The sequence below is a fragment of the Homalodisca vitripennis genome, chromosome 7, assembly GCF_021130785.1.
Source record: "Homalodisca vitripennis isolate AUS2020 chromosome 7, UT_GWSS_2.1, whole genome shotgun sequence".
NCBI lineage: Eukaryota > Metazoa > Arthropoda > Insecta > Hemiptera > Cicadellidae > Homalodisca > Homalodisca vitripennis.
Window position 1 is genome coordinate 1,371,438 of NC_060213.1, and position 144,179 is coordinate 1,515,616.

Consider the following 144,179-nt stretch of genomic DNA (forward strand, 5'->3'; position numbering starts at 1 on the left):
CCAACCGTTGCGTAGATTACATCGTTTCACCAAAAAGTGAGCCATGATCAACGTGTAATGATACATTTAACAGTCATTCTTTTAATTTTAGCAGTATTTTTTAAGCATCTCTCAATCCTAAAAATGATTATTGATATTTAACTATTATTGATACAAGAACCTTCACACATGAAATTCCTGGCGACAGTCTTAATATAGGGAAATTGTGTTGATTTACGAGGTGTGAAAGTGTTTCCCGCAATATCCTTAAAGCAGCGTTGAGAGCAATATTACTGTTTTTGCACAACTTTCCTCCCGCCGAGTAGCAACTGTGAAGTCTTGTTTATTACATTGCTAACCCGGGCTTCCGACCCTCTCTGTTAGATTATATGGACGTAATCCTCTTATAGCGTATAGCAGGCTATAAATTACCTCCATAAGAGTATTTAACCCGCCAAGTAAACACCTGGTATTCTATATGTGGGAAAGTCTAAATATTTTTGTGGAATGTTTAGAAATAAAACCTTTTTTTTTTAAATATCATCCTAAATAAGTAAAATTCTCTTTATAAGACCTAGAAATATACAGTTTTTTGAAAGTGACAAAGCTAAAGCTTTCATTAAAAGGATTCTTTGTTACATGTGATTTTTTGCATGATTATGCAAAAAGAGTGACTCAATGAGCATAACAATTGTAATTATATATAAAACCCTCATAAATGTAATAATGATCATGGGAAGATACTTCTAATTTTGGACCACTTTAGGTTATTAATACCTCTTAAAATCTGTTTTTCATGCTTTTTTCAAAATCTAAGTCCTTGTACTTCTGTATTTGATATAATTACTTACGAAGTAATGTGGTGAGATCTTATGTAGTTGTTCAAGCGTTTGTATGCATTCATCAGGTACATATCAAGGCAGTCTTAATGCTTAAGAGTAGATGAGTTTAACCTGACTTTACTTAATGTTTTAAGGTTCAGGTACAAGAACTACCATTTTGAATTTATTATATTTTCAAATCCACAGCTGTTCTAAATTGTAAGCAAATGTTTCTACTTCTTTTATGAACTGAGTACAGCTGAGTAGTATCAACTGCTGTTACATTTTTATCATTAAAATTTGGATGCAAAATAAAAATTTTACAATTTATTTTGAATGTTAAAATATTACAATTATAATACATTTAATAATATAAATATATATTTAATAATAAATAATACATTTTAGAACTTCCTCTTCGTATTAACCTTCCTCGTATTTCAACAAATATTAAAACGTAAGAATTGCTAACTAAGGTCCAGCCTTTCTCCAGATTACTGTTTGAAAAACATTTTGCGATTCTTTTTAGTTATAGAAATTTTGTGAAATATGCACTTTGGAACCCTAAATCTTATATCTAAATGTTTTTATAAATGTCAATAAAATAACATCATTGTTTGGAAAATTTATATATTTCATCATAATGAACTGAGGATTTAAAAAAAATAAAATGAAACACATTTTTTCTTTTTGGAACGCCCTAAAGGTAAGTTTTACTACAATTAATAATGAGGTTTCGGAGAAATTTAAAATTCATTAAAAGGTTTTGCAATAACAACGGTTTCATTACACACTTATATCTCTCTAAAAGTGTAATATTGACATGTATCAAAGTTTGAAATTATTCCCCTAAATTTATATAAGGTCAAAATTGTAAAGTTACATTTGAAGGACAGGTTCTCTTTCAATTCACAGATCTAAAACAACTCACTATTCGTGACCATTTCCGATAGATTATTTACTTTTCCAATCCCCTGAATTTCGCTGACTGAATGGAGTCTCTTAAACCATAATATATTTATTTTGTAATGATTTTATTCGACTAGTCATATCTTACTCAATCGAAACATGATATAACAATAAACAATTAGCAATCCTTGGGTAATATTTAACAGGTAACTAAACAGCTCAGGGCTTAGTAAGGGACACATTTCTTGCCTTCTGTGCTAACTAACCTAAAGGGCTAAGCCGGAATCTATTACAATCTCGTTAAGGGGATTACATACCATCATAGACACCGCACATAAAATGCTGCCAACAAAACTTTATTTCATGCTCTGCTGCGTTAACAGCAGGATAAGTTTCTTAAAATATGTATTATGAATAAAAAGTTTGATAGGTTAAATCAGAAAAAACTCCACATCATGCCAACAATTAAAGCACTAACAAAAATCAATAAGATATTCATAAGTTTAATTTACCAGTATAGTGTTTATTACTAAGGGTTCTCAGCGAAAACGGTTTAATTAAGGTCAAGCAATGCAGCCGAACTAACTTTCTCAGAAACCTGGTTGCACGTGCATTTGTGGTAGTTCTAAAGTTACATCAAAGTCACTTGTCCTTAAGTGAAGTGTAAAAGAGAGTATTTTAGATGAACTTTAACGTTAAGGTGAATTGATATTTTGCCATCTCTCTTTTTCAACTTATAAAATAGGTAATAGTATTGTAATATACCTTTATTATAACCATTGCACACGTTTTTGTGAATGATGCTAAATCCAATATTCCAACGTAATATTCAATGTTTACTATATGAGAAAACTAATATTAGTAAGTAAATTTTGTATTTAAATAAGTTTAAAAAATAAAAACTGTACAATGGAAATAGCATTCGAATTTAAAAATTACTTTAGAGACTCAATTACAACAAATGTATTACTCTGGAGATTGCTTCATAAAATGTAGAAAAAATCGTTTTAAACTTTTATCTGTTTAAGCATAATAATGCTATTATAATAAACATATCGTTTCTAAGGAAAGTTCTCATGCGTAATTTAGAAAATGTTTAAGATCATAATAACAATACAGGAAAATGAGTTAAAAGTTAAAGAAACAAGATTTTTAAAATTCAAAACGTAAAGCGAAAGATTAGAATCCTTGCTATAAAATTGGTTTTAGACAACAATTTACCTGTCCAGCCTGAAAAGGAGCATAAGGTTCCTTCCATGTACGCGTAGCGTAAAGTATGTTTAATAATAATTTCTACGGATTCCATATATGATAAATATAATCTATTGTGTTAAATTAGGATGTTATTGGTATATCCCTAGATCCGAGTGTATAAGGTGTCCCTTAAAAGTTTAAGATTATATAAAATATTTTATCTTTTGGCTGTACTATGCAAAAAATGATCAAAGACTCAGATCATGCAGTAGCCTCATACAGCGTGTGTTTTCATCGTGTAACGATACTCCATGTGGATTTAATGATTAATTTTCACCATTATTGTAAAATAATTTTCTCGGTAAACGTAAAAGGACGAGAGCAGGACTCCACTGTTTACAATTTCAGCAAAGTTGTTTGTCCAGCTCTTGAACAAGCTAAACGGTTATTTCATCAGCATTTCTCCACTGTTTTTCAGTGTTGTTTTAGTCCGAAGTGCTGCATTGTTTATTTGTTAATGATTTATTACAAGACACTCCACTCGACACGTAAATATTATATATTTACATTACACGTGTAATGAAATATTACAAGATATATATATATATATATATATATATATATATATATACAATATCATACGTACTTGTAGGAAATATAAAATGGTCGTTGGCTGAGTTGTAACACCGATTACAGGAAATTTCATGTCGACTGACTCATAATGGTTTTACACTGATATCACTCCCGTCGTTAGACATTGAGATTGTTAGATTATGAGATTATTGGTTTTAAATTTCCTCTAGATAATTATTTTTATCATGGCAACACTAAAGCGTTTAGTCAAGGAATTTATCGTTATGAAACTAAGGGCAGGGATAGTTATTGGAAGCATTGAAACAGAACGTATGCAACTGAATACATTGTCAAGTTGTTGTCAAGTAATTAATTAACCATTAGTTTACATTTGGTAACCGATCCAAAAATAGTCAAATTTTAATCTTTTGGATATATGATGGAAGGGTGCTGTAAGGACTAAAATGGATGCGCGAACTGCCCTACAACAAATGTAGGAGCGTATGTATGTAGGTTTATTAAAAATAATATGTAACATTGATTAAGTCTGATTTAGAGTGTAGTACGAAATTTGAAATCTGTAATTGGATTATAATGCAGTTTGAACAACATTTATAAAACATAAAAATATACAATTCTATTAATCGTAATAAATTAATTCATGGATGTAATAAATATATATTAATATCATTATTAATATTTGTATGTGTGTTAATATTCCTCGGTACTGTTAATAACTTATTAGATTATTATACAACTTAAAAATGGTTCCAAGGAAATTTGCTTAAATGCTTAATTTATATAATTAAGATTTCAAGATGATCAAGTTTCTGAATTATAAACCGTAAAAAATATATTTCAACGAAAAACGTTAAAAATACGTCATGCGATTTACGTTGAACAAATGAACGTTTCCATTAACAATGTATTATTAGACAATTTTAGATGAATAATAAGATGTACCTCTCTTCTGTTTGAACCACAAGGGAAATTTAAATTTTATTTATTTTTCTGTGAAACTTTGTTCCTGTGTATATTTATTAAACTGAAGATATAATTAAGAAGAAAGTGCTGTCCAGAAATAGCATTTGCATTAAAAATTGTGTACGATAGTCAAACTATTAAAACAAAAAGCATTATTTAATTGTATCACATTACAAGCTTAAAATAAGAAATGGAACAGTACAGGGCGTTTCAAAAAGGACTTTTTCTATGTGAAGCCACATAGAACATCTTTAGTTTAAGGTAAACAAACTTGAAGTTTTTTCCTTTAAAACAACACCAAAACCAGCTCTGTACCTTGTTTAATAAACTTTATATGATTTTTCAAAGTTGTAAAGTCCTTTTTGAAACGCCCTGTATATGTTAGCAAATGCAACGTATTTTTGAATACACGTCCTACTTTAGTACTCTATAGAAAATATTAGTTAACCATTCCTTGTATGCTATGCATAAGTAAAATATTAACACACAATATTTTGGAATATGATGTTACTAAATGGAAGATTTTAAAAATATTTGTTGTATGTAACTGATTTGGAATAACGAATTTATATGACCTACATATGGAGCAATATAACGTTTACAAACTGTTTTAATTGTGATGGTCTATTATATGTTATAAATATTTGAGAGCTGAATATCTGTGAAGTTAAAGCACAATTGCCGTGATAGCCTGTGTATTTATCAGACCTAGTAGTGTATGAAAGTTACTTTTTCGTATCTTCGTGGTATGCTAGTTAGAGAAGAATTGGTTTAAAATATCAACTGATTTGGCTGCACCTTCTATAAATTTCACTATAATGTTCGTATCCTATAAGGTTATTTTTGACAATAGTACATATAATTTCTTATCTGATCGATTAATATTTTCAAACCCTCAAATAGGTGTCACTTATTTAATAACCCCTATAAATCGGTGAAGAGTTCCTTCAATAAATCAGCCTATAACAGTCACTCATATAATAATTGATTGATTCATCTCCTGTATCATACTATTGAAAATATAAGTGATATAAACAATTCACAAAACATTCTTTACAAGGTTGCCGCAGCACTGTGCTCTGGAATACTGTAGCGGAGTCACGAGATGACCCCTGGTCCAATACAAGGTTTAACTGTGTATTGTAGTGGTATCACCATATATTGCAGGCACTTCAGTCAGTAATTACGTCTACATTATTAGTGAACGCAAATATATTTAGGGGCTCAGGAGAGATGATTAGCACCTTGAATTTGCCAGTATACAAAGAGACCAGTGGTCATCTCTTGACACACCTACAGTAGTGTCTACATCGGCTAACTTCGCACATTCCATAGCAAGATCTCCTCATCTCTCTAGTCTACCACGTTGTTCTATCATTATGGTAGTTATATATTAATTGGAAACACTATTACGGTCAGTTAAAATGTAACTACAGCTACATCTTCAAGGAAATAGCTCAAACATATTATCTGAATACATCAACAACTCTTAAAAACATTTATCTATCTGGAGTTATATATACATGTTCAAAAGTTCTCTAGTAGACGAAAATAATTAAAAAATAAATTTGCTCTTTAAATAAAATAATATTAACTGTATAATAATTAATTAATGAAAACTTAATGTTAAAAGTGAAGAAAAATTAAATTTTAATGCTTATTTTTATAACCAGAGACTTTGTATATTTTCAAGGAACCAAAGCCTAGTTAACTAATATTGCCTGTCTTTTTTACTATGGCTTGTAGGACGCTAAAATCTTACCTGAGAATAACATAATATAAACCTTTTTCTAATCTAAATGACTTCAAAATGTATCATCATTACATGTAATTGTAAAGTTTTATATTTGACATGAAAACGTCTCGGAATATAGTCTAGGAATGCCATGTTCACCAGCTAAAAAACACATATCACAAGATATATAATCCCCCAGAGGAGAATGATGTATGCCAGGACAAACTGTGCGTGGTGTTGATATACAGTTGTAACTCTGAGAGGACCTACATGTCCCTCGCGAGTTTGTGAATAAATCTCAAACAGTTTTATCATTCTGTGCGTGTTATCCCCAACATATTTATTTATTGTTTATGACAAACTAAGGTATTTAAGGAACACGACAAGATAAACTGGCTTGTTAATGATTTACTTATATTTGCATCAGAGTCTACTTTAATGCTTTCCTTGTTTATTTAGAGCTGGAGCAGATTAATTTTTTACAATTTGTAATAGCTTACAACAATTAAATTCAAATAATTTAAATTTAATAAACTTGTGAAATAGGAAAACGAAAGTTAAATTCAACATAATTATTAATTTAATGAAAAAAGATCGTATTGAACTGCCTTTAACACTGGTAACAATGACGAAAACACCAAATACAAAATTTGAAGTTTTTAAACTTTAAATGAACCACATTCGTAACGTAATTACACATTCATGATTACCCAATATCAAAATTTCACTGCTGTTCATGACGTTTAACTCAGCTCCGATGAAGTAGTGTGTTAGAACCTTATAGCAGTCCTCCTCCGTAGACTAATGGTATTAGTCTCGGCTCTCTAACTGAGAGATCACGGGTTCGAATCCCGGGGAGGTCCAATCAGGCAAAGACACGAATGATAGAGTACTTTGCAAATAAAAATATCAGTGTAATAATAAATTAGAGTACTTTGCATAATAAAAAAAAAATACCATTGTAATAAATCAGTGTACATCGAAGCCAGCATAGCTTGAAAGCTGAGGCTTAAAAAAGAGATTAAAAAAAACCTTATAGCATTAATAAATATAACATGAATTAAAGAAGAATGCTATTTTTGGAGGACGCTTATTACAAATAGGTCAGAGGGATAAAACTCTCAAGCGTAATAACAGCTCTACATTATTTATTACGTTGCACCATTTGTAAGATATTGTTTAATTTAGTATTAAAAAAGATTTTTTATAATATATCATATATTTCAAATTCATATATACTGACACTAAAATACATTAATTATTACTGTAAGTAATACATTGATTTTACCTGCATACCATAACGTAGTCTACATAGCGCCTTAACATGTTCATATATAGTAACACACAAAGAGTTCCTAGAATAATATTCTTGAATACTTTATTTTGGAATTTTTAAAACATAAACACAGTAATATATCAAATATTGTCTCTTTTGCAGAATTTATAATCGAATTTGAAGCTAAATACCAACTATATAAAAGTTGTATACAACTTGTAAATCCTGTAACTACATCAAGTAAGTGTTCTGGAAGGACCTTTCCTTTGATCATAGCTATTTTTTTATAAAAAGTTTTCTAATATATGGGAGCTCAAATAACTATATCTCACATGTACCTCCAAATGAAGGAACATCTTGCCCTGGGCCGGGTGCTCCTTTACGTACTGCAGTAAAATAGATAAAAAAATATTATGCTAAAATATAAACGAGGCTGAGTATGTTGACAGGTCCCGGCTATTAAATTTCCCATACTCCGTGAGGTCTGAAAATCTGTGACATAACAATTCGGGAGGTTTTTAAAAATATAGAGTTTCTTTAGGGCTTTACTCACTGATTTAAGGCATGCGAAAATTCTATATACAGAACATAAAAGAAACGTGTCAAACCCCAGAGAGGTATGAGTAGCTTTAGTGATTATCACAAACATAAGGTGTTTAGGTAAATATATTTTAGCAATTAAAAAGTATCGAACAATTAACAAATAAAGACGATCTAATTAACATAAATTTGATCATGTTTAATCGCTAGATATAATATACAAAATTAAATCCAAAGGTACTTCATTGTAATAGTTCCTTTATGAATGTTATCCATTCTATAATGGATGACTATATATTCTTTTGCAATTTTTAAACGAGATTACTTAGTTTATGTAAGCAATTAGGTGTATATCTTTGGGCCGAGCGTGATAATATATTAAAAAAATAAATATATAAAATTAAAAAATTATTTAAGAATTGCGCAAAGTATTTATATAGGTATACATTATTATTTTCTACTCTTCAAAATAATTAATTTTTTAGGTTTTCATGTATACTTCTTATTAAGTACAAGGTAACGGACTTATAATGTTTCTATTACAAATCAGATTAGGAAAATAGTTAGTATTAGTGTTAAACTGTATTCGATTTAGTGGAGTTAAAGCCTTAAAAACATTTTATCCTTTAAAAAAGAAAGGAGTTTATAATAAAAACTTTAACCAAAAACATATAACGATTGTAGGTAGTAAATTACAAACAATATGTCAAGGAGCGACGGCATGATGTAGTTTCTGGTTTGTAGTTGTGTTTTATAGCACACAACCAGGTCACAGTATATGGTACAGACATGCTAGCTACTCTTATTGGTTTTAATCTACATGCAGTTAATCCGTTTGGATCTGCAAATTTAGTTGTATTTGTGTAGTAATAAACTAACTAAATTGTGGAACAGTTATAATCTCAAATATGATGTTAACTAAACTTTATTACCCGTACTTTGATGTTTTTATATATTTTGGACAAAGTGTCAGTCTACCAAATTATATTGAAATTTGTCTCCAGATAGAATAATTTAACTCAATAAGCAAACTCCACTTAAAATAAAACTTAATTGATTTTTACGACTGCAACTCAGTTTCTCTCACGGTGCGTACACGTTCTTCCACGCACGATCCTTACAATGCATCCCCTAACTTATTAAACAGCTAGGAGCTGCAGATTGTGGATTCAGCACACAATTACTAACCTTGTTAAGGTGTGTTCTCGGGAATCAGTAATGGAAGACACATAACTGATTGGCAAAGCGTGAGATATCCTAAAATTTCTATATGTTCCACCACACTTATTCACCCTCTCACTTTCTTTTTTAAACAGTAATTTCCTCTTTTTACCTGTTGAATTGGTGAAGTTGAACAGAATAATACAATTTACTTTCCGTCAAATTTAAATTACTAATTTTTTACGAAAACTAAATCTTTAACACAACTCTCAACAACAAAACAAAACTCTGTCTTAAGAAATTTAATTACAAAGTAAATATTTATAATTTAAAACATTAATAATACTTAATATCTAGAGTAATGTTTCATAAAACATAATGTATTGATTTTAATACAGATATCTAGTATCCACTGACTACGATCAATTACTATAGGACCTGTGTGAACAAGACAAAGCGCAGGTTCAATTCAAACACCAAAATTCACCGCCATAATATATCAGATGTTCACAAGGCTGACTACATCACTCTTCTTATGATTAAATTATTGTTTACGCTTTTTTACTTTTGTTTTTTTGTGGCCTCAATATGTAGTTAGGCTTAACTATTAGTAATTTAAATTGTGGCACTATTTTTTATATTTTTTATTTTATGTTACCTCCTTTCAGTGACTAGTAGAAACCTACTGTAATAAGATCTGACGAAACGGGCAGTTTACCAGACATATTGGAATGTTTTAGATGAATACACTATAATTCACTAAGTGCAGATACATTAAATTACATTAGAAAATTTTACTATGGAGTAAATATAAAAATATCGTACTAACAAATATTAAAACAATTAGCTAATTTATTTTTTGGACGCTTCATTAGAACAATTTTTTTATAATGGAGCGACCTGTTATTTATATTTACAAATAAACAGTAAATGCAAATTATAGTAATAACATGATATTAATAATAAATATTCTTTTATTTCTTACATATCCTATACGGTTATTGAATTAGAAATTAAATAATAATATGAACAACCTAGTAGTGACAAGTTTAGATAAAATGCCAAGAGTTATTTACATATTAGTAATAGAATTTCTGCTGTTAATTTCTCAGCAGTATCGATTGATTGATTGATTGATTGATTGATTTATTTATTTCCAAAATTTATGTACAGAGTCAAATATAATACATAACAAAAATATTATAGGAAATTATCCCCACATGGGCATCAGCCTGTGTGTGGGGAAACGAGTTCCTCAGTCTGCACTACCAATAACACAAAAAAACCTAAATTAAAATAAGGAAATGAACTGTCATCAATAAAAACATTTTCATTAACAAATGAAAAATGAAGATTTAACCTCTAAAATAAACCATACAAGGCCAGACCATGGAATACATGAGTAAATCCAGTTAATAAATAATCTAAAATTTGAAAGGAATATACTTATTTAGAAAATACAATTTGAAGACTTAAAAATGTAATTTATAAAAACTTGTGACTTACATAAAAAAGAGCAATCAGAAAGACTTAATTAAAAATTAGCCGATATAAGTAGAGAGAGATTTGGACCACACCTGCACACCCACGCACACACACACTAAACACACACACACACACACACACACACACACACACACACACACCACACACACACACACACACACACACACACACACACACACACACCAATCACGCACCCGCACACTTGCTCGCACCACATGTCCTCGTTGGCCTGCAGTCAAAACGATTGTACAGACTCACCAAACACTCAGACTAACATTGATTGTAATACAAAAATATAACAGAAATTTAATACATAAAAAAGCATATCTAGGTGTAGATTGAGGAAAAATACTGACGAAATCCATCTCGCCCAGCATTTACTAACCATTTATTGACTAATTAATCCCAACAATTACAATTGATTATCGCAAGTAAATTGACTAATTGAAAGGTACTAGTAATTCTTGAGAAACATTACTCATTTAATGACACATGGTATTTTTGTGCTACATATTGTACTAAAACCACCCTTAAACCACCACCTCATAATATATAGGTGTTTTATGTGGGAAAATAGTTGTATTAATCAATAGAGTCGAGAAAATTTATAGTTTAGGAGGCGTTATGAAACGTTATAGTAGAGGAGGCTGAACAAGAGACAAATGTAAACAACCACCGACTACAAAACTGATGAAAACTATATATCTAGATGTATTAAAAACTTCATAATGCAGAAACATTTAGGTAAAATAAATATATTGAAATAAATACTTATTGGTTTTAGTCACTTATTTTACATGGAAAGTTGATCTCGGAAAGGGTGCATTAAGGTGTAAAAACGTGGTACAATAATTGTAGTGGGAGGAGGCACGGGTGACCGAGTAGCTGATCTTGGGTGGTGTGGGTGGTCACGCGAAGCCGCATCTTCTACAGTGTAGGAAGCGATTGTTAGGGCGCAGGTTGCCTTTATTGGTGATGACGTCAACAACTCTCTTAACTACTTCAGAAACTATGATAGAGGGATTAATTTAAATATAAAGTAGGATACAATTGGGAATCATTTCTTTCAAACAGGTTTAGCAATAAAGAACCATAATACCCGACTGTTAGTACTCGTCCTATAATATATACTACCAAATAAAGTCAGTAATCACTTACTAGCTTTAGAAACCTGCTATTATTTCAATTCTGTTGTTAAACGCAACATTACGTCAAAAATTTAAAAAATATTATTTTACATCATTGCGTCTTTTTTCTTCAAGTTGTTAAGGTTAAATAAATATATTTTTAGTTGTTGATTCTATTTCATTGCATGGAACGTAGACCATTTAAAATAAGCAACTTACAAACTTTTATGAACCCAATCTTCTCAATCCTACCAGCTTAAACCAAAATCGATTTCAATAAAGATATTATTAAATGGTGTGATGAAAAATATGAGAAGCTATCACTTAGAAATTTAAAAATTAATAGCAATGTTGTAAAAAATCAATGAATAATACAAAAATGGGAGTTACTACGTTACACAACAGAAACTACTCATTACGATGAAAATTTTTATTCTTTGTTTTAAGGTTATTTTTGACGATGGAAGGATTGTGAAGGAAACAGGATTTTCCCGGACATTTGCCATCGTTCAGTGAAACAATAAATCAGTAACACTACGTTTCGAGATCTGCAATCTGATCTCTTCTTCAGGTAAAGAACTAACCTAACAAATAATATTACAAACTAGGTTAAAATAAACAAATCTTACCAAAGCGTTGTGGCACGCCTAAGTCTACTAGACGAATAAAAAACGTATTGTGACCTGTATTCCGTAGTTCAGTTTTAATGATTAGTGTTTGGTATAGTTTTTACTAAGTGCATGTTTATAGAGTTAGTGAAGTTGACAAACAACATGTAGGTTGTGATTCCTGACTTAGGCGTGCCACATCGCTTTGGTAATATTTGTTTATTTTAACCTAGTTTGAAATATTATGTATTAGGTTAGTTATTTACCTGAAGAAGAGATCAGATTGCAGATCTCGAAACGTAGTGTTACTGATTTATTGTTTCACTGAACGATGGCAAATGTCCGGAAAAATCCTGTTTCCTTCACAATTTTGTTATAATTACAAAATAAATACCTAACAATCCCAACTAAAGCGACACTCATTGAAATACATCCCTATCTCACTGCCCATTTTATATTTAAGTTTAAAGATGGAGCCCTGAAGGTGGAGAGCTAAACTATGTATCATAAGTAATATAAAATGTATCAAAATTCTTCTTAATATTTCACGATAAGTTTTGTTTATTTTACAAAAAATATTTCAATAACACTTGAACTATTTCATACCAGTGTGGAATACCGTATTTATAAAATAACAGCAAAGTTGAAGACCATTTCAGTCAACACAAGTTTCATTATTAAATGATGGGGTTTATTAAAGAATTTTTATGATAAAATGAATTTTAAAATCTTATTAAAAAAAGCTTCTGCAAGTAAAATAAAATTTATAAACTGAATTTTACAGATGAATAACAACAAAATTATTAAATCAATTATTTTAAAGTGTATACATTATTATATGTATTATTGTTGAACTTAAAAGGTGATTAAAACATAGTTACGATCTGATAATTAAGCTATACAGTGATATTCGGAGATTATTGGAGAGTGGTTTGGAGGTATTTTTAATATGAATATGCATATGTTATGCAGTTACCCAAGGTATATCCATAAAAAATGTCAATAGAATTTGTCTAGCAGTTTTTGATTAATTGTGTAACACACAAAGAGACAACATCAGATTTTTATTCGTGCCTCACATAATTGTATAGATTAATAATCGTGGTACTTATTTCATCATGCATTATCGTAAAATAATTCGTACAAAACGCATTGGAAAAATTTCTTATTCCAGTACTCGTCCAACATCTAGTCCAATAGGCATCACTCATATAGTAAGCCTCCTGTTGTTTTTTTTTTTTTTTTTTTTTTTTTATTTATTTTTTTTTTTAATAATAGTTACAGAATACAATTAAATAAATTAAATCTACCTACTTAAATGTAGTTAAACTTAAAAGTAATATAACTGATTATATACATGGTTATTTTGAAATATAATATACATTTGCACGACTGTACGTTAGGAGACAATGAGAAAACCTTTCCTCCTAGGTTATACTATATATTTTTATTTTAGGGGTCTTTGACGTTGAAATGTTTTAAAGCGTTCATTTTGAGTTTCTTCGACGCCGAATCATTATATTATCTCATGATCTGTTATCTCTTGATGATTAGAGATGAAAATTACTTCAGATGGCTAGAGTCGAGTCTGTAACATCGTCGGATTTCAGACGCTGCATTGTAAGGAAAGTGAACTGGGTGAAACTCAAAAAATCAAATAATACAAGAAATTATATTTTTTTTATACTAGTGTAAGATCGATTTTGCTGTAGTATATATCCATAAAGTGTGTTTAAATTTTATGCACACTAAATAGTTCTAGGAAACTATAAGATGTGAAAGGGATAAGACATGATTAAAATAATAAGAACAAATGATCAATTTTTTAAAGATATTTATTTGTTACTATGTCATTCGCTGCGCTAAAATAATTGTTTCTAGGCAGATATTTTAAACTATCACAGCTCTCTTATTTGTAATACATTGGTAGATAAAAACTTTTTTATTTAAAATCTGCAATAAATTTCTTCAAGTTTTAAATTGTATTGTAAAAACCTTCCAGAGCCAGCAAGCAGAACGGGTTTGAGTAAAATTCTATGCAACGAACCATGCTTTACGTCATCAATAGAAAGTGGATACTCTTTAGATTTCACAAATATCATATTTATATATTATATTTCCCTTGTAAGTGTCATCTAATAATTCACATAACACTTTTGTTTAATAGGAATGTTTTTAATACTATTTGAGTAGTTAGTAAAATTGACTGATATTTCAGTTCAAATAGTTTTGAAATAATTTCATTAGTGAAAGATAAATTATATGAAAATACATGTCTAAAAATTACAGTTACTGACATTTTTGTCAATGATTAGCACAATACCATGTTATTTTTAAATTGTATTATATTTTAATATCTTATAGACAATAAAAAACTAAAATGTCAATAGAAATGTAGTAACACAAACTAATGAAATGTTAAACTACTTAGTTTATTCTAATTAATAAATATTAAAATAAATTATTGGTTGACCTGTTATGAGTAAAAACGTAAAAACTCAGTTTGTAAGTAAATTTAAAACATGTTTTTAATACTGTTCATTACATTTGTCCATAACATTTTTCCTTTAACTTTTATAGTTTTCAATATGTATTTAATGTGTATATATTATTATTTAAAGCGAAAGTAAACTTTTATTAGTAGATATTACATGATACATATAAGTGTAACACATATTTACGCACTTATCTCTGTCATACCAATAACAGGATTCTGTAGAAATGTACGTAGAATATAACACAATATAAAGCCAGTTATTAAAACATCTATTGAGTGTAAGGAGTATTTCCAATTGGGTGTCAAACAAATACAATTATATCCATCATGATAAATTTAACTATCACAAGATTTAACTATTTAACTATTAAAAACACTCATTAGGCTGTATACAGCCTAATGAGTGTATTTTAAAAATACATATTAAGTCAGTATGAGAACATACCAATTACTAATGTCACTTTAATAATATAAAGAAACATCTTTAAGAGCGATAGAATGCACTCTCAGGAGTATTTGTTACCTGTTGGCAGCCCTGAATGTTTATCAGCTGATTGTGATTCCCGGCAGCCTCAGCAACCCATAGAATCAAGTTTCCGCTTGTACAATATTTCCGCTCGCAACTTCTGCTCCGTTACGTTGGTTGAAAAAACATGTCACTACCTGAGTAGACTTTGATTTGAAAGGCTTTTACAAGGTTATGGATTGTAATAATGTTACAAATGCTCCGAACGTGTTATAATTTGTCGATTATAACATAGAAGCTGTATAATTCAGGTCTTCCACGTGTTATTGTTGATTAAATACACACTTTATAACAATTTCATTGTAATAATGTATATATATATAGTATATTATACAGTTAAATGTAGCGGCTATTATGATAGAATGAGTGTTACTCTTTTAAAATCCATTTGAGGTTTTATCAAACTATATATTGTATTTAAAATTGTTATATAATTTTATCATTAATATTTGTAATACAGCTCATTTTACATCGTTAAGTTTAAAATGTTATAGCACCAAAATAACAAGAAAGATAAGGGTCAAGTTACATGCAGGTTCAATCACGTTTCTATCCCAGACTAAGATAGCATGTTAATAATATCACGTATTCTAGAGTGAGTAGATAAATAACATTTCTGAAATTTAGTATTTTCAATTTGAAATTTCTGTGGTTTGGAAATGTTGTGATCTAAAACACTTCCAAACCAGACAAAATCCAATATTTTCCAATAGTTGAGTTCATTTTATAAAAGCAGCGTGCATTTTTTAAACAAATTTATGCTATTTATACTATTTTGGAATGTCAACGCGAATGGTTTTGTCTAAGATACTTCATATACAATTAAAGATAATTATTTGCTGATTCTTTATAATCATACATACAGATAATCTGACCTAACAGGGACTTACTGTAGAGGAAATAATAGTAGACGTAATTTTAGAGAACCACCTTGTAATGCAATGTGATTAGCATGTGAATGAGGTTATTACATATTTCATTTCATTCCTAATACAAATCCATCTTCCAGATAAACCGAAGTATGGTTATTATCATTTATTTGAACTAATTGATACTACATATGCTGATTAATATAGTCATATATAATTTGGAATATTAGTTTTGTTAAAACAATATTTTGCATTTGGATAATGAGAACAATAAAATTTATCTCTTTATATGGTTCTTTGTTAGTACAAATATTTTAAAGTCACATAGATAGGCAATTTAGTGCTTTAAATACCCCAGTATAAAACAATTACGCGTTGTAAATAAACAAAAAAAAAAATGTCCCGTTAGATTAGTAAAGAAATAAAACGTTGATATTCGTAAAAATTATTCATTGCGGTATGAGTGTGTTAACTAAAAAGGTAAGTGCTTCGACTAAAGTATTCCTCTTTGCTGACCTACAATAGATTTAATGTTCCGCTAATCGTTTATCAGGATACATTGAAGATAAATTCCAGTTATTTCACGGAACTTACAAACACTTTTTCACACTTCGACTTGAGGGCTACAAAACAGGGTAGTGTACGACATTAAAAGTGGGAACAATAATAGATTTGGATTTTCGATTTATCCTCCAAGCAGTATTGTTAATTAAGAATTATGAACTTTGTATATTACTATAAAAACTATACATTTAAAGAGAAAATAATTAAGTCTCTAGCTATACTACATTGATTGGTTTTTTTCAACTACAAACATAATGTGTTACCAATAAACGATGGACTCATGTACAGTTTTTACGTAAATGTTTCAGAACCGCTTTATTTTCTAATTAAAATCGTAATCAAATATGAAAGTGTATGAAATAAAATATAAAAGGTCACTCTAAGTTTAGATTCTAAATTTATAGTAACAGTATTATTTTATTATATACTCAAATTCAGTATCGGTAGGTTTATGAGCTTCAGGTGATTTATAAATGTATTTCTGTTTTATTACCACGAGAGAATGGATTTCTTCTTTATTACCATGATAGAAATGTCACATAATTTACCATGGAATGTAATACATAGGGTTACCTCAGTAAAAGGGAAGTAAATATTAACCTTGTTAAAATGTTAATATTTAATTTTCTCGTTGCGTAATTTTAAGTAGGGACCTTATTGATAGTAAAATAGAATAAACCAACATCTCATAATACAAACAGTTTTTTATTAATGAATTGATTTATTAAATATATATCATATGCTTTCTGTGTGTGTCTGTGCGTGTGTATTGTTTTGTTCTGTGTCTTTCTGTAGGACAACGGCATACCTAATACAAGAACAAAAATCACATTTGAAGATGTAATCGTAGCTTGGCTGTTCGTAGTACGGTAGTTCATTCATATTTGTGGTCCGGTGTAGAAATGTCTGCAGTATAAGCCTATTTAGAAGCTGTGCCGGATAAGAAGGAATATTAAACAGGTATGTTGTGCTTAACTTATAAAAAATTAATAGTTATGAAATTTTGTTTCTGTGAGGCCTTCTTGTTCAAGTTGTTACCTGACTATTTGCAAACAAACTTCCTCAAACAATGTAACACAATACGGTTTTCAATTATACACCGTATGATCTTAATATAGAGTTAGTAGATTGTAGCGAAAAATAGTAAATATAAGAGATTATTAAATCGTTTGTTCTAGGTTCACATGTTTCTTTTATGAACAGACAATCAAAATTACTTCTCTCTATGATGTAGAAGAAAAATTGACTTATTATTCAATAAACAAATTCAAAATATTATGTTTATAATGTTAAATAAAACAATAATATAAAAATACTAAATAGCCAACATTAAAACACATGAAGATAATTATTGTATTGTAACAAAGAACACAGAAATAATTGATTAAGAAAAATCAGTTATCGATTTGACTTAACTATATTATACGCTGATATAGATTGTAGTTGGCTTCTTAACTACAATATTGTATTACTTCTATTTAAAATATATCTATAATTCCAAATTTTTAAAAGCACCTGTACTTGTTCTTATTTGGTGTACATTCTGAACGATCAAAGTAACATAGCATTTTATTACTTACTGTACTTTATAATACTTTTTTCATTCGATAGATTTTTAAACAATATACATTAATCACACATAAAATTAAATACAACAATTTTAGCCACCAAGGTAGTGGGAAAACACATGACAAATTGGTTTTAATTATTTATTTTCATAACTTAACCTTAGTTAGTACCTGAAGATGAAATCACAGATTTCGAAATGTACATTGTAACAAATATAAAAGTTTAAAAAAAAGTGTTAAAAGGTTTATTTATATTGTGTTATGCATAAATATAAATATACTTATTTATTTATCCTTCAACGGAATTACACCAGTATTAAAATGCAATAAGTTAAAAAAATGTCATTAAAAAGTACAGTATAAACACTTCTAGTATTGAATTATACAAGTAAATAACAAAGAGTGTTAAAAACTAAAAAAATCAACAAGACAATGAATAAGACAATGAATAAGTAAGAAATACAACTTAGTTAACAACAATCAGTACAATAGTAACAAACCTTAATACAATATAAATCATCCAGGACAATCACTTATAAAAGCTGGCCAGCTGGATATTCTATTCCCTTAATCTCGGGCAATTTAACAGCAGTAATCAGCTTAATGCAGTCCATGGGGCTTTGTAATAAATCCTGGCGAATATCTAACGTTAACTGCTTGTAAAGCACTGTCCAGCCGCTGCTTTGTGCTTGCCTCTTTCATTACTTAAGTACTTTATGTGAAACGCTGCGTAATTCGTACACTTATTCATATCTAATAAGGTTATGGTATCAAACCAGAATTAATGTTTTGACGTGACAACGTCTTAAATTAGGTTGCGGATCGGAGTCACTCATGAAAAAGTGTAACGCCCGGTAACGTTACGATGCCCGACCAATGGGTCCGCCGCACGGGATCCGCACGGGATAAAGCAGATAACTGTGGGTCCGCCGCACGGGATAAAGCAGATAACTATGTTTATTCGTGAAAATGTGGAGTGCTTAGATTCGTCATTTACAACAACTACAACAATAAAGGTAAATAATTGTACACTGATATTTTATTATCGTAAACTATGATTGATTGATTAATTGTTAGATTGAGACAAAAGTTGAGAAACTGAGTTTATAGGTTATGTCATACTATTGACAAATGTTGATAGTGTTAAGTAAATTATTAGTTTAAATCACTCTGCAATCAATCGTAATTCAGTCGATTGAGAAGAAACAGCGCGTATTGCTAGTCAAACATTTAAAATAACAAATTATAACCTCTAACCTGTCATAACAGTGCGACCAAACAAACGAACTAAACCGACCAATCACCACGCGCGGAGTTAGAATTTAACTGTGTTTAGCAAGAATTTCAAATTCCAATTTTAGTAAATGTTTTATTCAACTTTACCATTTACAATAACAAATTTTAATTAATTTCAAATTATGTACAATGTTTTAGTAAACAAAATATATTTCTATAGTTAAAATTTGTGCCATTCTTATTTTCATTCAAATCCTTGTTCCTACTGTGCAATTTAATAATATTCATATCAATAAATATTCTACCGAGAAAAAGACGTTGTCACGTAAAATCTTCGCCCGTAAAACCGACTTTACAGGCAACCATAATTTTTAAATCCTACCTTCATTACTTTCATATGGCAATAGTAATTTTCTCTACAGTTTTGTTTTTAATATAAGGATCTTGAAAGAATAATTTTGTCGGATTCCATTACTTCAACCATTTAGCGATACATGAAATAAGTACATTTGAGATATAGAATTTGTAAGCAGGCCGCTTCCTAAGGTGAATAACCCAGCAAAGATCACTTCTGGCTGGGATATACCTTACAGCTTAACCTACCATGGGACACAGCAAAAACCGATGTGTCAATTAAATCTGGAGAACCTCATGGATGTCCAGGAGCGAGACATCACTAAAAGCAAATGTCGAGATTCTTGCTAGACTCAACAAGGGTGTGCCACCCCCTGTCTGCTTTGACTGGAGAGGTTGGTCCAGAGCTGGCCTCTCCTTCTTGCGGAGGGACATGATATTAGTGCCCTAGTTCTGCCTCATGGATCTCGATAGGAGGCGGCCCGTACCCACAAACCTTACCCATCCTGAAAACATGTCATTCCGGAAGCAGCGCAAAAGTTCTTATAACACAATTGCCGACTTCAGAGTTCGGTAACTATCAGATCCCCTGAGCTTCTGAGTCACAGGCATCATTCCTTTGTTCAGACCTTTGACTCCAATAATCCCTTGGCAACATTTTTTTGACTGGAAAATCTTGTAGCGTCCGAGTGTGCTCTCTTTCGCCACAGTGTCTCTAAGACGTAATCTTGAAATTCTAGTGGCTTAAGTTCGTTCGTAAGGTCTTGTTACCTTATGAAAATTCCCTATTTTATTTATTGTCGCATTATATATAGAGGCATATATTTATATCTGTTATACAATTTTAATATAGGTTTATCTCTTTCTTAACTGGTACATTTGAAATATTATTTATTAAAACATTTGCCTCTTAATATTGTTGTTACTTTTATTTATATAAACGATTGTATTTTGTATCAGGTCCTAACTTATAAAATGTTACGTCAATGTATGTAGTTTTTGCTTCTTTAATTTTTACATTTATTAAAAAGGTCAGTCTTTGTTACTTTGCACACTTTTATAACTCTGTAAAATACTATTTAAATTGTTGCTGACATTATATTTATTTAGTTCTTGGTACTAATTACGATAAGCTTTAATTACTGTAATATTCATTATCTTGATTTGTATGTCTCTGTGAATAATTTAGCTGCTACCGTTGGATTTAAACTCAAAAAATAAAAGGTGACTGTAATTTAGGTAAATCATACCCGAAGATTTGACACGCACAAATAAATTATCCATGTACGAGTAGACCCCATGCAAAATATATCTAAGGAATTCAATTAGTAACACGAAAAAACCAAATATTCAACTAAAATGAAGAATGCAGGTAACAAAATCCCTGCACACACGACCTAATACTGAACGATTTTGTTAATGTTTCAATTGTTAATTTCGTTGATTCTTTCATAGACTTTGAGTAAAATCTATAAACATTATTGGTATCAATAAAGCAGTGCATTTAAACAGGCAATCTTTAATTTACAATATAACTTGAGTAAGATTTATCATTAAAATTATAACAAATAATTTAAACGGAGCTTTAAGCACCGTATTTGCTTTTCTAATAGTAGTAGTATGACGTTTGGCTAAATTAAATATAATATAAATAAAATCTAATTTTTATGAGTTTCCAACCTTATTCTGTTCAGTATTTTGAATACCTAAAGAAGGGGATGGATTTCATTCATTAATAATTTTCTTTGTTCAAAATAAATTGGTAAGTTATAACAAGGGAAAACATATGAAATGCTAGTACCGTTACAAACCGCCTTGTGTTTCGATCTAAATAATTAACAAATTTGCATTGTTGACGCTAATTAGTACTATAGACGCCGCTGTTGACAGCATAACAGGTTTGTTCAATTGCCTTAATATATGATATTATATCTCAGGTTAAATAAAGAGTTTATCTGCATTGGAATAATACTATTATTTTTCTAAACTAATTATTTGTTTACGGATTGTTTTGGCGATCAAAGTATTGTGAAGGAAACAGGATTTGAATCTTATCTCTTCCTCAGATAAATAACTAACCTTACAAATAACTGAAATCTAGGTTAAAATAAACTAATTAATTAGTTTAAAAACGTCATGACACGCATAACTTATGAATAACAGCAGTCGTGTTGTGTGTCAGTTCATGCTCACTAAATCTGAAACATGCACTTAGTACAAAAACACAACGCTGATAAATATAATTGAACTATAGAATACAGATCACAATAGTTGTTAAATCGGTGTCGTTCCACACAGAACTAAATAGATCATAATAGTAAAAGGCGACCATGACGGCAGGAGCAAGATAGAGGGTAAAAATCAAAGGAAATTGCAGTGGAATATTTTTATTATTTGTCTATTCTAGACAAACTTCTTAAAACCATACTATAACTCGGCATTACTTTATTACATATTTCTAATCAATTCGGTACTTCAGGTTCCGCTTGTTAGTAAATTTTTCAGATTTCCGAAGCTGCGTAATTCCGGCTGATGGTGACTGATCAGTTGGTCTGCCAATTGAATGTATGATGAATGGAATAAATTTATTTGATTTAAATGAGGTTCTAAGTTTATTTCAAGCTTGTTGTAGCTATGTGTTTGGTTAGTTGAGGAAGAGATGAGATTGCAGACCTCGAAACGTAGTGTTACTGATATTTTGTTTTACTGAACAAATATCCGGAAGTCGCCTGTTTCTTTATTGTAATATGTTACTTGTCGCTTTGTACGTTCTAAATACTTCTTAAAAGCACTTAAAATGTAATGTGATAGAGTCTTGTAGAATTTTTACACTAAGTAGGCATAAATGAGGAAAATATGAGGTGTTATATAAATAGATTAATTATAGTATTTTCTGACAAATATATCACTTTTTGAATTGGTATTTTAATCTATTTTGATTATTAATTATAATACCGATGCTACAGCAACAGATATACATCTCACAAATCTGCATTGTTCAAAAGCTGGTAATTTCGGCTAGTTTTGTGCAAAGATACATGCATGTAAATTAAATAGTTTGCAAGTAAAATATCATAAGAAACAAAACCCGACTATTTTCTAAATTGATATGGCCTGTTTGGATCGAATTTGCACGTTTTAACAATAAACAATAATTCCTTGACATTTGATGAAGCAAATCTTAATTCAAACAATAAATATTTTAGTTATTATTGTAATTGTTTTCATGTTTGATGACATATACGATAAATTTTCAGAAGAAAATCTTTTCCTAAAGACAGATAAAACCTTAGGTGTCTGAGACCAAGAGCTCCTCGAAACCGAAAGCTCTCAGTGGTCGAATATTACCATAAAAACAGATTCCACAGGCCGGGAACTTCTCTAGAGCTAGAATTTCTATTGGCTAGAATTCCTAGCATGTCCTAGTTACCTGAAACAAGCAAAAGCCTTAAATTTTAAAATACCAAATTATATAGTTCTTACAAATTGTGCGAGTTCCATAAACTGTAATTGATAGCGAAAACTGCTGCAAGCCTTTGGGGGGAACTAAGTTCATGTGTTTTGGTAATATTCTTAAAGTCTGAACTCAGGTACAAAATGTACAATCAATACATTACCAGCCCTAAATGGTGAATTTTTCTAGTGTATTTGATTAGCAAAAGTGCAGTATTTATAATGAATAGAGTAGTATAATAACTAAAATATTTCCAGAGGTGCTATAACATACTAGTTACGTGTCAGGTAATTCACGGACCGGGAGTTTAAACATTACAGATATTACAACTGCAAACGTAATTTACCCAAATTATGTATCGATAAGCTAAGATATCACATCTATATCACCATATCTGGGGCTGAAAGCAAGTGAAAATTACAAAATTAGCGGGTTTTATTAATTAATTTATTTGGGAATTTGTATCAAAATATGTATATACAGTGTGTCCCGCGCAGAGGTTTAAACGTTAATTTAATATTATTTGCTCATGTATGCACCGAACATTTTCAACCTCTACACAAGTAATAAAGCAGTTTTTAAAAATATTCTCAGAAAACTGGAGTTCCATAAAGATTTTTTACCATTTTGCTTTTTATACAAAACCATTAATTGAATAACATGATTTGATTACTGCGTAGCAGTTTTAAAACCACTATTTAATAACGCTCATTGTTGAAAACATATATTTGATTGAAGAGTAGAGATTTTGCTTTAAAATCATAATCTAACCTCTGTTACAGTTTTACTGATATTTAAGTTCGAGAAATGGCTTTTAATGTAGTTCCAAAAGTAAAGTGTTGTGCGTGTACTATAGTTTTTGGGAACATTACAGAAGCAATTAGAAAATTTCAGGTTGCCCATACAGGAGTTTAACCACATAGCAAACCGATAATACTAAGTGGGAAAATCTTTCGTTAGAAACTGAATTAAAATTGTAGAGGATCTTCTACGGCAACCGCATAATTTCTTTGTTAAAGCTTACGATTCATTTGGTAAGCGCTGTTACCTGTGTGTCTCTGTGGATGGATTGCAGTTCGAATAGTTTTGGACTGTAATTGTATGTTTTTAATAGGCTATGTTATAATTTTATGATTCAAATGCTTTATTTCTATACAACATGACAATAAATAATAACTATACCAACATTTTTTTTAATTATACTTTTAAAACGTTACCATTTTGCTTCAATAATTGCTATAGAGGTGAAATTTTTACAGAATCTTTTTAAAACCTATTTAAGGGAGTTTTCAGAGATTGAAAATTTTCTGTGTATAAATGGGTAAGTAATATAAAATCAAACGTGGGCAAATCTATATATGTTACTTACTAGTCGTATCTATGATTTCTAGTGCATTTTTATATGACTATTCTACAATTGTTCATTTATTGCAATGTGTAGTTTTAAAACAGAGTCTCGTATACGATGCAATGGGCGAAATACTCATGAAGGAAGTTTAAAACGGATCTCCTCACTATTTTAAAACTAGTCATAGTGGTTTCAAACTTTCATGTAGTTTATTGTAAACGTAGCAATAGTAATATAGTATTAGTTACTGGGTCGGGTGTCTAGGTTTTTATTATGAAGAAACAGAAACTTCTTAAACATGAATTTTTTTGATTGACATGACTTTTAGTTTATTGATATTTTTAAATAAGGGATGGCCTTCATATTGCGCATCAAGCTTTGCCTTTATAAAATGTATAATAATAAACTTTTATATTTTCAAAGTTTAAAAACCTCCATGGTATAATGCTGTATATATATTTACGCTACTAATTTAAAAAGCTATTTATATACACAATTAAGTTTTAATTAGTTCTAGTTAATAGACTTTTATTTAATTTCGCAAGTGCTCTATACAAGTTACAAAGTCAAAATTTAAATATTCCCAAATATTGTAGATATGAATAGTAAAATAGAAATGCAAAATTCCCCCACACATTTCATATAACATACACTTGGAAAATCCATAAATATTAATATAAATAATTGAAAAAGTTACTATAAGAGACAAAAATTTATTTATCTACAAAATATGTTCTCGTAATGTGAAAAAACATACAGCTGTTCTAAAATCATGGCTTTTATTTCTGCAATAATGTGACTTTAGTCATCTCTAGGACTATTTATATCTTAAACAAAACATCTGATTAAAGAATTGTTTAGTTATTTTTTTATAATTTTTGAAAAATTAGCATCAACATCCAAATTATGAGATAGTAATAACACATTATATCAAGCAAAATTATGATTTCCTTTATTATTTACATTCATATACTATTGTATGTCACATAAAAAGAGCTTAAGAGTGGGATGTGAAAACTTTGGGATATTTTTTAGTCAGCTTTATTTTCACAAGCATGTAGTAACAGTTGGAAACCACACTTTACAAAGAAGTTTATTTGTGTTTCACTGCTGCTTAGCAAAAGTATAAAGTGCAAAAGTTAACAGAAATCAAAGTTGGGTTGGTACTTTTAAACTACAACTTTGTTCTTCTACTTCCTTTTTTACCTAGAGCTAGAAACTTCGTAACGATTCTAATATCGGCAGAACCATAATACAAATTGCAATTGTACGTTATACTTAAAAAACAATTAAGTCATAGTTATAGAGTTTTACATTGTTAATATTAGCTTTTATAAAAGCAAAGCAATGCAAAGCATTATTATTAATAATTTTTAAATAGTGTGAAAAACAAATAACTATTCTTGTAGATTCAATGTGGTAGAATGATATTAAAAATAAATATCATACTTGTACGATACTCTATATAAAACTGTATCCAACTACTCAATCCGAAAAGTATTTTTAATTTAATGAAGGCATATTTTATTATAGGATCTAATAGCAATCTTCCAAAGCACTACCAAGCATATTTATGCATTAGGGAAAAGGTTTCTTATTTTTAAAGTGCACCGTCTTAATAACGTAAATACGTAATATATTCACTTTTCCTTAAGAGCTTCCATATGTTGGTTAAACACGTTTGTTTGATTCTCTTCGGTTATTTTTCAATATATGTTTAAGAATTTTATGTTTAGAAATTCGATTACGAGATATTAGCTACAGTAAATTTACCAATGTGCACCTCATATAAATTATAAATAATGTATTAATATCATTCCCGCTTAGCTGTACAAGGTATATAAAAGGCTTACTATAAAAGATATTTTTCTGTGTAGTTCTCTTTTAAAATATATTAGATTTTATTAGTAATATTTAGGTTTATAAAATAAAAGGAATAATAAAACAACGTATTTTATTGATGGGAAAATTTTGTTATTAAAAACTGAATTTTCAGTTTTAATTTTCATTACAGCTCCACAAAATGTACTAAAAATATTCTATATTCGCTAAATGGAACATGTTTCCGATGGGTGGTATTATTGCTCAAAGCTCGGTCTTTGTCGAATATGAAACGAGTTATAATATAAGTACAATATAGAGTGCCGATGGCCGAGCGGTCTAAGTCGTTAGACTTTGGGTCTGAGTTACAGATAACGCAGGTTCAAATGCTGTCTATGACCATTGCACTTTTGATCAGTACCATTGATCTGGGATCGGCTTCTCCTTTAAAAAAACAAAAAAAAACTAAGCAACATAGTCACCTATCTAATTATTCTAAAACACTATAGTACCTATTCATTATAACTATAATAGATGGTATGGGAAGCTGAAAGAGTTTTCACATTATTACTAAAAGTGATATAGAGATCCTTCAAAGATTCATTGAGGTAATCCAAGATCAATTTATTTCGTTCAAGGAGTATAGGCATAAACCACTATTCATATGACAGTAATACTTGTGAGTAAGCTTTCTGAAACACTTTTTTAACGATTTCGTAGCATCAGTAGATTTTTAACAAGGGATATATCTTATCAAAATATAAGTTGGATCTAATTGTTCATGAAACTGAAAAAATTGTTCATAATTTTCTATGTAGGTATCATCGAGTTTGATGACGGTGCATGTCACTCGATATAATTGGGATGATCGTTTGTGAAAAATTAATATTAGTCTTAGTTTTACACGGTGACTATGATGACAACAAAATATCGCCATGTAAATAAATGCAAAATGAGTATAATTACAAAAACATTTGAAATGTGGCATGTCAATCATGTAGTGTGCATATAAACCCCGGTTGCTACGCAGAATAGAAATATTCTATGAGTAGTCTACACTACATAGAAACATTGCTAACAGAAAATCATGAAAAATTGCTTTTTATTATCACCTGTATATATTTAGTTTTATTTTTTTGTTCTGCAAATTTATCGTTGTTTTCTGATTTTGAATAATTAATTCAGATGACAATTAATATGTAAAACATTTTAAAAGTGTTTTAAATAAAATATTTGTATACTTTGATTTATTAATAAAATATTTCTTGCAACTGAGTTGGAATAAAGGTAGATTTACTTTAAAGGCGTCATTCTAAATTAATCAACAGGAACAAGATTATTAGTTTGGATGAATAATTTGCACTAAGTTAATGGAACCATAACCCTCAAATCGGGTATGGTAATATAATCGTAACCCTTTCAAAAATTTACTAATTCCATAAGTGAAATCATGCTGGAAGAAAATATTGTAACGTTGTAAGTTTCTGTGTAATAAAATGACTTGATTTAGTTACAATTAATCAGAAATTGTGATTGTAAATATTTAAGCTATAGCTTTTATTATTAGGGATAGTTGAACATTTTTAAAATATTTTTCTTTGATGTTTGCCATTATTTTGTAAAATGCTGAATTATTTATATATTTTTATTTATGGTTTAATTTAAAATAAAATAAATAACTAATACCTTGTAGTGTATTTATTAAGTTGTGAAAAGTATATTTCGTTAATTAATTTGAATAATATGGTTAAATAATGGTTTTACTGAACAGAATTCGATCTGTATCAGAACTATTTGAAATTATCATTAACTTAATTCTGTTTGGCTCGAGAATAAGATTATTCTCTTATTTTCATCATATTAAAACAACCTTTCCCCTGGTTCTTGAATGGTTATAAAAACTTGATGTAGTGTACTGAATACTTAAAAAATTAAATTGATGTGTTATACAGTTTAATTTTATATACTTGTAAACTTTAATGCAGAATTTATAATTTTACACATAATAAAATACCTTGATAATTACTTCGTAAGGTTCATATACTTTATGAGCCAATAGTAATTTTTCAAAGTTCTCTTTAACCTGTTGACGAAATATTTTTGAAGGACAGGAACACATCACACATTGTATTATATTGTGTATTAGATGTCAATAATGTTCAGTTGGTAACTTACATTATTATATATATATATATACTTGTATGTGTGTGTGTGTGTGTATTCTTTAATTAAAGTTTCTATTAGTATTGTTCTGCATATCACTTATAATATAACCAAGATAATTTATACACTATTACACTGGCACAGATGCTATATTATCATTTTGCGGAGTAGCCTAATACTTATAACCAGATTAATGAAGGTTAAGTGTTCCGTAATAAATTACCAGATACATCTAAAATAAATGCTTGTAATATACTGTTCTGTACCTTGATTCAATTTATCATTTATCACATTTACTGAATATGAAACATTAACTTCGCTCATGTCATGTCAATGCAATATGTAAGTGGAAGTAATTATTTATATATGTGTGTATGTGTGTGTATTCTTAAATCAAGTTTCTGCCAGTATTGTTTTGCATACCACATAATATAACCCAGATAATTTATACACTATTACACTGGCACAGATGCTGTATTGTCATTTTGTAGAATAGTCTAATACCTGTAACCAAGTTAATATAGGTTAAGTGTTCCGTAATAAATTACTGGATACATCTAAAATAAATGCTTGTAATATACCGTTCTGCTCCTTTAGTCCATTCATTATTTATCACATTTACTGAATAAGCAACATTAACGTGGCTCATTTATAATATAACCAATGCAATATTTAAGTGTAAGTAATTATTTATATGTTACGGTTTCCCCCGCTTGCTATAGCCTGTTCATTATGAGACTTGAGTTGATTTAGAGTCTTTTACGTTGCACAATTCTACCTCTACATCAATATAAGACATGGCGCATCACTAACTCATTCTGTATCTATTATTACTTGCTAAACTTAGTGAGGCATCTCGTTTGAGTTAGTGTTCTATAGATAGATATATACTAAACTATTATTAGAGAATATATTTGCAGAATCAACACTGCCTTCTTCTCTCTTCTATTATCATTGATACATATTGAAAAAAATAGGTTTTTAAATACAATATTCTGAAGAACATAATGTGATGACATATTAAAAACATGGCAATGTACAGCAAATAAGCAACTACGAGTACAAAACTTCATATGCAAATACAACACGTGTTCATAAACTATTATAGGTTCCAACTTTGTTCTACAGTACATATTGGATTTTATTATAATACTAAAGTGTATTTTATTATTATGAGATAGAAGTTGTTAATAATTATTTTAACTAGGTCAAGAGTGTATTTTGGCTGCAGAAATGTAACATCCTCAGTATTTTTAGTATGTACTGTATAAATATTTATTTTAATGCAGAGGATTGCTGTTGTACAAAATGTAAGATAGCTATCTAGGGAATTGATTATAAGGTTAAGAAGGGTACGAGAATCATCGAGAGTCCTTTAAGTAATACATACAGATATTTGAGGAAATATTTATTGTTAAATACAAAGCTGAAGGTTTGGATCGATTATTGGAATCTTAATCTTGGTTAATCGATTCTATGTATCTTTAAATTAGTAAAGTGAGGAAAAAATATCCCATTAAAGGTTGTATTTATTAGATTGATTGCAAAAAATACTTATTTTATAAAAAAACATGTAACCTCTGCCCTTAACGTTACATTATAACTCCAATAATAATAAGAAGGACCAACTAGCTATCGGTTTGATAACATTGATCAAAATTCTGAAAATCCATTATAAGCACACACGGTTCAACACATTAAAAATAAACTAGAAAATTGTGTCAACCTGAAATAAACTATCATTAAGAGTCAAATTCTAATGTTCAGGAAAAATAATTTGATTTAAAAAATATACTATTAAATTAATTAATGTAATACCAAGGCGACTAGATCAGTTAAAGGTAAGATTAATTGTCTATCTTTCGTTGAAATTTAATTTATATGTCAAAATTTACGTTGCAAAAATTGTTCTCTATATGATTTTTATTTAATTGGAAAATTTATTATTTTATATTTTTGTCATACTGTTTGGGTTCTGTTTTTATAATTTGTTCTCTCATTACCATTAGCATGTAATGTAGCATTGTAGCATGTGTAAGAGTAACATTCCTTACAGTATATTATATACGTGTGTTATTTATTATTTTATTGCTATTATTACGTCGATAATTTATGACTTAGCTGTTGTACTATCAAACATTTGTCCAACGATGAAATCGTTGGTTTAACGCATCCATAAAGTCTATTTATTGCCTGAAGTACGGTATGAAAGGATTATGTTCATTTAATGTGAGTGAAGAGGGTCGGTAGCCCGGGTTAGCAATGTAATAAACAAGTCTTCTCACATTACAGCTCGGAGAGCAAGAAGTTGAGCAAAACAGTAATATTGCACTAGACGCTTACTTTACGGATATTACGAGAATCGCTTTGGGCAGAGGTGCTCTTAAACCAACACAACTCGCAATTATCTCCATATATATAGATGTATCAATGATCTATCCATCATCACTAATCATAAATTTACATAAGAATGTGAATTAGTAACATAAAAAATTAAATAGTGTTTGAATATTATAAAAACAGATTTAAATGTATTTACTGGTATCTTTTATTACAAGTCTATCAAAATTGAACATATCGTGGAATAGGCTTTAAATCTCGAATAAAGCTTCAATTCTATATGGGCAACAACAAGTTCAATAATCCTGCAAATTACTTCGTGGGATATAACTGATTATTAGCTAACGCAATTATCCAGCGATAAAATAACAGAATATATACATATGTAAACGTACTGAGTATACTAACAGCTATGAAATCCCAATATGTGATATATTTCAGGTTCATACCCTAACTATGAAGATAGAACGATGCCATGTATTTTCTTGCTGGAATTTAAAAATCATATGTGATTAGAGAAGCGGTTTTGATTTTATTACAAGGGGACTTAAAGGTTTGTCATAAATAAGAAAATCTATAAATTCTGGAGCCTTAAACAACTAGGAAAGTCTCACTCATGTTGACAAAAACAATTCATGAAGTATTAAAAATAGCTGGTTTGTCTCAGTGCTGTATTTTTTATCGTCAATCTAGCTGTTGTGGGGCCTTGTTTTTCTGTTCGATTCTGATCAAACATGGCTATGGCGATTAATACTTAAATAAATTAAATAATTTGCTTATTTCAATACCCAGATAGATGTAGGTTTCTAGACGTTATTTAAATCTATATGAACTATATTTTATACTGTATTACATAATGTAACATGGTTCTTTGAGTAAATTTATTGTTTTCTCAAATAAAACACTCTTGTTGTGTTCAGAACGTCAAATAACATATTTAAGTCTTGCAGGAACACACGACTTTTGCAAAAACGCAAACGGCTATCTTATACAGACTAAGTCCAAAAAACCACAAATGGCTGCCGTGACACTCCGACCACACACTGGGTGGTGTAACTGTCAACCGCTGACCGACAGGGGTCAACCCCCGCTCTAGGTTTTTTATTGCATATAATTTTGACATCGGCTGACAATAGTATCGTTAGAACTAATTTAACTTGAACGTGTTAACCGTCGCAATTTGTGATGTTGGTTCATATGAAACTGTGAAACTGATACACATTACTAAGAGTTAAAGTATGTTACGAATAAGCTGCACATTGGAAAAGTAGTCCTTGTACATAAAACCAACATATGTGCCCTTTTCTGTTTCAATATTGATGATATCCTTGAATCCTTTACAAACAGTACCATTCAATACTCACCAGTACGTAGTACCGACTATTTCATAATATAAAACCAAACATACTTTTTATTGTGAAACTAATCAACAGTATTGTAGTCATTCCTCGACGTAAGATTATGAATAATGTATTAGTATAAATTAGCAAAAATTTTTTTTATTCAGATTGGTGAGCTAACTATCTAAGAAATGAAAATGGTTGTAAATAAATATCATGAATTTTATACAATAGGAACTTTTTATTGAAATTTTGAAGAGTAAACTGTATATATGAGCAATAAATAACTTTTTACATTTCATAAAACATGGCAATTCTGTAATACCGAGTCAATAGAAAACTCGGCAATGAGCAACCAAAGGTTAGTATAGCGGCACGACGGTACTTCACAAGCAGTTAACGTTAGATATCTCCCAGGATTTATTACGGACCCTCTTGTGCTGCATTAACCTGATTACGGCTATTAGATCTCCGAGATAATGCTGATAGAATATCCCGTATAGTCAGGCATTTGTAGTAATGATATTGGATATTTTACATTTAATGAACAAACCCCGTTATTGAATATAGTGGTTAATTTGTATATATTACAAGAATATTGTACCTCCATTTCATTAACTTATGCAACATACTCACACAAAATATATATTTATGACCATTGCGTCTTTACTGATATGACAGGTTAGTGGAAATTCAAATATTCTGTCTTACTTAAATTACAGCCACCTAGATGATGATCAACAGTTTCAATAGCAACGTAAGCCTGCAACCCTAAAGTCTAACAACATTAGCCTCCACAAAATGTACCTCACAAACCTCATGATGTGTTATGTATGTATATATTCCGCAAAACATTTGTACTTACTACTTTATCTTCATAAAAATTAAATATTAACATATTGTATTGTACTTTGATTAATCCTTTTTAATAGTTTATAGATTATAATTTGTAGATCAAGACATAAAACATAAAATTTCACTTAGGATATTTTCAAGATTTACTTGTAGTTAAGTTATCTCGTTTCATATACAAATGTTTTAAATAAATCTAGATATGTAACAGCTGTAATATAACTGATAATTTATTTTACCGTTGCCTCATAGTGTCGTTACATTTACGTTAAGAAATTTTGAATCACAATTATGTCTAATTATTTATAGATAGATGATAATACTGTTTATTTAGAAGCTGGCTGGAAGCAATATTTTCACACCTTGACTTGGATTTTAGAACATACATAGAACAATATTTATTAAATAAATACGAGGAGATAAATACAGTTATGATAATCTATGCCTGATATGAAAACATACTTTCACTTGTATATTCAATGATATTCTGTATTTAAGCTGCACTATCCTTGCAAATTCAAAATGTTCACATCTGACTAAAAACACTCGCAGTGTGTTCCATGAAACAATAAAGATAAGAGCGGCCTTAAGGCTGTTTACCGGGATCATTGGGTTTATGTTTTCTGGCTTAACTCTAAATTGAAGTAGCCGCACCTTTTCAACCTTTACAGTTGCATGTAGCACATGGTAAATACAACATACAATGTGAACATATAATATAAGTTGTACTAAGTTAATTCTAAAATGAAATTTTAATTATGATTGACTTGAAAATATGTTATAAATTTGTACAATTCCAAAAGCAAATGTTATGAAAGTTTACTGAATGTTTCTTTGTTCTCTTAATATACAGATTGTTATACACTCATGTCTATATAAATACTACCGGTGTGCTAATAAATATCGTTTACATATATTGCTTAATTTTAAGTTTTGTGTTTACGTAAATAGTGATTTCACGTTTAATCATAAGTTACGTTTTTAAGTTAAGGATATCCATGTGTTAAGTTAATAATGTGGAGGTATATATTTAGTAAGATATAGATGATGTGTAAAACCCTTTATACAGGTAAATCATGAGTGAGAAGTCTTCTTAGGTTCTTATGAAGACTATTCAAAGCTTTTCCAGGCCGGTTTTGCGGAAGTAGCAAAAGGGTGCGTTTTAAAGAAACAATTCATTGCTAAACTGCTTTTATTCTAAGCACCATTTGTTCGACTGATTATAAAACTCTTTCAAACGCAAAAATCAATCAAAACTGCCAGATAACACTTTGGTCTTCGTCTAAAATACTCGCTATTCTTCAATATAGTGCGAGTCGTCGAACTAACATTCTCTGTATGAGCACCTAAGTTCTTGAATTTGGATATCATAAAAAAATTAAGATTTAAATAAGCTTGCTTATAAATAAGAGGACTACGAAATAAATTCACCTCGTAATGTTTATACTGCACCTCCTTACTTCACCAACTTCTCTGAAACCATAAAATATTCCCTGTGATTGGAAATGGACAAACTTATTATTGTTTGTTCCTATAGTCATGGCAGTCATATTGGCACCCTATTTCTTACGCAGTTCATAGGTAAATATTTCTAAAAGGAACAGTTTATTATACACCCAAAGAAAAATTCACCATTAGTTTGGCAGGAAGTTAAGACCCCTTTTCAAGTTGCGCTTTGACATGTTCGGTGTACCCAATACGACTTTGTGTACCCTTAGGCTATACGTAGCCTTCTCAAAACCTTTACTTCACGCACCGATTCACCAACTCTGCTTTCCCTGCATAAATCCCATTCATGGTGTGGAATCTCACCACCAACATTGAAAGCTCCTACTTCACATAAAAGATCAGTTGGAGTATACTCACAGTCATATTCTTTTACCGTAAAAAGGTTATATATATATATATTTATATATATATTAAACCTCTCTAATATATTAGGCTCTCTGTAAGTAGTAATCTTCTAATGCCTAAATCATTGCAAATAATGAAACTATTGTTCTACAACAACAAATTGTAAACAGTTTTGGGTAGTAAAGTTAAAATCAAAAAGCTAATCTGTGTATCATTTTACATTAACCTAATTTGCAAACTAAAGCTATCTTTGAACGGCTGTCATTTTTGACTCGGTTATCCGTTTGAGGCCAGGTTTGCAGCTCTGTCATCTACTAATAAAGACCTTTTATTTGATATGCATATCAACCTATGCTTACATTGAAGATTTTCTTCTGACTCCTAGCGGGCCGCCCCCCTGAGGAAGTAGCGGATCACTGAATATTTGATAAAATAGATTATTATGCCCAGTAACTTTGTGTAAGGTTTTGTAGCTCTATTTTAAATATTTTGAAAAATATTTAACCGATTCGGACTTGTTGGACACCTTGTGTGTGTGTGTGTGTGTGTGTGTGTGTGTGTGTGTGTGTGTGTGTGTGTGTGTGTGTGTGTGTGTGATTTTCAATAAGAAATAGGAAGATATTAAACATTTTTTTATATTTTGGCTTAAACCGTCTTCAGGAAATTAAAGAATACGGTTATAAGAATACAATAAACATAAAAAGCAACACAGAAAATGAAAATTTAGACTGAACTATGTAGGATGGTAAATATATGATTTGACTTTATAAATTCACTTTGTTATAAGTCACCTTAAATATAATACATTTGGAAATTTTGATTTGGTGACGAGCTGATAGGCTTATTCCATCGTTGTATAACCGTTTTTACTAAATTTTCTGATATCTTTCTAATTGGTTTTACCGTATATGTTTCTTCAAAATTTCAATTTAGTTTTAAACCATGTTGCACTACAGGATGTTAGTTCTTTTTATGTTGTAAGACATATGTAATTATTAGTAAAATAAAATTCATAGAATCGATGTACAGATAGTTGCTGGAAAGGAAGTCTTGTATTAAAATTCGAGACAAACAACCTCCGGATGTAAGTGGATACGTATGTAAGTGGATACGCCCAGACACCGATGGTGAACAAACAGGAAATGCTTGCTTAAGCAGCGGAAATGCTTATATATATATATATATATATATATATAATTGTATAAATGGCAATAGCCTTATTTTATTTCAATAAACATTGAATCGCAAAAAGTACTAAATATTAATATTTATTTATTAATATTAATATTTAAATATTAATATTAAAATTTAATATTAAATATGTCTTCAAAGTACTAAGGTATTAAAATTTGTGCCTAATATGTCGGTTGACGCAATCAATTGTTAATTAAAAATTTTAATCCATTTAATGAGATGTTGTCACAAATAAAATATGTGTTGGTTCATTTGAGGGTATTGTACTGCCAATGTAACCTATTATTAAATCCTCTCACAGCAGCCCTTGCTCATAATATGTCACAACCTTAATCTTAAACTAAACCAAACTTAAAAACCTTACAATGTTTATAGTCATACCTATGTCCAGCATCCTCGTTCTAAGTGAATTAATTGTTGATCCAATGTAATCTTGAGGGCATAACGTGCACTAAATTTGATAAACAATACTGCTTGGTTTACATCATAAGTCTTCAAATATACTGAACGATTTTTGTGTAGAACTAATTGTAAATGTATTTGAAGTAGATCACATGTTGTTCACCTGGGTCCATTGCAATTTTGGGCGTACTAAAATATCTTTCTAGTAGAAACTGGTGGTTTTCTAAATCTTGTATTTGGAATGTATATTAATTTATATTGTTAGGTGAAACAGAGCTGTCCAATAAAATGTATGCTACTCGAAGAATAATGTTAATTCTATAAAATCTTGGGTGGTATTTTGTTACAAACTTTATATATATATATATATTTAGGCCACATAACAAGCTACCTCCATTGGTTACTGGTAACTCCTATAAGAAATCCTGTCCAAACATCTTTTCGTGAAACTTTTTAATACCGTATATTCTGATATATGACAGATGTTTGGGATAAAGTCATCACGTATGCTATCTGTAGAGACAGCATTCATTTTCATAGCGGCTAACTGAATTCTTAGAATAAAAAAGGCCATTTTCTTTCATTATTATAAGTTTTTTATTAAATTCCTCTTATTTCATGTCATAGAGCGTAGAGATAGCCACTGTGTAGGCATACAGCCAGGTTTTACTATAGCTAAAAGAAAAACGTATTATACGTAAGAAATGGATGGTTGGTCACCCTGGTTTTGATGGAGGTTGAAAGGGATAGGTTTAATAGGTGTAAAATTAAAAAACTAACGAGTTAATAAAAGCCAAAGATATGTAACATATTTTACATCATATTTCCCTAAGCGTCATACTGTTAAAATTGCACAACAGTCACAAATAATAGCTATATCTCCGCCAAACCCATGTAAGAACAATAAAAGATGACAATTGAAAGTAATATGGTTAACTGACTCTTAAGTAACGTTTGTTAACTTGTATGGTTGGGTTTAGTATCTCGAGCTAAAAGAAATTTATTTCAGACATAATTTTCTTTCTCAACAATTTATACCAATTAATTTTGCCCTCCAGGTGGACGTTTAGTTAAACGTGTGAATCTGACATCCAACATCTTTAAAATGAAAAATACCGTAGACTTCAAGAAACTAGTTTTGGACGCTTGTACAATGCAAATTGGTTTTCGGCATCTAGACTCTAATCAATTCATAGTACACTACTCACATAATATTGATCATACTACTTTTAAACATATCTGTTATTATATCTACTTTTTGTACAGTACTTAATGATTACAGTTGTATAGTATTTTGCTATTTAGTGTTGGATGTGGTATAGTATAAATTATCCAAGACAATCACTTATAAAAGCTGGCCAGCTGGATATTCTATTCCCTTAATCTCGGGCAATTTAACAGCAGTAATCAGCTTAATGCAGTCCACGGGGCTTTGTAATAAATCCTAGCGAATATCTAACGTTAACTGCCTGTAAAGCACTGTCCAGCCGCTCCTTTGTGCTTGCCTCTTTCATTACTTAAGTACTTTATGTAATACCCTGCGTAATTCGTATAGTTATACGTCATACTTAATGTAAGTTATTATAAAAAACAAAAAAGCCTTTTTATTTCTTGCATTTATTAATTTTAGATAACGTTAGTATTCCTTGTGTACAATATATTATCTTCAGTGAAAGGATAAGAAGTATATATGATATCTTACACAGGTGAATAAACTAAAACGAAGAGTAACTACGGATTTTAGGGTAAAATAAACAAATAATATCAGAGCGTTGTGACTCGCATAAGTAAGTATTCGTCAAAGACATACCAAATATTTAAATATGCATAAAATAAAACAAAACAAAAAATACTCAACTGAACTTCATAATAAAGGCTTCATAAGGCATGCCTATACGAAAAAACTATAGGGAATATGTGCTATCGTTTTATAAGTAGACTGATTTCTTCGCTGTGTTTTCGTGAAATATTTTAACACGATTTCTATGTAATACTAAAATAAACCAATTGAACATGTTTATCAGAAAATATTTCTAAATATAATATCGCTGAATGTAAACATTATTTTAGGAGGTTTTAGACATTACGTACATCACTCTTGACAGCGTATTTAGCGTATTTAATTGTATTGATATTGTAAGATATGAAATTAAGTTTAGGGTGTAATAAGCAGTATATCTGCAATTAAATAATACAATTAATATTAAAAACTAGCTGTTACCAACTGCTTTGCATGGAAATTTAAAACTCGTATACTATTTATTAACAGCACTAATGATGTAATATGATGAAGGCCTGTGAATGTCTTCAAAATATACCAAAAAATCAATAATATTCTACTTCTTGCTGTTTTAACGTACTTCCGTCTAAGATATTTGCATATCAATACAAGATTTTGCCTTATTGTTACGATCAATGAAATATAGATAATGCGCTAGAACTAAAAAGTCTTTTAGCGACTATGAAGAATCCTGCATATTTTTCTATCGACTTCCGGTGTAAGGGAAATATTCCTATAAATTATTGCAACATCTAAAAATAATCGTTTATATAGTTTAAAGTTATAAAAGCCTTATTATTAAGTGGGAAACAATGGAATTTCTAGTCATTTTAGTTTTAATTAGTTTTTCAAGTGAAATGAGAACCCTTTTTCGGTTATAACGTTATAAGAATAAATAGTACAAAATTCTATGACGTTTCTGGGGAAAGGTACAACTATGTTCTAGAAAATAGTGCAAATAACCATAGCATTAGTTAAAAAACGGCTTTAGATTTTTTGAATTGTGTGGTGGGTTTTAACTCCACACACAGGCGAGAACCTGAAAAATTACTTTGAGTATTTTTTAATCACCCCACTATTAGCTACAGTATTTTAATCACTCCAATATTAGCTACTGTGATCTTCCGAGACTTCTGCTTTTTTGCAGTCCGTACCGGTTGCTGATATGTCAGCTTACCCATCGTCTCTACTACTTCTTACATGCATGTACTTAATCGCTGATAAAGTAATAGTGACTAGTTCAGAGTCTCGCTGCGTAGAGAGTGAAACATTCGTGAAAGGTCCTGTCACGTTGAAATTTTCTCCTCCGCTTCCTTGAAGTGCAGCTTTAAGTATAGACATATCTTGTAGGCCCAACGGAGTCAGCGCTCCATCTCCATCAGTGATGAAGGAGAGAACGGGTCGCATTCGGCCAGCGGTCTTCTTCCAGCTTTGGGCCATCAGTCACCGGACCTTTAGGCCGTAGGCGATAACAGTGGAATAAGTTCAATTGAAGAGTATGTTGATATTATATAGTGAAAATCATCTCTCACCACCCACACTATTACTGTAAACCAATTATCATTACGAAGACTCTCAATATATTGACTCTATCTTGAACCAACGTATCCTTACGTAATATTGTGTGTACAAATGTGTAATCTCAAACCGAACGTTAAAGAAACATTTTCTTTACGATAACTGCAAGAATATTCTATCAACAGTTAAGTACAGATGTATCACATTATCATCAAACGTGCCTTTGTATACCGTAGTTGATTTAAAGAGGCCTTAGAGAAGAGAGGGCTCTCTAACATATGTATTGTACTATATGTGGTATATTTTAATTGCGAAATGGCATTTCACACGAATGTCATAGAAAGCTGAATGCAATTATACTGTATATAACCTTTGATTTTATTCATTAAAAAGAATTTATTAGTGACATGGAAATTGGATGCTGAGGTTCAGACCATTATATCCGTTGGTTCTGACGTCGACACTCATGTTGCACCACGTAACTCTGATTGTTACCGTTGCAATATTTGGTACCTGACACACCTCAGTCTGTATATGGCAGTCCGAGCGTAAAATGTTTCCGTGATTTAGGTCATTTAATTTTGTGATGTATGTCTTGTTTAGCTAATAAAATCAAAAATATTATAAGATTTATCTTTTGGTAACTGAGAAAGGAAACATTGAAACAAGAAAACCTCACATGTGACACCTATTTAACATGATGGTTCAGGATGTATTTTTATCCATTCAAAATAATGTTTAATTACATATGATCTGTAAAGCTATTTAAAAATATGGTTGTTATACGATGAATTTTTATTTAGACATTTGTTTGTTCATGCTTTATATGGATTTTGTGGTATTAACATAAACATTTATTTGAAGGTTACATATTTGGTGATTTTTTGGAAACCACATTAAATATAGATTTTGAACCTCCAAATGTTTTGCCACTGGTGGTGAGAGAGATGAGTTGAAGTTGTTAGTTGACTTCCTGCGCCTGTGCCGTCTCGCTGTGCTATTTTCCGCCGATCGACAGGAAGTGTGTGAACCTATTTATTTCCTGATTATTGTTACTTGTGTGTTTTGTTATATCTTGTCTTCGTTGTTTTTTTTTCTGGTTTTGTTCTGGTACGGCGTAGTGTTTTGTTGCGGTATTTTGGTTTCGCTGCCGTGTTTCGTGGACGGCAGGAATTCTGGGGACCCTGCTGAGAGTGTTGTCTCACTAAGTTATTCACTTGTCGCCTTAGTTATTGCTTTGTTAGTCGTTGACTTCGAGTCAGTGTGTTGCTTGTTAGTCTGTGTCATTTATTTATTTTTCATGCCTGTCTCTCTGGTGCCTGAATACTTGTTGAAGGAGGATCTCCATTTTGAGTTGTTGGCTCGTGGGCTTACTCCGGGTTCCGACTGCGAGTCCATGCGGAAGCAACTGCGTGATAATATGGAACTGGACACGACCTGGCCTAGAGATTTGACGTTCCAGAAGCAGAGGCCTATTTTGGAGGCTAAGTTGGAGACGTTTGAGAATAGTCAGGAGGACTGGTTGGAGTCGCCGCCTACTGGCCGAGAGAGGGCTAGGTATTTGTCCCGGCTTACCCATCTACATATGAGGCTGTCGCTACTTAGAGCCAAGCTTACCAGTTCTGGTGATAGGGAGTGGTTGGAGGAACGCGTCACCTTGGTTGACGGCCTGCTGACTGTACTCGAGAGGGACGAGGGGGCAAAGGCTCCTGAAAAAACTTTGTCTGCGATTGACTCTGCTGCGGCTGTTAAGGGTGAATGCCGGATCCCTGGGTCAGTTGTTGCTGATTTTGATGTGGGAGTGGCGTCGGGGGTGTCTGGTGTGGACGGGGCCGGGGGGCCTGTGACCCAAATGCCTGCTGGATCTGGGGGACTGGGGACTGTGGTGACGGGATCCTTTGTTCAGTATCACAAGCTTCCGAACCCACTTACCCCGTTGCTGCAGCGACTACCAACGGTGGATGGTCTAGATACTGAAGCCTTGCTGCGGTTTCTTTCTGAGATCCTGCGACTGCATGACTTGCCTGGTCTTCAGGGAGCGAGCTTCCTGCATGTCATCTCTCCGTTTTGTAGGCCACCTTTGGGTGACTGTCTGGTTCGAGTTCTCCAGAGGGGTGGTACCCTGGATGATTTTCATAGGGAGGCATTGGATTTCTTTGTTCCTGGTCAGTTGAGGGAACGTCTCCGTGTGGAGAAATTCTTTAGGCCTCAGGGCAACGGAGAGAGTTTGGCTAAGTTTGTGGCCGAGGTGAGGGACACTGATAGGGTGTTAAGGCTTAATATCCCCGAAGGTACTGTGGTCACCACCATTCTTGAGGGTCTCAATCCTGAAGAGAGGTCCCGTCTAGTTTTTGCTGGTCGCCCTTCCACCTTTTCTGAACTGGACCGTCTGTGCATTGCTTCGCGCAGCGTGCAGTTTGCTGACCGGCAGAGGGCGGAGAGGAACAATCATCGTTCCATCCAGCCCTCCAGGGCTGTCACGGCCGTACAGAATCCCGTGGATGGGCCACATCACTCTGGTGGGCTTCATCCACCCATCTGCTATACCTGTGGTGAACGAGGTCATACTCGTCGGGAGTGTCCTAGGAGATATCGCACTGGTCCAAAAAACTAGATCAAAGGGGGGTTTTCTCTGAAGTTCCCCCGATGTCTAAGAAAAAATTTCAAAAAAATAGTACCTGTGCGAAAAAATTTGATTAATAGTTTGGACACTATGAGCCTAGCAGAAAAGGGAAACCTACGGCTTAGGACAGCATCTTCGGTGTGCCCTTATATCAATATCTTAGTGGGAGACTCAGTGCATAAGGCCCTAGTTGATTCCGGGTCAGCCTGTAGCCTCATCTCTTCCCGTCTTTTTGAAGCCATTTCAAGGTTAGGTTTGGTGAAGCACACCGAGGAGTCTTCTTTAACTTGCTGGACTGCTTCTAATTCCCCTCTTCCAATTTCGAAGAAGGCTTCAATCAAGTTTAAGGTTGAATATTTTTCATGGGTGTGGAGCTTCCTTGTGGCCCAGGACCTGAGTATGGATTGTATTTTGGGGGCGGATTTTATTCAAAAGACTGGTTTGGTGCTGGATCTTCAGGCGGGCCAGTCTTATTTCAAATTCAATCGGCGAGTGTCAGTCCCCTTTTCTGATAAATGCAAATCGACGCCGCAGGTTGTGGAGGTGGAGTGTGAGGAAGGTTCTGCCCCTGGGGACCCGTTCGGTCACTTGGATGAGGAGCAAGCTGGGGTTCTCCGTGAGCTTTGCTCAAGATTTCCGGAGGTCCTCACACCCAAGCTCGGTTCTACCCATCTCATTGAATATGAAATTCGTCTGACTGACACTCAGCCAGTACGCTCCCACCCATACAAGTTGGCTCCTCCAAAGATGGAGGTTATGCGTGGTATCATCAAGGATCTCTTGGATCAAGGAGTTATTGAGCCCTCAAACTCATCGTATGCCAGTCCAGCGTTCTTGGTTCCAAAGCCTAATGGAAAACATCGTATGGTGGTTGACCTAAGAAAACTTAATGCCAAAATTGAAATAGACTCAGTGCCTCTCCCCGATCTCCATTCTGCTTTTGATTGGTTCGGTAAGGCCAAATTTTTCACTATATTTGATTTGAACCAAGCATATCATCAGATTCCGTTGAAGAAGGAATCACGTCCTCTCACGGCCTTCTGTGTTCCGTGGAATTTGTATCAGTACCGATCTGTGCCTATGGGGCTAGCTGTGGGGGCCCAAACGTTAACTAGGTTGCTCGACTCCATCTTCCACGATGTGAAGTTCAGGTATGTCTTTAATTATCTTGATGACCTTCTGGTCTACAGTGAGTCTTTCACGGAACACGTTAAACATCTTGAGGAGGTCTTGGTTAGGTTGGGTAGGGCTGGCCTTACCGTCAATCCGGAGAAGGTGTCTTACGCCAAGTCTGAAATATCGTTTCTCGGTCACCTCGTGTCGTCTAGGGGTGTATCTATAGACCCTGCCAGGACCCAAGGCATTCGGGATTTCCCTCCTCCGAAGGATGCCAAGGGTGTTGCCAGATTCATCGGCATGGTTAATTTCTACCGTAGGTTTATTCCTGACTTTGCCGAGGTGGCCGCCCCTCTGAACGCCTTAAGAAGGAAAGACGCAAAGTTCGTTTGGGGTGAAGATCAAGAACGTGCTTTTCAACTGCTTAGGGAGGCCATTATCCAACCTCCTGTGCTGCGAATACCGGACTTTAGTAGGCCCTTCATCTTGCAGACTGACTCCTCATCCTGTGCTGTAGGAGCTGTGCTTTCTCAAGAATTCGACGGCGCTCGGCAACCTATAGCTTTTGCATCTAGGACTTTGACCCTTCAGGAAAAGAAATCTTCTATTTATGAGCTGGAGTGTCTGGCGGTCGTTTTCGGCATGGATAAGTTTCGGAGGTTCCTAGAGCATTCCGAATTTCTGCTGGAAACTGACAATCAGGCTCTTTCCTGGTTATTGGCCCATCCTCGACAACTCGGGAAGATTGGTCGCTGGGTTGTCAAAATTGCGGCCTTTAAATTCAGGGTGCAGCACATTCGCGGTACCCAAAACGTCGTCGCCGATGCTCTTTCTAGAATGTATCATCTACTCAGCGATCCTGTTGATTCTCAAGCACCGTTGTGTGGGACTGTGATGTTGGATTTCCCTGCGGCCTTTGAGAGTTTTGGCTCTCACCAACTTCAAGACCCCGAGTTGTCAAACATCATTGGTGAGCCCCGGGAGGGAGAAGCCCACTCTCCTTACTTCTTGTCCAAGGGTGTCCTCTGCTGTCGTGCCCGACGCGGAGGTGGTCCCAAGATTGTTCTGCCGAGTGCCCTCATACCGATGGTCTTTTCCTACTTTCATGTTTCTCCCGTGGGCGGTCATTTAGGTATTCACAAGACCATCGCTAAAATCAGAGATAAGTTTATCTGGAAGAGTATGGACAGAGACATTGCTGGTAGAGTACGAGCTTGTCATCTTTGCTCGGTCAGTAAACCAGCACAAAATACCAAATTAGGACTTCTTTCCTCCGAGGTGGCGGAGCGGCCTCTTGAGAAAGTGTTCATTGACTATGTGGGACCCTTTCCCCGTAGCAAGTCAGGGAACACCTCCCTGCTTGTCGCTGTGGATGCTTTCTCTAAGTTTTGCTGGTTGATTCCTCTTAGGAGTGCCACGGCGTCGCTCACCGTCAAGGCACTCAAGTCCCGCCTTCTACAGAATTTTGGAGTGCCCGCCACCTTCGTCTCAGACAACGGCACACAATTCGTGTCGAGGGAGTTTCATCGCTTCTGTTTTGGGCATGGAATCAAACATGTTACGACATCTCCTTACTACCCCCAGCCTTCTCATGCTGAGCGGTTCAACCGCAATCTCAGAGCCGCCCTCATCGCTTATCACGCTGAGAAACAAACTACCTGGGACGAAAACCTGAGCTGGCTTCAGTTAGCCTTCAATTCTGCTCTTCACGAGAGTCATGATTCCACGCCTTTTCAGGTCATGTTTAGTCGTCCTCCTTCTGATCCCTTGTCTAATCTATGGAGTCTGGATAGTCTTCTACCAGTGCCTGGTACTCCCAATGTGAGTGACACTTGGGAGGCAGTCAGGGTTAAGCTCCTACAGTCTAGGGAAAGGGTGAGGAGAAAATTCAATAAGGGACGTATTGCTAACCCCTTCCAGGTGGGGGATCTTGTCTTTTGTAAGGCCCATGCGGTCAGTTCGGCCGTTGATAAACGGGCAGCCAAACTTTGCTATCGGTGGACAGGTCCTCACCGGATTCTTCGTTTTCTCTCCCCAGTTACTGCTGAGTTGGTTGATTCCGTATCGGGGAGGTTGTGGCGGAAGGCCCACGTTTCTCATCTGAAGGCCTTCCGTGGTGACACCTCTGGTCATGCTCTGGATACTGGTGCGGCTGCGGGGGTGTCCGGGGACTGATCACCCCTGGTTTTCTCTGTAGTGTCGTTTTACTCTCTTTCTCTTTTCTTCTTTCTCCAAGAGAGGCGCCTCTCAAAATTTCAGGAGGATCGTGTTTTGTCTGCCTCCTGCTCAGGACTTCGTTTCCTGTTAGGGTTCTCGACTTCCCGTTTCCTGTGCCAGAGCTTGTTGGTTCTTCTTTCAGTGGGGGAGAGGTTTTGTTTGGGGTTGCACCCTTTTTAGTGGGGGAGGTTGAGCCGGGGCTCAGTTTGGACAATTTATTTTTTGTCTTTTATTTTGCCCACCTCGGCCACTCTTGTCAGTCGGTGGGGGAGTCACTCCGTCAGAGTATTGATTTTCTGCCTGGTTGAGGTCAGCTGGTTGACCTTGACTAGTTTACCGACCAGCTGTTCACCGGCACCGGCTCTGGCTCTGGCTACTGTTCGGAGCGGTCAGACACGTTCGGAGAAGCTTACTGTGTTCTGGCTGTTCTCTGTTCTTCCCGTTTCTCCATGGCTGGCTAATTCACCGACTTTCGGCAGGTAATTGTCTTTTTCACTCTCTTGACTTATTTAGTTGGCGGTTTTTCTCTCCCACCCAGACATATATTATCGTAGATTAGTTATAAGTAATTTATATATATATTTATTTTGTAACTTGTGTTCCTCGTGTTCGTGTTCGTGTCGCAAATTGTTCGTTCCTGTCTTTCGTACGTTCTAAAATTTGTTAATTTATTTACTATGCAAGTTAAGTTTTTATTTTTGCTCTAGTGCTTTCTAACTGATCCGTTTGGCGAACGGAAATTATTTATTCCGTGTACACACCTTGTTTTTATTTAGTGTAAGCGAGACGGTACAGACTTTGCAAATTTTTGTTACCTCGTGTTTTGTGTTGCGTGCATATTTGGGTGGCAACATCCATGATTTCAATTTTATTATTTAATTATTGCCTTTATAGTAGCGTGAACTGATTAGAATTTAATTATTGTTATTTGGGAAATAATGTATTGTTATTATTTGTAAATTATATAATTATTATTATGCTTACCTTACAATTAATATTTAATAGCAAAATGTAAATTATTATAATATTATAATAGAATGATTAAAATCCAGCGAATTATAGTAACAAGTAATTGTTATCACGCTTAATCATTTAGTATGGCTGTTCTAGCCTATAAGTAAATGTTTATATATTTGAAAATTTGTTTTGTTTGTAATATTTAATATTGTCACCAAGTAGTGTATCTTTTAATACTTGGTGTCTTGAGGTATTTTTGGGAAATAGTCTTCTGATACTTAAAAGGTACTGTTAGTTACAGATTGTTATTTTTTTTAATTGTTAAATTTAAATATTTTATTATACTTTGTGGCAAACATAATTAAGTTTTTATTATTTCTCGGGTTGTAGTAAAGTTGTTCTGAATATCTACTGGTTATGTTGGGATTCTATAGGGTCCCCGTGAGTGCCGTCAGCGGGACTGGTGCGGCGAGTCTGCCCGAACAACTAAAAAATTGAATGCCCGCGCCCTGCCAGCGCTATTGGACCGGCATCCAACCGGAGTGTAGTGCTCCCATTCATTTCTTCTGGAACAAGGTTGGATTAAAAATGTGTTTTTTTACTTCTTATACTGAACTTGCGAGGACTGGGGTGCAGGGAGCGCTGCCAGATGTTAGATCTGGAGGAGGGCCAGTACCTAGCCAGTATTTATTTAGTTAGTTACATGACCTGAAGGGGAGGATTTCATCTTTAATTCGGATTCGTGGAGGCAACTAAGCCCCCGCCTCCTTCGAAAATTGGCTTTAAATATATTTTTTTTAAATTTCGGCTACAAACTTGAAACAAAATTACTTTTCAAAAATAGTGGGCCTAGAAATTCTACAACCTTTTTCCTCCCCTCAGTTCATAAAAATTACCAGTTAAAATTTTGCTACTGCCGTACCTGATATATGTTATTTATAGACCAAATTTCTATTTATTGTGTTATTATTATATTATTTATTTATTATGTTATTGTCATTATTGGAATTATATTTATTGTTGTTATTTAGTTTTTAAGTTACGCGGTGCACCGTGGTGCTGCATAATTGTATTTTGCATGGAAATGTTTGCCACCTACTAATTATATTTCTTGTACTCGAAATCTTGTCTCGTTTTTGTCTCTTCCCACTAGTGGCATGTGATTGTTTTTTTTTTTTTTATGATTTGCTCCGAGTTTGGGAGGGGCACGCTTCCGAGGCCTCCTGTATTTTTCACTAACTCGGAACAATTTTAGCAATAATTATTTAGTAATTTATAACTATGAACTCAAGTTATTTTTATCTAAAGTAGATAAAGAACAAATCAATTTAATTCTTTCTCAGAACGTACAATTTGAAAAATTAATAATATTTAAGTAATTTAAATCAAAACTTTCTATAGCACGGTTGGATATTATTTATTTCAATTTTGAGGAATCGTCTTGAGTAGAAGGGTGTTAAATGTCATTTGAAATATTTTATAATTCGGTTAGAATGCTAAAAATTATTAAATACAATCTATATTTAACTGACAATGAACATCTGTTGGAATTTTCACCGGAAGCGAGGAGGCTGAAATATTTTTTTAAATCTATTTATTGTAGAATACTTTACTTAGAGAATACTACTTCAAATCCTTATACTCAAGATAAAAAATACTTAAAAGTTTTAGTTTAACTGAAAATTTGTTTGTAAGTTTGTAAAATTTCATTATCCTTCAAGATAACAACCGTAATATTGTTTAAAAATTTTAAAAACGTGAAATTAATATTTGATGGCTGTGAATCATTTGCTTTTCCTTAAAGACATTATTAAAACACTCATTCATAACAAAATTTAAATGTTTGAAATTCAGCGGTTTTATAAACCACTATAGTACTTCTTTAATCCATTGTTCAATGATATGTTAATTTATTAGTTTAATTTTATTTTTAATAAAATGATTCTATTATTTTGAAAGCCAAAGGGATAACAGTTGTTGCTTTACAGATTTGTTCGTGTATAATTCCGTATTATTTATTATTGCTGGATTGTTTGCAAAATTAAGGTAACGTTTTATATATCTTCACTCGAACATTTAGAGTTCTAAACGTCAACTCTTTGGGTAAAGAAATAATAACTATCTTATGAATTAAATTTTAAACATATCATGTGTCTCTTAAATACATGTTTCTTCCATTATTTTTATAATAGTCTGAACTCTTTTTATATTGTTTTCTTAGTATAAATAAACCTAGAAAATTAATTAATTCCTTAAAATGATTCAATACTTAAGAAATGCTTCATATTTCAGACTTAAGCATAATGTATATGACACGTTATCAAAGTTTAAAATTAGAAATTAGTTTTCAAGCTTTCAATCTAAGAGAAAAACAATATTCCAATGTATCGAGTAACTTATCAAATACTAAGCAGTTTTGTTCTTTCCTGAACAAAGTTACTATAAGTATGAAATCAGGAAACGAACAAAGTATGTTATGAAATTGAGGACAATTCCTCTCACAAACACGTTAGGTAAATTGTTTTCCAATGATTGTTTACCTCTTTGAAGGACATTTCTTTTTAAATTCATCCTAAAATATACTTTTTTTAATAATATCTACTTTATAGTAAATTGCTGTGAAACTTGGTGTACTCTTTCTGAAGTACTTTGTATTTTAGAGACATCGAATGGTGAATGTTAGTTTGGTTAACATAAACACTACTCGTAAAGTTACGATTAGGTAATGATTTATTTTTGAGATTTGTACAATTTTAAATAAAAAGAAACTATAAAATTAATTTAGATAGTGTGGAACACATGCGCCGAAATAAGTTGATTTGGATATCCTATAGCATTGTGGTAGATTATTAAGAAAGAACCCGTATGTTTTCCAATTTAAATGGGCATTTAAGCTCATTATAATATTGAACTTAAGTAAAAGTAGATGATAAAAGTAAAAATCCTTAATTCTAAAAAAAATGTTGGTTGTGTTTTTGGGTGTGGTAATTGATCTATAAATAACATATATTTAAATTTTTTTAATCCCCTCCTTTATTTTCTACTAATATATGACCTCAAAAATAAAAAATCCTATATATAAATAGTACGTAAACAAGTGTTAATCAGAAAAGTTTAGCAAATAGCAGATTTGGAAATTCGTCATGTTTTTTATTATCTAAAAAATAATTTATGCAGGTCTTTCGTACTAGTAATAGCGATAATGTAGTTTAAGAAATTAGTTTTTTTAGACCAACAAATATTTTTTGAATCCACTTAAATAGGTCTTTCAGCATCATCTAATGGGCACTAACTCTTCGTACACTATATATTTCCAAATTATGTGTACAGGTCGTATAATGAGGAAAACATAACAACACTCTTTTATGGTCGTCATTTTATTGTCACTTCTATAATGAGGTGTGACAATTAAATTACTATTACCTACTACTAAGAATCATTACTTTACACCTAAACTTCTACACCACAACTATCTCGTGGCTGCAACCAGTGTTGGGTTACAAATAAGACTGTTTTGCAGCAAGGGAAAATAAAGATTATCTTGCAGTTTCTCGATAAAAAGTCGCTGACTACATATTTGAGCATGCCATGACTATATGTATCACAAATGAGCCAATCCTGTGTAGGCTAAAAAGCGTTTCACACGATTATGAAAAACCACCTCTTCCACACGCCAATACACAAGTAAGGAAATTTAAACTGCGTGTCTAAAATATGTGAAGCCCATACTAAATTAGTGATAGTATAATCAACCCAAACGGGTAACCACCTACCACTGATACAGCTCTATCAGGAACCTCAGTTCGGTTTATTTATATTTTATTACATAAGTAAAGCGATTTTAATATGTTGCTTCACAAGCTCTTTTTAAAAATTATAGACTAGCCTAACATTATTTTATCTATATCCAACCGTTGCGTAGATTACATCGTTTCACCAAAAAGTGAGCCACGATCAACGTGCAACGATTCATTTAACAGTCGTTCTTTTAATTTTAGCAATATTTCGTAAGCATGCCTCAAGCCTAAAAAAGAGTATTTATATTTAACTATTATTGATACAAGAACCTTCATGAAACCTTGATGAAATTCCTGGCGACAGTCTTAATATAGGGGAATTGTGTTGATTTACAAGGTGTGAAAGTGTTCCCGCAATATCCTTAAAACAGCGTTGAGAGCAATATTACTGTTTTTGCACAACTTCCCTTCCTCCGAGTAGCAACTGTGAAGTCTTGTTTATTACATTGCTAACCCGGGCTACCGACCCTCTCTGTTAGATTATATGGACGTAATCCTCTTATAGTGTATAGCAGGCTATGAATTACCTCCATAAGAGTATTTAACCCGCCAAGTAAACACCTGGTATTTGTAACGGGTATAGGCCTAGCCTGTAACCTAAATCAACTTTTACAATTAATAATAAATTCTAGAATAATATAATACAATAAATAAATATTTTTCTATTAATAATAAATCTAAATGAATAGGAATCCAAACCGACAATTTAATTGCTTAGTTAATGTTATCATTCTCATATTTGAGAATAATCAAATTTCAATTTATTATGAAGGTTAGTTGTGCATGGTGACATAGCCCGTCACTGATAGTTTTGTAACCTCAAACATAAATCTCAAATGGTTAAAGCGGTCATATTTAATAAAACTCGATATTTTCTCATCAACATCAAAGAACAAAACTAAACACGGCAAAACGCGTGCCACGATTGGCTAACGTAAGGATTATTCTCATTGGAGGGTAGCGACCCCGCGGGAACGCAAACTCGTTTTCTGCGCACCGAATTCGAGTGGGTTGCTAGCCAGAAGTAAAAAGCGGATCATTTTTCGACCAGAAAAACGGAAAATTTCCGTTTTGATGGGTATCACTTTTCCCTCTCTGCGCTACTGACGCGGAGTTTGGGAAAGAGAGAGTCTTCTTCCTCGACCTCTTGATGATATAGTACGTTGTGAAAGTTTTCAAAATTTTTCAATTATTAATCAGTCTTTTTTTCAATGTGATCCAAATTTAAATTTTTCAATTATCTGTGAGGACCGCCGTGTCGCCATCATGGGATTTGGTGAATATGTTTAAGAGTATTTAAACCTTTTTGATCAACACTTTTAACTAATCAGACTCTAAATTTTAACTGCTAGGGAGTAGGGGTATTTTCTAATTAATTATTTCAAGCTAATTGGATTTTGTGTTGTAGGATGTTATTTTAAGCATAGCCATAATTTCATTTCATCAAAATCATGTTTCATTAGTATTAGTTTTTATTCAATAAATCTAAAATTTGTTTCTATCAAAATTTTATTTTCATTTTACCACACATAGCTGCCCTACGCCGCACCCATTGTAAAACGACCCTGTAAAGACAAAGAGTCTAAAGCTAATATATTTTTCACAAAACCTATCTTCTTACTATTTATTTTAATGTAACGTATCCGTTACAAATGGCACCCAGCAACGTGGGGCAGCTAAAAGTGGTTTAGCTTAATAATTGTGTAGGGGTTTTCTAATTTGAAATAGACTAAATCAAAATTTAAAAATGATGGATCAGAACTTAGAGAATATTGACAATTCGGACAGTAGTAGTGAGATGACGCTCGCGGAACTAGCTAATAGGCCTAGATCAGACAACTCTTTGGCTAATGCGAATAATGTTGAAACGATGGTAGACCTAGATAGAACTGATGCATATCAGCAATTGTTGTTTTTGATGACACAACTCAATGATAAATTTGATGGGTTAAAATAACAAGATGGATGAGGTAAAAACCGATATTTATAACAAGATGGATGACCTAAAAACCGATATTTATAGCAAAATGGATGACGTTCAAACGGGCATGACACAAATTGAACAAAAATTAAACACAAAAATTGAGAACGTTCAAAGTGAATTGAAGGGAGAGATTAAAGTTGTGGGGGATGAAGTTGAAACTAAAATTGCTAAAGTCAATCAAAAATTCGATCAAAAGGTTTCACAGATTAGTTCTCGGGTTGATGAGATAGTAAATAAAATCGATACACATGCAACGGAGATACTGAGCATAAAAGATTATGTAGGGATGAGTGAAAATACTAAGGTAGGCCTAAACGGGGAAGAATCTAAATCAAATTTAAAAAGAGGAATCAGACCTACTAGTTGAGTCGAACAAAGTTCAGACCACTGTGAAAAGCGTAAAAATGGAGGGTAGCGGTCTTAATCAACAACCGGCTTGTAATATTATGGCGGAACTCTATTTGACCGAGTTTGATGAGGGTAATGATAGGACTCACCCTATGAATTTTTTGAAATTGGCTGAAAAATTTACTAATAGTAATCAAGAACACTGGGAAACAAAACTTTTGTATATTGTAAAATACTTGAAGGGGGAAGCATCTGAGTGGGCTCGGAGAAACATTGACAAATGGGAGAGTTTTGAACAATTTAAAAATGATTTCAAAAAGAGATTCTGGGGCATTACTAAACAAAAAGATTTTGAAAACAAATTGATGGGTAATGGGAATTTTTGTGAAGGTAAAACCGATTTGACAAACTATGTGCTTGGGCATTTTGACATAGCAAAGAAATTGGACAACCAGATGGATAACCTTACGTTTGTTGGCTTTATTTGTCGACATTTGCCGCCACACATAAGTGCCAGTCTGGCAATTCTACAATCCCTTGCTGGTAGGGAAGAACTAGAAGTAGTATTAAATCAGCTCAGTTATGTAAAGCCTTTCAAAAAAGAAAGTTTCAGGGATACATACAACACTAATCATGAAAATGGAAATAGACAAAAAAACATACACAGGAAGGCCAACACAAAACTTTCATGACAGTACCCAAGGACAGCAGTATAGGCCCAAATCATGAGAACAGGGCAGTAAATACCACACAATTTTCTCATACCAACAATGGTAGGGCCAATCACACTAATGGGAATCATTTTGAAAGGAATCGGGAAAATAATAGGGGATACAACAGACCCGAGGGTTTCAGAACATTTCGAGGTAGGGGAAATTACAGGGGTGGACCAAATTACCGGGGGGGACACAACTATAGGAACAATTCAGAAAACTTTGATGGGCCTAGGGAAATTGAAAATGGTCAAGATTGACAACCAACAATTCCAGGGGGGGAAATAACTCGGAACTTAAATTTTGACGAAAGACCAAAAATAAACAACTTTGAATTGATAGGCGATAGTCAGTTTTGTAGACTATCAAACAAAATGTTGCAAATGGATACAGTTAAAAACCCCTGGTGGTAGAACATCAATAGGACTTTGTGTGGGGGGTCAAACGATTAAACAATTATATGAGCAGGTAAAAATACATTCATCAAGTTTATCTGAAAACCTAATGATTTTTATTGGTACAAATGACATTCTAAAAAATAATTCACTTGAGCAAATGAAAACTGACATGAAAGATTTAGTTGAATACCTAATAAATTGTAATAAGAAATTAATCATTTTGACTCTACCTCCAATTCCCAAAGTTGCCAAAGACATTGGTATCAGAGGAAAGGTTAAAGAATTTTAAACAGGTTCATACGGGCATTAGACAATGGGGATACAATCAAGATTAATCATGTCACACCACACTTTGTTGATCACAATGAGTTTAGGGTGTAATTTAAAAATATTTTGAACAAAACATCAACTTTGGGGGGAAAAACATTTGCTGATTTGGTTCATCTGAATATTGATGGGTTGAAACTTTTAAAAGAAAGCATTGATGAGTTTTTCAATCAAAACTAATGAAGAGTTGAAAGGGGTTGTGCAAAGTAACCAGAATCAAATCATTATGGATCAAAAATATGGCGGATGATTTTTTAGATGAAAGCAACTACAATGATGGAGTAATGCGTGATAGGGTTCAGTCTTTACCAGAAATTGATATTGGTATTAGAGGGGTAAAATACAAGTGTTTAGTAGATTCAGGTAGTCAAGCATGTATAATGTCAGATGAATTCTATAAGAAAATAAAAAATCAAGTGGGGTACAACATTCCAGAAACTACCTGTTAGTAATCTGTCAATTGTAGGTGTTACAGGAGTCAGGTCCAAAAGAATAAATGTTCAAATAAGACTGGAGGTAAAATATTGGTGAACAAGTTGTCCCAATAACCTTTTTAATTGTTTCAAGGACTAAAAATTGAGTTGATACTTGGTTGTGACTTTTTCAGCAATCATAAGGCTGTACTAAACTTTGATACCAATACTTTATGCTATAGACATGACGGGAAATATCTAGAGACTAAATTAGTGTATAGAAATGGTGAAGAATTTGTGGGGGGGTTAAGGAATAATACATGTTAACAGAATTAACTTGTATAAAGATGAAAATGAAATAGACAATACTTTAGCGAATTTAAATCCATTTTTTGAACACAGATCAAATCAAGTAGGCCTAGAACAAAAAATTACTAAGATCAAACATGAATCTGAATCAGAAGCAATTGAACAAAGGTTAGTAGACAGAATAAGTGAATTAGAGGCAGATAATTTGAGTATTAAGGATGAGGAAACTAGAATTATTAAGAGTAGTACTTTTTGAAAATAAAGAAGTTTTTTCGGATTCAACCAGGGTGTGTCAAAGGATACACAGCAAAGCTGAATGTTAAAAGTGAAGTCCCATATATTGGCAAGTCTTATCCGGTTCCGTTCAGTAAAAGAAAATCTGTAGAGGAAGAATTAGAAAGACTGAAACAACAAGATATTATAGAAGAGTCAAATAGTCCTTTTTCTAATACCTTAGTCTGTGTAGTAAAGAAAGATTTGAGTATAAGATTGTGCTTAGACAGTAGGAAATTAAATTCGTATCTTGTTCCGGATAGACAAAGTACAGAAACAACAACTGATGAATATATTTCAAAAATTTATGGGAGTTAAATATTTTTACAACATTAGATTTAACGCAAGGGTTTTTCCAGATCAAACTCGATAAAGAATCTAGAAAATTTGTAGCTTTCACATTCAACGGAAAGAATTTGCAATTTAAGCGATTACCATTTGGTTTGAATGTAAGCACGGCTCATTTTACTAAAGCGATGAATAAAATTTTGGGCCATGAGTTTAGTAATTTCGTAACTTGTTACGTTGATGACATTCTAATTACGTCCAGAACTTTTTTTGGAACATTTAGATCATATCGATAGAGTACTGAAAAGACTGCATGAGTGTGGAGTGACTGTTGTTAAACTTAAAAAATCAGATTTTTTTGAAACAGGAAGTAAAGTTTTTAGGTTTTGTTCTTAGTAAAGATGGGATAAAGATGGATGAGGATAAAGTTGAAAAGATAAAGAATTTTCCAACCCCAAAGAACTTAAAAGAACTGCAATCGTTTTTAGGTTTATGTAATTATTACAGAAAATTTCAGAAGAAACCATTCAGATTTGACGGGTCGGTTTGGTGACATTTTGAGTTCTAAAAGTAAATGGTTTTGGGATAAGACAAAACAAAATCTGTTTGAGAAAATAAAAGAAACATTTTTAGACTCAGTTATGTTACATCATCCAAATTGGAGTAGGGCATTCTATTTAAGTACAGATGCATCCAGACATCAGTGTGTCAGCCATTCTTTATCAAGTAAATGATCAGGGGGAACATGAAGTGATAAGTTTTGCAAGTAGGACTCTTTTAGCAACAGAGAAAAAATTATAGCATAACAGAAAAAGAATTATTGGCTGTGGTCTTTGCCTTGTAAAAAATTCCGATCTTATATTATTGGACCATTTTCAAGTAATTGTTCGTTCAGACCACAAGGCATTATCTTTCCTTACAAACCTGTTAGACTATCTCATGGTAGAATTTTGAGGTGGAGTTTGGCATTACAAGAATAACAATCTCACTATTGAGTACATCAGCGGAAGGCAAAATATTCCCGCTGACATTCTTTCAAGAGTAACGGACGAAAATTATAAAAATCCAGTTGAAAGGAATTCGGTAATGGGTTTTACAAAATAAAATTGGAAATTGAAGTTAGCGATAGGAAGATTAAACCAATGTTCAGAAATATAGAAGAAAAACAAAGGAGTGATGATAAATTTGGGCCTATTTTTACTAAATTGGAGGGTAATGATCAACAAATAAAAGATCAATTTGTTATTCATAATGGAATACTTTTTAAGAAAGATTTAAATGATGGTGATAGTTTTAAAGTCTGTATACCAAAAGCAATTCAATCAGAATTAATTCAATTTACACATTTGAAATATGGTCATTTGGGGGGGACATAAAATTTATTTAATACTAAGGGAATATTGTGTTTTTCCTAAGATGGAACCCCCCCCCACCCCCCCCCCCCCCCACCCCCCCCCCCCCCCACCCCCCCCCCCCCCCACCCCCCCCCCCCCCCACCCCCCCCCCCCCCCACCCCCCCCCCACCCTCTCTTTTTATGTGATGATGGCCTAATGACACGATCACCTTCTGCCGTTTATAGGCTAGGAATCTATATATCAGGCTAAAAGAAAGAGAGCAGAAGAGCGAGATACGGATAGAGAAATGGTTCCGGAAATACGATCTGAAGTACTTCTGAACTTGGTAGTTTCACCGCTATGGGCCACTCGCATTGAAACTGGTTCAGAAGTAAACTTCCTAACCGACCAAACCGTGAATTCGCGGACCATATATACTCAGCAACACAATAACCAACAGCCCATCGAGAATGTTAAAAATTTAAGAAATTAATTTAAAATATAATTTGAAAAATTACAAGTAAAGCATAATGCTACGCATATTTACAAATAGGTACAAATTATATCTAACATTTTGAAAAAGAAAATTGTTATAAATAGTAAAACAGGAACAACAAATTTTTATTCTTAAAAGCAAATCTGCATTAACCGACATTTTTAGTTCCGTAAAGATTGCGACTGTGTGTATCAATGACATGTCGAGCTGGAAAGCTACATACAGAACGACCATCAACCGATAATCGCTTCGCCTGCCACCCCCCCGTCATATCCGTAGTGGATATCACGCCGTGAGAGGCGCAATCGTTGGGTTTACAAGCACCATTTAGTTAAATAAATTTTTCTATCTAAATGGGAGCGCGAAAAAAAATATCATGGCAATATCCCGTTTTCTGCAAAAATATAGATATAATATTTTTAAAGAAAAAATAAACTATGATCGCCATTAATAATTTCTAAAAGTCATGAAAAAAAACAAGCAAATTTATTTTACAATAATGAAACTAAAATTATTTAAGACCAGTAGGCTAGAGAAAATAAAATTGCCGAAAAATCACGGAAAACATGTTTCAATATTGGAGAAAATTACGTGAATTAAAGAGAAATTTCAAGTTGAAAAGTAAAAATCTCGACCTATTTAGTGATGGAAAAAATTTCCAATACAATCGCCGAAAAATTTATCTATTCAAACACTGACGAAAAAAAACACTAACGTCTGAAACGATCGAACAAATAGATAAACACACAATCCTGAAATATTCCATCGATGTCGAAGTTTTGTCCATCTAATGCACGGGTCTGTTACAAACCATACATTTTAACAAACTTGAACGACAATTCCATGTCAATTTAACAAAATATCTTTCAATTATGCGGTCAGAAATTAAAAAGTTTAATCGAGAAAATCTTCTCAATGAAAATGTTAAAAATATGAAAAGGGCTATCTCCTCCTTTGGAATGTGAATACGAACGAAACTTTAGTGAATGGGTGAAACCGCGGCCAGAATCATTGTCCTTAATGTAATTTTTACTATCAAAGACAGAGACGAAGATCTTTGACGTAAACGAACTTTATATTACATAAGGCAATTTAATAAATTAACACATCGAGAACAAAACGAATAATTCCATAATAAAGTTCCGGGATGGACATTTAAAAGTTGTACAACAACTAGGTTTTGAGCCTTAAACAAACACGAAATGATGAATGCAAGGATCATACATCGATTTACCAAATGAATATCAAAGATAAAAAAGCTTGTATAAATATAAAAAATAGAGATGATTTTTGCTTTAATTTACTCAATAAAGATGTGCTATTGAAAAAACCAGAAAGAGACTGTGAAACGTGTAAAGCAATACGAAAAATTTGTGAATGACGAAATATTTTCAGGTTTTGAGTATCCAATGTCTCTGAAAGATATACAAATATTTGAAAAACGAAGCTACAATTCCAAGTATAAGTATCCAACAATGTCTATCAATGTCTACAGTTTTTGATGAAAATATTAACATTGTTCCGTTGCAAAATTTCTGAAAAATATGACGCTGAAACAAACATTGATTTATTGTATGTTAAACAAGATGATAAATCTCATTATGTTTTGATAACCGATTTAAATAAGCTTGTTTCTTCGCAGTTTGTCTAAACATAAAGAAAGAAAATTTTTGTGTAGAAGATGTTTAAGCCATTTTTACAAATCTGGAGATTTAACAGATCACTTAGAAATTTGTAAAAATCATGAAGTTTGTAAGCCAATTATGCCATTTCCAGGTCAAACAACTAAATTTACTAATTATCAAAAGAAATTTAACCATCCGTACGTAATTTATATGGACTTTGAGAGCATATTAGAAAAAATTCCGACATGCAAGAACAATCCACAAAGATCGACTACAACCCAAGATTCAGAGGCACATTCCTTATGGTTTTACTCTATATTTAGTGTCGAATGTGACCAATCGCATGTACAAACCGATATGTTATCGTGCCAAAAATGAAGAAGATTTGAAAAACGTCCCGACAAAATTGTTTGAAGAACTCAATAAATTATCGAAATACATAGCGAAAAAATATAATTCTAAGAACATGAAACCTATGAAATTGACAGAAGAAGAAGAAATTTCGTATCAAAATTCAAACGTTGTCATATCTGTGAATGGTCTGCTTATGATGTTGGGTCAATTCAGTATGGTTTACTCCTGATAGTTGGAAAGATAAGAGTTATAATAAAGTGAGAGATCATTGTCATTTAACCGGCAAGTTTCGAGGCGCAGCTCATGCATGTTGCAATCTAAATTTGAAATTTCCTCAGAATATTCCCGTTTTCTGCCACAATATGTCAAATTACGATACTCATTTGTACATAAAAGAATTGGCTAAACAATATGGAAAATGTTGATTTGATTGCAAACACCGATGAAAAATATATAAATTATTCTGTAAATTCTGGATATGGCTATGAATTCGAAGGTGATAAGCCAAGAAAATTCATCAAGTTTTCGTTTGTAGACACGTTCAGATTCATGGCCTCGTCTATAGAAAAAGTTAGCTAAAAAATCTAAAGAGAGAAGACTTCAAACATACAAATCATTTTTATACAAGATGGACTGAATGGAGATAATAGAAAGACAGTCCAAATGACGACGACGAGATTTTTTAAATTCTATCTGGAAAAGGAATATTTCCCTATGAATTTATCGGACAGTATTGAAAAACTTGATTACACAGAAGAATTGAGAATTCAAGATTTCTATTCACTTTTGACAGATGAGAGCATATCTGAGAAAGATTTTCAACACTACTTAAATGTTTTGGAACAAATTAAAAGAGGGAAAAAAATTCTTGGAAATTACTCTGATCTTGTACAATATCCAAGGATGTTTTATTGCTTGCTGATATATTCGAAAATTTCAGAAACATTTGCCTTAATTGTTATAAACTCGATCCGGCACACTATCTAACAGCTCCCAGTCTCGCATGGGACGCAATGTTTAAAATTAACGAAAATTGAGCTTCAGCTAATTAACGATTATAATATGTATTTGATGATTGAAAAAGGCATTCGCGGGGGCATTTTCTCAGTGTATTAAGCGATATGTTAAAGCAAATAACAAATATTTGAAAGATTTTGATAAGACAAAGCCCGAAAACTATTTACTCTATCTCGATGCAAACAAACCTTTATGGGTATGGTCTTATGCAAAAAACTGCCGTTTAGTGATATCAAGTGGATGGATCCTAAAACGTATACAAAAGAAGAGTGGCAAGAAACAATTTTAGAACTCACTGGCGACGAAGATTATGGCTATATTCTCGGAAGTCGATCTTGGATATCCAACAAATTTACACGAACATCACAAGGATTTACCTCTTGCTCCAGAACATTTTAAAAACAAACTTTGCACAACTCTACTGGATAAAACTGAATACGTTGTTCAGTTCGAGAAATTTGAAGTTCTATTTGGAACAAGGTATGATTTTGAAACATGTGAATAGAGTTATTGCATTCGATCAGAAGCCTTTTATGAAAGAATACATTGATTTTAACACAAAACATGAGAAACCAAAGCTACAAGCGACTTTGAAAAGGACTTTTATAAGCTGATGAACAACTCAAGTTTTTGGAAAATCTATGGAAAATGTGAGAAACAGATGTGATATTAAGCTTGGAAATGAAAGAATTTTCAATGAAACAAGCTAAGAAAACAAATTTCAAATGCTTTAACATCTTTGACGACAACTGTATAGCGAGTCACATGTACAAACAAAAGGTTAAATTTAACAAACCGATTTTACATAGGATTTTCAGTTCTCGACCTCTCAAAATTGCTAATGTACGAGTTTTATTACAACAAAATTAAAGAAGTTTGATCCAGATTTGAATCTGTGTTACATGGATACAGACAGTTATTTTTCTAAGAATTGAAACGAGATCCTTTTAAAATTATTAAAGAAAATATAGATGATTTCGATACGATGCGGACTATCCAAAAGATCATGAATGTTTCACTACTAAAAATAAGAAGGTAATAGGGAAATTCAAAGATGAGTTAAACTAGCGAAGTTTTAGAAGAATTTTGTGGTTTAAGGTCTAAGATGTACTCGTACAAATATCTAGATAAAAACCCAGTTAGGTGTAAAGGAATTAAGAGAAGCGTTGTAAATAAAAACAAATAAATATCGAAAACTTGAAGAGATGTTTGTTCGAAGATAAAGAAGAATTTAGGGAGATGACAGTCATCAAAAGTTATAAACATGAGTTGTACACCGTTACCATAAACAAGCTGGCACTGAACGCTAAAGATGATAAGAGAATTGTCCTAGAAAATAAGATCGATACAGTACCGTATGGCTATGAAGCAAAAATCTGATATATTAGACGAATTAAATAAACTTGGAAACTTTGATATGTAAATGGAAGATGATTTAATTCACTGTCACAAGTGTAAAAAGAAAACGAAAAATATAGATTCAAAAATCGTTCAAACTCAAAATGGATTGTATAGAATTGCTGCAAAATGTTCAAAATGTAAGACAAACAAGAGTAAGTTTATAAAAGAATCCAAATCCAAAACCTGTTAAGCAAGAATTGAAGACTAAAGATGAGATAGAGATTGAAGCTCGAGAAATTCATGTCACCAGTACGAAAAAAGTTTAAAAAGAGAAAAATTATAACATTAGGAATTGAACGATTTTATGGGCAGCAGATTTAGTTATAATGTCTAACTATTCAGATCAAAATGATGGATTTAAGTATATGTTAAATGTTATTGATACTTTCTCAAAATATGCTTGGTCAAGAGCTATCAAAAGAAAAAAACGGCAAGGATAATTCAAAAGCTTTCGAAGATATAGTAAAAGATGCCATAAGGATCAATCACAAACCTCCTAACCTACTTCATACAGATAAGGGTTTAGAGTTTAAAAATAAAGAAATTTAACGATGTTTTGAGGAAATACAACATTAAGATTTATCATACTGAAAACGAAGAGAAATCAAGTATTGTAGAGAGATATAACAGAACTCAAAATGAGAGAAATGAAAGTAATTTTTGAGATTAATAAAAACTTTAAATGGATCGATATTCTTCAAAAAATCGTAAACAATTATAACGATACAGTTCACAGCACAATTCAAAATGAAACCGAAAGACGTAGATAAGGATGCAGAAAAGGAGGTTATTAGAGACCGTTTTCAAGTATGTTCCACCTGAAATTCACACGAAAACTAAATTTAAAGTCAATGAATCATGTAAGAATTGTTAGTAAAAAACAAACATTTTCGAACAAATTATAAGAACAATTGGTCAAGAGAAATCTTTGTGATTTATCAAATTAATAACACAGAATCCTGTAACTTATAGTATAAAAAGATTTAAATAATGAAGAAATAACCGGAAAGTTTTATGAATATGAATTGAAGAAGTCAAAACTGTAAATATAAATTTTCTATATATAAATGGGGCGCATCAAAAGAAATGTACAAAGTGCAAAGAGATTTAAAGATTTAAATGAATTTTATAAAGATAAAAATAGGAAAGATGGAATGCATGTAATAATTTGCAAAGATTGTGAAAGGGAATATCATAAAGAAATTAATATGATAAAATAGAAAAATTAACTTTGGAAGATAAAAGAATGTCTTAAATGTTAAGAAACTAAAAAAATTTCAGAGTTTAATAGTGATCACTATAGTAGAGATAAGAAAGACTCATATTGTAAAGATTGTGTAAAGAAGAATCACCATAGATTATATTATGAAGATACTCAATGTGAATGTGGGAAGAACTATAAAATGGTTAAATAATTATCAAAAACATTTACAAACAAAATATCATAATTCAAGAGTTTAAACATTTTCATCGTGTAATAATTTTTTTCTATATAAATGGAGTCTCAAAAGAAATGTACAAAGTGTCAAGAAGAGAATAGAAAAGGACTGTTATTGTAAGGAATTATACGTTAAAATGGACAAATTAACTTTAGAAGAAAAAAAATTGTTACTTTTGTAAAGAAATTAAAAAATATTTCTGAATTTAATAACTGGCAGTATAGTAAAGATAGAAAAGATGCTTTTTGCAAAGAAATTGTGCTAAAAAAATTTTCAGCGAAAGTTAATTTAAAAACGAAATGCCTTGTGAATATGAAAAAAGAATTCTACAATGGTTACCTAGTTATGCTAAACATTTACAAACAAAATATAATAAATCGAGAGATTTTAGTAAAATTTAGAAACATTTTCATCGTGTAATTTTAGATATTCTATAAATTCAGTCGAGATTCTGCCATATTTGTAGTAAAAATGATTTTCCTTTGTATAAAATATTCAAAGATTCTTTCATTTGGTTGTAGAGATTTTATACTATTTTGGATCTCCTTGTCTTAATAAAATTTCCATTTCTGGGTAATCAATTTCAAGTTCTTTCAATCTGTTTCGGTATTTCTCTCTTTTGAGCTCTGATAACGTAATAAGGATATTCCCACATGTGATTCTTCTTAAATAATACAAAAACATGGTGTTTATTTTCTTAGCAAAATCTTTAAAAACAAAGGTCTAGGTTTCATTAAGTCAATTTTTACACTTTGTTTTGCGATTATTTCCGTTTTTATTTCATCTTTAATTTGCAAGTGTTTAACTTCGTCCTCTAAATATTTAATCTTGTTTTTCAAGTTTGTACTCACTAAATTTACGAATACTTGGCAAAACTTCTTTTGTAACCCAATTTTTGAAGATTTTTGCCTCTTTTTTATGTGATCTCAAAATTAAAGAATTAAAGTCCAGATTCATTGATAAAAACAGTGTCAGGATGAAGATTGTTAAGGGGCCATTCGAATAGCCCCTTGTTTTTTAAGTAAAAATATTGAATTTTGTCATCATCATCAACATTTAATTTAATTGCGTTTTTTTGTTTTTTCATAACCTAATATTTCACAAACATCTTTAGCCTTAAACCAGATTACATTGATTTCGTCTACAATCGTTACAATGTCTTTATTATTGAATATAAGTTGATTATTTATTGGATCTACAACTGTCTCCATTTAGATAGAAAGAAATTTAACTAGTAATTTTTATTTTGAGAATAAAGCCCAGATTCATTAATGAAAACAGTGTTTTTTTTGAAAGTTTGAAGGCGGGGGCGAATCACCCCTACCTTCAGAATGTATGTTTTCGAAGCTTTTTTTATATTTTGGGGTCCATTTTATTCCTTTTTCAATCTTAAATAAATTGTTGTTTTACTCTCATTATTTAATAAATTTCCCTCAGAGTCTTGTATAGTTAGAACGATTTTTTTGAATTCTTTTAATATTTTTTCTAATTGGAATATAATCGATTTCATTCGGTTTTTCACTGATTTTTTGATCCATAAGCAACATTTGGGAAAAAAGTGTACAAAATTTCCGATTCTTTGTGAAGATGTTCGGTATGATTTTCAAAACTAGGTTCAACGAGATTACAATGTACTTCAATTACATCAAACGGGTCTAAATTTTGGCGTTTTTATTTCCTAAATATACCTGATTTGGCTCAATAGTTTCTTGAACAAACCCTAACAAATCTACAATAATTGCTGAAAACATTATTCTTACTGGTGATTTTATTTGAATTTTATTAGAGAGATAATTTTTTTTGCATTTCAAACTTGTTTTCGTCAAAGTTTAAAGATTTATCTGATTGTTCGAATGTTTTCAGATAATTTTTAAGGGAATTTTTTATTTTATCGAACGTATAATATCCTTTGTTTAAAACCATAATATTTTGTTATGTTCTTCTCACTAAATCCTATACAATAAGGAGAACTTTCACTAATATTTATTACAAAATTGTCAGAATAAAAGCCGCTTAAACCGATAAAATAATTTGATTCTTCCTCTAAGTGTATAGGATGTTTCCAAGTTTAAAACTAATTTAGAGCTTTCTGAAGTCAACTTGAACAGCTTCATTTTTCCGCAAGCGTTGCTTCAAGATGAAAATCTTCTATTTAAATGGGAGAAATTTTTTTAAAGCAAAAAGATCAGATAAAACTTCAAACGTTTGAAGAAAATTAAGAAAGATCAACCAATCAGATTGTTAATTGTTGGTTCAAGTGGAATGTGGAAAAAACAACTTTATTATTGAATTTCATCTACAATAGGTTGATTCCTTATTCCAATTTGTACGTCTTTAGTAAAATCTTTAGAACAAGACGCCTATAAAAAATTACAAGAAAGATTTGAAAATATTGAGAAAAACTTAAACAAAAAAATATCACATTTTTATAATGCTTCTGAGGACATAGTTCCGTTAAGCGAATGTAAACCCAATTCGTTAATCGTTTTTGATGATTGTATTTTGGAAAATCAGGACGTTATTAAGGAATATTTCGTAAATGTCTCGTCACAAAAACATATCTTGTATCTATCTTTCCCAATGCTTTTCAAAGGTTGATAAACAAGTTATAAGAAATAACCTGAATATGTTGTGTATTTTTAAGCAAAGATGATCACTATTCGAGAAAGATTTATAACAATTATGTGGGATCTGATATGAGTTTTAACCACTTTATTGAGTTATGTGATAAAATTTGGAAGGAAGACTACGGATTTTTAAACTATTAATCTAACTTTGAAGCCTAAAAATGGCAAATTATTTGAATTAAATTTTCCAATATAAAACGTGTGATAATCTAGTTGTTTTCATGTTTTTTACGTTCACGTTCCACGTTCACGTTCATGTTTCACGTTCATGTTTCACGTTCATGTTTCACGTTCACGTTTTTACGTTCCACGTTTCGTGTTCTCGTTTCGTGTTCACGTTTCCACGTTCCACGTTCACGTTTTACGTTCCGTGTTTCTCGTTTCGTGTTCACGTTTCCACGTTCCCGTGTTCACGTTTTACGTTCCACGTTTCGTGTTTCTCGTTTCGTGTTCACGTTTTCCACGTTCCACGTTCCACGTTTACGTTTCAAAATTTTCCTAAATAAATGGCGAACGTAACTTCAGAAGAAGCAAAAAAACTTGATCAAATAGAAAAGAAATTAATCAAAGAATTTAAAGAACAGATTCGAATTGATGAAAAAGAACAAGAATTTATTCAAAAAATTAATCAACCTGTAACATCTGCAATAAAAAATGTTGAGGGCAAAATTGAAAATGTTTTAAGCGATAATCAAAATTTGATGAATTTGGTTCCAGTTGTTACGACAATTTGCTGATATTTCGATTCCAGAATCTGAGTTTGAATTGCCAAAAATTACCATCTTCAACACCATTTAGACCTCGAAATCATTGAAGACTCTACCATAGTTGAAACCAATAAGTCCTGGAACAACGGATATAATAATTGGTGAAATTGGTAAAAAAATTTCTTCCTAGAGCAAAGGATGATAAATTTGGTTTGTATTGGGACAGAAAAAAAAAAATTGTGACGATTGGAAATTTGCCCCGTGAATTTTGAGCATAATGATATCATTATTAATGAAAATATGAAGGAACTCAAGGTTTATGGAGATTATTAACAGGCCACTGATGTTCCAAAAAGGACGGTTTATATTCTGAAGAAGACTTGAAAAAGTATACTGAAATTTTATGGAAATCTGATTCAATTTACAAAAAATATATGATCCATCAACTAAGAAACCAAAAGTCAAGTAAAGGTAAAAAATATCTCAATTTGATTAAACCAATTTGGGAAAAAAGAATCGAAGGATCAGGTGTGAGAAAATACAGTGATAATAAGATTGAATACAGATATATCGACCGATTTGGACAAAACTCGATGGAATTATTAATTATATTTAATGCTCAAGAAAAGGCTGGAAACAACAATTTTTTGAACGAAAAGAAAGCGATTAAAGATTTTATTTCGAACAAACTTGATGAAATGATTGAAAAACCTGATGGAATTAAATATTTAAAAACGAGTTTTTGCCGGCAGATAAGTTCATCTATGATTGAGGGTAGTGGACTTTTGAATGATTTTATCAACAATTTACCTTTTGAATTACACGTACCAACTTATCAGTATCTGGGGCCTGGCACAAAAACTCGAAAAAAGACTAAAAAGAGGAGATCCTGGTATAAATAAATTAGATCAAGCTGCTATGGGAACACGATATTTTTTATGCAAAACATAGAGACACAAAATTCCAGACATATATAAGCAGATAAAATTTTGCAAGATAAAGGCAATGGATAGATTTTTATCAAAAGATGCTTAGTTTAGGTGAAAGATTTGTTGCGCTTCCAACAGCTGGAGCAATGTTTTTGGAAGAGAAAACTAGGAATGGGAAATCGAAGAGAAACTTGAAATTTTAACTATATAAATGGAGGTGAATGTAAATTTCAGCAAAAATCAGAAAGAAAAAAATAAAATCCGCTTTTAAGAAGAAAATACCCGTTAGTATTTCAATTTTAAAATAGATCAACTAAAAAAATTGCGAAGATAAGATATTTTTAACAAATAGACAATACAATAAACTCGAAAAACATAAGAAAAACAATAAAGGAACCAGAATAGAATTTTCTTATAATTCAGTTGAAAGAACTTAAAAAATGGTGGACTTTTGAAAGATTTATTAGATTTTGGAGAAAAATAATTCCAGTTGTTTAAAAATGTTGTTCCTTATGTTCGTAAAGCTGCTCCAATCGTTAAAAAGGATGTGATTCCTATTGTTCGAAACATTTTAAATTGGTTAGATAAAGAGTTGGAAGATGTTAACAGGATCTGGATTAGATGAAAAAACTTTGAATTACGTGAAATCAAACATTGAAAAAAAAATTTAAACCTTTAACATTCGGAGAATTGGGAAGAAATCTGCAAAAATATTAAACATTTTAGAGGAATCTTCATGAGAGATACATTACCTGAAAAAAGTTAAGAAATTTGAATGTGGAATTGTGAATTTAGACTCGATTATGGGAAGTGGAACGCATTGGATTTGTTATTATAAAAATGATAAGAATGCATGTTATTTTGATTCGTATGGAAGAATTGAGGACAAACCACCTATAGAATTGATTAAATATTTGAAAAAATCAAGCGTCTACTACAATGATTCTCAGATTCAAGGACTATAAAGATCCCCCAATTTGTGGTCATTTATGCGTTTTTGTGTTGAATGAACTGAGTGATGGTAAAGATTTTAAAGAAGTTGTTAACAAATTATTGCTTAATAAATATGGATTCACAAAATATTTTTGACGTATTTGGAACACAAATTATTCAAAATGTAGATAATAGTTTGAATTTTGATAGTTTGAGAAATGAGTTTGATAACAAGTTAGAAAATGTATTACAAAACCTTCCAGATTCAGATATGTTTGCTGTCGAGATTGAAGATTTTAAAGCAGAATATGATAACAAACTTGCAAATTTCATGAGTTCAAATGAAGTTGCTGATAAAATAAAAACATTGGAAAAAGAAGTTGATGATGGTGTAAAAAAAATTATTTACCAATTTAATGTCTCACATCGAAAAAGCTGATGAAATTACTGAAGCGATCAAAGTTGAAAAGAATTATGTTAGTTTGGCTAATAAGAAAAGAATTGTCGGTGTTCGACCTGGTATTGACAAACATGATGTTGTTGTTAAAGAACAAATTTTAAAACCTCTAAAATTATCAGAAAAACATCGATATTGTTGATTTACATGATCCGAATGTTAAAAATGCCTTAGATTTTAAAGGAAAAAGAATTAGCAGTGTTAGTAAAGGAATTAATCCATTTGATGTTGTTGTAATGATTCAATTAGAAGATCATATTAAAATGTTTAATGAACTAAACAAAAATTACGAGAATCATAAACAGCATGTTAAAGATTTTACAACAGAAGTCTATGACAAGTTAGAAGCCAGAAATAGAAGATCAGTAGACGATGTTGGTGAATTACTTGATAAAGTAAATAAACTAGAAGAAAACTTGTTGATATATATAAAAATACTGTTAATGAAATAATTAGTGTAGCAGTTAACAAAATTCTGGAAAATTTTGATACAAGTTTTAATGAGAAAATAAACTTTTTTGAAGATTTTGGTACACGTTTCAATGAGAAAATAACACATAATAATGAATTACTTAAAAGTATAGATGATCGATACTCTTTATATCTCGATAAAGTAAATAAACTAGAAGAAAACTTTAATAAATTTAAAGAAGATGTCGATAAAACTTTTGAAAACATCGACAACAGATTTAATGGAGTAGGTGGTTACGATGACTAATTTTCCTTATATAAATGGCGCTCATATACTGTGTGAGGTGCAAAGAGAAAACTGCCACAAACGATATAAAATTACTATGCAAACATTAACGGAGTTAAGAGAATTTCTGGAAAATGTGCTGAATGTAACTCAAAAAAGAGCCAATTTATAAAAACTTGATTTTGAAATTTTTTCTTAATAAATAGAGATGGCGGGACATTACAGTGCTTTCGATCTTTTTATCATGCAAACACGAAAGAGATTTGAAAAAAAGAACATTGGGATGATATTTCTCAAAAATATGAATTATCCGAAGATATGATGAGATTATACGTAAACAAATTGAATTGGTATAACATTGCTAAATATCAAAACTTTATCATCAGAGTTCATTCAAGAAAATATACATTATCAATTAAAAGATCATATGTCTGTTCTTTGTCTCTATCAACACTTGAGTATAAAGTTTTTGGATGAAAATAAAGATACAGTTGATTGGAATAATATTATAGATAGCGGTTTACTATCCTGTGCAGATTTTATTGAAATATGTGGCCGAAATCGCAAAATTTAAGGAAGAGAATCCTGAATATGACGAAGTAGATCATTAAAAATGACTCTAATCTTTATAATTATTTTACTAAAATTTGTATCTTTTCTTATAAAAACGTACATTAGATCGATGAAAAAATGATATGTTTCTTATACATTATGTTTAAAATTTCTAAATTTTCTCTTATTAAATGGCGGACTACAGAAAGTATGCTAGTGATATTGAAAGGGCGGAGTTTAAAAAATTTCTATCCAATTAGTAAAACAAACATTTGAATGAACCGAATAAAAGAAACTGAGTTTAATATTGATTTTGGAGATAACTTTTGCTCGTCTAACTTCCAGTTTTATATTTCTGGAACTTTAACAAAACAAGATGGTCAAGCATATCTTGGAACTGATAATGTTAGGTTAATCGATAATTTTATACCGTTTTTATTTTCTAAGATTGAAGTAAGAAAACACAATAAATTGATAGAAGAAGTCGAAAACTGTGGCCAATTAAGCACAATTAAAGGAACTATTTCGTATTCAAAAAGTGATGTTATTTCTCAAACTTCTAATGGCTTTGAATCAGATTTTAAATTTGGTGTTTTGAAGCAGCTGGAAATTTATCTCATTTTGGATTAGGATTTTTTGAAAATGTTACTATTCCGATCTATAAAGGAGGATTTTATCTAAGTTTTATAAGAGCAGAAGACGATGATGTGATTCTGAAGACTGCAACTGGAAATGTTATGCCTGTTGATGGAAAAATAACAATTACAGATTTTTTTATTAGAGTTCCAATGATTGATTATAAAACCACGAGTAAAATTAGGTTGATTGATGAAATTACAAAAAGTCAAAACATTATGTTTAATTTTCTAGATTGGCAATGTATTGAACAAAAAAGGTATTTCCGGAACAACTTATTCGTTCGATATCACAAAATATTTATAGAAATATCTTCAATCCCAAGTTCATTATTATAGGTTTTCAAACAGATAGACAGAATAATCAAGAGAAAAATCCTTCAAAGTTTGATAGTTTGAATGTAAAAAATATCAGAGTAAAATTGAACGGTTCTTATTATCCAGATGAATTACAAAACTTAAACATTTCAGGAGGTCTTTTCAGAATCATGTATCAGATGTATCAAGATTTTAAGAAAGTTTACTGTAATAATAAGGAAATGTATTACAATCCTAAAGAATTTTTAGCGAATAGACCTATTTATGTCATTGATACAACAAAGAGTTTGACAAATATTTCTGGTTCAAAGAACGATATAATTATCAATATGGATTTTCAGAGTGCCGTTACCAATGCGGTTTGTTATGTTGTCGTTGTCTCTGATAAATTGCTTGAATATGATGTAATCAGGAGTAATATAAGGGAGATACAATGAGAAAAACTCGGCCATACTTCCTACAATCAAATCTGTTTTAAAGTAATGGCCAAGTGATCCCAATTGAACCTAAAGAATTTTGAAACAAGATAATTACAGATTGTAAATAACTTTTAGTTGGTATATATTCGTAGTTAAAATATGCCTTAAGTTTGGTATCGCTTAAATTTTTATTAAAAATATCTAATTCTATGTTACTTAAACTACTTACATCTATTTTATTTTTACGGGCTAATTTTATCCTGTTATATGTATATAAAGAATCTAAAGATATGATATTTTTTATCTTGAATCTAGTCATAAGATGTTTTTGAATGTTAGAAAGGTTTGAAATATTTTTTTTACCCCAAATGGTTATTGCATAATTTAGAAAAGACATGACAAATGCTGAAAATACTGACTTTTTGAAGTTTTCTTCTTTACATACATATAACGGTTTCAAAGCTTTTTTAATTTGTTTTTTCTATATGGTTAATATGTTGATTAAAATTTAAGTCTAAGTCTATGATACAGCCTAAGTACTTATAACATTCTACCTTTTTTATTGGTAATTGGTCATTAGTTCTGGAGAAATCTATATATTCTGTTTTTTGAAAGTTTAAAGTTAATTTATTTTGTTGTAGCCAATTATTAATTTTTCGTCAGGTCCTCGTTTGTTTTTTTATATAAATCGTTACCTTTAACTATTAAGGCTGTGTCATCGGCAAAGAGTACTAATTCGCCATGTAAATTAAGGGTTGTTATACTATTGATATATATTATAAACAAAAGAGGACCAAGACAACTTCCTTGAGGAACTCCACAGGTGATTTTTTCTAAATTTGAAATTTTGTTGCCAATTTTTGTATTACAGAACCTGTTATCAAGATAACTAGCAAATAAATCTAAACATTTACCTCTAATTCCTAAATGTTCTAATTTGTATAGTAATATCTTAAAATCTACAGTGTCAAAGGCTTTCTTAAGGTCTAGAAATGAGATTAGTGTATTTTGATCAATACTGTTAACAACTAAATTGATTGCTTCCTCTGTATTTTTGTTAACTCTAAAGCCAAATTGTTTTCTTGATAACAGGTTGTATTTTTCCAAAAAGCTATATAATCTCTCATACAAACATTTCTCAAATATCTTGCCAATTATTGGTAGTAGACTGATTGGTCGAAAATTGGATGGATCTGATAAAATTCCTTCACTTTTGTAGATTGGGCTGATTGTTGCTATTTTTAATCTATCGGGAAAAATGCCAGTTTGAATACTTAAGTTAAAAATGTATGCTAGTGGTTCACTTATTATGTATACAAGATTTTTGATTAGTTTGATTGGAATTTTTATCTGATCCACTTGCTTTATCATTCTTTAAAAGTTTAATTTTTGGTCTCAATTTCTAGTTTGGTAATTTCAGAGAGATATATAGAGTTCGGATTTGATTTCATTTTTTCGTTTTTCTAGATCTGGAATCTTTGAAGCCAATTCTGAACCAATGTTTGCAAAGAAATTTGTTCATTGTATTTAAATCACCTGTGTATCTACAAGGTTTTTTGGATTTATTTAAGAATTTGTTTATAATATTCCATTTGGTTTTTGAATCAGATGACATTTCAATCAGTTCTTTATAATAGTTTTCTTTTAAAAATATTGCTATAATGTTTAATTTTCGATTTATAAAATTTTGCTTGTTTCAAATTTCTTTTGTCTATACAGTTTATTTCTAACTTTAACGGCGGTTTGAATGCCAATTGTAAGCCAATTTTTGTCATCTGAATGAATTTTGAATTTTGGTTTATTATTTTTTAGAAAGGTTTTTGAAATTAGTTCATGAAGGTGTTGATAAGCGCTATTTACATTATTAAATCTATAGATTAAGCTTAATTTCTTTAAGAACTCATCTGTGATCTTCATTCTTCGTGAGGGTTGCGATGACGTGGTTGGAGGGTGCAGAAAGGGGTCGAGTGATGAAACAAGGTGTTGCGGAGTGTTGAGGCAGTGTAGCCAGATGTTCAGAGTGTGAGGCTGCGGTTGATAACAAGTCCTTGACCGTCGGCTGCTTCAGGATGTTGCACAACACTGCAGATCACGTCATGGTGATAACACGTCCGCTGCTTCGAGATGTTGCACAACGCAGATCAGTGACTGTAGAACCACATCATAGTGTCGCTTGAAGTAATGAAATAGGCATGATTAGAAAATGTCTTGATGAACTGAATGATTCACACTGTCTTGAAGGAAGAGATGTTATGATGGATGAGTCTTAAAGATGGTGTAACGTGGTTAAAATTGTAGAATATAAAGCACTGAACTTGTCACTACGGATTAATTTCACTAAGTCTTGTTCCAAATAGAGCTGAAGATGAAGAGAATGCGATATTAAACCAGTAAACAGTGAACTTTTAACATTCCTGGATCAAAAGTATAGAGTAAAATTTAAATATGACTGACTAGTGTGAGGTCTGGACGGGAAAAGGCTGTTCTCCTGTGTGCCGCGCAGTGCTACCAACATTTCTCGCTCAACGGTAATGCCAACATATTCTAAATTCAACATTCGAGTATTATAAATTCCACAATTTATGTTGTCATACTGTCATGAAAAAATTGCTTGAATACAGTTTACCATAGTTTATTTAAGTAAATTGTATTGTGAATTGTTTTTACATATTTATGGTGTATTGAACAGTATTTGTATTGATTTTTGGGCTGTCCCAAAAGTGGTCCAGAACCGCCATATTATTATCTTGTTTTTACATATTTATGGTGTATTGAACAGTATTTGTATTGATTTTTTGGGCTGTCCCAAAAGTGGTCTAGGAACCCCTTACTGTTTGATTTTACAGATTCGTTTATTGTCCTTTAAACAGTATTTTCCCTTGATTTTCTGTCTGTCCCAAAAGTGGTCTAGAATCGGCATATTCATATCTACTTATATATATATATATATCGTATGTAATCAAATACAAATTACGAAGGATGCTTAGGGCTGTAGTGTATTATATATTTTAAATCACACAAGTTTATGATATGTGTTACATACTTGGTAGGTTGTGCCATATAATGGTAGTACACTAAAACGGCAAATTAGCCGTCCGTGTTCAAGTCCCGGTGGAGCACTTTTTGTAATTCAATATTAGTGAAAATAATAAGGGTATCTCTAATTACACAAATTTAATGAATTTATATGAAAGACATTTTACAGGTATTTTGACTTGCGATTATACTTTAGTTTAGTTATTTCAACACATTGTGACAGGTCTCTGTGGTGAATTTGTAGCGTACCCACTTGGTATATCAGACACCCGGGTTCATGGACCGGTAAAAAATATGCTTTTTGTAATTAAATATTATTCATGTTAAAATAGACTATTACCATTTATTCAAATATTATTAATATATATAATATTAATAATATTGTAAACAAATAAAAATGTTTAAATTGTTTAATACAATACCAAAAGATATAAGTAATTCAAAAAATATACATATTTTTTCAAAACTATTGAAATTATGGTTATTAAGTAAACAAAATATAAATTGTCTTCTGCATACCATAAGTTAAAAAGTTTTATTCGGATCAAAGTTGCACATAAGTATACATTTAGAATTAACATAGATATTTGATAAACAGTAGTTTTTTCTAATCAAAATTAATTGTCAACATTCTATCTGAGCTATCATGAATTTAATTTAGCATGAAGGAACCTCTGCACAGGCTTTGCCTTTAGAGGCCCTATATATTCATAAAAGTATGTTTCATTAAAATATTTGTTAGTATAATCATATAACTGAAGTGTTTCCTTTTTTTTACTTTTAGTTTATTTTGATGTAAGGGTCACCATGCAAGTGGTATATTTTAAATGTGTGCTAAGTACTACATATTGTTAAATTGATATCTTAAGTTATTAGTATACAATTCTTGTACTTGTTTTAAAAATATGTACGGAACACTTTTATGAATAAAAATATTCTTATTCTTATTCTTATTCTTATTCTTATATGTATATATATATATGTGTGTGTGTATATATATATATATATATATATATATATATATATATATATATATATATATATATATATACATATACATTCATTATAAAAAGGACACGGTATAATACGTCTATGCTCTAAGCCATGTGGTTATAGAAATGCTTGCAGTTCAATTCAAATAAAAATATTTCAGACACGTAGAGATAGGTTAAAAAAATATATAAAGAAATCGAATTAAATCGTCTGTAGAGAAATCCAAACAAACTACATTTAGAATAAGACGAGACAATAATAGATTTTTTTAAATGTGCGCTATTATTAAATGTAGCTGTAGTCATAAATCAAGACCTCCTGGATATTTACACCTTGCAGAAAAATTATCTAATCCTGGAGCTTCGTGCTCTTGACTTCTTTGTAAAACAGTTCCTAAAGATTATTGCAATTGTGGTATCGCGTAGTATTACGAAGTTCAAAATTGCTACAAAAGTACTCACACTGCTCAGTATTTCCCGTTTCCTTTGTATATGAATATGTGGTTCATGTCATTTGTCATTGGTAAAAAAATATTACAACATCATCTTGACTGTTTAAATTTATGAGTATAGTTTTTTTTTATAAGGAGATAAAAAAAACAATACTAATCGACAGTTTCCTAATTTTACTACTTGCTCAATACAAGCAATTGTGGCAACCAAATGAAAGTGATTTCCTGTGCTTTGTTCCTAATTGGAATTAAAATCTAAAATACAGATTACAACCAAATTTGCAAACCTATAGGCACCCATTATAATATGAAAAGTAGCTCAGGACGCATTGTCCAGGAAAAGTGTGACAGTACACACTTCAAAAGTGGCTATGGCTGGTAAAATTTGTTACACAGAAAAATATACATAGAGACCGAGAATTGTCTACTAAATCTGGACTACACATAATACTTGAATATGTAAGTAGAGAGTTATGGTTCAATGAGTTTTAAAACCAGCCATAACACAGACGCAGCCCTCTCGTGTTAAACGTTATCCAGTTTGGAGAAACGTGACAGTGAAGCTAACTAAGACGAGTTTCATTATAGTTACATTAGTTAAACTGCTAAACAATTTGATCAGAATTCTGATACTCAGTATCGTCTAGTTGTAGCTAAATTAACAACATCAGAAGACTCTGCCCTAAGTATGCCAGTACAGTATGCTCGTTAAATTACTAAAACATCAACTATAGTTATATGTGTAGATGCAAAATGCAACATAATGGTATAGCGAAAATTTTATACAATAAATAATAAGCCCTCTTCAAGACAATAATTAGTATGTATTTATGCTTGAGAATGGATATTTAATTATAATTAAATATCCATTAATAATTATAAATATTTAATTTCTGGGTTGAACTGAAATATGGAATTGATTGACCAAGCATACAAATTATTTGTATCACATTTACTTATAATTTCTGCAGTGGATCTAATTCACTGCGGGAAATAACTATTGGATTAGATTTCCTTAATGATAAGGGTCTGATGTTGCATATAACTAAATACATATATCTGTTAATATTAAATTTAATTGCAATAAAAATACTATAAGTTATAATATAAAAATTCAAATATTATTAAAAAATACATGTCAACACTGACAGGAATATAAGCTGTGGTGACTTTACAATCCGATGACGTAACACGTATGACAGAGTGACTCTGTTTATATGTTTGCAAACCACGTAATTCAAATAAATCTCCTAGCCAGTCTCTTATGAGCTCTCAAAACAATTTCCAGCAACATGAAGGATTAGCATTTAAATTGAAAACTGTTTCCTGGAATTTCTCCTGTGCCTCTCATATTCCTTTGTTAGTCTCGTCTTAATGTCATCAGACTCTGTACTATATTAGAATTGTATCTCTGATGTATTATTATAGAGTTGTATATTGAATAATAGATTTTATAGTAATAATACTAATGGTTTATATATGAAAAGAGTGATTTTATAAACGGAAAAAAATTCTATATATATGTTATAATTGTTAAATTGTCAATTATATGCTTGTGATTTGAGATTAGTTTTGTAATATGAATCTGACATATTAAATAATTTTGTCATGTATAAGTGTTTACATGAATATAGAGAAACTTTGGGTAAGTTGGATTAGTTATAGACAATATTGTATAACAGAAAACTAACCGTAACTTATACAAGTGTCGGTAGTTATCTGAGGATTAGTTTAACTCGACAGATTCTGAAAGATTTGTTTCTCTCTGACCATCTTACCCTTGTGTGTGGCTAAAAGAAAGATATCTCATCTGTCGTATACACTTGACATTTTGAACGAATCTTTGTTTCTATAGACGAAAATTATATCATTGGCGATACAGGTCGTGTGATTCAACTGAGCTTAAATTGTACTTAAAGAAATAAAATACAGGTATACGTGTTGATATGCCATAATAACACCTCAATTCTACATACCTAAATATATACAAAAAATGTATTGTTTGGTGTGGAGACATTTATTATTTAAAACACTTGTATGAAAGAATCCAAACTTTGTAAAAATATAGAGACATATCAAGTGTAGATATATATTGAGATGGTTATTATCGTTAAAATTTTTTTTTCTCAAAATAACATTACAACTAGTTTAAAAAAACCTCCAGCCAGACACAAAACGCAACTTTATGGGTATGAAAGAATCCAAACTTTGTAAAAAATATAGAGACATATCAAGTGTAGATATATATTGAGATGGTTATTATCGTTAAAATTTTTTTTTCTCAAAATAACATTACAACTAGTTTAAAAAAACCTCCAGCCAGACACAAAACGCAACTTTATACTACAGTGTAAATCTTATCAACTAATAATCAGGTCTCTTCCTGATAATATTTTATATCCATCTATGCTTGAGAATGAATTTAATTTCTGGGTTGAACTAAAGTATTGAATAGATTGGCCAAGCATAAAAATTATTGGTATTACATTTACTTATAAATTTTTAGTGGATCTAATCACTGCGGGAAATAACTATTGGATTTGATTCATTAATGATAAGAGTTCTATCGACCATAGAGATAAGGTATTAACTTCACTGTTCTAAATAAAATAGGGATTGTCTCATTGTCTTATCCTAAGTGACCCAAATTGCCAGTGATTTAAACGTTTAACGCAATTAATTTACTACGTAAACCTTAAGAAAATAATATCATTATATTTTTTATTTATAAGGTTTGATAATAAATATGTCTGATAAACTTATAATGTGATTAAAGGGTAGTACTTTTTATTCCTAGTTTGCAATCAAAATCACAAGCCTCTCTGACGTCAATTTAAAAAGTGTGCTATATTTTTAAACGTAATATTATTCTATCTCGGAAGAGTATTGCTACCAGTTGGTATACCTGAATGTTGATTAGCTAATTGTGATTCCCGGCAGCCTCAGAAACCCATGTATCCGTTTTTAGAGTAGTTCCGCTTAAGGTTGGTTTTAGAATATGTCATTACAATTTAAAATTAAGTATATCAATTGAAATTAGTAGTTATTTACTGGCTACATTGCTAAACTCAAGTCAAAATATTTATGTAATATATCAAATGGTAAAAGTATAAAAAGCACCATATAATTTCTGAAGAAAACCAAAATATATGTATATACAGGGTGAGTCAGAAATATGGTAAAATATTTTAAGACGTGATTCTAGAGCTAAAAATAAGAAAAAACATGTCATATAAAGGTAGGTCCGGAAACGCTCTATTACTGAGTAATGGCTGGTGAAAGATTTTACTTTGTTTTCAGTTCACCTGGTGAAATTAAGTGATTCTGAAAGGTTTTGTTCTTACTTTTTAACTCAAATAAGATGGATTCATAAAGAAAATCACCTGAAAAATCAAATAAAACCACTCTAGAGGTTGTAGTGTGAACAGTTTTTGAGAAAAAGTATGAAATTTGCCAAAAATCTAATATCAAAAATACCGTCTTAAATGTTTGATGTCAAACAACATTGTTATATGACCAATAAACAAATTATTTTTCCTAATAAAGATTGTAGAGAATTTAATTATGAAAATAACCATAATAAGCAAAGTTAACTAAATGTGTAAAAACGTTATGAAATTGACTCCTTACGTATTACACTACACAGCAAACTTTTGCTGTTTTATAATAAGGAATGATTATCTGATGGTAACAGCTGGTGAAAAAGAAACATATTTTTAGTTAAAAATTTCTTTTTTAATACAATCAACATCTACAATCGCTTTAAGTCTCACCGGAAGATTAAAAATTATGCTCTAAATAACCTCCATTTTTCAAAATGCACGCGTTCAGGCGTCTTCTCATCAAGTTTTAGACCCGTTCAAAAACTCCAGGTGTCTGCTTAATGGTTTCTATTCCATTAGTAATGTTTAATCGGAGTTCTTCAATGGTATCTATTGGGGAAGAGTAAACTAAAGTTTTTAAATGTCCCCAAAGGTAAAAGTCCAAAGATTTAAGTCCGGTGATCTTGCTGGCCATGAAACTGTTCCACCTCGGCCTATCGATTGATTTGTGAAACTCTCATTTAGGTGTCCACGAACAGCCAGAGAGTAGTGCGCAGGTGCCCCGTCATGCATAAATCACATGTTTTGGCGCAAATGCAGAGGTACATCATCAAGCAGGTTAGGTAGCTCATCTCTTAAAAAGTTCAAGTACACCACGCCATTAAGCCTGGGAGGAAGCACGAATGCGACTAAATGATCTGCTAAGATTCCAGCCCAAAACATTTACTAAAAAACTGATGTTGTGGGCGATTAGGTTTGATAGCATGAGGATTTCTGTCTGCCCAAATGTGGTTGCTATGGAAGTTAATGTTATTTGTTCTTGTAAAGTGAGCCTCATTGGTAAACAAAATCATATTTAAAAAGTTTGGATCAGCCCATTTTAACAGAATTCATCGACAAAAACAGCATGGGGAGTGTAGTCTAATGCAAAAAAGTTTGGACATGCTGGAAGTGGTATGGGTGTAACTGGTACTCGTGTAGTATTCTCCGAATACTAGATTGGCTGACATTAAAATGTAGTGACAATTCTCTAGTGCTCTTTTCAGGATAATTAGAAATTTCATTAAGAACCAACTCTTCTAATTCAACAGTCCTATATGATCGGACGATGCCTGCTTTACTATGCTCCGAAGACTTCAAAGAACCTGCTTCAGATAGGCGTTGATGAATAGTGGCAAAAAATCTTGTGCTTGGACACTTGCGGTTAGGACAGTTATCTTGATACAGACGTCTTGCTGAAGTACTATTGCAGCATCCCAAACCATAAATTAAAATGCATGTCTGCTAATTCAGAGTTTGAATACACATGTATATTACCATCCATTTTTAATAAATGAAACACACAACACAAAATCGCTAATAAAATGGATGGAATAACTGGTTAAAATACTTAACACAAAAACATAGTACGGTATCTTTACAGTTTGTTGTTTTGTTCAACAATGAGGTGACATATGTCATCTAATAATAAATGAACAACTGATTATTTATTATTTAAAGACGTTTTTAAACGGTTGTTGTTTAAATGATTAATTGTTACCATTTGTTACCAATCAGATACTCATTCCTTATTATAAAACAGCAAAATATTGCTGTGTAGTGTAATACGTAAGGAGTCAAATTCATAAATTTTTTACACATTTAGTTAACTTTGCTTATTATGGTTGTTTTCAGAATTAAATTCTCTACAATCTGTATTAGGAAAAACAATTTGTTTATTGGTCATCTAACAATGTTATTCGACATCAAACATTTAAGACGGTATTTTTGTTATTAGATTTTTGGCAAATTTTATGCTTTTTCACAAAAAACTGTTCACACTACAACCTCTAGAATGGTTTTATTTGATTTTTCAGGTGATCTTCCTTATATATCCATCTTATTTGAGTTAAAAAGTAAGAACAAAACCTTTCAGAACTACCTAATTTAACCAGGTGAACTGAAAACAAAGCAAAATTTTTCGCCAGCCATTACTCAGTAAGGGAGCGTTTCCGGACCTACCTTTATATAAAATGTTTTTCTTATTTTTTGTTCTAGAATCACGTCTTAAAATATTTTACCATATTTCTGACTCACCCTGTATACAGGGTGTTTGAAAAGTATGGGTACGGCTTAATATTTTAAAAACCATAGGAGATAACATCTATAAACTTTGCACAGTGTCATATGGCTATGTAAACTATTTTTCCTTGCTATTACCATGACATGCCAACCATGGGGGGACGGCCCACAGAGGAAAACATGGAAATCTTAAATTGAAGCATTGGTCGAGTGATACCTCATTTGAAAGAGCTCACTTAGTAGAGTTGAATGCCGCAAACCGCATCTCAAAAAGGTTTATCCAATCAGAAATGGCGGCTTGTTTTAGGTACACATTGTGAAGTACATTATGCGCTGCCATTTCTGACTGGATCGTCGTATTCTGATGCGGTAGGCGGCGTTTCACTCTACTAACCAATTTGTTTTCACTGACTTTTTTAATTAGCAAATTATGTCATAAATTTATAACAAAATATTAAGCCGTACCAATACTTTTCAAACACCCTGTATATATTTCGTATGTAATCAAATACAAATTACGAAGGATGCTTAGGGCTGTAGTGTATTATATATTTTAAATCACACAAGATTATGATATGTGTTACATACTTGGTAGGTTGTGCCATATAATGGTAGTACACTCACCCGGTAAATTAGCCGTCCGTGTTCAAGTCCCGGTAGAGCACTTTTTGTAATTCAATATTAGTGAAAGTAATAAGGGTATCTCTAATTACACAAATTTAATGAATTTATATAAAAGACATTTTGCAGTTATTTTGACTTGCGATTATATTTTAGTTTAGGTATTTCAACACATTGTGACAGAAAAGACCAACCAGGTCTCTGTGGTGAATTTGTACCGTACTGACTAGGTATATCAGTCACCCGGGTTCGTGGACCAGTAAAAATATGCTTTTTGTAATTAAATATTATTCATGTTAAAATAGACTATTACTATTTATTCAAATATTATTGATATATATATATATATATATATATATATGTATATGTATATATGTGTGTGTGTGTGTATATATATATATATATATATATATATATATTCATTATAAAAAGGACTTACGGTATAATACGTTTATGCTCTAAGCCATGTGGTTATAGAAATGCTTGCAATTCAATGCAAATAAAAATAGTTAAGACAAGTAGAGATAAGTTACAAAAATATATAAAGAAATCGAGTTAAATCATCTGTAGAGAAATCTAAACAAACTACGTTTAGAATACGACGAGAGAATAATAGATTTTTTTTCAAATGTGCGCTATTATTAAATGTAGATGTAGTCATAAATCAAGATCTCCTGGATATTTACACCTTGCAGAGAAAGTATCAAGTCCTGGAGCTTTGTGCCCTTGATATCTTTGTAAGACAGTTCCTATAGATTATTTCAATTGTGGTATCAAGCAATATTACGAAGTTCTAAATTGCTTCAATAAGTACCAATACTGGTTATTATTTCCCCGTTTCATTTGTTGTGTGTGGTTCATGTCAATTGTTATTGGTAAAAGAATATTACAACATCATCTTAACTTTAAATGTGTTTAACACTATAAATGTGTGTGTATAGTGCTTTTATAATGAGATCAAAACAACGATACTAATCGACAGTTTCCTAATTTTACTAGATCAATACAAGCGATGGTAGCAAACAAATATAAGCGATTTTCTGCGTTTTGTTCCTAATTGGAATTAAAATCTAAAATATAGAATCTAACCCTAATTTTCAACCCTAAAGGCACCATTAATATATGAAAAAATCTCAGGACTTCATTTGCCTAACTCATCATCCAGGAAAAGTGTGATAGCATAAATTTCAAAGGTGGCTATGGCTGGTGAAATTTGTTATAAATTTGACAAAAAAATATAAACAGAGACCAGGAACTGTCTACTAAATCTGGACTACACATAATACTTGAATATGTCAGTAGATATTTATGGGTTAAATGAGTTTTCAAACCACCAATAACACAGACGCAGCCCTCTGGTGTTAAATTTTATCCAGTTTGTAGAAACGTGACAGTGAAGCTAACTAAGACGAGTTTCATTATAGTTATATCAGTTAAACTGCTAAAAAATTTGACCAGAATTCTGATACTCAATATCGTCTAGTTATAGCGAAATTAACAACATCAGAAGATTCTGCCCTAACTATGCCAGTACAGTATGCTCGTTAAATTACTAAACCATCAACTATAATTATTATAACTAGAGTTATTTTTTATTAAATAGCATTAAATTAAGTTTAAAACTAGCACCAGAGAGCTGCAACACGCTTGAGATTGGATTTAATTTCTGGATTGAACTAAAATATTAAATTGATTGTCCGAGCATACAAATTATTGGTATTACATTTACTTATAAATCTGCAGTGGATCTAATTCACTGCGGGAAATAACTATTGGATTGGATTTCTTAATGATCAGGGTCTGATAAGGGGTTTTGTTTCTTGTTTGTTTAAAAAGCTCACTTTGCATATAACTAAGTACATATATCTTAATATTTAATTAATTGCACTATAAATACTATAAGTTTTAAGATAAAATTAAAATATTATAAAACATATATCTTAACACTCGTGCGAATATTAGTTGGGGTGACTTTAAAATCCGATGACATAACATGTATGATACTAGTGACTCTGTTTATATGTTTACAAACCAGGTAATTCAAATAAATCTCCGAGCCAGTCTCTTATGAGCTCACAAAACAATTTCCAGCAACATGAAGGATTAGCATTTAAATTGAAAACTGTTTCCTGGAATTTCTCCTGTGCCTCTTAGGTATATACCTTTGTTAGTCTCGTCTTAATGTCGTCAGACTCTGTAATATATTAGAATAGTATCTTAAATCTATGATTATAGAGTTTTATATTGAATAATGGTTTTTTTTAATATTAATATAAATGGTTTTTATATGAAAACATTGATTTTATAAAAGGAAAAATATCTATATATATGTTATAATTGTTAAATTGTCAATTAGATGATTGTGATTTGAGATTAGTTTTGTAATATGAATCTGATGTATTAAATAATTTTGTCATGTATAAGTGTTTACATGAATATAGAGAAACTTTGGGTAAGTTGGATTAGTTATAGACAATATTGTATAACAGAAAAACTAACCGTAACTTATACAAGTGTCGGTAGTTATCTGAGGATTAGTTTAACTCGACAGATTCTGAAAGATTTGTTTCTCTCTTACCCTTGTGTGTGACTAAAATAAAGATATCTCATCTGTCGTATACACATGAAATTTTGAACGAATCTTTGTTTCTATAGACGAAAATTATATCATTGGCGATACAGGTCGTGCGATTCAACTGAGCTTAAACTGTACTTTAAGAAATAAAATACAGGTATACGTGTCTTATGACAGTTGTTGATGTGCCATAATAACACCTCTAGTCTACATACCTAAATAAATATAAAAAAATTGTTTTTTTGGTGTGAAGACTTATTATTTAAACACTTCCATGAAAGAATCCAAACTTAGTAAAAATATGTAGACATATGATGTGGAGATATATCTTGAGATGGTTTTTATCGTTAAAAATTATTTTTCACAAAATAGCATTACAACTAGTTTAAAAAAAGCTCCACCCAGACACAAAATGCAACTTTATGCTACAGTGTAAATCTTATCAACTAATAATGAGCTCTCTTTCTGATAATATTTTATATCCATCTATGCTTGAGAATGGATTTAATTTCTCGGTTGGACTAAAATATTGAATTGATTGGCCAAGCATACAAATTATTTGTTTTACATTTACTTGTAAATTCTGTAGTGGATCTAGTTCGCTGCTGAAAATAACTATTGGATTGGATTCCTTAATGATAAAGACATTTTCTTATCCTAAGTGACCCAAATTGCCAGTGATTTAAGCATTAACACAATTTACCATGTAAACCTATAGAAACAATATCTTTTCATTTTTAATCATACAGTGTGAAAGTAAATGTCTCATAAACGTATAATGTGATTAAAGAGTAGTAATTTTTATTCCTAGTTTTTCAATCAAAATCACACGCCCCCTGACGTCAATTTGAAAAAAGTGTACTATACTTTAAACATAATATTATTCTATCTCAGAAGTGTATTGCTACCAGTTGGTATACCTGAATGTTGATCAGTTAATTTTGATTCCCGGCAGCCTCAGAAACCCAAGGAATCAAGTCTCCGTTTGTAGAGTACTTCCGCTTCTTACAAGGTTGGTTTTAGAATATGTTACTACAATTTAAGTATAAGTACATCGAAATTACTAGTTATTTCCTGGCTACATTGCGAAATTCAATTCAAAATTGTTATGTAATATAAGAAATGGTAAAAGTATAAAATACAGCTGTCTATAAAATGCTAATATGAGTACTACATCATGATATGGCATAATATGTCCTATCTGCATTTCGTAGCACATCTTAATTAAAAATGTATTATACTAAGCCTAGATGGTTTTTATACGAGTTTGTAATATCGTAAAATAATATAAAATTTTTATTGATATTTATATAGAAACATTCTTTACTAATCCATAGTGTTATTATCAGTAATAAACAAGTATTAAAGATTGCAAATTTATTTTAATTACGAAAATTAATATTTTTTATATTTATGGATTTACTAACAATACTATTAAACTTTTGCCAAACCGATTTTACTAAGATGAAATTGCATATTTTCCGCCAAGTCTAGAACTTAAACCGTTATACTGGTGTACATACTGACTCGTAATCTTTTTCTAAACTATTTGAGTTGATATTTAGGTAAATAACTAGGTTTCATTAACTTTTTCACAAATACATATCACATATAGGGTGGAAGTACGCCACATGAGGTGTTGTGTAACAGACTTCGGTGATGAAAATGTCAAGACAATAACCCATTTCAATCTTGAAACTCTCTGGGTACAGACAGACCGTCATATGTATAATAAATTTAAACACCCTCTCAACACAAAAGTGAATTCCTGGCAGAATACTGTGAGTCATAGTTCAATGACGCTAAGTTACATCTCAAGGTGGGACCTGCACAATTTAAACTCTCTTGTCTATATATAGCATGTAACAATACATGTCCATAGATAAAATATTTCTGGAGAGTTATTTTTCCATGATACATTTACATGTTTAGTTAATATGATGTGTTTCATAAAAGTATTTAAATAATACATCATCACTTGATCTAGGTGTTTCCTTAGTTAACCTGCATAAGTTACTATTTAATATCTTCGTTTTCTAATCAATTTATTTATAAATATTATATTGTTATAATATTGTCTAGGTGCCTTAAAAGTTGCCAACTCTGTAAAACGATAAGCACTATCATCGAACTCGGTGTTTTCTATATCTAAATCTAGTCAAATATTAATCTTTATGTCTATAGACCGAGGTCAGGTTATTCACTTAGTGTCGTGTGAACAGACAAACAAATATATTTTTTTATTCTGCAACTCGAGTCATAGGGTTTTCTAACGTTCATCCAACAATGTCTCTTATCCGTAACCAAGGAAACACATATTTAACAGCTTCAGAATTTTCGTTATAATATATGACGTGTGTTTAAACTGTTTGAAACTTATTTATATACGTGTAACTAAAAATAATCGTAACGGCATATTTTAATTATTCTATTCAATCTCAATTCCTAATTTATATTATTTTTATTGCAATATTGGAAAATTGCATTTGGGTAAAATATACCTTAGTTTGTGCATAGGTTTTATTTTTGTTTACTATAGGTTTATTTAATAACACATTGGATTTGTTTTAATCAAAAGTGTGGAAATACGCTTTTAGGATCAGAGCAAAACGTTTTAAAACAATATTATAACAATTTTCGTGGTTTAATATTAATGGGTATTCAACAAAAATTATTTTCAATACTAATTAGTAATAAAACAGTAGTCAATAACCACTATCCTTGCTCCTTGTAACGTATTGAATGAGTTTAATGGTGCAAATAATCGATAAGATATATTAAAAAAAATCTTTCTGAAAAGATTCCGATGATATCCTCTTATAATCCACTCCAAACCTAAGTGCGTCATCCGTCATATGTGAAACTGCTTGTGAATACTAAAACTGTCTCTTGAAAAATGTCGAGAAAGATACACATCCAGTTTTTCTTTGTGACGTCACTCAAGATTCATGTAATCTGCGGGAATTGAATATTTATACATAAATATGTATTTTATATTTATATAAACAAATTTTAAAGTAACGAGTAATATTTTTATGTTTTCATTACTACTAGTAATATTTTATTATTAGGATGGTTGAAATATATATATATATATATATATATATATATATATATTGTGAGGTGTTTCGGTGAAATCGCTTTTTATATCGTCTGCCCTGATAGTTGCAGTCGTGCTGGGTTCTATTCCAGGGTTGTGATATCGACTTATAGCTATTTCTATCTTACCCGCGCCCTCACCGTACGCTGGTAGAGATCGATATGATACACAAGGTTTAAACGTGACGTGAACAGAAAATCTCAGACTCGTTCAGAGCGAATTCAGTTATTCGCACTCTTCAATAGAACGATATCATCACAGTTTTCTGTTCTATGTTTCGCGATTTTACGTGGATAAATGTTGATTAGAGCTGTCAATGCCCCGTTCTAGAATGCGACGTTTAGAAATAAATCCTATTGTAACGACGACTATTTGACAATTATTTGTGCGTGAGAAAACAGATTTTTAATATCGGTGGTCCGCGAGATCTTTATTCCACAGCCGTTGGCTCAAACCGGTCTCAGTATCGTCTGCTCGTTTCTTCTTCCTTCAGTGTGTTGTTGTGCTGTGTTAAGCTGAGGTTATGTTTTGACTTTATAGTATCAAAATAAAATATTAAATATATTAAACCAACAGATTCCTTCTCTATACTAACAAGACTAACGTTAACGTATAAGTTTATAAGTTAAGCTGGAAGCAAAATGTCTAAGGGAAGTCTTGTGTTATATCTCTCTCCTGTGAAGCAGCTAAATCCCTTCAAGCAAATATATTTAGGTTATTTAATACAAGTATCCTTGTTCAGCAATAACACAGGTATTTCGTGTGTACTATTTTCCTCTTTAAGCCCTTAGTATCAAATATGCTAATATTAACAAGCATTAAAAGTTTGTTATAGCCTACAACCTAACATTCGCTTTGAAACATACTCTTCGAAGTAGGAAGTAAAGCTTATGCGATTTACAGGGCACCAAACAAATATTATTTAGAAACCGGGCTGAGAATTCAGAGGTTTATTAAGCCAATGAATAATATATCTGTAAACAAGGCTGTTAGCTAGATAGCCTAAATTAAGTTCCCAGCCTATTCTGGCGTTGATCAATAACTTTGAGCTTAGGCTATTAGGCCTACACGACTTAAAGTAAGCAAAATATATTATCATGAGCTATAGAAAGGTTTATATATGCTATATCTAGTAGATTGACCAAGTACATACACCTAACTTATCTTATGCACCAAACTATTAACTTTTAAGAATAGGATAACAAACCTATACAGCTTATAGGATGCAAAATATGCGTTTGCAAACTAGGACAGGTAGTGAAAGGTAATAGAACCTATATTTAATAGATACTCTACTGTCACTAGACGAGATAGCCTATAAGCTGGTCTTAACCTATCCTACGCACCGGATTATCAATTTTAGGAATAGGATCACAAACCTACGCGGCTTATAGGATGCAAAATACGCGTTTGCAAACTAGGATAGGTAGTGAAGGGTAGTGTAACCTATAATGAATAGATACGCTACTGGCGCTAACCGCAATAACCTATAAGCTGCTGTTAACCTATCCTACGCACTGAATTATTAATTTTAGGAATAGGATAACAAGCCTACGCGGCTTATAGGATGCAAAATACACGTTTGCAAACTAGGACAGGTAGTGAAAGGTAATAGAACCTATATTTGATAGATACACTACTGTCACCAAACGGGATAACCTATAAGCTGCTGTTAACCTATCCTACGCACCGAATTATTAATTTTAGGAATAGGATAACAAGCCTACGCGGCTTATAGGATGCAAAATACACGTTTGCAAACTAGGACAGGTAGTGAAAGGTAATAGAACCTATATTTGATAGATACACTACTGTCACCAAACGGGATAACCTATAAGCTGCTGTTAACCTATCCTACGCACCGAATTATTAATTTTAGGAATAGGATAACAAGCCTACGCGGCTTATAGGATGCAAAATACACGTTTGCAAACTAGGACAGGTAGTGAAAGGTAATAGAACCTATATTTGATAGAAACACTACTGTCACCAAACGGGATAACCTATAAGCTGCTGTTAACCTATCCTACGCACCGAATTATTAATTTTAGGAATAGGATAACAAGCCTACGCGGCTTATAGGATGCAAAATACACGTTTGCAAACTAGGACAGGTAGTGAAAGGTAATAGAACCTATATTTAATAGATACTCTACTGTCACTAAACGAGATAACCTATAAGCTGGTCTTAACCTATCCTACGCACCGAATTATCAATTTTAGGAATAGGATTACAAACCTACGCGGCTTATAGGATGCAAAATACCCGTTTGCAAACTAGGATAGGTAGTGAAAGGTAATAGAACCTATATTTAATAGATACTCTACTGTCACTAAACGAGATAACCTATAAGCTGGTCTTAACCTATCCTACGCACCGAATTATCAATTTTAGGAATAGGATTACAAACCTACGCGGCTTATAGGATGCAAAATACCCGTTTGCAAACTAGGATAGGTAGTGAAAGGTAATGGAATCTATAATTAATAGATACACTACTGTCACTAAACGAAATAACCTATACTACGCACCGAATTATTAATTTTTCAAAGATTCCGTAGAATTCAAGGTTAACGAATCAGCACTAGTTTTTATATTCAATATTCGTACTGTTTTTAAAATTCCCTTAATGATTACAATTCGGGGTGACTCACCAAAAGACGATATATGCCGACTGCGTATTCTTTCGTACAGGGCTCTCGTATTCCTCGACTCGACTTCAGACTTCATAAACCGACGTCCGCAAGCGAAAACTCTTCTCCTCGAATTGGCTTCACTCCACGACGTTAGCAAGCAAAAACTCTCTGTCCCTTGTCGGATCGGCTGTATAAGTAGGCCGCCAGCCGGTCATGCGCAGAGACGCGTTTTCGTCAGTCGTCGCCAGACGCTGCAGCGGTCACATCGGAGCTCCGGCTAACTGCACTGCCCCGAGTAGAGAGGTTCCCTAACCTCAAATCGACTCCTTCTAATGGAATGACGACGACGACTATCGACGAAAAAAAATAAATCGACACACCTACTTGTCAAAATAAACGTTTTCTCATTTAAGAAAAAAAAACAGGGTATAAAATTGAACCCTTACACCCCCCACTTACTTCGTGGAGAAAATAAAAACTAAAAAAAAAGACTCTGAAGTCGGATTAACAAATCAAAATAAACTTACTTTTCGCAAAAACTAAACATAAAAGAAATAAGGCAAACTAAAAGTGTACACTTCGTTCTCGAAATACTAAATTCCCCTACGCCCCGTAGGAGAAAACAAAATAAAAATTCTTCTTAAACTGCCCTCTCTTTCCATTATTTTTTCTTTGGGAAGACTGGAAGGCCCAATTTCCGGACATTTATCCTCTTCCACTCGTTCGTCCCCGGTATCTGGACCTTCATGGTACGGCGTTTTCCACGGGTCCTCTTTGGTTTGGTGCCGTGAGGACGCTCTGGAGGGTCGCCCATCCTTTCCTGCGTTGCCGTCTCCTCTGGCTGGGATTTCACCGACGGGGCTACTCGAAGGAATTCCTCTTCCTCGGGGTCCGGGATCACTTCAATCGAGCTGCCCATGCTCCACCCGGGCGACAAAGAGAGGACGTCACCCTCGTCCATAGGTGACAGTCTGGCCAGCTCTAGTAGTGTGGGTTTGGGAGACCTACACTTGTCAACCTCCATGTGTCCCGAGGACGTTCCCGCGGCACCTTCCGGTGGGTTTATCGCGTCCACCTCCTCCTGCAGGACACCGATCTCTTCTGGTGTTTCGTCCTCGGCCGGAAGTATAAGTGACCACTTCGTTGGGTCAGTTAGCTGGTCTAACTCTTTGGCCAGATCTTCGAAAGACCAGTCCGGTTCCTCCCCCGGAAACAATTCCGGCTGGCTGCTCTTGTTCTCGGTCACCGAATCCTCCCGAAGTTCTTTCGCCATCTGCCGCCTGAACTCTCGGCCATCTACTCGCAATTCCTTAGCCTCCCGTCCCCCGCAGATGGCTCCGGCGATAGCGCAGAGGAAAACCCCGCAGTCCACAAGGTTGTCCTGTGAAGGGCAACTCCGCTCACCGTAGAGGCACCAACTCCGGGCCTCGGTCTTGGCCCTCATCTCCTCCTTCTTCAGGTATTCGCGTAGAAGATCCATCGCCGGCTTGTGGTTTCTTCCTTTTAGGGAGTCGTATGCGCTGATGGTTTCCTTCCGTGGCTCTACTACGAGAAGCCACCAGTGGCCGACGTCCGCCAACTCCTCATGTACGGGGACGAGGATTTTCTCATAATCCCACAAGTCCTGGTCGCGATGGTGACCCCGCGCTCGCTCGTGGCCGGATCTCTTCAGCACCGTGAAGAAGTAGGAGTCCAGTGCGAGGACATTTGGCAGGTTATGATCCATCGCATTCCGTCTCTCCAGAAGCCGCAGATACGCCGAAATTACCTCGCCGTTTAGCAGCTGTCCAGGAAAAAGCCGTTCTGAATCGCATGGCAGCAAACGGACCTGTTTCCTTACGACTCGTGCCATGTCAAACTGTGGAACAGAAACCCAGACACACAAGCCAAGCTCTAGACTACCGTGCAAAGCCACAAGGTAACCACTCAAGCACACAAAAACTACAAATGCAAAAAGCAGGGGATAGTGCAGTTAGCGTACAACCTGCAACCCAAAGCAAGAGTTCAACACATGCAGGAATCACAAAACTAAACTAGACATCCTTATCTATAACGTGCGAAGTTACAGCCTACTACTTACCCAGTAGGAGCTGCAACATCCGGCTTATTCAGCCAGATAGACGTGTTCCCTTAGTCGACATACTTTTTTAAGTCTTTGACGTGAGCTCGTAGCACATTCTTTTTTCGACCACAGAGGCTATAGATGTTTGATCCGAACCTTTCTACAATTTTATAAGGCCCGTCGTATTTTGCCGCTAGCTTCGAGGCGAAAGAGTCAATCGCCGACGAGAGATGGTGTTGTTTCAGCCACACCAACTCCCCAACCCGGAAATTTTCCTCTCTCCGCCTTAGGTTGTAATATTTTGCTTGAGATCGACTCGCTCTTTCTAAATTCGAATGGCATTGCTTGTACAGTTTCGCGAAAGCTTCTAATCTTTTCCGGTTCGTATCTGTCACATGAGACTCGGAGTCATTTTGCCCATTCTGTACCTTTAGGGGGCCATGGATTGCATTCGGTAACCGCAATTCCCGTCCAAAATTTAATAAAGCTGGAGTAAATCCCGTAGAATCATGTACGGCGGTGTTCATGGCGTACCTGAATTCGTTCAAGTGTATGTCCCAAAGCCGTTGATCTTCTTTGACGTACTGTGCGATCATCGTCTTTAGGACTCGATTCGCCCGCTCCACCGGATTCTCTTGAGGCGTGTAGGGTGCTGTCAGTTGATGTTCGATTCCCCAACTCTCCAGTAAATTACGCCATAGCTTGGCCGTAAACTGCGATCCATTATCGGTGATGGTGACCTCTGGTGCGCCGAAGCGAAAAAGCACCAAATTTTGAAATGCGTTCACCACATTCGTCGCGGTCACTGATTTTAACGAACACAGTTCTACCCATTTCGTGAAGATATCCTGTACGACTAGGATAAACCTCGCACCTCTTCGTGAACGTGGCAAGGGTCCTATTATATCGGCTGTGACCTTATACCATGGACCAGTTGGTCTCCGAAAGTACATCTTTCCTGCTGGTTTCCGTTGTTCAACCTTGTGCGCCTGACAAGACTGACATCTTCTAACATAATTCTTCACATCCGTGAGCAATCCCGGCCAATAATACCTCTCTTGGACTCGCTTTGCCGTTTTTCTTATTCCGAGATGGCCGGCCGTTTCGCGATCGTGATTTTCATTCAACACAGCTTCTCGCTTGTCTTTTGGCACACACAGTTTCCAATTTAGAGAGTCGTCGAACCTATTCGCCCTTCCTCGGGGCTTATACTTCATAAGGTTTCCTCCGGCAATCCTTAAATTTCGGCACGTGTCGGGCTTGGAGGTAACTCTAGCGAACATCTTGTGGTACCAATCTCGCTTTAAATCCGATTCCTTTTCCAAAACTCCTGCGCTAGAGCATAACTGAGCGCTGTTTGCACCTTCTACGGGGTAGCGAGACAGAGCATCTGCCACTCTGTTTAGTGTACCCTTCCGGTAATGAATCTCAAAATCGTTCTGCTGAAGTTCTAGCACCCACCGAGCTAGCCGTCCCGTCGGCTGCTGAATATTCATCAGCCATTTGAGAGCCTGATGATCGGTAACGGCGATAAATTTGTACCCCTCCAGATATGGCCTAAATTTCTTTACCGCCCATACTAACGCCAAACATTCCTTTTCAGTAACGGTGAACTTTTTCTCACCGTCGGTCAACAATCGGCTAGCAAATGCTATAACGCGTTCTCTCTTATCGATTTTCTGAGTCAATGCTGCACCCAGTCCATCATTCGAAGCATCTACTTCTAGCCAAAACGTTTGTTGAAAATCGGGACACGCTAGTATTGGTGTATCGGAAAGCTTATCTTTAAGCTCGAGAAACGCACTCTGTTGTTCGTCCGTCCAATCCCACTTTTCGCTTTTCTTTAAAAGTTTGGTTAGAGGTCTAGTTGATTTGGCGAAATTCTCCACAAATCTTCTATACCAAGAAGCGAGTCCTAGGAAGCTTCTCAAAGAGCGAACTGAAGTAGGAGTGGGGAACTCTCGGATGGCTCGTACCTTTTCTGGGTCTGTACGAATTCCGTCTTTATTTACAACGTGGCCTAAATATTTTAATTCTCGTTTGCAGAATTGACATTTCTCTGCATTTGGTTTCAGACCAGCGCCTCGTAGCCTATTGAAGACATCCTTGAGGAGCGTTAAGTGTTCTTCAAACGTCTTACTGACAATAATTAGGTCATCTAAATAAGCAAATGCTTTTGGCTCTAGCTCGGGACCTATAATTTGGTCTAGTAATCGTTGGAACGTTGCTCCAGCAGAATGCAATCCAAACGGCATTACCCGAAAATGGTACAGGCCCTTGCCAGGTACGGTGAAAGCAGTGAGAGGTTTGCTTTCTTGCGAAAGGGGTACCTGCCAATATCCTTGTTTCAAATCGATGGTAGAGATGAAGGAGGCTTCTCTCAATTTCTCCAAAATCGAATTTATTTGGGGCAACGGGTACGCGTCTTTCTCGCTGACGCCATTTAATTTTCTAAAATCTATGCAGAAACGATATTTCCCACTGGGTTTCTTCACGAGCACTATCGGAGAACTCCACGGGCTCGACGATGGTTCTATAACTCCATCTTGTAACATCTTATCAACTTCCTCGTTAATGATCTGTTGCATCGCCGGATTTCTAGGATAGTATCGTTGTTTTATCGGTTCGTTCTTGCTGAGTTTGATTCGATGCTCCACCAAAGTTGTTTTTCCCGAGCAGGACTCGAATTTAGGAAGCTCTTCCTGTAAAAATTCGTTCAATATGTGTCTCTCTTCGTCATCTAGTGAACTAACCTCCTCTGGTACTCTGTCGCTATTCATACAGCTGACGTCGGTCACACGACTGTCATATAGATCTCCGCCGCAGTTAACTGATACCAAATTTAATGGTCGGATCAGGTCCATGCCCAGGATGATCGGGGCAGTCAGCGACGGCAAATACGCAGTTGCTACGTCCAGCTCGTGATCGGTGATTCTGCATTTAAAGCGATATATGCTCGAGACGGACACTTGAGTATTGTCGGCTAGTGAGATTTTGAATTGTTTCCTCGCAGGTAGAACGCCTACTTTCCCCAGGAAATCGGCTACCTCTTCATTAATGAGTGACGCCACTGCACCGGTATCAATCAACGCTTTGAAGTTTCTTCCGTAAATCTCCACGTTCGTGTACGGTCTTGGGTCATCAATATCGATTCGATTGTTCATGCCACAAAAATTTTTAATTTTGTCGAGCCATTCATTCCATTCTTTTGGGGTAGTCAGTTTTGACTTCGGTTTGAACTCCGGTGACCCCCAACTCCCGAAGTCCTCGCTTCGTTTCCCGATTGCCTACAATCACATGATGTCGTTTTAACACCTGGCTTCTTACAGTTGAAACATTTCAAATTCCTTGGTTTTCTACAATTTCTATAGAGATGGCCTGGTATTTCGCAGTTCCAACATACTATCCCTCGTATACTATTAGGCTTTGACGGGTTATTTTGGTCGTCACAAGTTTGCATGTGTGTAGTGGCTCTCTGATCGGTGGACGGTTCATTGAAAGATACTTTCCGGTGCCCGCTGTCGGATGGCCCGGTTTGCGCAGTTTCAAGTTTATTCCGAGTTTCCGTTCTGGGATGTGCAGTCCTAGACACGGCATATGCTTGAAAACTTTCTTTCAGTTGCTGAGATCTACCTTTGCTTTGAAATGCTGTTTCCGGAACTAGCGCTTGAGCAGGACTCGGTGGAGGGCGATAATTAAGCTTTTCTCGTAGACAAGTTTCATACTCATCAGCAACCTTCATTAGTCCGGCTAAGTTCACGAAATCTCTCCTTCGAACATACATTTTATACGTCGGGTGCGTATTATTGTAGATTCTCTCTAACTTCTCAGTCTCCGAAAATCCTCCTCTTCTTCTGATGAGAGTAGACAGAGCAACAACGTATTGTTTAAACAGTTCTCCATCGCCTTGGGTTCGTTTTCGAATTTCATCATCCAGATGAACGATATACCCCGGTGGCAGGTACTGTATCTGAAAGTCTCGAAGAAAATCTACAAAGTTTGCCCAAATATCTCGATTATTTCTGTACCACAAAAGTGCACTCTCTTTTAGCAGTTCAGGTAGAGCTTTTAGCATTCGATCTTGTTGGACTTCATAAGCATCCATCAATTCGTGTAGTCGTTCTAAGAACGATATGGCGTCAGTATCTCTCCTGCCATCAAAACGAAGATTCCATTTGCGCACCATATTGCACAATGTAGCGGTGTCTGAAATGCTGTGTGGGTTACTCTCGAAACCAGACGCCATGTTTCCTGACTGCGTATTAGTGAACTCGTAATACTGTTGTGGTAGCGAGTTTGATGGATGTACGTTCCGGGATGCCATCAATTCATACTCTGAATTCTGGCTCAACTCTCTCGGGGTTGTTTGTTCGAAAGTAGTTGCTCTAGTCGCTACGAGTTGAGACTGTGGTCGTACAGCTCCTGACATTATTCGCTTAACTTCTTCGAACGTAGCGGTAGGCGGGAGACCAAGCATCTCTCTAATAACTTCCATCTCTGTTCCTGTCTTCGATTGCACAGTTTCGTTATTTGGGAGAGTTTCGCCGCTCGTTGCTCGACTCACACTTCCATATTCCGTAGGAGCAAATCCGAGGGAAGGGCTCTTCGCAATCCCACTTCGTGCTAATCGCACTAATTCTGCTCGCAACTGTTGGCTATTTCCGTCATTCGGTACTCCATATTTATTAAGTTCAGCTTGTAGCTGCGGTTTGGTGAGCTTATAAACCCAGCTAACCCTTGCATCCAAGTCGGTTGATATATTGCCGTCATCGGCGATTGGAGTTACCAAAGTCTGAGGATTTATCGGATGTCCTGTTTGAACGGTCTTTGGTATTACTCCAGTAGAAGTAGACGTCGTAGGCGGAGGCTTCGTTGTTTTTGAATCTGTTTTCTTTGTATCCCTTGTAGTACCGCTTTCTCCTCCATTAATATACATCCAAAATACGTTCCATCCAAGAAGGTTTAGAATGGTTCTCAGAAACCTTAAAATGTATAGATCCATTTTCAATAGTTATTCGTAGTAAGTTTGTGTATTTTAAGTTGTCTCTGTCGTATCACTTAGTATTTTGTCTTTCGATTTCTATTCTTTTCAGTCCAATTGTTCGGGCGCCATTTTATGTGAGGTGTTTCGGTGAAATCGCTTTTTATATCGTCTGCCCTGATAGTTGCAGTCGTGCTGGGTTCTATTCCAGGGTTGTGATATCGACTTATAGCTATTTCTATCTTACCCGCGCCCTCACCGTACGCTGGTAGAGATCGATATGATACACAAGGTTAAACGTGAGTGAACAGAAAATCTCAGACTCGTTCAGAGCGAATTCAGTTATTCGCACTCTTCAATAGAACGATATCATCACAGTTTTCTGTTCTATGTTTCGCGATTTTACGTGGATAAATGTTGATTAGAGCTGTCAATGCCCCGTTCTAGAATGCGACGTTTAGAAATAAATCCTATTGTAACGACGACTATTTGACAATTATTTGTGCGTGAGAAAACAGATTTTTAATATCGGTGGTCCGCGAGATCTTTATTCCACAGCCGTTGGCTCAAACCGGTCTCAGTATCGTCTGCTCGTTTCTTCTTCCTTCAGTGTGTTGTTGTGCTGTGTTAAGCTGAGGTTATGTTTTGACTTTATAGTATCAAAATAAAATATTAAATATATTAAACCAACAGATTCCTTCTCTATACTAACAAGACTAACGTTAACGTATAAGTTTATAAGTTAAGCTGGAAGCAAAATGTCTAAGGGAAGTCTTGTGTTATATCTCTCTCCTGTGAAGCAGCTAAATCCCTTCAAGCAAATATATTTAGGTTATTTAATACAAGTATCCTTGTTCAGCAATAACACAGGTATTTCGTGTGTACTATTTTCCTCTTTAAGCCCTTAGTATCAAATATGCTAATATTAACAAGCATTAAAAGTTTGTTATAGCCTACAACCTAACATTCGCTTTGAAACATACTCTTCGAAGTAGGAAGTAAAGCTTATGCGATTTACAGGGCACCAAACAAATATTATTTAGAAACCGGGCTGAGAATTCAGAGGTTTATTAAGCCAATGAATAATATATCTGTAAACAAGGCTGTTAGCTAGATAGCCTAAATTAAGTTCCCAGCCTATTCTGGCGTTGATCAATAACTTTGAGCTTAGGCTATTAGGCCTACACGACTTAAAGTAAGCAAAATATATTATCATGAGCTATAGAAAGGTTTATATATGCTATATCTAGTAGATTGACCAAGTACATACACCTAACTTATCTTATGCACCAAACTATTAACTTTTAAGAATAGGATAACAAACCTATACAGCTTATAGGATGCAAAATATGCGTTTGCAAACTAGGACAGGTAGTGAAAGGTAATAGAACCTATATTTAATAGATACTCTACTGTCACTAGACGAGATAGCCTATAAGCTGGTCTTAAACCTATCCTACGCACCGAATTATCAATTTTAGGAATAGGATCACAAACCTACGCGGCTTATAGGATGCAAAATACGCGTTTGCAAACTAGGATAGGTAGTGAAGGGTAGTGTAACCTATAATGAATAGATACGCTACTGGCGCTAACCGCAATAACCTATAAGCTGCTGTTAACCTATCCTACGCACTGAATTATTAATTTTAGGAATAGGATAACAAGCCTACGCGGCTTATAGGATGCAAAATACACGTTTGCAAACTAGGACAGGTAGTGAAAGGTAATAGAACCTATATTTGATAGATACACTACTGTCACCAAACGGGATAACCTATAAGCTGCTGTTAACCTATCCTACGCACCGAATTATTAATTTTAGGAATAGGATAACAAGCCTACGCGGCTTATAGGATGCAAAATACACGTTTGCAAACTAGGACAGGTAGTGAAAGGTAATAGAACCTATATTTGATAGATACACTACTGTCACCAAACGGGATAACCTATAAGCTGCTGTTAACCTATCCTACGCACCGAATTATTAATTTTAGGAATAGGATAACAAGCCTACGCGGCTTATAGGATGCAAAATACACGTTTGCAAACTAGGACAGGTAGTGAAAGGTAATAGAACCTATATTTGATAGAAACACTACTGTCACCAAACGGGATAACCTATAAGCTGCTGTTAACCTATCCTACGCACCGAATTATTAATTTTAGGAATAGGATAACATGCCTACGCGGCTTATAGGATGCAAAATACACGTTTGCAAACTAGGACAGGTAGTGAAAGGTAATAGAACCTATATTTAATAGATACTCTACTGTCACTAAACGAGATAACCTATAAGCTGGTCTTAACCTATCCTACGCACCGAATTATCAATTTTAGGAATAGGATTACAAACCTACGCGGCTTATAGGATGCAAAATACCCGTTTGCAAACTAGGATAGGTAGTGAAAGGTAATAGAACCTATATTTAATAGATACTCTACTGTCACTAAACGAGATAACCTATAAGCTGGTCTTAACCTATCCTACGCACCGAATTATCAATTTTAGGAATAGGATTACAAACCTACGCGGCTTATAGGATGCAAAATACCCGTTTGCAAACTAGGATAGGTAGTGAAAGGTAATGGAATCTATAATTAATAGATACACTACTGTCACTAAACGAAATAACCTATACTACGCACCGAATTATTAATTTTTCAAAGATTCCGTAGAATTCAAGGTTAACGAATCAGCACTAGTTTTTATATTCAATATTCGTACTGTTTTTAAATTCCCTTAATGATTACAATTCGGGGTGACTCACCAAAAGACGATATATGCCGACTGCGTATTCTCTCGTACAGGGCTCTCGTATTCCTCGACTCGACTTCAGACTTCATAAACCGACGTCCGCAAGCGAAAACTCTTCTCCTCGAATTGGCTTCACTCCACGACGTTAGCAAGCAAAACTCTCTGTCCCTTGTCGGATCGGCTGTATAAGTAGGCCGCCAGCCGGTCATGCGCAGAGACGCGTTTTCGTCAGTCGTCGCCAGACGCTGCAGCGGTCACATCGGAGCTCCGGCTAACTGCACTGCCCCGAGTAGAGAGGTTCCCTAACCTCAAATCGACTCCTTCTAATGGAATGACGACGACGACTATCGACGAAAAAAAATAAATCGACACACCTACTTGTCAAAATAAACGTTTTCTCATTTAAGAAAAAAAAACAGGGTATAAAATTGAACCCTTACAATATATATATATATATATATATAAATTCATTAAAATGGACGTATATACATTTTGATTATTATAGATTGTGTTGGGTTCCACAATTTGGGCAGTATAAATTTCACTGCATTATTGTATTTCAGAAACAATTAGCCTATTTTAAATGTCATTATATTCTAATAATGAAATTATGCCCTTTATAATCCATAGTGAATGCCCCACTCTAAGAGGCTACAGAGCAAAAAATCGTAAATATACTTTCTTTGATGCGAATCGAAAGGTTTTCCCCGTGCAAAATATAAATCTATAGCTCGCCAAAAGAAGTGGTCACTGCAAAATAAAAATTTTAGTGCAAATATGAAAATTTTTCTACTGCTCAGATACTGAAAATAACTTTACGCTCCTATGAGTATTTTGAGTCACACAGATAAATACGACTGAGATTTTACAGTTAAATTTAACTCTCTTACTCTTAAAATAACTAAATGAACAATGCACGAATTAAATTATTTGTATACATACCGTTATAATCCTTCAGTGGCAATGGTTACTGTCTTATTATGCATTTATTTATCTAATAATACTTTAACTTTGTGAGTACGACTTGTCCTTATATTTATATTTGTTGTGTGAATGTTTTTTACGTGAAAACTTATGTAGTGTACTGTTTCAGGCACTAGTGCAAATTCTAACATGTTTAAAATTAAATTCTTCAATAAATTACAAAAAGAATAAAATTATTATCCCTACTACACTCCACTAAGTTTTTATAAAGATTGTTCAAATGCAATATTAACTTTCCATCAATTTATTCCTTCCAAATATTGATGAATCCACAAGACCTGTTATCATACCAAGTTTCACCTTAGCTGAATGGAGGTACATTGGATCGCATTGTTTCATTCCTTGACTCAAATATCAAAGTCATGTTGTTATCTACAACCTCATGAATTACTTAAAAGTAATTCATATACGGCATCATTAACAGCGCTCTTAAACTTTCATGAAGACTATAGACCTAAATCGTACCAGGGACTCGTTTTGCCCTAAGCAATAGAAACTTATTGCTACCCTTCCGAGAATTTACTTAAAAATCTATGAATTAAATTATTATTACTCTGGAGAACTAAAGATATAAATTCACTTTTGAATAACTGAATCGATGTTTTTTTATTAGCGATATATATTTAAATATATTCTATATTTCTCAGTGAATATTTAAAATACCCAAAAGACAATGTTAACGTATTGTGCTGTCAGGCATGAATGGAAAATACCCAAAAAAAACTCATTGGTCAGTAATTACTTACTAAAAAAATAGAACAAGATTAGTCGAGGGTCAATAGCTACATTACATTTAAGTGATGAAACATATGCGGATAAGCAATGGATAGAATTAGTTTCGTTGGAGCAAACAGTAAAGTTCAAGAAATCACATTTATAGTAAGTAATGCTCCAGTATAGAGATTATCAAGTAAGCATCAAGGGATCTTTAGGTGTCCGGTGTTAAACTTATACAATTATGTCTTAGTAGGTTGTAATATTTCTTTAAAAGTCATTTCATAAGTTTAAATTTTTGTGGAAAAATACGCAGTAAGTTTTAGAAACACATAAGCGAACATACAGTATTTTTAAAATTTTACATGTCACAAATAAAACCGATCAATGTGATACGAATACTTAAATATATATCAGCATTATTAACTTTGCCATACATTTAAAACGAACAACTGATTACTTATACATAGCATCATTTCACACAATTCAAATTTTTATACATTTTATTAGGAAGATAAATAATTAATTCAAGTAAAATACTCAGGAGAAAATGTTTCATATTAGAGACGTCCATCGAGAGAATAACCAGCTGTACTCATGGTTACCATTAATATATTAAGCTATATAAAACAATAGTAAATTTCAAAACGTTTGAGGCTGTGTCTCATTTTTATGATAGGCTTAATAACATTTATCATATTTTTAATTTTTTTATGTTATTCAGATAAACCAAGTATTTTACATTTCTTAGTCTAAATATACCAAAATCAGCATTTTTATTTTACAAGAAAACCTTATAGGAGCATTTAGCTGCGTAGGCCTACTAATCATATATTTTAAATCAGACATATCCTATAACTCTAGCACCAAAAAAAAACCTAAAACTAATTTAACATTACCCTTGATGGATAAAACTCAAGTTTATTTCAATACAGCTGATTCTAACTATTATTACTGCACAGTCTGATTCGTGTGATATCAATAATTCTACTATTAAAAAATAAAACAAGGCAAATAGAGTTGAATTCATCTAATTATTTTCCTTTCTTGTGTTTGTTGATAGATATGATCTATGGATATTAAGAACACAAAATACCGTAATTTTAAGGCCGACTCTAAATTAATGGCGTTCTTAATGATTTAACCATTTATAAATATACATTTCATAGACTGGATCGAAATACAGTAGGTAAACTATATAAAAAAAAATATTAACACAGACGCCCCTTAATCAAAAGGCAATAAAGTTAATCTACATCTCCAATTTCAAAAGTAATTTAAATATTTTATTTGTAATTAAAACACTCTTCTGAATTGGTAAAAAATCTGCATCTAACATAGAATACGAGTGTGTAGTTGACAGTATGTGTTATTAGTCAGCTGTTTTGTAGCTGAATGACAAGTTGATGACGTCAGCACACATATGGTGGCAGCCTCGTTACATGTAAACAGTGCATTATGTTGGTAAATTTTACACACGCTAATCTGAGGCGCTGTTAGTTATATTTTACAACTAAAGCTATTCAGAAATAAATTTCAAACATACATAAATACGCAAATTTTATATAACTTAACAAATGCTGCTGTATTATTTGAAATAACTCCCCTGAAGCTTATTTAAATATTATTTAAGTTTAATGATATACCATCCAACCAAAAATATCATATCTACTATATCATAGGCTACGCTGAGGATGAGTACAATTTTCACATCTATAGCTTCCTTGATCCTCGCAATGTTCTTAGGAAATATACACTAACTATAGGAAAAATTAGGAACTATTGCAGCCTCTACAGTCATAGTCAGTAATGACGCTAAGACAAATTCCCTGTTTATACATGATCTTCATGAAAAGTCAGTCTACTTTAAATCTTTCTAGTGATTAGCGCTTCCTACATTAACTTATGATTAATAAGGATGTTCAAATAATAATAAAAGTTTTGGTATATTGGGAATAAAATGTTGTTAGATAATTTAAACATTGACTTTCCAATTTATTATATTTAAAGTTATTTCTATGTATATAAAATCAAATATTACAGTTCAATATTATTTTACTATTAGTTACTTAGGAAGTTAAATATATAGTTTATACAGACTTAATAGTAATGTGTTGAGAATGTTCTATAAAAATATCATGGTATAGTTTCTAAATTACTTGCTAACTGTTAAAAAAAGTCTTATTGGTGAAAATTCAAAAAAAGTGAGTAATACACTAGTTTATTTATGTATTTACCTTTGTATTTTTCTACTTTATGTCTGGTATTAAAAAATAACAGTAATAGAGAAAATAAATTTCTTTTGAAATAGGTAACACGGTGTATACATTCATATTCAAACAATCCAAGCAACATAGACGAAAATAAAATAGACGAAGCAATTAGTATATTTTTTTAAATATGCTTAAACTATAATTATTGCACTGTATAATTCCAGTTAAGCCTGCATAGTATGGATTATAGACATTTATAAAATTAATTTATTACAGCAGCAGTTTGCAACTTCAGGAACCGAACATTTTAAGATACGAACTTAAGCGATGAGTACATGTTTGTTATGTTACTTCTGGAGAAGAAAAATGAGGCAAGGGTGTGACTCATGGATAAGCAACATATTTTATGAACAAATTGCGTATGCCATTTTCTCAATATTATCTTAAATTATCGGATTTTAGTATCACGTTAATATTAAAAGTTTAATATAAATAGCCGACAAAAAATAAGTAAAATTAATTTATTTTATTTTAACTAAACAGACAAATTATTTCTAGTCAGCTAGTTGACTAAATCTTATTGCTTATTTCAGGTTCAAAATTGATTACGTAGTACGGTATTTAGTATCATGTTATATAAACATACTCTATAGTTCTTACAATTCAGTTTTTAGTCCTCAATTAGTAATATAAACCTTTATCATAGATACTGAGCTAAAAATTTATTTAATAATTCAATAGCAGATGGAAGGTTCTTTTGTTAAAGGTCGAACTCCTGATATCATATTCTCTGTTATCTGATACTTACATATATCAGTCCCATATAAAGGGAATAAGTATAAGAAAAGAGCACGTTGACTAAGTACTATACTTTGTGTTGGGTAAAAAGCGCTTACAGTGTTTTAAAAAATGTTCACTTTTATTTAAGAAAAGTAAAGTTTAAGCAAGAATATTTGTATATGCGTTTGTAATAATTGCGCTTGATAAAATTTTTTAAAGTAAATATATTATATATATATAGTTTCCAGCGGTGATATATATATATATATATATATATCACCGCTGGAAATATTTTCTTTGAATTTTGACAAATTCAGATATTTAGTTTAAACTTAAACCCAATACGTAAGAACAAAAGCGCGTAAATAGAGAGTTTATCTCGTTTACTATTCAGTTAAATGTCACTATTAGGTTTAAATCTGTAAAAAATTGCGTATTACGAATCACATAGTTTGTGATTTTTGTGTTAGTAATTGCATTTTTTAGTTCAGTGCCACTTTTGTAATGATCACAAGGCATGAAATTTCGTGCTTCAGTCGAATTACACAAATCTAGCCCTTGTATAGTCAAAATATAATTGTTTTAATGGCACTGAACACAGGTAATAATAGAAAATATATCTATAAAAAATCTTAATCTAAAATATGAATATAAGTTTTAGGACGGTGTAATTTTAGGAAAAAATATAATTAACTATTTGCAATCTAGAGCTGGAAAAAGATTTCGTATATCTCTTTTCTGTGCACAGGATATCTTGAGAATAAGCTGACTTAATGATATCGTTATTAAATACATACCAACTTAAAAATTTTTATTTATATATAGATGGTTAATGTTTATAGTGACAGTATTTTGCTGTATAATGGTGCATGGGAATCAATAGGATTTGCTTGAGCAAGATAGTGTAAGGGTTTGAATAGGTCTTACAGGTAACGGAGGAGGCAAAAAAAATATTGTAAAGTTTCCACTTAAAACTTTACATATAGGTTTAGTAATACCTGTAATCAAATATAAATATTTATTTAATTACGAATTTCTTCTTTTATTTTTAAGTAAAATATTATTATTACGCAGGAGGAAAAATGTGTTTAAATTTATATTAAGTTTACGAAAGGAAGTATATTTAAATATTGCAATATAAATTAGTGTAGATTATAACTATTTCATACTTCATATTATTTGTTTTAACAAAGAATAATTCTTCATATTGGCGAGATAAGCAAATCTCTTAATCCAGGTCAGGTATCGCCCCTAGAGAACGGGAAGGATTATTTAATAACGGCTTGTGGTAAGCAGTTTTATTACAAATGCAATGACAATCTCTCCCTAGTGTTCATGTTTTTAAAATAAAAAGATTTTAAATATATATTTGAATACAACAGAAAAATAATCTTATTGTGGCATATAAACATTTTATATCTTCTTCAATAAAATTTATTGGTTTATATCTAATAATGTGTTGAGTAGTATAAGTCTCTTGTTTATATACCAAACAATAATTATTATGATTGAAGAACATTAAAACGCAATAAACTAAAATAGGACTCCTAATAAGGCAACAAAAACTTACTGCATTACCAAATTATTTCTTTAAACGACTAAACATGATATTGTTACCAATTTGGAATGGTCGATGTGATTCCGTTTAAAACTTTTTTTCATAGTTTTAAATGTCACTTCAATATGGATATGAACTGTACGCTTTTTCAATACTTTATTTACTTTGATTACTGATGAAAAATAGGATGGATAGTTTAAAAGTTAACTTATTTTCTTTTCAGGTTGTAATATGCAATTTTTTTATGAACATTTGGATATTAAAATAAATCTGTCAAGATCTAGTACGTAGATTAAGTAATAATCACTCATTTAAACTCATTTGGATTTTTGCATATGCCTAATGTAGTTTCCTAGAACTATATTAGGTGACATGCACAGTCACATAAGAAACAATACATGTACATCACGACTTAGTGCAATTTTTACACATGGGTACATATCGTGTTCAAGGACATGTCACAATACATTATAATGTAGGTTTAGAATGTGTGGGGTTTCAAACATTCGCTACTGAGACAATTGTTAGGCAAAACAGTTATATTCTACTTCATTGAGTAATACGATACACAAATCTATTATTTACAATATATCTTTAGTCCTATAGCCACCAAATGTCTTTAATACAATTATTAAATACAAAAAATTGAACAAATTTATTTTAATTTATGTTTAGTATGATCATTTAAATTTAGAGAACTATTCACGAGAAACCATGTTACGAAAAATTAAAATAAATCTTAACATAAAATTGAACTAATATACTATGGTGTATTTAAGGATAACATTTATACTTCAGTAACGTACAAATAATTCATACTGTTTAAAAGCCTATCAAACATTATATATTTGTCACCACATGTTTATTTTTATACATATATACATTATATATTTATAGAATATGATAAACCGACTTAATTAAATTAATATGTCACTGCAAAGATATAAAACTTGCAAGATAATGGTAAACACAAATAAACGTCTATAGCAAATATTTTATTTTAATGTTAAGGCTGATTTTAAACTTACGCGATAACATTTTTAATTTAAAATTGATTGTGTTTATATTACTCTATGATTACACTATATATTCCACGATAGACATAGTTAATCCCCAAGCAACAATAGGTGTTGCATAAAGAACTAAAATGCAAATAAAACAGTTTGTATTTAAAATCATCCTCAAATTTTTCTCCCTGACGAGTCTCTTATTCACAAAATTCAGCGAGCTTTTGCTCAGTGACCGGGAATAAATGCAACAATAATTGTAATGTCTTGTATTCAAAAGGATAAAACATTTTGATAAATACTTTTCCACGTTCATTCTAATGCATACTACGCCTAGCACATAAGGGACTTATATACGAAGAAACATTTTCAGTTGAATTCGATAATCACATATATTCTAATCATCTCATATATACATCATCCTTAAAAAGATGAATCTTTTTTAGATAAAAATGAAAATTTTGACTCATTATTTTGACTAAAACCTTCACAAAATATTTGTGTATTAGTGGGTGATACGTAAAGAATTTTTCATGTCTCGGTTTGGTAATATGCATTGATTGTTGTTCTTGTTGTATTAAATAGTTTAGGGAGCATTAAAAATGTAATATATGCATAAAGCTTTTACGTATTATATTTCTATCGTTATATATGGGATTTACATCACAAAGGTTTGTAATTTATTAGATTAATTATGTAAACAGGCAATTGTTTTGCTTTAATATCGTTTATAACTGCATAGCGACTTTAGCATTAGTGATCAATCGATTTAAATGTTACCAGCAGTTTTATTATACTTTCAGGGACAACATAGGCATATTCCTTTTAAATGACATCCTTAACTCTTCTAAAACAGTCACTTAACATATTTTAATTTCTGATCTATCTCAGATTTAAATATTGAAATAGAGTTTTTCTGATTCTGAAGTGAGAGAATGAAACAGTATTTATATGTACTATGATTTAACTTTAATTTCTCTCCAATATTTTATGATAAAAGGATTCAGTGACATATAACTATTATAGAATCTTAAAATTGAGGTCCAATTTTTTTCTTAACACACTGATTATAGAGTCAATATCAGTGATCTTTGTCAATTTGAAGCAGAATTATATTTTTTAAACGATGCCATTATCCAGAATATTCAAACGTACGCAGGTCTCGCAATCTTATAGCGATAAATATTTCAGTTAAAAGTATATTTATACTAAAATTTCTATTTTACTCTTTATATAACCTCTATCACCATTAGTGTTTACACGGAGATTTATTACAAAGTGTTAGTGCTTTTAATAAAATAATCGTAATGAAATAATAAAATTGTAATTAAATTAACTACTACAATTTTGCTAGCATACACATTTTCCATTTGGCAATCAAGACTTAAACTGTTTCCAAGGTGGGTGGGGCGTGACCCTATGAGTTTTTTAAGTAGCAATAATCTTATATTTTAACAAGGAATCCCATAAATGTCCATTTACTCTTTCAAATCAATAGGTCAAGTAGTTTTTACGTTATTTTTCCCATTCACACCTAATGCGTGTGTTCATTATTGAAAATAAAGTACTAAATTCAAGTTAAATTTAGTTTAAATTAGCAGTTCTCTCAAACTTACAGTTTCCTTTTATGTTGGAGAACAATGTCTTATTTAAAATTAACTTTCTTCAAAAGATTTAAGTAGTACGTTATAATAACTGTCAATTCCTCGTAAACATTTCACACAACTTGAAGTTTTAATAAAGGTAAATAAATAGTTTTATAATTATTTATGGACTGCTCAATACAGGGGGTAATTTAAAAAAGAGCAAGCCACATAGTGTTTAATATTTGTTTAGCACAATCCATGTGAAAATTATTCAGCCAACTATGATACAAGCTATGTGTACGTCGGAGGTTGCATACGAAATATTGACGCTGTTTGTAATTAATGATAACAACCGCTATAGTAGATACTTTTGTAACCAGTTATGAAACGATAATATAACATAAAATATTACTGTAAAATACCTCCGATTTCATTCAAGAATTTTTATTAACTTATAAAATATTTTAAAACTCGACATTCCTTTCATGTACTGCAATATTTATGTATTTGTAACTGACATTTTATTACAAGTTTTCTTACAGCATGTTACTAATAGGTTTATTACTTTTCTCCCTTTATGGGCGACAGTTTGCACACATTTCTAATAATATTAATAATATTTCCGCTTCGACAGAAAAGTGTACTTTATGCATTAATTATCAAAGTACGTAAAATATCGCAAATTCTTACTCTCATATTTGAGAAATTTTATAAAACATTTTTATGTAGCAATCATGTATTTTTGAGTACCTTTTGGTTCATTGAGAAACTTACGAATCTTTCTTAACAGATATTAACAGCATCTGCAGCACCATCCAACACATTGGGGACACTTAAAACTGCCTGTAAAAGCATCTTCGTTTTATATATATACCCCTTCATTCCTGTTACATAAATGACACTATTGAAACAACTTCAGGGAAAAACGCACGGATTACCTTACACATTTACAAGCTGCAATAATACCAAACTGAATTAACTGAAACACGAGAAACATATTCTCAAAATGAAACTGAAATTATTACAATATATAGACATGAAGCGTAAGACTGGAATATATACTAGAAACGTTTGCAATCGTATAATAACAATACCTATTTAATTATGCTAATAGGATAATTTATGTAGCAATAATAAATTATTGAAGCACTTTTTACAAAAAGTGGACAACTCATTAGTAATAGAATATTCCATTGTAAATAACGACTAAACTACGCCATTCATTGGATTGGAATAAAGTTCTTTGGATTTTAAGGAATTGTTCTAAATAAATATATATTATATGACAGTGACCGAGGAAAATAGACTTAATATTACCTTATATTCTTTTTTTACCTGTTAAATAATTTCCATGTATCAATAATATACATTCCCGAAGGGTTATAATGGTTATAACTTTTGAAGCTATAATATACATATTATAAAGTATTATCAATATTTTTATTGCTAACCTAATCATTAACATTTTGTTCTGATATGTAAAGCAATTCAATAAATATAATTTATTATAATAAACACTAATAGTGACTTTAATAAAGGTTTTAACATAAACTGTATATCGATTCTTGCTTGTAAGAAGCAAGGAATTTACAAGTATCTTTTGGAATATAAGTTAGTGCTATCCAGAGAAAACATTATTAGATAATTTTGCATAAATATATCTGGAAGCAAAACTTCAACATTTACAGAACTTTATTGAAACAATATAGTTCCATACCCAAAGGCTATATCGCAGACTCAATTCAACGTGTAGTGTTCGGAAAAGCTATTAATTTTGAACATATACAATTGAAAGTTACAATTCCTGTCATATGCTTTGATTTATATGTAATTTTTAAGCTATTTCTAGCGTAAGGTAATAAAATGGAATAGTTATTTAACACCAAGCTTGATTTTTTAAGAATTATCAACATTTATTATGACCTATGCTAATAAAACTGTACATTATTTTCAACAATAAGTTTTTTTACTATGGTTTTAAATTACTTTTTAATGTACGTGTTGTTGAAATAAAGTTTTTCTTGTTTCTGAAAAAGTAAGGTTTTCGTACTGTTACACTAAGCTGTACTGTAATTGCAACATAATTAGATGATGTTGACCATTTGTCAGCCAAATCCATTGACTGATTTTTAGTATCATGGGACACGGTTTGTATATTCAGAAGTAAAGATTCATGCAAAACTTCAAGTTCCTATATTAGTTTCAATAATGATTTTGTACAGTTAGGTATAGAAAAAATATTCACGTAAAGACAAACAAACATAAATAATTCTTTTCAGACCTTACGTTATACGCTTTGCTACCACCCAACTAATTAAATAAACACTCGTAATCGTAAAAAACTCATTTTATAACTCGAGTCTGCTAAGTTACGGGTAAGAACGATCTCTTGATATCTTCTGCACAAACAGTTCAGAACTGAATACTCTGGAGAAATCATTGGCAATAGACAGCGCATAACGAGCAATAAAATATCCAGCTACACGATATCTAGGTTTCATCCTTGCGCGATTTAATATTATCAAAACAGTAACGGAGTATACGGTTAGAGTACTAAAAAACGTAAGTAGTTCACTGGATGATTTTTTACCTCATTATATTGTACATAAAAATAACAAACGAATGTAAAAGTAATATTTACATGCTTTAAATCTATTTGTATACCTGTATATTATATGTTTTCGGTTGACAATAAATCAAAAGATTCTTTGAACAATATTGTGTGTAATATCTTACTAGTGTTACTAGTGATATGCTACACAAATATATATATATATATATATATATATATATATATATATATATATATATTTTATTAGTTTATTTTATCATCCAAAAGAACTAAAGAGAAAATATTTTTAAAATTTTAACACGACAACATTTATATGTGATTTAGATTTAGTTCAGCTGTTAATTAAGGCTTAGTGCATGATCTGTAGTAAACCTATCTTAAAAAAAATAACAATACACAAATTTTATTAGATTTTAATGTGTATTTTTGGTCTACAGTGGATTTTTTGAATCTTTTCAAGAAATTTCTTGTCATGAAAAACATATTTCTTTATTATGTAGTTTTAGTCTACATAATTAATTGTAAGCTATAATATTGCAGCGTTATAATATTATGATACTGCAACTCTAATTATTCAAGGGCATGCTTACATGATGTAGTTAGTTTAATTGTATAATTTCAGGTAATGCTTCCTATTAAACAGAAGTTGACAGATGGGAGGTCTTAGGCGAGTTCTAAGGAGAGAAATATCTGACCTCGACTTCGAGCATCCTTGTTTATAATATATTTATTTCATCACAGTTACTATTTTTAACTTTACTATGCGACAGTATTGAACTATTTTAGATCAATCCACTGATAAAAGTATTAAATCCCAGTTTTTCAACACTTAATGTAGTGCTCTATATTGTGAAGTACAATTTTGTAAAAAATCGGATGTATAGGCAAATCTTGAGAAGGAACTTACTGATTAATCAACAGCAAAGCGAAAGCGGTAATAACATATACTCTATTTAAAGGTATACAATTATCAAAATGTTACAAAAATGTATAATGCACTATTTTCAATATAGTATTTACTTAATCTGATATTTACTGTCTAATGTCATCCAAACTAGTTTAGATCAATCTAGTAATGGAAGTATTCAATTTTAGCTTTTTACCTGTATTTATCTACTTTGGACATTTTGTTTGATAAGTCTTCATAAATATACCAAAAATGTAAAACAATACAATACAATATATCTTATAAGCTATTATGCTCTGTGGCAAACACATTACAACAGTTACATATTTATATTCGTTTTAACTGTAATATTTTTATTAGTACCATTTTATTAAAAAAATGGCATATTGTTTATTATAAAATCATGACTTTTTACTATATAAAACACTATTTTTACGTAACACAGCTCGATTTTTACGTAATTAAGATATATGTTTTGATTGTTTTAGGAATACAATTTTTTTTGTATTAGTTTCAAACATTTCATTTCCTAGGCAATATTTTTAACCTGAAAACAGAACTGAAATTTTCAGGTCATGTATTCATATAAACATTTTCTTTATCCTAATAATGTTTAAAACATTACCTTTAGGTTTTTACATTATATTTAATAATATATAAGAATAAGATTTTAAATAAATTTGTTTTCCGTTCTCGTAGCAGTACTGAATAATGTGGCAATAATGTATTCATACAAACGTGTCATACAATCGTGCCATATTTGTGCACATATCCGATAGCAGTTAAATGTTCACTATAGTGAATGCATGCATTGTGGTGGGAACTCACTGATTGAACAACAAATTATGTAAGCTTCATTGATTACGAGCAGCCACAAACTGCACGCTTGTGTGAGCACACGCTGTACTTTTGGTATTGTTATCGATAATAGAATACGTTTCATTTCATTAGTACGTTTTCTTTTCAACAAACCACATTTTTTAAATTTATAAATTATAAATGAAAAACATATGTTTAAAAAAATTATTATTTTGTATATTTTTTATGAATGAAATATATTAATTGAATAACAAATTCTGACCATGCTGTTGAAACAAAGATCATGCTGTTGTCTCGATAAGGGGACAAAAGCTTTTCTCCAACTTATAACATAATTGAGCAGCAGATAATCCACACAATCACATTGCTATCGCACGGCGAGTTATACAAAAGGTCTTGCAAAGCTCCAATCTTATGATAAACTAGATACTCTCTTTCATAGACAATTAAAATCATTTCTGTGATAGTCTAACATAAAAGTTAAACTGCTCAGGTCAGCTACGAGTTATTGTTATATGATTAACATAATTGTTTGAACGTTAGCAAATACTGTAACTCAGAGGACTAGGAAAATAAATATATATATATATATATATATATATATATATATATATATATACATATATATTTCCTTATTTTAACAGGATAAGGACATTTTAATTAACATAAATCTATGGTTTTATCGCTTAGTCCAGGACACCACCTGGCGTTGTATGTCTAATAGAGAACTAGAAATAACATTATCACAATGTTCAATACCACACTGCTTAATAATTTATACCATTATCTGTAACTACAGTTGATTGTTTAAAATGCGTCAGAATATTACGGAACAACTAAAGCGCGTATAGACAAACATCTTCTCCTCCTAGTCCAGACGTGGTCTACACGCTCTCCCAGTTGTAAGACAGAACATTCACCGAGTAAAAAGCCAATTGACGTTTCATTCAAGCTTTTAACAACTAAAGCTAATCTCTCTTATATTTGAAATAATTTTTAACATATTCTGCACCTGGTTTTTATATTTTAAATGAGAGAAAAATACTTTAGTTGTATACATAAATAGTTTATTTAAATACTTTTAAAAATACAGGTTTTATTTACATAACATAATTGATATAGTGTTTGGACTATAATTTAGCATATTTTCTCAGTATACCTCTTAGTATTATACGGCAAATATCTTATGCAATTATTAAGAAACTAGTAATAAAAAACCGTTTAACAATAAATTGTACCTTTCTTTTAGACGATAGGGAGGATGATATATTTGGAAATGTTTCTGAAAATATTTGGATAATATCGTCTTAAAACCCACCCCTAACCAAAGTGCGTCATCTATCATGTGTGAAACCGCTTTTGAATCCTAATACTGTCTCTTGATACCTTTCTCCTCGTCATATGTCAAGGAGGATTCACGTTTCTTGTCTGTATGTTCAAGTATACCACATCCGTGGGAAATGAATGTTATAATTTTATTTAGAACAAAATATATGCTTCACAAGCAAATAGACTTATGTATGCCTAAATGGTACTCAATATATTACTGTTCAAGGGAACCAGGTAGTGGAAATCTCGCCCATGTTAAATTTACCTTTTTTAGGTACACTTTTTTCAAAAACTAAAAGAGATATAAGTTTATAAACATAAATTTACAAAGGGTTTGTGTACCGGTTGAGCAAGTGGTCATTCTTGATCACTTTCTTTTAAAATTAATACAATATACTATTCCAAACAAAATATTAGTTATAAATTATACTTCAAGTTTTAAAGTATAAAACAAGAGTATCTTGATAACGTATATCTGACAGCAATAATATGCACACTTTATAGTATATAACAAAGTATACGAGGTCATTTGCTAAAATAACGCAATAGGAAAACACGAATTGTGATTTATGAAAGATCTGAAACTTAACTAAAATTTTTACCTAATTTAGATCAGTGAACTTCTGTAAAATAATGAAATTATAAGCCTAATATGTCTGTAAAAATTAAAAATAAACCAGCATAAAATTGATACCAAATGAATTTTCCCCGAACGCAATAAAATTAAATAACTATCTACCAGAAAAATGTAATTATAAATACAATTGATAACTTTAATAATGGTACGGTCTTAGTTAAATATGTTACTTAAATAAATGACCATAGTTAAAACTTGCTATGGCTCATTAAATGGCTCGGAGGAAAAAGCATCGACAATACAATTTGTAGAATAGAAATTAAGAGCGCTCTCTCTCTCTCTGTCTCTCTCTCTCTCTAACAAAAAAACAATTTATAGAGCTTAGCTTTCTGCTTTTACTTTCTTTTTGAGTAAAGTATGTTTCTTCTAATAAGTATATATATTTATTGTTGTTATTGTGGGAACAATGATAACCTCTAATGTGGTGGGCGAAATATGTATTAGAAACCTTGTATAGAGAGATTTGTAAAACACTAACAAGTAATCAAATCTCTTTTTATAAAGTTTGTAACAGTTTGTGGGAACCTATATTTCTACTTTAAAAGTTTTAGCTAAAGTTAGAAAGAATAATACTTTCTCTAATTCTTTTTATAAATAAACTTGTAATAAAAATTTTTATTCAGTAAATAATCTTTGTTAAACTTAATTATTTAGGTATAGTCACTAAACAATTAAATTATCTACAAATAATTAAGGGGTAAAAGTGCAGTGCACGTTTTACACAAACTCAGTTTAGTTTTTATCTATGCATTATAATGTAACGTTGTACCGTGTTGTCAATAAAGGTTTGACTGATGAGTAATACTTTATTCCTCACCAGAGCGTCGAGTCTGTGTCAAAATAATGCAGTTTACTTGTTCCTTCACCCAAGATTGATTACTATTTCCCATCTCACATTAATGATGTTACTTTATCGAATATCCTTGGCTGCATAAGAACAAGGATTTTTTCTTTTATTTGTTTTCCTTTATTATTTATTAAAACAAGGAATGAATATACAACAGCATGTGTCTTGTAACATGCTTTTCTGAGTCTTCATTTAGCGTATATTATGTTTACTAATTCACATGTTCCAATTTCATATGATTATAATCAGTTTATTAAGAGAATAATTAATCTGGCTACTTTCTCACAGCCATCATAGTTTATTTTTCTCTTCCGACAGACGTTTATAAACTGCATTTAGTCCTAAATCTTTGCGCTGCTTCCGGAGTGACAGAATATTCTGTGTTGGTAAGGTTGGGAGTAGCGGCCCCCTCCTATTAAAATCCACGAGGAATGATTTAGGGCATTAATATTAGTCGTGCCGCTTATAATATGAAGAAGCCAGCTTTTAACCACTCTCACTTTTTAAAACAGGTAATCGGCTCCACGCCCTTGTGCCCTTATGTCTAGGCTAGCAACAGCTCATAACACTTGGGGAGCCATTAGGTTACTCAGCTTTAAGTAAAATGTCGGTCTTCATTTCAGTGTAGTTTCAACTTGAAGGTACAAATCTGCAATAAAATCAACACTCCTGGGACAGACTCTGCTATTATGATTAATAATACAAAAAATTTAAAACGTTCACTAATGATTAGCCTAATTTTATGAAGTAAAGTTCATCTTTATCGAACTCAATGTTGTCAATATATAAGTTCACCTTAATTAAAGTTTCAAAAGATAACTTCGTTTTGGGGTATCATGTGAGCAGATAAAACGATAGAATTCAATTTTGTTAAGACCATCGAGTGTTAGTATTCGCTATCACACACTCAGAAATATTAATAACATATACCATAATTTAATAAAAACTCCTATTTATATCTAAGTTTTTCTAGTTTATTAGTTAAATTTTTGTAGGAAATAATTGAACTTCCTTTGATAGTTTCAATTACCATGATTCAGCACGAGTAATTAATTTTCAATTTATTAATGACGATTATTTACCAAGTTCCCTGTAAATTGTATTTTAATCTTATTTAATTATACATTAAAAGTAATTATATACAGCGTGTTCTAAATGCTATGCAAACTTAAAGGATCTTGGAAATGATAAGAGATAACAGGTTACACATTGATCTGATCTTATCTATCAAGGAATAGGAATAACATTTGGTAAAGGTGGGATATGGAATAGAAAAGAACGAACATGGCAGTATATACTTCAAGAGTAGAAATGTAAGGCTTGGGTTTCTTTTTAAACTAAAAGGCTATTAAATTTTTTAGTTTCTGTCTACGAAGCTTAGCATTAAAGTTTCTACCTTCTAACAGGACAGTCCAAACCCCTTTAATAATACTATTTTAAAGGAGCTATTTAATTAAGCTACTATATTATATCGCCTTTATTGTGACCAATATTATTATCTCTAGGAAATGAATAAAGTTAATGTATTTAAGATATTTATCAAATCACTTATTACTAAAACATATAGTAATAGTTTATTTACCTCTGGGGAAGGGTTTGTCTGGTATATATTTTTCATATACATTTCCACAATTGCTAATTTCAATTTCATTGCACAATGGTCTTGACAAATTTGGTTCATTTATGCCTCGTTCCTCAGTTTTTTAAAGTATTGTAATTATATTTTGCTACAATTTCCATGAAACTAATTAATTATGTCGTACTCCACACATTTACAGATTTCGTGAGAATTTTTTGTAGTTTTATACAGAGCCTGATTTTCACAGAATTGATTGAATTAGTTACTACATTGTATTAATCAATGATATCTTTAGTATTTTGCAAAATTTTTATTAAAAATAATATATTATACTAATAGTCCACAAGATTCTTTAAAAATACGGTATAATACTGAAAACAACAAAATTGTATCAAGTAATGTAACCAACTGATAAAGGTGTTGTTCCAGAGTAACATTAACACACTTCTTTGTTACAAATAGAACGTGAACACCTGCGCAATATCCCTGGTAACTGGAACAACACCATTTACTAACTGGTATTACTGTACTGCCTAGTGTTTATACAAAGTAACATCTGCTTTTGTCCCAACTACAATAGTTACCTTGCAGAACATAGTTTCTGTATAGTAAGTATTCTTAGACTAAGTTACCATACCATATCACTTATTCCAGCATAGGCATAGCCACAAATTTGATGGCCGGAGAATCGTTTCTGGCGGTCAATATGATACCTTAAACCAACCCTTAGAACCACAAACAAGAATTCCAAGCGTTTTATATATTTCGGTGTGCACGATGTCTTCAGAATGAACTACACTTCTTTGTGTAAAATTTTCAAGATTCTCTTTATTTTTTAATAGAAAATACTGACTTCAATGTATAATGTACGGTTTTACTTGGGAATTAGCTGAGCGGTAGCAATTACATTAAACTTGCAGCTACACTGGCAACAAGACAATTGTACAATAAATATAGTTTTAAAGTAAATAAGTTAATTATTATGACATTTTAACACGTAAATTAATAAACCATGTAGCCCAACACAAATAATGACTTGGTGCGTAGACTGTATTCTAAAACAGCTATATAACCAAATTAAATGAAAATAAGGATACCTGTACCATGCAATAATATATAAAAAGAATGCGTCCATCTATTGACTTTAAAAGTGTAACTATAAGAGGTAATATAGTTATATTGTCCATGCATGAATTTTATTTAATCTTCATGTAACCCTATATTACAACAGGCTGGCACACATTTGTTGTTGGTAAAGCTGTATTTTATGTATTGCAGGCTATCTGTCTCTTTCTGGTAAACTTATAAATGAAATTATATATATAGAGTATAAAAATGTTGTATGTAACTTCAGCCAAGACTGTTTCGTGATAAAAGGTGTAGCTTAGTTTTTATTTATAACGTGAAGAAGACAAATAGTGATTTAATAATGAAAAACTACTGATATAGTATGGTAGCAGCAGGAATTTTAATAAAATCGTACGTATAAGACATTAAAAATAAATAAATCACACGTGTGTTATTTCGAATTTATTATAAAGCAAAAGTCAGATACCACACTTGGAGGCTTAAGGATAAAAAACGGACAGGTATGGGTTATAAAAAATATTTTAATTCCGATGTTTGCAATATATTTGCAGAGGCATGAAACACACATAATTTTGATCCTAGAGTAAGATAAGCCAGCTCTTTGTAAAATCGGTTTGGCAAAAGTTAATTAGTTTAGTTAGTAAAATAAATTGGCAATATTTAATACTTGTTTATTACTGATATTAAAACTATTGATTTGTAAAGAATGTATCTATAAAAATATCAATAAAACTTTAATATTATTTTAGAATATTATAAACTCATCGCCTTGGAATTACAAATGTCTGAGAAAAAGTGACGAGTTTTTCGAATTCGTAAAAAAACAATCTAGGCTAGGTACAATACATTTTTACGAATTAAGATGTGCTACGAATTCAGATAGGGCATATTATGCTACATTATGATGTACGCAGATTAAAATATTATATACAGTGCTTTTTTATACTTTTACCATTTTTTATATTACATAATTATTTTGACTTGAGTTTAGCAATGTAGCCAGGAAATAACTACTAATTACGGTATAATTAATCTTAAATTGTAGTGACATATTCTAAATCCAACCTTGTAAGACGCGGAAGTACTCTACAAACGGAGACTCGATTCCTTGGGTTTCGGGGGCCGCCGGGAATCACAATTAGCTGGTCAACATTCAGGTATCCCAGCTGGTAGCAATAAAATTCCGAGATAGAATCATAGTATGTTTAAAAATATATAGTAGACTTTTTCTAATTGACGTCAGTGGGGCTTGTGATTTTGAATGCAAAACTAGGAATAAAAAGTACTACCCTTTAATCACATTATACCTTTATCAGATATATTTACTTTGAAACTGTATAAATAAAAATGTAATGATAATGTTTCTTTATGTTTACGTGGTAAATTGCGTTAAATACTTAAATCACTGGCAATTTTGGTCACTTATGATAAGAAAATCCCTCCCTTACTTAAAACAGTGAAAATAATCCCTCATTATTATGGTCGATAGACCCTTATCATTAAGGAATCCAATCCAATAGTTATTTTTCCACAGTGAATTAGATCCACTGCAGAATTTATAAGTAAATGTAAAACCAATAATTTGAATGGTTGGCCAATCAATTCAATATTTTAGTTCAATCCAGAAATTAAATCCATTCTCAAGCATAGATAGATATAAAAATATTATCAGAAAGAGAGCTCATTATTAGTTGATAAGATTTACACTATAGCATAAAGTTGCACTTTGTGTCTGGCTGGAGCTTTTTGTAAACTAGTTGTAATGCTATTTTGTGAAAAATAATTTTTAACGATAAAAACCATCTCAAGATATATCTCCACATCGTATGTCTACATATTTCTACTACGTTTGGATTCTTTCATGGAAGTGTTTAAATAATAAGACTTCACACCAAAAAAACTATTTTTTGTATATATTTAGGTACGTAGACTAGAAGTGTTATTATGGCACATCAACACCTGTCATAAGACACGTATACCTGTATTTTATTTCTTAAAGTACAGTTTAAGCTCAGTTGAATCGCACCTGTATCGCCAATGATCTAATTTTCGTCTATAGAAACAAAAATTCATTAAAAATTTCAAGTGTATACGACGGATGATATAGCTTTCTTTCAGTCACACACAAGGATAAGATGGTCAGAAAGAAACAAATCTTTCAGAATCTATCGAGTTAAGTTAATTCTCTGATAACTACCGACACTTGTATAAATTACGGTTAGTTTTTTGTTATACAATATTGTATATTAATAACCCAACTTACGCAAATTTACTCTATATTCATGTAAATACTTTGAAAAAATGTATTAATACATCAGATTTATATTTCATAACTAATCTCAAATCACAAGCAGCTAATTGATAATTTAACAAATATAACAGTTATGTTATAAAGAATTTTACCGTTTATAAAATCACTCTTTTCATATAAAAACCATTTATATTAATATTAAAAAAACTATTATTCAATATAAAACTCTATAATCATAGATTTAACATATTATTATAATATAGTGCAGAGTCTGATAACATTGAGACGAAACTAACAAAAGTATATAAGAGACACAAAAGAAATTCCAGGAAACAGTTTTCAATTTAAATGCTAATCCTTCATGTTGCTGGAAATTGTTTTGTGAGCTCATAAGAGACTGGCTCGGAGATTTATTTGAATTACGTGGTTTGCAATATATGAACAGAGTCACTCTTGTCATGCGTGTTACGTCATCGGATTGTGAAGTCACCCCATCTAATATTCGTACGAGTGTTGAGATATATGTTTTATAATATTTTAATTTTATCATAAAACTTATAGTATTTATAGTGCAATTAATTAAATATTAAGATATATGTATTTAGTTATATGCAAAGTGAGCTTTTTAAACAAACAAGAAACAAAACCCCTTATTCTCAGACCCTTATAATTAAAAAATCCAATCCAATAGTTATTTCCCGCAGTGAATTAGATCCACTGCAGATTTATAAGTAAATGTAATACCAATAATTTGTATGCTCGGACAATCAATATAATATTTTAGTTCAATCCAGAAATTAAATCCAATCTCAAGCATAAATGGATATTAATTAATATCATGATGAGGGCTTATTATTATTTTATAAAATTTTCACCATAGCATGATGTTGCGATTTGCAGCTCTCTGGTGCTAGTTTTAAACTTTCTGTAATGCTATTTAATAAAAAATAACGTGTGTTAATGAAAACCTTCTTAAGGTATATTTACACTTATATCTATAGTTGATGGTTTAGTAATTTAACGAGCATACTGTACTGGCATAGTTAGGACAGAATCGTCTGATGTTGTTAATTTCGCTATAACTAGACGATATTGAGTATCAGAATTCTGATGAAATTGTTTAGCAGTTTAACTGATATAACTATAATGAAACTCGTCTTAGTTACCTTCACTGTCACGTTTCTCCAAACTGGATAACGTTTAACACGAGAGGGCTGCGTCTGTGTTATTGCTGGTTTGAAACCTCATTGAGCCATAAATCTCCACTGACATATTCAAGTACTATGTGTAGTCCAGATTTAGTAGACAGTTCTCGGTCTCTATGCATATTTTTCTGTCAAATTTATAACAAATTTTACCAGCCATAGCCACTTTTAAAGTGTATACTGTCACACTTTTCCTGGATGATGAGTTAGCCAAATGAAGTCCTAAGCTTCTTTTCATCTTATAATGGTGCCTAAAGGTTTGCAAATTAGGGTTATATTCTTTATTTTAGATTTTAATTCCAGTTAGGAACAAAGCACAGGAAATCACTTTCATTTTGTTGCCACCATTGCTTGTATTGAGCAAGTAAAATTAGGAAACTGTCGATTAGTATTGTTGTTTTTTATCTCCTTATAAAAAAAACAATACTCATAAATTTAAACAGTCAAGATGATGTTGTAATATTTGTTTACCAATGACAAATGACATGAACCACACATTCATATACAAAAGAAACGAGAAATACTGAGCAGTGTGAGTACTTTTGTAGCAATTTTGAACTTCGTAATACTACGCGATACCACAATTGCAATAATCTATAGGAACTGTCTTACAAAGAAGTCAAGAGCACGAAGCTCTACGATTAGATAATTTTTCTGCAAGGTGTAAATATCCAGGAGGTCTTGATTTATGACTACAGCTACATTTAATAATACCGCACATTTGAAAAAAAATCTATTATTCTCTCGTCGTATTCTAGATTTAGTTTGTTTCGATTTATCTACAGATGATTTAACTCGATTTCTTTATATATTTTTGTAACTTATCACTACTTGTCTTCACTATTTTTATTTGCATTGAATTGCAAGCATTTCTATAACCACATGGCTTAGAGCATAAACGTATTATACCGTAAGTCCTTTTTATAATAAATTTATATGTATATATATATATATATATATATATATATGTATATATATATATATATATATATATATATATACACACACACATATATATTATATATATCAATAATATTTGTATAAATGGTAATAGTCTATTTTAACATGAATAATATTTAATAACAAAAAGCATATTTTTACCGGTCCATGAACCCGGGTGACTGATATACCATGTGGGTATGCTACAAATTCACCACAGACACCTGGTTGGTCTTTTCTGTCACAATGTGTTGAAATACCTAAACTAAAATATAATCTCAAGTCAAAATACCTGTCAAATGTCTTTTATATAAATTCATTAAATTTGTGTAAAATTAGAGATACGCTTATTAATTTCAATAATATTGAATTACAAAAAGTGCTCCACCGGGACTTGAACACGGACGTCTAATTTGCCGGGTGAGTGTACTACCATTATATGGCACAACCTAACAAGTATGTAACACATATCATAATCGTGTGTGATTTAAAATATATAATACACTATAGCCCTAAGCATTCTTTGTAATTTGTATTTGATTACATACGAAATATATATATATATATATACATATATTTTGGTTTTTTTCAAAAATTATATGGAAATATAAAGCACCCAAATAGGGTTCGAAGTTTGAAGAACAAACTTTACATATTGAAATAGTTTGGATAGAAGTTATTATTAAAATATTAAATCTCTTACGTAGCTTAAACTTTCTCAACAGTAAATTATGAGTTATGCAACTGGTTCACTTTTCATAACTTTGATTTATATTTTAATTAAGAGTCCAATGATATGGGGACGAGTTAAACTAACCAAAAGAGAGCGCACCAATGAAGTTTCAGGGAGCAGTTTTCAATTTAAATGCTAATCCTTCATGTTGTTGTGTGTGTTCATATTGCACGCTCATAAGAGACTGGCCGAGAGGTTTGTATGAATTATATGTTTTGCGAGATTATAAAAATACTCCCTTCTACTATATGCTTATGTCATCGACATTTTAGCCAGTCGGCAGAGTATTATTATTATAAACTATCGGAATGAAAAAGTAAAAAATATAATATAAATTAGTTGTAATTTCAAGTTTTGGTTCTTGTCATATTTACCACTTTAAGTACAGAAAAATATTTATAAAATTCCAATAAATGAACTTTTATTGTTACAGCATTCAAAAAATAATTCAGAATTCTACCACAGCTCAATACAATATATATTGGACATCAAAATATGGATCCAAATTGGAAATATTGATTAAATGGATAATTGGAAAATAATACCCTCTTTTGAGTAATTTAATGACTATATTTAATAAAATCAGTTTTTAAATTTTAAATTCAGTTAAAATGAATAAATAAAACAAAAAAATAATAGAATAATTAATAATAATAATATAATAAATAATAACATTTTTAAACTTATTATAAAACTCTACAAGTTATTATTACCCCTATTTTGTATATGTAAAAGAGCACTCTCGTAATATATATTTTGATAATATAAACCATTCCTAAGTATTTGCATTCGTTGAGAAAAATTTATAATTTTCTCATAAATCAACACCTTATAATGGATAGCTTATTTATAGTCAAAATTTGTATCCTACCAACTACGTATAAGAACTATTTGGAATCATCAGTAAAATTATGTAATATTTATAAAAAAAATATAGATCCTAATATTATGACTAAAAACCAAATTATGATTTACAATTATGTATATATTTTTATTTCGTTGCATATACCACACACACATATAAACATTTTAAATATATAAAATAATTAAAACTACAAAAATAAAATAAATAGGACAAAGTTTCTTGTTTTTAATATATGTTAAATATACCAACGTCTGAAGTAAAAAATATACTAGAGTAGCTATTGATCATTAAAATAAGATATTATATTTAAAAACTATACGGTGTAAAAATATATTAAGAATGTTGTGAACAAACACATTTGATCAGGACAAAGGATCTAAACTACTTTTGATTCATACCGCCATCGGTTTGTAACTGTTAAGAATTACGCTATATTTGTATGGCCGTCATACATTATAGTTTGTTTTTCCATATTTCTGAAGTTTGCACCCACTTTTAATTTAAGTATTGTTTATATTCCTCATTATGCATTAGAAGATATCAAAAACCTCTCATGTAATACTTTCTTGTATTACAATGAATTGATACATCATAATATACAATTATACACTGCGAGTATGTCAGTGTTTATGTAAATTTAAACTGAAACTTATTACACAATAGCTCATTAAATATATAAAAACTTACCGATCTAAATAATCTCTTACAGTAATAGCACGACAAGTAATGTGTATTTATTGAAAATCCTAATTCATTATATTCCTATGAATTCTTATTATCATACTTTACCAACAAACTTCACTATGTCTTTGTGTAAAATTTTAGCTTTTCGTTAAAATATTTGTTTATGAGTAACACATTCAAAATTTAATTTACAAGAAATCTAAAATCTGTTTTAAATTTTTTTATATAGTACGTGATAATGTAAATTGTGAAAGTAGTACTGTAACATTTAATTATGTCCCAAAATACATCAATATTATTAAAATCAGTCTATAAGGCTTACAAAATGTACACACAAAATTGCAAAAAAGATGCATGTCCTCTGATAGTAACATTTGTATACCAACACCACGCACAGTGTCTCATGCTATACATCATTATACTCTCGGGGACTATACATTTTTAATATTGTTTATGTGTGTCGCTTTATAAGCTCGGACTTTAGCTAGACCTTTCTAGACTTTACTGAAAAATATAATTAGTTCTCATTAATATTTCATAACATTACCGATATTTGGAATAAAATTATTCTTTGCAATTATTGTCTTACAAAAAATGTTTATCAATACACAGTTAATTAATGTATCCACTACATACAATGATGAGCGATAAAGTGAATCCAATTTGATAACCAGGCGTTTGTGAAATAAAATAAAAAATGAAAAATTTACATATAAGTCATATTGAACTTGCATTGTGAACTAACCAAATTAATAAGTTATAAAATAGTTATTTAAAATACATGTTGCCTTGTTTTACTCGTCCTATAATTAGATAACTAAAGAATAAATATTATAGAACAGTTTCACAGCAATAACAAACATTAAAAAAATTAAAACCATTATATTATATAGCCTCTAAACTCTTCTAAGTAAATCTAATAAAGCCAGTTTCTTCCGAGTGTTACTCTTTCATTTTATATCCTAACTAAATTTTAAGTGTTACAGCTTATCTGTATTGTTAGTAAAATTGCAAGTATGCATTTTAATTTAAAACAAAGACTTTTTGTATGTATTTTTTATATTCAATAGCAAGCTTTTTCATATTAGCAAAATTAACACGTAATTTGTAACTTTACTTAGTGGGAGGAAAATCATTAAGAGATATATCATAGACTGCTTTAAAATTGGTGATATTCTCCTATGTTTTGAGGTATATGAGGAGATTTATTAAAAGTAATGTTAACAATAAAAATGTAAAACATACTTAGAAATTTGTCACCTTTAAAATAATATTGCTCAATATGGAAGTTATTGCTTATTAGAAAGGTGATGGTGAAGTAATAAAATCATAGTTTTCTGAGCAACACAACAGTTTAAATTAAAGCAGCGCTACAAAGAACCAATTCAGTTATTGCAGTTTTATGACTCAAACTGTTCCAGAAATTAATGTACTCAAAATTAAATATTACAAAAGTAAACTGAGATTATTTCACTATACTTTATTCTATGTACTCAATGCGTACAATAACAAATGTATTCCAATGCAAAAGTTTTATTTTCTATCTCTTCAAGAGGAGGGTTGTAGTTTTTACGAGCAGAGTTTTGCTCTATTACAGACAGAGTAGCACAATTTGTGATTATTTTATAGGGCGTAACGCTTCACTGTGGTTGCATGTCTATACAACATGCAAGTCAATGCTCATGCAAAAAGGTTACATATCTTACTATGCCACATGTTACAATTTCATATAATTTTATAATAAGACGGAAATATGGACAGAGATGAATTTCTTCCAGTCCAATCAGTAGTTAGCTGAGCGTTAGCAAAGTCTCATGAGATGTATTAAATTAAATTGGCTTTCAACTTATACCATTTACTTTATGGTATAGCATACTTACTCGGCAAGTCTGTGGGTTTTAATTTCATATGAATCAAATTGTTTAAAGGAATTTTAATATTGCTTTTTATATACAATTATAACAGCGAATCTTTACAATTTTAAAACATCCGGTGACCAAACGACAATATTGTATCCAAGTGATTGGCCTGTGTATTTAAGTATTTACGGAAAGTATAGGGGTAAGTTATATGATATGAAAAGTAAAATTTCGCGAATAGTAGTAAAACAAAATTAGTAGTATTATGATCTCTAGCCCATCTATAAATAAGTAGTCTAAACAAATAATCTTTGTCAACAAAGCTTACTCAAGTTTCATCGTCCTTGTTGACTGCGTATTTTGGGTGTGGGGAAAGATTGAGTACGTACTTAAAAATAAGTGGTGAAATTTCTATGTAAATCTTAAAACATAATATTTATTATATTATCAAAGCTGAATGATTTTTTCAGTATAAAAAGGAACGTAAGTGTTTTCAAGATCCAATGTATGTCATTAGTTTTTCTCGTAGTCGTAAACCCCCTTGTATACTACCTTTTAGTAGAATGAGACAACGAAGTACTAAATCATAGGTTTAGGAGGAAAGTCGATAAAAAAACAACCTCTGGAGCGTTGTTTTGTATATCTGATAGTATATCATACCAAAGGTCCTTACCTAAGGAAAAATGTAAGAGTGGGAGCGGAGTTAAAGTTCCCTTTTTTGGGTAATCGCCTATATCTCAGTAGAAATTTGTCCCACAAAATTTGACACTTATTAAATATTACAGATCAAAGATGCAATTTTTCAATATTTCTATTCGTTAAGTTTTTGTAATATATGTAATGTTTTATCAATGTAAGCACTCGTAAACTGGTAATTTAAGTCCCCAATGTATGTCAAAAATATTTTCACCTTATTGTGTTTCAAGTGACTCTGAAAAAAAATAATTTTAAATACGTAGTTTTATGGAATACTTTTACTTCACCGTAAAGTTTGTTTTTTTAATTGTATATAAATCTTTTCAGAAATTACGGATCTAAAAACACTTTTATGGGATTGAACTATTTTGGTAGAAGTCAGTTATAATGATGGTCTATCCACGTTAAAATCTTTGTACATGATAATAATTAGTCTTTACTTTTAGAGTAGGATAAATTGCGGGGTTAATTGACTCACCAAAAATTTGAATTACTTCTATTTTTAAATAACATTAAAATAATACTTTGAGTAATTCTTTAGAAAACTTGAATAGGAAATACATTTTACGATATCAAAATTTGCAGATAGCCTACTAGCCCGTGATGTATAATTGATAAATCTAATCCTTGGATGGTTTTTACCACGTTTTTGTTTGAAACATATTACTTACATTAAAAATAGTACATCAAAAACATAATTGTATATATATTCTACTAACATAATATTTATTTATAAAATGATATATGTGACAAAAAATCAGTAAAATTTTAAGTAAGGCATGGAATTTTTTATTTTGAAATATGACAGTAATACGTTTCACTAAAATATAAATAACATACCAGAGAAACAGCTTTTTTCAACTTATTTGCATAGCGGTTAGTTACATTGAATGAAATTTACTAAAATAATTTCTGAAAAAAGAACTCATCCATTACATAGCAGGACCACAAGTAGCAATTTACTCAGTGACTGTCAAACATGTAACAATAATAGTTTTTATAGTCCGATTTGTTTACGTACTTAAATACAATTTTGGATTGAGCAAGTAACTCTGAAAGATATCTGCTATTAAATACATTATTACAAATAAAGAGAGGCTAATACATAAAGTAACAACCTTTACAATATTCTTCGTCATAATGCGAATACATAGAGGAATTGCACCCAAAGGTACAGTTGCAAGTCTTGAGTACCCTATAACTCGTAAAGTGAGAGAAGTTAAGTTTAAACTATAAACATTGTTTTTATGGCGGTAAAACGGGCTGTAAAGTAAGAAATGGGATTTAGACTCTACAAAGTGAACATAACTGCTTAGTTTACTTTTCTACGTTCCAACGACATGCAAAAATTTCCCTCTTAGAAATACTTAAAGCAACGTCTGTTTATATGTTTTAATAATATTTTGCAGACAGTTCAATTTTAACATAAATGATTTATAATTTTATACTTTGAATTGAATATTTATTAGTAATAGTTTTTCTAGTAACGGATGATAGTTTCGGTTATTTTTATACGCATTACATTGTACTCAAATTAAATGAGTAGCTACCATTTTAACTTACTTTAGCAATATTACTCATCAATGACAAATCTTTAATAATTTAGCAATTTTTTACGAATTTAATCTTTTGACTATGATGTACACCCTTGTATATATATAACTTTACTATAATATTTCATTTATCCAGCTCTAATATCAAAGTTTATTGCACTTATCCTATAGACTAGCAATATATATATATAGTCTAGGAAATATCATTTAATATTTTGAATTTTAAATTGATTTTACTAAGTTTATGTTTATTTAAATTGTATAATCCATATATATTTTTTTCACACATTATTATTAAATTATAAATATGATTTATTTTATCATCGAAGAAGCACATAATTTGATTATATTTGGTCACTTTAATAATATTACACATAATGCAAGTTTGACATTCTACAGTTTATTACAAATTTTGTAACGTAGTCAATTAGTTTTTAATGAAGTTAATTCATTCATAGTATGACTAATTTGATTCATCATTATATATAATGACTGGAATCGAGAATTAAGTTTAAATAATGACTGGAATTTACATGATTAAGCTGGTTCACTTTAAAATTAAGTTTTATGGGTTTAAATAATAAGCAAAATTACAGACAACATACTTGAATTCAAAGTCAATACCTAAGCAATCTTTTAAATATTAGCGTCTAATTTGCTTACTAACATTCCTGCATGTTTAAATAACAGCCTTTTATTCAATGCCTTGGACCAGTCAAAAGACCTAAAATAACAGTTGTTACGAGTTTAATCTGTGTGATCTTCAGTATACGAGTATCTCGTATTTTGAAATTTATACATAAGGATTTTCATAAAAGAATTAGAAAATAAATCAAAGTAAGATGTAAATTGAAATTTATTGCAAATGTTTTGAGTACTTTCTCTTGTAATATGTATGTGTAATCAAAATGATACATTGAGAGGGAAAACGATTTACACAAATGCGAATTAAGGCAATAGCTTCAATTGAACTTAAACAACTTATAACAATTTAAGATTAATTTGTAGGTCAATATATTGTTGCATTATACTATAATATACAGACTAGCGATCAAGCCCACAGGCATGTGAAAGGGCCGTAACGGGGGAGTATTGTGTTTGCAGCGGGTATTGCATACCCTCAGTTATGTCTATTGGCACTAGACTAGTCTAAAGTGGTCTATCCATCTACCAAGTTGAGTACTATTGCATCGTATACGTTGATCTGTTGACGCCACGTAATTTTATCTTAGCAGAATATTACTACGGTACCAAAGAAAGTATAAGTTTAAGGAATGCTTTGGATTTCTTTTTGTTAGAAATAGCCGTATTTATTATATTAATTCTAGTCATTTTACAAATTAAAAAGTGCTTTTGCTTTGTTTGATGTGCTTTCAAGAATTAAATATTAAACCAGTTTTTACTGATATGTTGTTTTACTGATATGTTTACGGAAAATGTTCTGTAGGTTAATGATAATATGTCACAGGATATATGTAAGGTAATGACGGTGTAAACTAATAAAATATAACCCTAATATTAGTTATTTTGAAGGAATTATATAGAAAATAGTATTTGAAAAGTTTAAATCTTGTTCTCTAGATTAATACTTTATCTATAACTATGATTTCGGAGTTTATCTCTAGTTCACCTTTCAGTTAATGCAGAGTCAGGAATCGGATTCTGTTATAGACTTGTGTTGGGGAATCTTGATCCATGTTCGTCTCAAGATATAAAAAATCCACGTCGAAGAAACTAAAAAAAAGCTTTAACGTCGTTTCTACATAAGGTTCACATACATTTCAAAATATAATATATGCTATCATTCCGGTTGAATTGGCATTGTCATAGTCTCCACCAGGTGCACAATTTAGTTTTCTACGATGCTACTATCACGATCTGTAAGCAGAGTGGAGAAACCGAGTTTTCTACACACATCGTATGTATGGATAGAAGGGGTGATTTAATATAAATTTTATTTCGTATATTTTCTTAATTGGCCTAACGATTTGAGTAAACATTGAACCAATCTAGGACTGTTTTGGAAAAATCCAAAACGGAGACGAAATATAAAGTTCTTGATTATGAGATATCTTACTGTGACAGATTATTAATACAAAAATGCACTAACATCATTTTAAACGTGTATAAATAACAATAGTTTTTACTATTTTTAATACAGATTTAAGTTTAGTATTCATTACTTAGTCAGGTAATTAAAATTAACAAATATATCTGCTGAATATCGAGGTTGTAAATGGTATAATTACTATTGTATATTTCAAGACCAGTGAGGGAAAGCCCGTAAGGAGTTTAGAAATATGAATGGGTTATCTTCACGGTAAATTTGCGTTACACACACGACCAATCAAATAAACAAAACTGAATTATAAATGCCAACCAGAGAACTGGATAAAAGCCTTCCGGGTATCTTATCTAACGAGAAGGCATGTGACATTTTCTGATCCTACTTTTGAATAATACATATTTTTACAGACGTGTGGGAGTTGCAATATCCGCAACTAGTTTACATATAAAAGCCTATATCTAAATGGTAATTAAGATTTTTTTTTTTTAATTTAGAAAGACATACGTTGCAATGTTAATTACACATTGCCATTATTTTTTCTAAATAATCCTCTTAAATCACATTATTCAAGTCATATTATAATTTCAAGTTATTCCACCTACGTTAGTTATACCTTAGATTTAATCGGTTCAACCTCTTAATAAAGACCACTAATTGACTGCCGGACAGTATAAGAGGATTATGTCCATTAGATTTAACATCAGAGGGTCAGCAACCAGGGTTTCAAATAAAATAAACACAACTTTATTCATCTTTGCTGGAATGGGAGTACGAAATAACTGTGTTATTGGTCTTGACACCACTTTACGGATAATATGAGGATAACATTTTGGCACCCTAAACCAACACAATTTCCTGGTGAGCAGTTTTAGATTAGCATACTGTATAAGGAATTTCATAATAATAACTATTAAAGTATTATTAATCTTAAAAAGGACACACATATGGATCAATTCTTAGTTTTTTGCGGTACAGATGTACCTGCATAAAAACACATTGATTGTCTAAATTTGGTATTTGGATCAAGCCTTCTTTCCTTAGGATTTTCTTCCCATCAAAACATTATACAAAATATATTGCTGTATCAAAGCCTTAGCTGGATCTAAGCTTTGGAAACAATTTTTCTGTTGCTTTTATCTATAAATATTTCTACAACGATCACTGCTAACACAAAGTGCTCATTTAAAATCTTTAAATCCCTGCTTTGACAGAGATTTTTAATTTCTGATATTATTGTGTTTATTTTCTTAGTATTAAAAGTTCACATTTGTCACTAATACATCTAATGATACAAAGTTTATTTTTACAATTAATTCACTTATATTCCAGGTTTATATACTGCAATATTCTATAACAACTACCTAGTCGAAAATGCTATGATAATTAATATTATTTTTACACTCATTAGGCCCTAACTCTCTCAAAACTTTGCAGTACTTTTAAAATAACTTTAGCAATGTGACATGTAAAAGTTGAATTTGGAACGGAAGTACCGGAAAAATGCAAGTGAATCTTCTCCATTCTATATTGACAAAAAGTGTGTTTGTTTTAAATCAGTTCAATAAACTTCTTTGCTTTTACTCTTAGTTACTTAAAATACAGATTTCTTTATTACATGTACAATTTGAATTCTTAAATGTATATTTATTTTATATGTCTAGGTAATATTGGAATTAAATATCTTATATAATAATGAATAAGTTATTAGTAGTTACATATAAAATCCACTTTGCTTCAATATTTGAGTGAATATAATAATGGTTAATATTGGCTATCAGACAAAAAACATTAATAGAAACATGTTGGGCAGTGTATTACTGCTCATTGCTTCCTACATTGGTAAGTTTTGGACTGTAATTAGTTGTTTTATTAAAATGTACATTTTAACGTTAAACTTAAGATTGCTTTAATTAAAAATTAATTTTTATTTTAAATACAAATATAAAGTTTAAGTTTTGCATTTTAGAATTAAAATTTTTGTTTTAAATGTTTATCATAATTTGTTGTTTTTACATAAAGTTTTTAAATCAGTTCGTTAAGAACTTAAATATCTCAAAGTTATAGTTAAATAATTGAGCCTGTACTTTGCATAGTATTAGATTCATGTGTCACATGGAGTTGTCCTAGAATAACTCGATATTGTATAGTGAGAAGATATCAAAAGCTATCATTAATTATAACGCTCATCCCTTAGAATCCTCTCATAACAAAAAATTTAAAAGGATCGTTATTAGTTTCGCCAGCGTTATTCTTTTTTTCTCTTAGGAACTGTGAAGGAAACAGGATTTCTCCGGACATTTGCCATCATCGTTCAGTGAAACAAGAAATCAGTAACACTACGTTTCGAGATCTGCAATCTGATCTCTTCTTCAGGTAATAACTAACCTAATATATAATTACAAACTAGGTTACAAGAAACAAATCTTACCAAAGCGTTGTTGCACGCCTAAGTCTCACAGACCTGAAATGGTTTACTGTTAAAAATATTACTTTAAAGGTAAATTTAACTGTGGGGTTTTTTATAAAACATTCACATTTTAATTTGAAACTAAATGTTATAGAGTAACATTCCATACCTCTAGTTTGCGCCATATTTTCTCTTTTAACAGCTTTAAAATGAGGTGTCACTTGCAAGTGGTTCTTATTTAAAAATGTTGAATTACCCCAAAATACCACATTGCAGGGGGGGGGGGGTCTAAAATATTCATACATCATGAAATTTCGATATATATAATATTATTTATATTATTTATGTTTGTATTTGTTATTATATATTACGAGTGTGTATTTATCTATATTATCTACATTTTTCTATCATCATATAACCTTGGTTTCATAAAATTAGGTGGAATATGAATTTAAATTAATTTTGAAGTCTAAAACGCGTTAGTTATCATATTAGGGATAAATTAAAAAAAACTCTAGTTAGTTAAATGATAATAAAACAATAAAAAATCAAAATTATATGTACTAATCTCCTGTAAGAAACCACTAATAAAGTTTAAATATCAAATGTAATTTTAATTAGCACACTCATTAGTGTTTCAAATAAACAACCTGAATGCCTTCATCACGTGGTGATTAAGATTTTAATAGGATTCACATATAAATTAATTTATTATACAAAACCAAAATTATATCTATATATATTTATGGCTGCACTATCATTAAAGCAGAAAATACTTAGCCTTTAATATTTACTTAAAAGCCTATTACCCCAGCGTCTCAAAACCTACAAGTCAAATATACAATATACTCTACTACTTTTTATTCAGGTTAGCTTTAAAATGAAATCTCGTATTGAGAATAAGTCACTAAATCACATTATGCATATTCTTATTTTTATGTTAGAGTTCAAAATACTCATAAATTATATTCATACATGTATACAGGTAATAATTATACTTCTTGAAATTTTATTTATTGTTTTAACTCCAAAAACTAATTATTTATGTAAAGTACGAGTAAATAATTTCATGAAAGTGGTAATACCATTTTTATGATTAAGAAAACTCCTATCGAAGCACACCTGTGGCTGTTCAAAGATTTAATATTTTCCTGAGGAAGAATAATTGTTAGTGTAGAAACGAGGGGTAGTATTTTACAATTCAAATGGTTTTAATTTGTATGCAAATTTTGAAACCGATGCTGTTATTGGTCTAACTTTACGGTTTTGTGAGTTTTGTGGTTTTATATCAAGCTATGTATCTTCGGTTTCAAAATATGTTTACTGTACAGTAAGTTCGAACACAAGAAGTGAATTTAAGTACAAATATTTGATTTTAAACTTTTAAAATAATTATATTATTTACAAATCAATAAAACAATATAAAACTTTATATAACATACTATAGATAAATAGTGAATGTAGCTACACCTTTTATTTTCAGTTAAAATATTGTACCTATAAATCTGAAACTCATAAAACCAGTATTTCACTTAAAATAATTGTAGACTAGATTTTTAGTTATTTTTGTCTATTATAGACTACGGGGGAACCCATACGTTACTTATTATTTCTATTTACTGCTCGATATTTACGAAAACCCGCCTGAAACATTTTAACATTATTATATTTTAAAAGTAACCAAATTATTCCATCAGTAACATGTACAAATATTGCTTCTAGCAATACGATATAACGTTCCCAATTTATACGTTCAAAGTCCTGAAAGATCAATGAATCGATTATGTAGAATTGACGATTCTGACCTACTACTTAATGGTAATTAGTAAACAGGGGTTAACAATATTACTCCAATAATGAAATAATAAATTATTAATTAATTCTTAAATAGTTATATTTTACGAAGTGTTGCACTGATTGGTAGTTAATTTTAAAACTACATTTAACGTGAACTAAAGTTCTATGTGCTTCCCTTGTGTACTGACAGAAATTTATGGTATTATAAAATATATATTTAAAAAAAAATTTGTAATATTATAATTTATTTCAATATGCATATTAAAAAAATATATATATAAAAAGTTTAGGTTTCAGACAAAGCTGCTTTTGTTACTTGATTGTTAGATTTTTTTCTACTAAATATTTTACACATTTGACTAGTTGTTTAGCACAGGACTGATACGTAAAATTTTACATATATATGTATATTAATTTTTATCAACTTAGATTGAAAAAGCAGCAGGTAATTTTCATTATCAATAAACTTTACAAATCAAGAAATGAAATACAAGCTTGTTACTTGGTATGTAACATTATTTCTACTGAATAGTTCAATCCATCAACCAATAGTGTAGAGGGATTGTTAAGAAGAATTATAATTAAATTTATATTAATTGCGATCGAATTCAATTGAAAGAGCATCAGGTAATTTACGTTGTAAATAAACTTTACTAATTAAGACATAAAATATAAACTTTCGGAGTATACTCTAATTTAGAGCGAACAGAATAGTTTTCCCTGAAGTCTAAATACAATAGTTGAATACGAAACTAATTTAGTCTGGTATTGTTACTGGATGAAATAAGTTACTTAATTATTCCTAAGGTTACAATAGCTGAGGTACTTGAATCAGTTTTTCTTGTTGGACAATTAAACTGTATTCCTTCGTCGAAGAGTACTTTTGTAATTACATGTTGATGTCAAAAAAAACTACCTATATATGGTAAAATGTATTAAATATTTGATTAAAATTCAATAGGAAATATATAGTTTATAAAACAAAATAAGTTTGACACAAATGTTGTGATTTGATTTACACATTCTAATATTTACATTCTTTCAAATATAAATGATATAATTCATACACAATAAATATACAATAGAATAAATCAAATTTATTCATTGGATCTCTCGGTTTGTATAGTAATCCTTTACTTTGACTATTGTTTTTATATTTATATTGCTATTTATATATCATTGAATCTCGTGTAGGGTTGAAAATGTTAGGCTTCAACTCTACGTGTTGTATTATAATCAACTTGCATTAGTATTAACTTGGATGACGCTTATATTTTTTACTATGATTTAAAAATGAAGCTTTAAGTAACAAAAGCACAAAGCAAGGTGAAACGTGATGGACATTCTGTCGCACAAGGGAAGGACGGGTGCGTGTGGAGCACAGCAGTTGGTGTATACAACTAGTGAAGGCGAAAAATACTAGGTATCCTATAATTAAATGATATTTTAGGTCAAACCACAAATCCTGTACATCCCCATAATATCATAAATGTAAAACTATTCAACGAATTCTACTGAAATTTTTCATGGTCATCCTTAGGGATTATGTGATAAATATATGCAAATTATTATCCAAACATTCCTCCAGGCTACGCCGTATCGTATTTGTCTCTAAAGCATAAAAATCCCACATTGGTCTCTAAAGTTTTTAATATAAATTTAAATAGCCTTTTAAATGTAATAAACTGTTTCGTGTAAACATTGCGTTACAGAATCACGATGATTATTTCATACAAAATATGTTTAATTTGTTTAAATTTTTACAGTAAAAGCATTTTGAAAATAACAACACTTTCATTTCAACTGTTATTCTTACTATTCAAATTATAAGAACTATTCGAGCTCTCTGACAGATCGCAACCATAGCGCAGCTCACTTATTCATTCTTTAATTTCAATCGTTGTATCTTGTAACAATATCTAACAAATAATTATCAAGGATTATCATTTTCTACGGTAATAACGGGAAGTGTAATAACTATCATGAACTAATATAGAATTTGTTAATACATAACAAATACACTTGTTCAAATTTGACAGGTTTTAGTGACTCCACTCTTAAGTTTACACTTTATAAACTTCCATTACACGGAGGGGTACTTTTCAGATACACTTTTATTAGTTATTCTAATAAATAATCAGCACTCACTTTTTAGTTAAATGGTGTGAAACGCTTCCTGTAATGAAGAAATTACAGTTTATACCGTTTTTTTTTAGTTTTTATCATTATATTAAGAGCAAATGAGACACTTTATTACGTATTTAATAACACAGTTTATCATTCATATATTAAACGATTAAATTGTTCTTAACCCCAAATTTAATCAATAAAAATATATATTACTTCCAAGTGGGTCAGAACAAAGAGTGACTTAGATTGTAAAATTCTTGTGAAGCAGACGTTATTGATGACTTTGTTTACGTCACTTGACCTCTGTTAATACAAGGAAAGGCCATCACTGGGAGAGCATTGAACATTATGTCACATACTTTCAACAGTATGCATATATTATATAAACTTATAATAATGTAATATGACACAGTAATAATAGCATCGTAATAATGCCGGTATCACAATAAATAGATTAGTATATAGCATAAAAATCCTACCGTCCATTGATACTACATCAATCTGATTACATTCACCGTTAGGGATGATGGTAACACTACACGTTTTCATAAATAATTAGTTAAGACATATTTAAATCTGTAATATGTCGTGTATGTATATATATATATATATATATATACCACACACACTAAACACACACACACACACACACACACACACACACACACACACACACACACACACACACACCACACACACACACACACACACACACACACACACACACACACACACACACACATATATATATATATATATATATTTATATATATATATATATATATATATACTAAACTATAATAGAAGAAAAAAGACTTCATATAAATCCTTTAATATTTAGACTTTTATGTCGTTTTCAAAAAGGTACAAAAAGGTATATAATGTAAGAAACATAATATATATTCGACATAAAATTCGAAATATTAAAGGATTTATATGAAGTCTATTTCTTCTATTATATATATATATATATAAAAGTATCCCAGTTTTTTCTAATTGACCTTATATTTAAATATATTACATTAATGCCTAACGACCTATTTACATTCGAGCAATGCATGAACCAACTTTCAAAACATAGATAACTGTCAGAATGCAAAGTCTATCTCATATTCTATGTTATTTGATCTAATTTTAATTTAAAAAGGTGTAATACATCCTAAAACAACCAATCTCTATACCAGGATGAGATGCAAATTCAATGAGATACATTGTTTTAGATTAGCTAACCAATTTTGTTTAATGTCATCTAATGTTTTTATAACAATAATGTTTCTATCTTTCCTCATTTTTCTTAACCATGATTTTTCCATTTTTGAACCAAACAAACCTGTAGTTGTGGATCCTTGCTCTGGATTTAGCTCCTTCAGAAGTCCCTTGAAAAAGTAGGTCAGGTTTTTTCATTGAAATAAATCTTCTGACCTGACGATTTATCGGACAACCGTGACTTCTTGCCAGCTAGTAACCATGTGTCCCTAGCAGTACTGGTCATAAACTAGATCATTATAGCGGGTGGCCTGTCGTCATTCCTTCTTTGTAGTCTGTGCAGTTTATGGATTTGCTCGGGAACATAGGGAACATTTATTTCACCTGCCAGGTCTCTAACACATCTTCGGTCTTCTCATCTTCCAACTTTTCTCCACGGACCGGAACACCTGTATCTCAAGGTTAACTCTTCTCCCATACTGGTCCAGGTCATTTAGGCGCTCAGTAAGGGATTTCACATCATATTTCACTCCTCACTAACCTCTTCTTAACCTCACTGAGTTCTCTCTTGGTGACCCTATTTTCCTCCTTAGTGCTTTTATTTCTTTTATAATTATATCATATTTTTCTGACATAAACTCTAGAGTCTTTTGCACATCATCGGCAGTTTTTTTCATTTCCAGTAAGCTATCGAGCTTAGCAGCTATGTTACCCGGGACGGGAATCACTATAACCTTCCTCGGAAGTACTCGCAGGTTTATCCTTTCTTCTGCAAGTTGCGCAGGACCACTTAGATTGACCAGCCTTACCCAAGCCCTTCCAAGTCTGGCCCCGAATGCTACATTCGCCAAAATGATTAGCCTACCCGACATAACCTACAAATGGCGTAGTCCCCATCATTTGACAGCTCTTCTTTGCATTTGCCACAATTATTGTTGCACCCTCGCTATTTTCCATTGTAGACCAAGTTTAATTTACAATTTGAGAGAAATACACAGACAAATATTACTTTTTATATAACAAAAAGCACTAAAATAACGGACCCAAAGATAGCCCAGCCGAACCACACTAGTGCCACCTAGATATATGAGAGAGAGTGGTTTTAAATAAAAGCTGATTTATTTGCATTTTAAATTCTCTATCCAATACCTATTGTTCCTGAGGGGATTTACTACCTTCACATCCTGGAATATATAGTAAAATGATAGTGTAATATGAACATAAACTATATTAAATTTAAAATAAATTTAAGTTTAAAGTCAGCACTAACAGAAAAATTAATTTTGTTATAGACGTTTATTTGTATTTACCGCCATCTTTTACATCCTTCCCGTGACATATTAATTCAATTTACGTCGGTTTATCATATATTCTATATGTAAATGACAAATGAACATGTGGTGACTAATATTATATTTGTTGATAGACTTTTAAACAGTATGAATTATTTGTACGTAAACTGATGTGTAAAATTTAGTGTTAAAAAAAACCCATAGTAAAATTAGTTCAATTATATGGTTTAGATTTATTTTCATTTCCCTAACAAAGTCCCTGATGAAATTATTCTCTGAATTCAAAATGATAATACTAAAAATGAATTAAAATAAAGTTGTAAATATATGTTGTTGTAATTGCATTTGATGCTATAGGACGATATAATGTAAATAATACATTTTTGTATCATATTTCCACACAAACAAATATAATATAAACAGTTTTGTCTAACAATTGTATAAAGTAGCTGATGATTGAAACACCACACATTCGAAACCTACACTATAATGTATTTTGGCATTACCTTGAACAAGATTTGTACCCATGTATAAACAAATTGCAATAACCAGTGATATGCAATTTGCAATTTTAAATGAGTGCTTATTACTTAATATACGTACTAGATATTCACAAATTTATTTTAATATCCAAATGTTCATAAAACATTTGCATATTACAAGCTGACAAGGAAAATAAGTTAACTTTTAAACCATCCATCCTATTTTTCATCAGTAATCAAAAGTAAATAAAGTATTTAAAAAGCGTACAGTTCATATCCATATTGATGTGACATTTAAAAAATATGAAGAAAAGTTTTTAAGCGGAATCATATCGACCATTCCAAATTGGTAACAATATCATGTTTAGTCGTTTAAAAGAAATAATTTGGTAATGCAGTAACTGTTTTTTGCCTCATTAAGTGTCCTATTTTAGTTTATTGCGTTTTAATGTTCATCAATCATAACAAATATTGCTTGGTATATGAACAAGAGATTTACACTACTCCAACAAAGTGTTAGATATAAAACAATAAACTTTTATTGAAGTTGCCATAAAATGTTTATTTGCCACAATAACAATATTTGTATTTTATATTTAAAATAAATATTTAACAGTTTTTGTTATTAAAAAGAGGAACACCAGGATTGTTCATTGCAGTTGTAATAAAACCGCTCACCACAATTCATTATTAATTAATACATACAGTTCCCTAGGGGCCAAACCTACACTGGATTAAGAGATTTGCTTATCTCAACAATACGAAGAATTATTATTTGTGAAATCAAATAATTTGAATTATGATAATAACTATAATCAACAGTATTTTATATCGCAATATTTTAATCATGTTTCTTTCAGTAACTTTAATAGTAGAGTAAATGTTAACATATGTTTTCCTCCTGCTTAAGTAATACTGATATTTTAATTTAAAATTAAAAGAAGAAAATCGTAATTAAATAAATATTTATATTTGATTACATATATTGCTAAATAAAATATGTAAATTTTTAAGTGCAAACTTTACAATATTTTTATTGCCTATTCCGTTATCTGTAGGACCTATTCAAAAAACCTTACACTATCCCTGCTCGAGCAAATCCTATTGATTACTATTAAACACTATTATCCAACCAAATAATGTCACTAGAGAAATGAACCCTCTATATATAAATACAGAATTTTAAGTATGTATTTATGTAATAACGGTATCATTAGGTCAATTCATTGTCAAGATATCGAGTGTACAGACCAAGAGATATACAAAATCATTTCCAGCTCTAGATTGCAAATAGTTAAATTATATTTTTTCCTAAAATTACACCGGCTAAAACTTCTATTCATATTTTAGATTACGATTTTTTATAGCTATATTTTCTATTATTACCTGTGTTCAGTGACATTAAAACAATTATATTTTTGACTATAAGAGAGCTAGTTTTGTGTAATACGACTGAATAGCGCGAAATTTCATGCCTTGTGATTATTATAAAAGTGGCACTGAACTAAAAAATGCAATTTCTAACACAAAAATAACAAACTATGTGATTCCTAATACGCAATTTTCACAGATTTAAACCTAATAGTGACATGTAACTGGATAGTAAACGAGATAAACTCTCTATTTACGCGCTTTTGTACTTAGGTATTGGGTTTAAGAACTAAAATATCTGTATTTGTCAAAATCCCAAGTAAAAACATTTCCAGCGGGTGATATATATATATATGTAATATATCTATATATATATATACAGGGTGATTCGGTTAGTGTTACCGGCACTTTCTGAGCTGATTGTACTATAAAAAATAAAGAAAAAAGTTTATATAAACATGGGTCCGGAATGCTTCCTTACTGGGTTATGGCCAATTGAAGATTTTCACCAAAAATTGTGTGCAGGAGGTCAAATGATGATTTGCCGCGTGTTTATGAAGAGATATTTATAGGCGAATGCAACTTTTTCTAACGGATTTTTAGATGAGAAATTGAATAAAGTTCATCTCATAGCTGTATCTCATTTAGTTTTTTTTGTTATACTACAAAAAAACAGAAATAAAATAATTTTGAAAAACACTTTTTTAAGGTTTTTAACGGACAATTATTTAGTTAAATAGGCATTGAAGACCAATATTTTACATTTTTACAAGAAACTTGCAGAAAATTTAATTCTGAATAAAATTATGTGCCACACGGCTATTAACAGCGAAGTATTAGTTTCTGGAATTTAATTTTACAAACAAACATTCTAGTACAATCAGCTCAGAAAGTGCCGGTAACACTAAACCGAATCACCCTGTATATATATAAATATATATACTATATATATATATATATATATATATATATATATATATATATATATATAAACCCCTGGTGAGAAATCTTCTCCATCCTACATCAAAGACACCGGACACTTTTTATCAAGACTCAAGGATGTTCACCAGCCACTTCCTGATGAGACGATTCTTGTAACGATATATGTAGAAGAATCGCTTTACACTAACATTCCACATCAAGCACATTTTCTTGAAACAAGACCAAATAATAACTAAACCTTCAACAAACTTTCTAACCTCACATCATTCATTTAACTTTAACTATGAATAATTTCAAATTCATGGATCAGAACTATCTCCAAATTAAAGGAACGGCGATGGGTACTCGAATTGGCCCCATTATACGCCAACCTTTATGGGATTTGTAGAACAAAATTTTCTTAAAACTCAAAATTTCCTTCCTTTATTGTGGCTAAGATTTATAGATGACATTTTTGTAGTCT